The sequence below is a fragment of the Indicator indicator genome, chromosome 11 (genome assembly GCF_027791375.1).
Source record: "Indicator indicator isolate 239-I01 chromosome 11, UM_Iind_1.1, whole genome shotgun sequence".
Taxonomy (NCBI): Eukaryota; Metazoa; Chordata; class Aves; order Piciformes; family Indicatoridae; genus Indicator; species Indicator indicator.
The window spans coordinates 17,694,642-17,838,820 of record NC_072020.1 but is presented as its reverse complement, the minus strand read 5'-3'; the positions used below and the strand labels follow the sequence as shown (position 1 = coordinate 17,838,820).

The following is a 144,179-nucleotide window of genomic DNA, read 5'->3' as shown; positions in this document are numbered from 1 at the left end:
ACCTCCTTACCAATCCTGGATACAAAATAAAATATGATTTAATGTATTTATTTTATTGTGTTTAGTGCTTAAACTGGTTCCAGGCATACATAGAGCAGTTTGAGTCAAGCTTACTCCTGTCCAAATGCCAAGAACATGAGGAAAAAGAATGCTGCCCTTCATTCACATCCTACTTTCATAGACTCACAGAAACATTTTGGTTGGAAAAGACTAAGTTCATCAGGTCCAACCATTCTCTAACTCTACTAAGGCTGGGGTTAAACCATGTTCCTCAGCACCACAAAGAAACATTCAACTGTGGATGTCCTTGAGAACCTTTGCATAATACCAAGGAATAATTGCACTTAATAAATGAGGTAGGAGGGGAGGCCTAGCTCTCTTTAAAGGGTTTATTTTTGTTGTTGGGGCTTCTTTTATTTACCCAAGCAGGCTATGCTGAGGCATCAGGCTGTCTCTTGCAGACTGCATCTGATGTTATAGGCCTGGTGAATGATACCAACAAAACAAACATTAGATCACACAGAGGCTTGAACAGTTTGGTTGACAGAACAGCAGAAGAACAGCAGCCAAAAGACCTTCATTTAATCCCCAGTTAGGTCATTTGTTTTTTTTTTCTTACAAGAACATCATGATTAAAAAGGAGCCTCATCATTTGGTTATCATTATACAGTTCAGTCACTCATTTGAAGAAAGCCAAAAACCTGGGGTTGATGATTGCTAATAACAGAGCTAATCTCCCAAGATGCTGGCATGACAGGCAGTGTGCTTTTGACTTCAGCCAAAATTTTCTTCTGAGAGCTTGGTAGGAGCAATGCTCTGTGGCCATCTTGATTACAATCATAAAATCAGGTCACTTACATCTTTACCAAGCTCCTCTATGATTTCAAATTAGAGTGCGACGTCCCCTTCAAAGATGAAGTGGAAAATAATATACTGTGCTGGAAATCTCTACCCATGTACCCATTTAACAACCTAAACCAATGTTTTAACAATTGCTTTCACTCTCACAGAGTCACAGAATGGTAGGGGTTGGAAAGAACCTCTAGAGGTCATCAAGTCCAGCCCCCCTGCCAAAACAAGGATCACCTAGAGAAGACCACACAGGAACACATCTAGGTGTGTTTGGAATGTCTCCAAAGCTGGAGACCCCACTACCTCTCTGGACAGCCTGTTCCAGTGCTCTGTCACCCTTAAATTAAAGAAGTTCCTCCTCATGTTTAGATGGAGCTTCTGATGCTCAAGTTTGTGCCCATTATCCCTTGTCCTGTGACTGGGCACCACTGGACAAAGCCTTGTCCCATCCTGACACCCCCCTTTAAGTATTGATCAGCATTTATGAACTCCCCCCTCAGTCTGCTCTTCTCCAGGCTGAACAGCCCCATGTGTCTCAGTCTTTCCTTATGAGGAAAGAGAGATGTTCCAATCCCCTCAGCATCTTTGTAGCCATTTGCTGTACTCTCTCCAACAAGTCCTTGTCCTTCTTGAACACAGAGAGAGTCCTTCTTGGGCTCAGGGGTCTCTGTATTTGCTCATAAATAATTATCTCCATATTTAAACCTAGAGTTTGGAACATGGGTGCCTCTTACAGGCAATTTGCCACTAAGTTTACTTTAAGGTCCTCAAGCCTGACACCGCTCATGCTCCAGGTCACAATGCACAATGACATGGAGTTCTATAAAGATGCATCAATCAGACAGCTTTTGGAAATATGGGCTGATTTTCTGGGGATATAATAGTTAATTATTTTTTTATAAAGGTATCCTATTAGAGTGATCTTGGGGTGAATAGCCGGAAGCGCTTCTAAAGCTGAAATGCTGGAAAGTAAATCAAATAAACCAGGATATGTGTTAATTAACTTCCCATCCAGAAAGCTGGGAGAGTAACTGTGGAATTCAGGTGTTAGCTCTGCCTTACTGTAACCACACCACACATTGCATCAGCATTTCCAGATAAAATTTAGATGCCAAATTTTGAGACTCATGCAATTAGCTACTGCAGTCAAGGGAGAATTTCCAAGTACATTTTTAATCTTAAAAAAAAAATTAATTAATTTCCCTCATGTATTCCTAGTATCTTCTGTAGATCTCACCTCTGTTTGTAGGTTCTGTCTTCTTATTTCTTTTTATTTTATTTTTCACTCTTTTGCTTCTTACAGATGATTTTTTATTGTTTTCAGGCCCCCAGTTTATTACAAAATCAGGGTGGAGAGAGAAAGAGAAGGAGAAAGAGAAAAATATAAAGGAAGAAAAGGAAGAAAAGAAAGAAAAGAGCCAAACAGAAAAGTACTGTGGCATGCAATTGTTAAGGGAACTGATAATATAAGCCCCAGGTTTTCATCAATTTTATTTAATGAGTCAAATTAATCCCTTATCTGGTTCAATTGACAAGAGCTGGGAAACTCACAAAGGATTGAGTAACTATTGATTGCCACAAAATGGCCTTGCTAAAGTTCAACCTGGGCTGCATAGCCGGGAGGTCAAGGGAGGGGAGTCTGCCCCTCTGCTCCTCTCTGCTGAGACCCCACATGGAGTGTCCAGCTCTAGAGCCCCCCAACACAAAAAGGACATGGAACTGTTAGAGCAGAAGAGGCTACATACATGATTGGGGAGTTAGAGAAAGGCTGAGAGAATTGGGGTTGTTCAGCTTACAGAAGAGAAGGCTCTGGGAAGACCCTAGAACAACCTTCCAGGATTTGAAGGGGTTCTTCAGGAGAGCTGGAGAGGGAGTTTTGACAAAGGTATGGAGTGAGAGGATGAGGGATAATGGCTCCAAACTGGAAGAAACTGGATTGAGACATTAGGAAGCAATTCCTGCCCATGAGGGTTGTGAGGCACTGGAATAAGTTGCCCAGAGAATTTGTCAAAGCTCCAAGCCTGGTAACATTCAAAAGCAGGTTGGCTGATGCCTTGAGCAGGTTGGTCTAGTAAAAGCAGGGATGAAACTAGATGATCTTTAAGGTCCCTTCTCAAACCGTTCTATGATTCTAGCTGTGACTTCCACTCTGAAGAGCAAACAACATCAGCTAGACCTTCCACAAGGCCAGCTTGCTGAAGGCTGTCCATCCTGGCCTTGAACGTTTCCAGGGAGGGGGCATACACAACCTCCTTGGGCAACCTGTTCCAGTGTCTCCCACCTCTCTGTAAAGAATTTCTTCCTACCTTAATCTTAAAAGCTGGTGCGTTGTTATTACTCTATTAGTATGTATGCTAAAAAAATTACCTAAGGAGAAGTTTGGAACAAACTCCCCATCCTCCTCACAGTCTTATGGAAACTGCAGAGTGCAAGTAAACATCAGATCCCCTGGGAGGATTTTGGTACGTTATAAATCTGTAGATAAAACCAAGCTATGAGGTGTAATTTCCTTGGATTTCAAAGAGTTTTGATAAGAAATGAATAAGGAAGTTAAATAATCCTGGATCATCAGGCAAACAGCTTGTCTGGAGTCAAAATTTGTTAAACTATAAAATAGTAATATAAATAATATAAAAATATTTTAAAAATATAAATATATAAATAATATATATATTATATATATATAAATATATATAAATAATATTAAAAAGTAATAATGAAGAAGTGAATGATGAAAAATAATAATCATAGAATCATAGAATTGTTTGGGTTGGAAGGGACCTCCAGAGGGCATCCAGTCCAACCCCCCTGCAGTCAGCAGGGACATCCTCCACTACAGCAGCTTGCTCAGAGCCTTGGACAACCTGACTTTGAATATCTCCAGGGATGGGGCCTCAAATACCTCCCTGGGAAACCTGTTGCAGTGTTCCAGCACCCTCATGGTGCAGAACCTGTTCCTCACATCCAATCTAAATCTGCTTTGCTCTCATCTCGAACCATTGCCTCTCATCCTGTCCCTGCAGGCCTTTGCAAACAGTCCCTCTAGAGCCTTCTTGTAGCCCCCTTCAGGTACTGGCAAGCTGCTATTAGGTGTCCCTGGAGCCTTCTCCAGGCTGAACAACCCCAGCTAATAAGCTATGTCAGTTGCTGCCATGGACAGTGGTGTTACTTGATAGGCATAGAATTCATACCATGAGAGAGGAAATAAATTTCCATTTAGAAAATTTGTTAGATTCAAAGTTATGCACAAACTGAAGGAATGGAAGGTATAATTGGCTATTTTGAAAGCATCCTGGCTACTTTGAAAGCATCCTGGCTTTCAAAAGGGTTTGATAAGACTTGAAAAAGGAATAATCTTGATTTTCTGAGATTTTTTTCTTTCATTAGGACAAGATAAAAATGGATAGGCATCTGAAAATGATGGGAGGAGGAGGAGAGGGAGGAGGAGAAGAAGGAGAGGGTGAAGGAGGAGAGGGAGGAGAAAGAAGGAGAAGGAGAAAGGAGGAGAAGGAGGAGGGAGAAAGAAAGAGAAGAAGGAGGAGAAGGAGAAGGAGAAGGGGAAGGAGAAAGAAGGAGAAGAAGAAAGGAGAAGGAGGAGGGAGAAGGAAAGAGATGGAGGAGAAGGAGAAGGAGAAGGAGAAGGAGAAGGAGAAGGAGAAGGAGAAGGAGAAGGAGAAGGAGAAGGAGAAGGAGAAGGAGAAGGAGAAGGAGAAGGAGAAGGAGAAGGAGAAGGAGAAGGAGAAGGAGAAGGAGAAGGATCTGTTTATTATGGTCCCATCTTGAGTATCTGTTCTGGGTACTGACAGCAAGGCTAAGGGTTGGCCAAGTGCACATTCAGCATTAGCAGATCTCTGGGAACTCTGGTACAGAGCCAAAACCAAGCTGTGCCATCTGAAAGACAGGAAAAGTTGGGATTTTGACAGCTTTTACTTTGGCTAGTTGTAAATAGATCAACATAGTTCCCACAAAAAGCTTTTTTTTTTTTTTTTTTGGTCTCCAGTCCTGTATCGCTGCCAAATTTCAAAGCCAATTGGAAAACCATGGAGATATGGAAAATTTTCTAACAAAATTTGTGATATTTTAACAGGCCTGAAAGTACCCTAGGGATAAGGGGAGCTCACACTGCCTGTGTGTTGCAGTTCAACTGCTTGTAAAACTCCAACAGAGATCCTTAGACAGTAAAGTTCGATTTCCTTTCAATAGGTGGTGTATCCCTGTTGCAATCCAGGAGTAAACAACCTGTAATTCCAGCCCTGTTGTATGTTATGATAGACATATTCACGTATAGCTGTGATGTTCATGTGTAACTGGGCAGCAGTGGAAGATACAGGTTGAGGGGGGAGGTGAAAGGATAGATACTCAGACTCTTTAAATCTCAGGGATGAAAGTCCTATAAGTCAAGAACATTTTGCTTTCAGATAGTCACCAGCAAGTACATCAGGCAATGTTGGGGGAATTTGCAGTGAAAGGGATCCCTTTCAGTCTGTATTTCCTGGTTCTCTTTAAGGAGGGGTCCCCTCTTTTATTTTATTTGGAAATCAATGTCTTTTATAGAGGTCATTGTCCTCCCTTTTTACCCCCCTACTGAAAGGACAGGATAGGTTTCAGTTTCTCCCAGTGGGATCCCAGCAGCCTGGAAGCCAAGTGGTTGGGATATCTTTGTAACTGCTTGGCAATTCCAATCAGGACAGAAGTTCTCCATTGGGTTAGAAAGATGGATTCAATAACAATGGGGCCAAAACAGACCAACAAAGGTTGGTCTAATTAATCTCTCATGATAAGCTATTTATTGTGCCTTAATATGATAGAACCACGAATGAATCCTGGACCTGATGTCTGGCAGTTGGGCCTTGAAGGAATTCTGACCTGTTTTTCAGAGCTACCCACAACTCCTGCTGACTCCTGGAGGAGAAGTTGTCACAAAGCACTCCCCAAAGCCTGGCCAGTGATTAACTGTAAAATTTTCTATAGTATAGGAAGCTTTTTAAAATGTTTTCTGAGGCACTTTTCTTTTTTTAAAAACTCTATTGAGATTTACCAAATCAGGAAAGAGATTGGGAGGGAGTGGAAACCTGCAATCAAGAAAAAGCTTTTGGAGGACAAAACCTGCAATGAGAGAAGAGTTTTTTGGGGGCAAAACCTGCAATCTTGATTGTTTAGCTGCTGTTAAGTGGAAAAAGTGAACAGAAAACCAAAGTGATATATTGTTACTAAAGTCTCTACTTCTCTTTCTGTACATTCATCAAGTACTTTTATAGAGGGGGAGAAAAAAAAGTTCAAGCCACAAACCTTAATTTTTTCCTCAAGCAGTTGCCTGTTTTCTAGTTTTTATGGCCACAGGAAAAAAATACATTGACATGCCTTGACCCAAGTATGCTCCTGTGCCCTGCTGCAGCTCTGTGCCATTCCCTCATTGATATAATTAGGTTTTTAGTTGTGATTATCTTGAAAATATATTTGATGATTGATTGGATTTTATAAAGCATGGAAGCATATTTTTTTCTGAGCTCTAAGACCAGAGTTACACATTCTAGGCTTCAAAAGAGTTTGTTATGGTCTGCTGAAGCCACTGTGGAAAAGGTCATATGTGAGCTACAGAAGTATTTCAGTCCTAGTACAACTGTTCACGAATCATGGAGTCATGGAGTCGTTGAATCATAGAATGAACTGGGTTGGAAGGGACTTCTAGAGGTCATCTAGTCCAGCCCCTCTGCAGTAAACAGGGACATCCCCAACTAGAGCAGGAATCTAGATTGTTTACAGAGTCACAGAATCACAGATTGCATGGAGTTGGAAGGGACTCTCAAAGGTCATTTTGTCCAACCCCCTGCAGTCAGCAGGGACACCTCCAACTAGAGCAGGCTGCCCAGAGTCACATCAAGCCTGATCTTGAATGTCTCCAGGGATGGAACTTCAACTACACCTCTGGGCAGCCTGTTCCAGTATTTCACCACTCTCATTGTGCAGAACTTCCTTCTTAGGTCCAACCTAAACCTAACCTGCTTGAGTTTCAAACCATTGTCCCTCATCCTATCACTGCAGGCCCTTCCAAACAGTCCCTCCACAGCCTTCCTGTAGGTCCCCTTCAGATACTGAAATGCTGCTCTAAGGTCTCTCTGCAGCCTTCTCTTCCTGAGGTTGTACAATCCCAACTCTCTCAACCAGTCTCACGGGAGAGTTGCTCCATCCCTCTGATCATCTTGGTTTCTTGTTGACAGATGAGTCAGGGAAGCTGCAAAGGGATGGTGATTTATTCTTTTACTGGCTTCAATGCATTCCAGCTAAAACATTCACCATGTTTAACATACAACCTATTGGATATCTACTACAAACTTGGTACTTTCATGCTTTTGAAATTGCCTTTGCCACCAGACCTTGAAAATTCTGAACTTTCATTGGGCTACTGATTCCATTCATTCCTTGGGCAAGGATGGAGTTTCTCTCATTTCCTCAGTATTTCTTTATTTCTTTCGGCACTGAAGTCATCCCTCAGTTAGGAGAAATAAGTAAGATTCCAGGAGCGATGCGCATGTGAAAACTACTAGTCCAGAGCCAGAAGAGGGAGCCTAGAGAGCAAAACATTGTTATTGTTTGCTCACCACCAACTTCAAATCTGGGTTGGGTTTTTTCCTTGCCTTGGCTTGATTTCTTTAATAATTGTTCCATGAGAGATGTGCAAAGGGGCAGAGAAATGTGGATAATAATTGTCCTCCTCAAGTTTCACTTGTCCATCAAAGAGCAGAATGCATTGACCCTTGAGCACAGGTTTTGGAGAAGACACATAGATGCTGTAGTGCACAGCTCAACATATTGTGGATCTCAGCCACTCCACTCATCATGCTCCCACCTTCTTTTGATGTAGATGTTGGCAGAGAATAAAAAGCATCTTTACTCATAATCTTCAATATCCCTGGTCTCACTTCCAAACCCTTATTACAGCACAGCATTGTGGTTTTCGCTCCTTCATTATGCTTTTACTATTTTGGCCACTTAAAGAAACAGGGAAGGCTCCTACCTGGTGCCATGTTTTCTCAGCTGTCCCTGACCGGCTTCATCTGGGTCACAGGGTTCACTTTTGTAACAAGCATGGTCCTCCTGCAGTCTCCAACCACAGGGAGGAATTCCCTCTGGATTCCATCAGGGCCACACACAATGCCCTGAAGCTGCATTTGTGGCTCCAAAGCCACAGAATCAGTGTTATTTTGTGTGGTGGGAGCCAGTGTTCACTTCTCAAGGAACAAGTACCTTTAGACTGGATGTGAAGTGCAGTAAAATCACTTTTCCACATGTCTTGGGACCATTAGGTCATCAATATCAATCAAGTGTGAAAAAATAGAGGGAAAGAAGCAGTCAATGAAATCCAGCCTGAATCCTCAGTCTGCAGAAGTGAGTTGTACCTCTATAAATCCTGGCAGGAACCAAGAACAAAGTCTTCTTCTCATTCATTCCTTTTCATGAACAAATGCTACAAGTTGCATGGAGAGGTTGTAGAGTTTTGATCCAGATTGGGTGAGGCCTTGAGCAGCCATGTCTAGTTGAGAGGCACCTCTGCCCATGGCAGGGAGGTTGGAGTAGATGATCTCCAAGGTCCTTTCCAACCTAAGCCATTCTGTGATCTCTGGAGATATTCAGAAGCCATCTGGATGTAGTCTTGGGCAACTAACTGTAGGTGAGCCTGCTTGAGGAGGGCAGTTGTTAACAGATGACCTCCAAAAGTATCTTCAAACCTCAACCATTCTGTGATTCTGTGGCTATAATGAGAACCAACTGCAGTTGATAGACATCATTTGAATTTAATTGAAAGGGAAAGGTAATTATTGTTCTTCCTGACTCATGTTGACTTATGGGCTTTACTCTCTTGAAAAATATGTTCAGCCTTCTCTCACTTCTTGTTTAGTTTTAGCTTCTCTGCTTCTTAGTTTCCTTAGATATCATACCTCAATATGCCCCAAGAACCATTCTCTGATGGTATTTCTGACCCAACTGAAAATGTAAACATGTAGAAATCTCTTCTTTCTACCACATTTTGAGGGGATTTCTAGATCCAGTGTGGTTCCAACTTCAATGGTAAAGCAGATGCTCAAAGAAATTGACTTCATGATTAACACAAAAGTTTTGCGTTTCTTAAGCTGTGTGTTACTACAGTACCTTGGAATATCATCACATTTGGCAAGTTGTCTCCTCCCCAACCATTACCCTGTAACTTTCACTGCAAAAAAGCCTGGGGGTGGGGGGAGGGGAAGTGAAGTAATCACTTTCATTGAAGTCTGGTTTCTATACCACTGACAAAAGGTTGCTCAGGAGGTCATGGATGCTCCCTCCCTGGAGGTGTTCAAGGCCAGGTTGGATGAGGCCTTGAGTATCTGAGTCCAGCTGAGAGGTGTCCCTAACTATGGCAGAGAGGTTGGAACCAGATGATCTTTATGGTCCCTTACAACCTAAACCATTCTATGAAAGGCTTGAACTGTGGGACCCTGTTGTTTAAAGGCTCATCTGAGTTAGATAAAGCCTATCCCAAACAAAAACACCAACAAAAAAATCAAACCATGCTAAAATTACTTGACCCAGATTATTGTAATTCACTGTTTTATGGAAAAGGATATCAAGCAAAAGAGGTTCCCTTCTTATATTCAGTGGAGCCAACTTTCAAATTGTGCTAATCCCAACTCTTACGGCAGTCAGTGGATCTGTCTAAAACTCAGTCAGTACAGCTTTTTTGCCCTTAAAATGGAATCATGGAACTATGGAATGCTTTGGGTTGGAAGGAACCTTCAGGATCATTTGGCTCCAATCCCCTTGTCATAGCAGGGGCGTTGGAACTAGATGATCCTTGTGGTCCCTTCCAACCCTGACTGATTCTATGATTCTATGATTCTATGACACCTCCTACAGTGCTAGTAATTAGACTGAGATTACAAAATGAAAATGTTCTTCACCAGGCACTGGCAAAGTCTGCCCAGGGACGTGGTTGGAGTCACCATTCCTGTTTAAAAGACATTTGGATGAGGTGCTCAGGGACATGGTTCAACAGTTATGTACAGGGAGGTGTTAGGTTGTGGTTGGACTTGGTGATCTTAAGGCCTTTTCCAACCAGGCAATTCTATAATTCCATTCAGCTACCTTTTTTTGGCTTGCTTTGAGGCAAAGTTTTTTTTTCCTGTTTTCTAACATTAATCTCCCACCCCTGGATATAATGAACAAACTCAAACCGAACAGAGAGTCCTGGCATCCATTTCACAAGGTAGGTAGTGGAACTAGGAGCTGAAAGCCAGCCTTTGATAAGAAACAAACCATGCTGATTTAAAAGAATGTTTGATATAATAGTATATTTCCTGTCATTCATAATCCCTACTTCCTTCACTCTCAAGCATTCTTTTACTTTTTATAATTCTTATTCTCCCCACTGGTCTCCATGAAAGAAGATACCTTGTATCATTGTTTCTCTTTAATTAAAGTCAGAAGCAGCCCAGAATTTAGAGGTGTCTGAAGGGGAACAGAACTCCACAGAAGGCTTTGAGCACAGGATTCTAGGGGCTACTCTCAATAAACCTGATTTTAGGCACTTAAAATTCATTTATGATCATGCATAACAATCTGTTTGGGACAATGATAAGTCTCCTTCATTTTTTTTTGTCTTCAAAAACATCCAGTGGTTCAACTTACAATTAAAGCCCCTAAGCACAGTCTTTATTATTAATGTGGGGGCTGGACTAGATGTTCTCTAAACGTCCTTTCCAACCCCTAATATTCTGTGCTACTTCAGGTTTCAGGGGCTTAGGATTCCGCATTTAGGTGACCCTGCTTTTTCAGGAGGATTGGACTGGATGATCTCATGAAGTTTCTTCCAACTCTCACCATTCTATGATCCTGTGATTCTGTGATCCTGTGATCCTGTGATTCTATGATTCTGTGATTCTGTGATCTGGTCATAAGGTTCCAAAGCTGAACTGCTTAGGTTGGTTTCCTGTTTTGTAGTTTACCCACCCCCAAAAATGGATGAGTTGCTTTTCACCACTGCCCTCACCTCCAACTTGAAGGGCACAGAGTATTCATGGTGAAGCAGTTCCCTTAAGGAAAGGCATATTCACCTACACCAAAGATGGCATTTGTCTCGCCTACATTTGATGATCTAAGAGATAAGGGTTAAGTTTAGAAAGAGAGATGCTCACAGCATAGAATCAGAGTCACAGAATTATAGAATGATTTGGGTTGCAAGGGACCTGCAAGATCATCCAGTTTCACCCCCCTACCATGGGCAGGGACACCTTTCACTAGACCAGCTTGCTAAAGGCCTTGTCATCCTGGCCTTGAACACTTCAGGCTTGGAGCCTCCACAACTTCTCTGGGCAAGCTGTCCCAGTGCCTTATGGATTCAGCTGTCGCAGTGACAGCCTTTCACACATTGTGATTAAGGTCTCCACTGATACTGTTCCCAACTGGAAAATAGACAGTCAATTGCTCTGTTTCTATATTCCAAATAACTGGTGTGCATACACTGCAGGAATAGTTTTGAGGCTTCTTTTGCTCCCAAGTGAAATGCTGAATTCACAGCAACCTTGTTCATTTACTTTAAATTTTCGTTGTACAGACTCATTGTAACGGGCAGACTTAGCAATACCCCACATAAACCCCATCTTTTCAAGAATAACCTTTATTTTCTTTTCTGCTAAAGGACTGAACAATTAAATGCAAATCAGTTTCAAAATATCCAAAGCCCAGTGCATGGGAAGACAAAAAGACTTCACATCAGTAATTTTATTACTCTTTTTGTACCATTATGGGCATTCAGAATAAACACTTTGTAGTTTCATTTTAACTTTGTACCTTGGTTATTCCCCTTCAGCAAAAGGCAGTTGTGTGCTTGATCTGCTGTGTATGACAGTGACAGCTCATTTGCTGAGTCAAATTTCTTGTTGTGTAGCTGATAAGCAATAACCACAGCTACTGGTTTCATTCCTATAGGGTTTTTTTGTGTGCTGAATTGTTAAGAGTTGCTAGAACATTACTGGACAGTGAGGCTGCTGCAACGCTCTTACATTTCTCTCTATTTTATTTGTTCTTTTGGATGATGAGCACCAAAAATGCTGTTGATGGTTAATAAGTGAAATAAATCTGTAATCTTTACCCTCAGATATCTTTCTTTCTGTGCATGAATAAGCCCCCAACCCATTATGGAGATATAAATCATGACTTCGGAAGCAGAAGCCTAAAGTTTGACATCTAAATAATAGACTTGGGTTTAAAAATCTTTAGAGGCCTTGAAAGCCTCTGAGTTTCCAGCAGCTCCTCTGGAAGCTCATGCAAACTGCTGGATGGACTTTTGAAAACTAGGCATCCCATTTGTATGCTTTTTTCCCCCAAACCTTAAATAGTTTTGGTTTTGTTTTCATTTTTTAGAGGAGCTGTCACATCCTGTACAAAAAAAGCTGTCACTTTGGATGCATCCAGGTGTCTACAGATTTCCAGCTGTGCCTTCTGCCCTTGTTAAGGTTAGGTTTACTTCCGAAAAAAGAGAAACATTTTAAACATCAGAACCATGAGTGCAAAAAGCCCCAGTAATTACCTGTTGGTGCAATGCTAAAAGGTACTGAGCATCTTTTGGTGGTGCAAGAGCCTTGAACTTTCTTTGCCTTCAGGGAGTGGGAGTTCAAACCTTCCTTGCTCCCCTGAGTGTACTTTTGTGGCAGGCTGAACCCAAACTCTTCAAGAATAATTCCCTTTACTTGTATATGCCTTGTATGAAGTGAGAGTCTTTGACATGCACAAGTCCCCTTTCCCTTTCTCTCCATCACTCAGAAAGAGGCTTTACTTGTCATTCTGATCCTTAGGGATAATTTCTGGGGGGGGAAGAGAACACACTCATGTCCTGGGAAACATTTCTATGTGCTAGAGAAGTGTTAAATCAGCAGCAAGAGATCACTAAGGCCAGAAGAGAGAAGGACATTTGATTCCGTGGTTCTATGGTTCCTGGAAATACCTGTATGCCCAAACACAGAAACCTGAATTACTGAGTTCATAGGATCACAGAATCACAGGTTGCTAGGGGTTGGAAGGGACCTCTGGAGATCTTTGAGTCCAATCCTGTTGATAGATTCATAGAATGATTTGGGTTGAAAAGGACCTTCAAGATCATCCAGTTCCAACACCCCTCCCATGGGCAGGGCCACCTTCCACTAGACCAGCTTGTTCAAGGCCTTATCCAACCTGGCCTTGAACACCTGCAGTGAGGGAGAATCCATGACCTCCCTGGGCAATCTGTATTTCAGTTTAGGCCACAGCAGAGTGGGAATTTTGGGGCTTGTGACTGTAAATCTGGACATCCAAATGCCTGATGAGTTATATTGTGATGCTTTGGTCTTTCCTGGCATTGAGACATATATAAGAAGAAATTGTGATTCTGTGAAGCATTCAGGCACAGAGTTATCATGGAAAGGTTCACTTCTGAACTGTGCCAAAGGGTAGGTCTGGGTGATGTTTTCATTTGTGACATAGAAACAGATCAGGGAAGTTTAATCAGTGAAGCAGAGAGACTTGGATTTCAATGAGAGCCCATAACGGGCAGGCTGGATGAAGCAAGCTGTGCACACCTACCTCCTTGATTGCTTTCTTTTCCTCCTTTCTGGTTTCCTTTTTCCCTTAAGACTTGAAGAATGTGTGCAGTAAATTTAGTCATGGCAAAGCTTTCAGGAAATAAAAAGCAATGAAATAGCTGTGTTAGCTGAGTGGTAGGAATCTCAGAAGGACATCTGAGATGATCTGCAGTGAGGAACCCCAGTAACTTGATGGGTTCTGTCTCTATCCTAGTGGGAAAGGTGCCAAAGGTCCTGTCCAGCCCAGAAGTCTGAGTTGACTTTCTGTAGAGAGTGAGGCACAGAGAATGGGGAAAGGAGGAGGAAGAGGGAGTTGTCCACACCCTGGTCTTGCCCTGACATGGATTTCTGCAGCACTTCCAGGTCTCTCAGCTTAGGAGGAGCCCAAGCATTTGGTACTATTTTGTGCATAACTTTGTCTTTTATCTTCTATCAAACCTGATTTTAATATATTTACATGATCCCCAAATACACAATTACACAGCTTAACCCCCCCATGTAATCATTTTGTCTTTTAATGTCGTCTCTTTCCAGTCCCTGGTGAGACTTTGCCAGCGGTGTTAGATCTTGTTCAGAGGGAAATAGTTAAGCTGTGTGTGTACACGCATGTGTGCCTATGCACACCCACGCTTGAGAGGTGATGCAGGAGGAGATAAATGAGGATTTTATTTCACTGGCATAAACAATGCCAGTGCTTCCTTGTGTAGGACCCTCCACAGGAGTCAATGTTAGCTATGGCTGCACTGGTGCTCACACTGTTTCTTTGCTCAGCTTTATGCACAAATAGCAGAGGCAAGATCAGGAACTTGAACTTTGGGGATTAAATCCCTAGTTCTAAGCCTCAGACATTTTCCTTTGTCTTGAAGAAGTCATATTAAAGCAGGGAACTAATAGTACTGTGCTTAAACTCTTCTCCTAGCCAAACATTGTGCTGTCAAGGATAGCACTACAGAGATCTGTCTTCTGAACCATCCTCCACCCCTCCCCCCCCCCCCCTCCACCCTCTTTTTTTTTTTTTTTTTTTTTTTGCCCTTAATCAAAATTGACTGTTGCTCTTTTCTGGTACCTAAAATCCCATGTTTAGCTCCTCTGCTTGCTATAGAAATTAGAAATGCAACATCCTGGTATCAACATTGGCTTTTAATATCTACTGCACATTGCTTGCATCAAGCATGAAAAAAACAACACCCTGATTTCCTAAAGGGTCTTAAGGAGAGTAGGGAACTGCTTGATAGAGTCTGGTGCAGCGCCACAAAGATGCTGAAAGCAGTGGAACATCTCCCTGCTGAGGGCAGGCTGAGGGAGCTGAGGCTCTTTAGCTTGGAGCAAAGGAGCCTGCAGGGTGCCATCGTTCATGTTGATAAAGATGTGCAGGGCAGTGTCGGGAGGATGGAGCCAGGCTCTGCTCAGTGATCTCCAGTGATAGGACAAGAGGCAACGGGTGCAAGACAGACCAGAGGATATTCCACATGAACAGAAGGGAAAACTTTTTCACTGTGAGAGTGACAGAGCCCTGCAGCAGGCTGCCCAGAGAGGTTGTGGAGTCTCTTTTCTACAGACATTCAAAACCCACCTGGATGTGTTCCTGTGTGACCTGCCCTGTGTGACCCTGCTCTGGCAGAGAGGATTGGACTGGGTGATCCTTCAAGGTCCCTTCCAACCGCTACCATTCTGTGATTCTCTGATCTCTTGACAAAGACCAGACCGCACACTCAGAACTGACCATCCCATAACAGTGATCACAGAAGTATGGAATATTGGCAGGCATCCACCGTACATAATCTACTGCATAATTATATTTGATAGAAGCATTCTGGTATGCATGGATATGACCCAGCTCATGTATTTCTGAATCTGGAATGTTCCTAAAATGAGTTCATGCATGCTCCGTGTGAATTTCCCAAATCTCTTTTGTACTCCAGTGCTGCATTTACCAACCAGATTGCACTGCATCACAGCCTGGAGGGGATACATTATTCCTGGGGACAAGCAAAGACCTTTATGGAAGTTACACTGATTGTAATAGAGGCTGTGCCTGTACATCCATGTGCAGTGAGATTACTTTGTACTCTGCAGAGTACTGGCAGCAGTGCTTTCATCCTGAAGACACACCTGCCTTAGCAAAGGCTCATTGCCCTTTAAAACAGTAGACAACAACAGGACGTGGAACCTTTGGAACAGGTGGCTGTTCAGCCTGGAGAAGAGAAGACCTTATGGTGGTCTGCCAGTACATGAAGAGGGTTACAAGAAGGCTGGAGAAGTGATTTTTGAGAAAGGCTTGTAGTGTTAGGACAAGAGGCAATGGCTTTGAGCTGGAAGATGGAAGATTTAGACTGGAGATAGGAAGAAATTCTTGACAGTGAGGGTGGAGAGACACTGGAACAGGTTCCCCAGGGAGGTCATGGATGCCCCCTCCCTGGAGGTGTTCAGAGACAGGTTGGACAGGGCTTTGAGCAAGCTGATCTACAGGGGGTGTCCCTGCCCATGGCAGAATGGTTGGAAGTAGATGATCTCTAAGGTCCCTCCCAAGCCATTCTAGGATTCTATGATTTGAGAGCCACTGTCATCCGCATGATTTCAGCCTACATTGCATTTTTTGCCTGTTACGGAAACACTGAGCTCTGCACAAAGGTGCACTACAATAAAATCAAGAACAGTGACAATTAGGATTCAAGGGTTGAACAACATGACCTCTGAGGGTCCCTTCCAACCCAGTGTAATCTGTGAATCTGCATTTCCAATTCTATGTCATGGCTGTCATTAAAGACTTGTTTACCAGGAGCCATCAGTCCCTGCGCTGTGGCACTAGGGTAAGCCTCCATACCAGTTGAAAAGGCAACTATTCCTTCAACATGACATGGGTAGAACTTCAGAGAGATAAGAACACAATAGGCAGTTTTGCAGGTACTCTGATATAGATAATGTAGAAATAGATATCTTTACCTAATAACGGCTCTCATTTAAAGTCCATGGGTATTTTAGATGATGTGATAAATGGGTATATTCATAGAATCATAGAAGAGTTTGGGTTGGAAGGGACCTTAAAGATCATCTAGTTCCAACCCTCCTACCATGGGCAGGGACACCTCCTGCTAGAGCAGCTTGCTCAAGGCCCCAGCCAACCTGACAAAAACACTTGCAGGCTTGGAGCCTCACCACCCTCATGGGGATGAATTGCTTCCACAGGTCTCATCTCAATCCACCTTCTTCCAGTGTGAAGCCACTACCCCTTGTCCTGTCACTCCATGCCTTACTGACATCACTTGCCAAGACTCACAGCATTGTGTTTGTCACTTATGACAAGTTACACACAAATGCCATCACTGGATTCCAAATGCAGGTGAATTATACTGATTGGTATAATTTATTGCCACTTCTACTCTTAGGCTTTTACCTTCCTTCTTATCCCAGCTTGCTGGCCTGACATTGTGCCAGGGTAGGTTTAGGTTGGATACTAGGAAAAATTTCTTCTTATCCAAAATGTTATGCATTCTGTCAGGGCCGTAGCTGATACACTGCTACTGACTCTGTGCTCAGGAGCAGCAGAGAATCAGAAACTCATACAGCTAGAAGGGAGATTATCTCAGAATCATAGGATCATAGAACCATTAAGGTTGGAAAAGACCTCTAAGATCAAGTCCAGCCATCAACCCAACACTACCATGGTCATTAAAACATGTCCCAGAGTGCCATGTCCACACATTTCATGAATACCTCCAGGGATAGTGACTCCACCACCTCCCTGGGCAGCCTATTCCAATCTCTGACCACCTTTTTAGAAAAAAAAATTTTCTAATATCCTTCTAGTCCATCCCAGTTCTTTGGAGCAGGATTAGATCATTCCCAAAAGTCCGTTATCTGTAATGGATCACCTGACTCTGCTAGAATACTTGTACTTCACAACCTGCTTGTCTTTAGGAAGTGGTTTTTAATGTCTAACAAGAGATCTAGACTGTACATTCAGCCAATTGTTTCTTGATATGGATCAATGAACAGCACAGATCTGATAGGCCTGTCAGATAAATCAATCAATGATGTGGCATAAATCAATCAATGATGTGATGCAACCCTCAGTTATAAATAATAAAACCAGCTCCCTGTTGGAGATGCTGCACAGCAGCCACTCCTCAGCCCCTCCATCCCTTGACTGCTATCACAGAGTCACACAGAATCACAGAATCAACCAGGTTTGAAAGGACCTCAGAGGTCACTAAGTCCAACCTATCACCCAACATCACCTGACAACTAAACCATGGCTCCAAGTGCCACATCCAATCTTTTTTTGAACACCGCCAGGGATGGTGACTCCACCACCTCCCTGGGCAACCATTCCACTGGCCAATTACTCTTTCTGTGAAGAACTTTCTCTTCACCACAAGCCTAAACTTCCCCTGGTGCAGCTTCAGACTGTGTCCTCTTGTTCTGTTGCTGGTTGCCTGGGAGAAGAGACTGACCCCCATCTGTCTACAACCTCCTTTCAGGTAGTTATAGAGGGCAAGAAGGTCTCCTCTGAGCCTCCTCCAGGCTAAACAACCCCAGTGTCCTCAACCTCTCCCCATAGGGCTTGTGCTAGAGACCTCTCACCAGTCTCGTTGGCCTTTTCTGGACATGTTCAAGCAACTCAATGTCCTTCTTAAACTGAGGAGCCCAGAACTGGACACAATAGTCAAGGTGTGGTCTAACCAGTTCTGAGTACAGGGGAAGAATGACTTCCCTGCTCCTGCTGGCCACACTATTTCTGATACAGGACAGGATGCCATTGGCCTTCTTGGCTACCTGGGCACACCATGCTTCTCTGCAGCAGTTTCTTACCAGCTCTCAGCAGTCTCACACCAGTCATTTTTGTTTTCAGCAGGCAAATGTTGCATCATTTCAACTTAATATTCATTACATTTATTCTTACTGACACCAGACATCATATGTGGCGGGAATGTTGGAGTAGATGATCTCTAAGGTCCCTTCCAACCTAAGCCATTCTGTGACGCTATGATTCCATTTATGTTTGATTTCTTGCTATATGTTCACTAGATTACAGTGATAGAATACTTTGGGCAGGTTTCCACCTCGTGCACCAGCTTTTCTAGCACAAATGTTGCTGCATTTTTCATTAAGCTGGAGCAAATATGTAATTTCTCTCCAAAATGGGACTCTGGAGATGGCATGCTGGGGTTCTAGGTGAGCTGACAATTTCCAGATCAAATTTGCTTCATTCCCAAGAGCAGCACAAGAAAGGCTTGCTGGCCACCCACTGGATAAGTGCCATGTGGGATTTGGGATAAGGCAGGTTCTTTCTGCATGACAGAAGGAAAGCCACAACTGGAAGATGTTTGAGAAGTTGGTCCAGGCATTATCTCCATTTGAAGTCTGCTCCCTTTCTGTGAAACACCAAGAGAAGAAATAAATTATAAAATCTTGTGTTAGTCCCTGTTACCAACAGATAAAATTGTGTTTACTTGGGGCCAGATCAGCTGAGTAAAGTCCTGTTTCCTGTGGCCAACTTTCCTGATCACAGCTACGCTCTAAAAGTCAGCTTGTGAGTTATGTTTAAGTCCTGAAAGACACAAAAACTTCAGGATTATGGTGTACAAATCAAGTAGGGTTTTTTTGGAAGCTTCCACAGACAGCTCAAGATCTGTCTCTGCTTCTCTCCTACACTGAAGGGAAAACAGAGATGAAGAATGAGTGTTCACAAAAGGTGTGAACAAAAAAAACAGATGTGAAAAAAAAACCAATATGAAAAAAATCGCAGATACAGCCATGCACAGGCATAAATATCTGCTGAAGCAGATGAAAAAGCCACTCTAGTAAAAAGAGCAGAAGGGAATAGTGGAGAACCTCACCCATGCCAAATATTGCTATCAAGAAGCATAGAATCCAATGCCAGTGAGCAATGACTGCAGATTAGGGAAAGCACTTGGAAGAAAACAAAATACAGATCCCTTCTCTACTATGTCCCTCTGGCTATTGCCAGCTTCAGGGTGGCCGATATTCCTGCCCCCATGAACCCCACTCCAAAAAAGTCTTCATTGTGAGGCTAAGACAGAGACCCCTTGGCTCAGCACTCTGAGCTGAAAGGAATTGTGCCAGTAAGAGACCACAGATGGGAGATGGCACCAGCTCCTTGTGCTGCATGCTGTGGGGTCCCAGAATGATCTGGCAGTGCCCATATCAGCAGAGCTCACTGGCTTGCTTCCCCACTGTCACTCCTGTTAAGGATTTGGATTACCAAGAATATTCCACTGCCAATCCCATGGTGTAAAGTGTGCCACCAGGGCCCCAGCACCTTGGGCAATGTTTGCAGCATGCATGCCAAAGTTTGGCTGCCCTTGTGCTAGGTCACAGCATTGGGGCTTTATAAATCTCCATTTTCTTGCTCTGCTTATTCCCTGCTAATCTGTAGCATGATCTTCAGTAAATCTTTTCCCTTTCTCTGTCCTTCCCTCTCCCTGGCTGTGCCTGCAAGCACTTTGATGCAAAGACTGCTAGACTCCCCAAAATCAAGGTCCTGAAGAAAGCCAGTGAGGTTCACTGGCTCCTGCCTTAAGAGCTGAATAAGAAAATACAGCTGGTGGATCCACTCAGGTGTGTTCCTTCGAGTCTTCAGAGACTTTGTGCAAGCAGGCTTGCCTTAGTTGGAGGCATGGCACCTTTCTTGGCCACTCTGCCACTGGTCATTACTTAAAGCACTCACAAACATAGGGAAATATTTGTATGCGTAAAACGACTGAGCTGCCCTCAGGCTGCAAGTTCTTGGACTTTAGAAGAAATTGGAAATTAGAATAAATTTCTTGACTGCAAGGGTTTTCAAACCCTGGAACAGGCTCCCTGTGGAGGGAGTTGAATCCTCATCCCTGGAGATGTGTCAAAGAGGCAGAGACGTGGTGCTGAGAGACGTGGTGCTCTACCAGCATTGGTAGAGAATGGTTAGACTGAATGATCTTAAAGGTCTTTTACAACCCAAATGAGTCAATGCCAACACTATGTCCTGGTTCTTTGAAACAAGCCCCACAGCACCATTTATTACTGCAATAACAGAAAGATACAACTTGTAAAACATAAAATTACCTGCTAGAAACAAAAGCTGTGAAAAAAAAGAAACATAAACTAAACAAGATTCCAGTAATGGGCTTAGACACTTTAGCTGGTGCAAATTATGCAGTGGCTGCACACATTTTACATACACTGGGCAGTATTTTCTCTCACCTGAACTAGTTAAAACACGATGGGAATGTTAATGGATTATTTTCATGTCTCTGTAATTTAGATTAATTTTTTTTTTTTTTGGTGGTGGTGTTCAACTCTGGGAAGCTACATATGGAAAATATTTTACGGGAATGCTAATGAATTATTTTCCTGTCTCCGATATAGTTTTTTTCTTTTGGTGGTGTTCAACTCTGGAAAATATTTTAATATTAGAACTAGCTCTTAGTGTTTAGTATATCAGATCTCTTATTCTGCCTGATAAAAGAAGCTTTAAAATATTTAGCATGCATTTATAGTCCATAACAGAGATAATGACTGGTGAAAGTAATTCTATCCCAAGTTTCATTAAAAGAAGCTTGAAATATTGTAGTATATAGTTACAGCTCATTTTAAAAAATATTTACAGCTCATTTAAAAAATCCATTTGCAGCTCATTTTAAAAATACGTTTACAGCTCATTTTTACACACATCCAACACAGCTAATGAGAGGTGAAAATAATTCTTTCCCAAGTTCATACGAGACATGATACCTGAAAAGTGTTGTGAGAAATCATTTTTCTAGGCAGTGTAAATCCTAATTGTTTTGTTTCTAAATACTCTTTTGGCTTGCTAAAGGGAACTTTAAAAACCCCATCATTTATGCTACTGTTTTAAACCAAATTCTGCCTACAGCAGATTCTTCATATTGATACTGCCAATAGTGACTAATGTCTCTAGCTGGACTCATCAGTTCAGGTGTTTTCTTGAGGGTAAATGCCCAGAAAATTTGGTTAAAAATCATATGAACTGAGGTTGAAGATACAGGTTAATAAAAAAATCCCAATGTCCTAAGCAAAACAAAACCAGCAAACCCCCCCTAATCGAAGTAAAACATCCTCCAAAAGCTTTATGAAAATGTGTCCTTTGAAAACAAAAAAAAAAAGACAAACCCTACACTTTAGAATTAAGTGAGTTTAGAATTAGCAACAGATTTGATTAGAATTAATTTCATAATCACATTTAATAAGCTTCTTTAAAAAATTAGTTTCTCCAAAGAGCTGCACATTTCTACAAAGATGGTTTTGGTTCTGAAGGAAATAAAGGTTTATTAATTTCTGCTCAGGAAAACCTCTGTTGTTGATAAAAAATAAATGCCCTTATCAACTTATCAATTCTCAATCAGAAGTGTTATAAGCTTCCTTGAAAATAAAAGATTAAATATTTTAAAGGTTGTTAAGGAAAGAAAAGAAACAAACAACTTTATTTAAAGTGTATTTTGGGGTGAATTAGAGCTGTTCTAAAATGGGAATTATTTGAAATGCCTTCTTGACTTTGAGCTTGGAAACAAATTAATTGAGCTTAAGAAGAAATTAGGGCATTTTCTCTTTTCAAGGAATCCTGATAGTTCAGGTGAGTAATTTCAGCCTCCACAACAAATTCTTTGCCATATCCTCTGGTTTAGCTACTGTTTAGATTTAATCATGTTTGGAAATTCTTTCCTGAAATTAAAAGAAAAAAGAAAAAACAACCAAACCCCACAACACTTGTATATAAAGAAAATGGAGAAAATTAGTTTAGGTAATTTTAGGGGGTTGCATAGCTTCTTTGTACCATGGGGAACAAAGTACTTTGATCCCGCAGGTGTAGAAGAAGGAAAAAAAAAAACAAACTGAAAAAAAATAAACCTGAGGCTCATATAAAACCACATTAACTCAATGGCACGTTTATGTTTTAAATGCATTAGGTTTGACAACCTGAGCATGGCAGTCTCTGCTGAAAGGCAGACACAACACTTCTGCAGGACAGGACTGATGCAGGTACTGTGCTCAAAATGTTTAGAGAGCAAGGGATGAGAGGGTGAGGCTGTGTCATCTCTTCTGTCATTAGGAGAATGATAAATCAGCACATTTAGGGCATAGAGGTAAATGTCAGGGACTGCAGAAATCTCCCTTCCACTTTCATTGTGAACATGAAGCTCTACATTTAGTTGGCCAAAGGACCCAGTGCCACTCAGTCCCTGCTCAGCTAGCAGAGCCCGACTGGAGTTTAGCTCCAGAGATCTTCAGGGGGAGACAGCAACCAAGATTTCACTTCTCCTTCCCCAAATTGAAGCTGTCTGCATGTAAAGTGAAACAGCCAATGCCCCTGGCGCCTAAGCAGTGGGTTCTGTAGCAAGCTTCTTACAGCTGCCTAAAGATTAGGCAAAAAAGAGAAAGGAAAGAAAGAGAGAGAAAGAGAGGAAGGAGGGAGCGAGGGAGTGAGGGAGGGAGGGGAAGAAAGAAAGGTGAAAAACAAAGACAAAAGAGGAAGAGAGCAGGATATATTTAATAAACCCATCAATGTTACAAAGCAGAGAAGCAAAGGGAAGATAGAACTTTGTTACGTGATGTTTCACATCTAAAGAAAAATATTTCATCCTATGTGAATCTTTGGCCCTTTCACATCTAAAGGTTATGGGGTCTGCCATTTGTTGCAGCATGTTTTTCTGATCAGTCGTGGACTTTAGAAGTTGTGGAAGAATTTCTGTGATTTGAACTAAAATGGGCATAAATTAAGTTCATGCCAAGTATGCATGTTGTCCTTCAAACACTCACATGCCACTGGTCTTTCCTTGAAGGCATGAGTGGTACCAGCTTTCTCTTTTCGCCAGGGGAAATCAGAGGTCTCCCCTCTGCTCTCAGCCAGCTCACTCTAACCAGCCCCTCAGGTGCTGCTACTAAACCTCTCAGAAATAGGAAGGGCACACAAAATTGCTGAGGTCAGTGGTGAAGCAAGGAAAACCTCTTTAATTTAAGCTATAGGATTTCAGGTCTGCTGAGTAGCACTATGAATCCAGATAAATTCTATTAGATGATTACTTCTGCTATGAATTCTTTTTGTTTGCATTGTATTCTATCTTTTTTTATTTTTTAGTTATTCTAACTCAGTGTGTGATGCCAAGTCCTCAATATATACTTTATGAGTCATAAACCTACTTAGCTTTCCATTGTAAGAGGGAATCACAGAAACATAGAATAGTTTTGACTGGAAAAAAACCAGTAAGATCACTGAGTCCAACCATTCTCTAACTCTACCAAGGCTGGTGCTAAACCACATCCCTCAGCACCACATTTCTGCCTCTTGAAAACACCTCCAGGGATAGGAATTCAACCACCTCCCTGGGCAGCTTGTTCCAGGCTTTGAAAACCCTATCAAGCTGGGAATCTGGATCCACTCCCTCCCAGTTATACCACCTTAAGAGCTGTTTCTGGAGGTGGACCAAAGTCATCCTTGAGGTCCAGAAATGCATGTACTGAAGGGTCTTAGCTGGGAGGACTGGTAATTAGATACTCCAGGTGTGTTTTTCCCTGTGATGACAGAGTAGATCAGCATCTGTTTTGTAATTTTTTTTTTTCTGCCACGAGTTTCAATATTTGTAGGAATGGCTCTGTATAAAATGTTCCCCACAAGAGAAATTGTGGAGTCTCTTTCTCTGGGGACTTTCAAGACCTATCTGGATGCATTCCTGTGTAACCTGCCCTAGGTGATCCTGCTTTGACAGGGAGTTTGGACTCAATGATCTCTGGAGGTCCCTTCCAACCCCTACCATCCTGTGATTCTGTGATTCTGTGACAGTGTGCCCAGCTCTGCCACACACCCTGCCCTGTGCCTGTCCAGCCTGTCATGCCAGGCACCTTAGTGGGACAGTGGTGGTTGTGGTCTTCAGCAAGTATGATCTTTTGGAACCAAAACAATTCTATGATTTTACGGTTCTGTAGAAGTTCCCTGATGTTTCCTGAAAGGATTGATGGGCACTTCCTTCCTGCCAGAGCTCTGCACTCTCTGTAGATGGAAAGCTGCAAAAAAGCACTAAAGAATCCGTGGGTTTAGAGAGGAGGAAAAAAAAAAAAAAAAAAAAGGTTATTTCCCAGGAAGGACAAACCAACTAAATCCCCAAAGAGCTGTGTCCCAGCGCCCTCGGGAGCGAGTCCGGGCTTCTCAGTGCTGCCGCAGCCGGCGGTGTCCGCGTTTCTGCAGCACTGAGCGCAGCGGCGGCAGCGGCGGCGGGGCCGGGACTGGGGCCGGTCCCTACCGGGACCCTGCCCCCACCCCAATTTCAAACCCCTGGGGGGCGGCTTGTCCCTGACCCAGGCTTGGGCGCGGAGCTTGCGGAGACCTTTTGCGGTATGCGGCTGCCTTTGGCAGAGGCAGATGAAGGATTTCATTGAGTGTGAAGACAGAGAGCAGAGACAGAAAGCAGAAGGAGGCGGCTGCAGTCTTTGTAGTCGGGGAGGAATGCGGAAATGTTGAAGCACTATGTCAAACTTTTTTTGAAACGGGGTCAAGTCACATTCAGCCAGCGTGGGAAAGCAAGGGGGGGGGGGGGGGGAGAAAGAGAAAAAAAAAAAAACACACTAAACTTGAGGAGAGGGGAGGAAAAAAAAAAAAAAGAAGAAGAAGAAGAAGAAAAAGAAAAAAAGAGGGGAAAAAAAAAAGGCAGCAAGCTGCTGCTGCTCCCAGGCTGCAGAGAGGCCGCGGCAGGCAGCGGGGCAGCGGCAGCTCCCCGGGGAGAGGACGGGGAAGGGGGTGTGGGGGTCTCGCCGGCAGCGGTTTTTATTTCTCGCTTTCATTTTTTTTTTTTTCTCGGGAGGGAGGAGAAGAGCTCTAAGAAGAGTGAGAGCTGCTTTCCGAGCCAAGGTGCAGGCTGGAGGCGGCGGCAGCAGGAGGAGGAGGAGGAGGAGGAGGAGGAGGATGCGAGCCGAGGGCGGCCGAGCCGCGGAGCAGCAGCTACCTGTGTGGGCCGGGCTGGGACCTGCCGGGGACATCGCCATGTGAAGGGGCAGAGCCGGGCCGGTTTCTCCACCCCGCCTCGCTCCATGGGAGGTTTGTTTTAGGGAGGACTCACCCCTTCCCTTCCCCAACCCCCCCCACCCCACCCCCCAGCACCGCCGCGCATCCCGGGGCTGGGGATTACTCGGGGCTCGGTGGCGGCGGGGCCAACCTTGCGGCGCACCAGGTAAGCGGGACGTCCATGTGCTCCGCGCAGCCGGCCCGGCGGCGTGGCCGTGTGTGTGGCCGTGTCTGTCTACCCCTCCCCACCGCCACACATCACCCTGCTGGGGCTGTCCCCCGCCAGCTGCACCCCGGGACGCGTCCCTTCGGGGGGTAGCTCGCCCCTCGGTGCCGGGGTCGGCGTGGGGACAAACACCCTCCCCCCGCGCCGCCCCACACACACGGTGTGGGTGACCGTGGAGGGGCCGCGGAGGGGGGGGGAAGCTGCCGGCAGCGTCCTCTCCGCGTCCTGCCGAGCAGCCGAGCCAGGCGGGCGGACAGAGCCGGGGGGGAAGCGGGGTCCCCTCGCCGACGGCCCCCGCTGCGTGTGGGACACCCGCGGAGGGGAAGGTCGGTGCTATGAGGAGGAACCGGAGGTACCCCGCTGCCCCGCCGTGCTCGGTAATTCCGCGGCCGCGCAGAGGCAGGGCCGCGGCCTCAGCACTGCCCGCCGCCCGAGGGCGATCTCCGCAGCGCGGCGGTGCGGGAGCGGGGTGCGGCGTGAGTGACTCCGGCCGGGTGGCCCCGGGGCAGGTGTGTGGCCCCCAACCCCTCCCTTTGCCGGCGGAGCAAAGCGCGGTGGTCCGCGCCCGGTGCCGGGGTGATTGTGTAGGGGGCTCAGGGCTGTCCGCTGGACGCGGTGGCTCTGGTGGGGGTGGCAGCTCTGGTGGGGGTAGTCAGGCTGCGTGGTGCCTCTGGCCATCACATCCCATCACTGGGAAAAGTGATGAGCTGAGGGCACAGATTTCCTTCAGCTTGCTCCACTTTTCGTCCACAGATAAGGTGTAAGATCAGCGTAAAGGTGCAAAGTACCTCTCACTTTAAGCATGGACTGAAGTTAGGGGATCCCTGACTGAGTTTTCCAGGATTCTCTGTGCACAGCACAAATGCAGGGTAGGAGCAGGTCACAGCCTAGAGCTCACAATATCACCTTAAAAAGAGGCAGGGGCAAGGGAGAGGCTTTGCCCTGCCCACAGTCCTGCAGAGAGGATGAGGCTGGGTGCAGGAGAAGGCATTTGTGCTCCCCAGTCTCATGCACTATACAGCAGAGCATGCTCTTCCTGAAGGCTGTCTTCTGTCATGCTGCTCTGCAAGGAGCTGCCAGTCACACATCCATCATCAGCAGTAGCCTCAGACAAACCCCTTGCATGTCCATGAGTTTGCTGGAGCAGGCATTTCTGAATCTACCTCAGTGCACAATGCTTGTTAGCACAGTACAGAATTATAGAATGCATTGGGTTGGAGGGCACCCTCAAACGTCATCTTGTGCAACACCCCTGCAGTCAACAGGGTCATCTCCAACTAGATCAGGTTGCTCAGGGTCCCATCGAGTTTGACCTTGAATGTCTCCAGAGATGGAGCCTCCGTGACATCTCCAGGCAGCCTGTCCCACTATTTCACTACCCTCATTGTGAAGAACTTCATTCTAATGTCCAACGTAAATCTCCCCAGCTCCATTTTCAAACCATTGCCCAGAGACCTTTCTGAACAGTCCCTCCCCAGCCTTCCTGGAGGTCCCCCTCAGGTACTGAAGCACAGCTCTAAGGTCTCCCTGCAGCCTTCTCTTCTCCATGTGGAACAGCCCAAACTCTTTCAGCCTGAAATATACTCACTGAAATATATAGATATAGACAGAAGTCCCTCACAGGTGCTTTGGGACAGGAACTTGTCCCTTGTGATATGTTCATGCAGGGCTTAGAAGAGAGGAGGGCAGAGCAAGGCTGAACCCTACAGTTGTTGTTATTTACAGATAAGGAACAGTAACATAGCACAAGATACATTCCCAAGAATCCACTTGTGCACCGAAGAAACTTTTGAATCCTGCAATCCTGACATAAGCTCCTGGACATAACTTTCTTCCACATGTGCATGGTTAACTATGCAAACCCCATCATCCATGTCTCACAGGGTGGTTGTGCTTAGCCCATTCCTCAGAAGAGTCCTGCAGCATGGTTGCTCTGTGATGTAGCCTTCAGTGCAAACTGAAGGCTTCCTAATGTATTGGCCACTCGGGGATCCTGATACTCTGTCACCCTGGTGTTTCTCCTTTTGCTTTGCATGTAGGTATCCTCAGTATTAACTTAATTGTCTCAATTTTTTAACAACTCAAAGTAACAAATTCATTTTCTGGCTTGGTTTGTCCTCCAGATCTTATTTGCTTTACACAGACAATGCTCCTAAAGATTGTATGATAGTTCCTGGTGGCCAAAAGAGGAGGTACCTTGGGGTCTGCACAAAAGAGGAACAAGAAGAGGAGGGCAAGAGCTTTCCAGTGCCCCTTTGGCAGAAGGACCAAGCGTGTGGCCTATCTGCAGCGCCAGCAGAGTTCTAGTTTTGAGAAAACAAGAGAGGCTGGGAGCCACCCTAAGACACCTGGAGCACAGGAGGAAAAGAAGCAGTGTCAGCATGGATAAGGACAACATAAACCTGGCTGACCAGCAGTATGAATGTGTGGCTGAGATTGGGGAAGGAGCCTATGGGAAGGTGTTCAAGGCCCGAGACTTGAAGAACGGCGGCCGCTTCGTTGCGCTGAAGCGGGTACGGGTGCAGACCAGCGAGGAGGGGATGCCCCTGTCCACCATCAGAGAGGTGGCAGTCCTGAGGCACCTGGAAACGTTCGAACACCCCAATGTGGTCAGGTGAGGAAGTGGGGTAAGCATCCCTGTCAGCGGGGTCTGGGCTTTAGTACATGAATTGGGCAAGTTTGGGTACGTAAATGGGCTGGACACTAGTTTGGGTTTGTGGATGAAGCGAGCACTAAGCTGCATACATGAAGTGTGGTTTGAGGTTTCAGCAGGCTGTGGTGCTGCCTGCCAGACCTCACCTCATCCCTCTGCGTTGCCTCCCACACACACAAACACCCATCTCCAGAGGCATAGGTGTGTGACTTAAGTGTTTGAGTGGATGGGCAAGGAGCCACATATCCACTATTTCCTCAGGCATCAGAGAGACAGAGAGCAACCCAACCTCTCCCTGCTTTTGTCTCAAGTGTAAATTCTGCAGCTCTAGCTGATTTTTAGCAACTCTGTTCACTATTGAAATGGCAAAGGTTCTGAGAGCAACAGTGGAACACCTTAGGTGCTTTTGAGGACAGTTGTAGATGATCAAGTAAAAGAGAAGTAACAGTTTAAGACTTCAGGCTTTGCAGGTGACCTTGTAGTTGGGTACTGTTTGGCTGGTACTGATTTCACCTCGTACTGATGAGTGTGCTGCCAAGACAGACATTGGGCTGTGCTTTCAAAATGGCGACAATAGCCCCAGGACGTCCCTTCTGCCATTCCACTACAGGAAACTGAGGATAAATATCTGTTCTTCGATTGTCTCCATGGCAAGGATGGCCCTGCCATAACCCCTTACAGTTTTCCATAGCTGGAAGCCTCCAGCAGCCTGTGAGTGTCTTTTATCAGTATTATAGACTTTGAGAAGTAAGCCTCACTTTGCATACACCCAGGTGTGCAGTGACTAAGTAGAGCAGGTCCAGAGGAGGCCATGAAGATGGTCCGAGGGCTGGAGCAACCTCTGCTATGGAAACAGAGAATTGGGGTTCTTCAGCCTGGAGAAGAGAAAGCTCCATGGCGAGCATAGAGCTGCATTTTAGTATTTGAAGGGAACCTACAGGAAGGCAGGGGAGGGGCTGTTCAGAAGGGCCTGTGGTGATAGAACGAGGGGCAATGGTTTGAAAATGGAGCTGGGGAGATTTAGGTTGGACATTAGGATGGAGTTCTTCACAATGAGGGTAGTGAAATAGTGAAATAGCTGCCTGGAGGTGTGGTGGAGGCTCCATCTCTGGAGACATTCAACGTCAAACTTGATGGGACCTTGAGCAACCTGATCTAGTTGGAGATGACCCTGCTGACTGCAGGGGTGTTTGACAAGGTGACCTTCGGGGTGCCTTCCAACCACATGCATTCTGTGGTTCTATACCTGTTGCCATAGGCAGCAGTTCAGATGGAAGGGACAGGTCTGTGACATCTCAGGATGTTTGGGAACCTCCACTGGATGCCTTTTACCACAAACAGAAGAATATTAATAAGCAATTTCAAACATTATCTCTGCTAAAACATGAGGAGTGCCATATCAAAAGCCACCTCTGCTGTGCAGGAAGCTCACTGTGGAGTGACTGAAATTCTTTTTGTTACAATGAAAAGTGATTTGAAAATATTTCAGTGCCCCTATTCAGTTAAAAATGGGGTGGAAGGGTTTGTAATTGATTGACATTAAAGGTCTATTTTAGTATTATGTAAATATACTCAGAAAAAGGAAATCCTGCAAAAGAAGAGCTGCAGTTCTAAGCAGCTGACCTAGCTGCACTTAATTACTGAAGATACTATGCTCAAAAAATGTTCATTGTTTGGGGATGCATTGTGGAATCTGGCATCATGGCCAGGCTACTAAACAAAAATCATCTCAGATGTATTGTCTAGGTTCTAGATTGAAATGCACATCTTTAGAGCACTGCGGTTACAGTTACAGATATTTGCAACCAGTTCTTGTTTTTATTTTGAAGGAAGTGATTGTGCCCCTGTACTTGGCACTGGTGAGTCCTGGGTTCAGTTTTGGGTCTCTCACTACAAGAAGGACATTGAGATGCTGGAGCCGTTCCAGAGAAGGGTAACGAAGCTGGTGAAGGGTCTGGAGAACAGGGCTGGTGAGGAGCAGCTGAGGGAATAGGGGGTGTTTAATCTGGAGAAAAGGAGGCTGAGGGGAGGCCTTCTGGCTCTCTACAAGTCCCTGAAACGAGGTTGTAGTGAGGTGGGGTTTGGTCTCTTCTCCCCAGTATCAGGTGATAGAATGAGAGGAAATAGCCTGAAGTTGTGGCAGGGGAGGTTTAGGTTGGATATTAGGAAAAATTTCTTTGCTGCAAGAGTGGTCAGGCATTGGAACAATTCGCCCAGGGAGGTGGTGGAGTCACTGTCCTTGGGGGTGTTCAAGAAATGTGCGGACATGGCCCTTGGGGACATGGTATGATGTCCATGGTGGTGTTGGGTTGACTGTTGGACTCGATGATCTTAGAGGCCTTTTCCAACCCAAACAACTCCATGATTCTATGACATCTAGCTTTTTTCTGATTATTACAGGCAGCTAGGCTGAGAGTAATGAGTAAGAGCTGCAGATATAATGTTGAATCTGTTATCCCTGAGTATTTGTGGTCCCTGAGTGGCTCAGTGCAAAGCAGCAGTCACTGTGTGAGTCAGACTATAGAGAGCTTTCAAACAGACAAGCCACGTGTGCCCTCTGCTTGTCTAGGCTGCTCTGGAGCAGCTGATGCCATGGCAGAAATCAGAGGCCGTATCAGCTTCTGCTGTGTGTCATCCTCAACTTTAGTGGTAGGCTTGGGCATTTCCAGAGAGTGCAGCAAGGAATCATAGAATCAGTAGATGATTAGAAAAAATATTTAACATCACAGTCCACAGAATGGTAGAGGTTGGAAGGAACCCCTGGAAATCAGTTAGTCCAACCCCCCTGCCAGAGCAGGTTTTCCTAGAGCAGATTATATAAGACAGTGTCTGGGTGGGTTTTGAATGACTCCGGAGATGGAGACTCCACCAACTCTCTGGGCAGCCTACCCCAGTGCTCCAGGCATTCATAAATGAAATAAGTTCCTCCTTGTGTTTAGATGGAACTTCCAATGTTCTAGTTTGTGCCCATTACCCCTTGTCCTGTCACTGGATACCAATGAACAAAGCCTGGTGCCATCCTTCTGACACCCACCCTTTAAGTATTGATCAGCACTGATGAGATCTCTCCTCAGTCTTCCCTAAGATAAAAAGCCCTGAGTCCCTCAGATCATCCAGTCCATCCATTCTCTAACACTACCAAGTCTGATGCTAAACCATGGCACTCAGCACCACATTTCTGCCTCTTGGAAACACCTCCAGGGATGGAGATTCAGCCACCTCCCTGGGGAGCCTGTTTCAGGCTTTGAGAACCCTTCCAGTGAAGAAGTTTCTTTTCATATCCAACCTAAACCTTCCCTAGTGCAACTTGAGGCCATTTCCTCTCATCATGTCACTTTTTTCTTGGGAGAAGAAACCAATCCCCACCTGGCCTCAACCTCCTTTCAGGGAGTTGTAGAGAGACAGAAGGTCTCCCCTCAGTCTCTTTAATAATGCTTTAGTAATGTTTGACTAGAGCTTTACTATAGACAGTAACCGAATTTGGCATAAGTTGGTCCAGCACTTGTGTAGCTGAGTGCTGTTGTTTTGGGGAAAATGAACTCTCTGTAGACAAAGGGCAGCCTTTGCCAGGAACAAATGACAGCTTGGAGGCAGGAAATTCCTGTGTGTACTGCTGGGAGTATTTCCTGCTGCAGTGTATCTTTTAAAAATCTTCTTGTCATTGGAATGCCAAATTCACCAATATCTCCTGTTCGTTTTAGCTCTCTCCTCCTGGTAATCAAGTGAATAATTTCCCCCCTTGTTAATCACCCATCAGGCTGTGAATCTGCACACTGGGTTTCCACCTCAACATGAAGAGATGCTTCTTTACTGTGAGGGTGACAGAGCCCTGGAGCAGGCTGCCCAGAGAGGTTGTGGAGTCTCCTTCTCTGGGGACTTTCAAGACTCATCTGGTTGCATTCCTGTGTGGCCTGCCCTAGGTGATCCTGCTCTGGCAGGGGGGTTGGACTCAGCTGGACTCCAGAGGTCTCTTCCAATCCCTACTTTCTGTGATTCCATGGTTCTGTGACAGAATACTGTCATCCCTGCCCTGCTTCTTTTCTGTATGTAACAGGTATCTATATTTAGGTGTATCACAGAATGTAGGGGTTGGAAGGGACCTCCAGAGATCATCCAGTGCAACTCCTTTGCCAAAGCAGGATCATTGAAGGCAGGCCACACAGAAACGCTTCCAGGTGGGTTTTGGAAGTCTCCAGGGGAGGAGACTCTACAACCTCTTTGGGCAGTCTGTTCCAGAGCTCCAACACCCTTACAGTAAAGAAGGTCCCCAAGGCCAATTGTCAACCCAACACTACCGTGCCTACAAAACCATATCCAAAGTGCCATGTCCACATGTTTTTTGAACACCTCCATGGACAGTGACTCTACCACCTCCCTCAATGATTTTAGATGTCTCTTCCAACTGAAACAATTCTATGCTTGAAAGACTCTCCCTGGGCAGCCTGTTCCAGTGCCTGGCCACTCTTTCACTAAAGAAGTGTTTCCTAGTGTTCAATGTAAACCTTCCCTGGAACATGCAGAGATGGAGTGAAGCAGAAGAAACTCAACTTGACACTTGGCAAAGTTAAAGGGATTCATGTGGCAGATGAGTCTCAGCTGAAGGTGGATAGGAGCTGGATGAGTAATGGGAAGGAAAAACTGAATGAGCCTCGGAGTCTGTTTTAGCCTAACACAAACAGGATGGTCTTCAAGGCAGATGTGAAGACGGGAAGTGCCTTGGCGGGACAGAGGCATTTCCAGGATGGAGAGCAGTGGTGGTTGGAAGGAAAGGGAGATGGTCCCTGCACTGACTGGCCACAGCAAGGAGGGACACTGCAAAGGTCTTGAGGAGGGAGGGATGGACCTGGAAATATGGCTTCTCTGGTAGCCAGAATGTGAAAGGGAACAATATGATTGACACTGAAGAGCGTTTGGCAGTAGGTAGGATTTGGAGAAGCTCATTAAGTTGGCAGAGGACATTGTGGGGAGAAAGCTCATGAATGCTATCCTGTCATCATCTGCTTGTGACTCTACATACAGGGAAAATAAGTGATATTCTTCCTGCCCATAGGAATTGTTTGTTAGGAATGGATGTGATGATTTAGTTTGCCTACATGGTCTGCCAGAAGCAGGACAAGATAAGGGCCTGTCAGGAAGGAAGGGTTGTATATGGAGTATTCCTCTGAGCCTTAGGAAATTCAGTTTCTGGAGTGAGTACAAACTTTCTGCTAAAGGTATTTTATCTTAATCTCAATCTAAGAGTTTAACCCCCCGTGTTTCCAGTCTTTGTGTGAGTAAATGTTACTCATTTTAGATTATGGCTTCCTCCCTTCTCTAAATCTGGGGATGGTTCTGTCTGTGCTCTTCTTGCAGGGGTCTAGTCTTACTGGGTCCTGCCCAGAATGGAGAACCCACTCATGTCACCAAAACCATTGTTGGGGACAGCCTGTGAATGGCAAGCAAAGTGTCAGCTTCCCCTAAGTTAACAGTGGGTTCCACAATTCAGAATGACCCTTGACAAGGACACGAGGGTGGATGGCCCACCTTAGCAAAGAGTGGATAGAGTAGATCAGTTGGGACTTTCCAGTTAGCTTCATACTACCTTCCCCCAGCTGAGGCATGGCATGCGTTATTTGTAGGGAATTTGTCTATTAAAAGTTCCAATAAACCAAGCAGAACAAATACTGAAACTATCTTGATAGAGCAGTGATGTGACCTTGGCATCAGGAGTGGTTCTTTGCAGCAATCCTTCACTGACTGAGTGTAGTTCTGAAGTTTTAAAATGATTTTATGAAGTTTGATAACTCCAAATGAAATAGAAGCTGCTGTTCATTGCAGATCTTGGCAGCTGGGGTTTTACTGCTATGCAATGTAGTTGTTTCCTAGTTTTGCTGAACAAGTTCAGTCTTATTGATCTAAGAAATGATAAAAAGCTGGCTGTGCCGATGTGCACACAGAACTCAGCTGGGGTTTGGCTTTCAAAAGAGAGGAAATTTCTCCTCCTGTATCAGATCTTCATAGATTTCTCTTATGTTCTGAAAAGTACTTTCAGTTACCCAGGCATGACTACTTAGCCGCTCTACCTTTAAAGTATAATGTGGTTGTATTTAATATACAAACCCTCTCATAATTTTCATAGAATTGGTTTGAATGTAAAGACATCTAAGATCATCAAGTCCAACTGTCAAGCAAACAACATCATGGCCATTAAACCATGTCCCAAAGTACCATATCCATGTGTTTCTTGAACATCTCCAAGGATGGCGACTCTACCACCTTCCTGGGCAGCCTGTTCCAATGCCAAGGTGTGGTTGTTGTTTGTTTGTTTGTTTGTGTGTGGTTGTTTTGGTTTTTTTCCTCCATTGTGTACTTTGACATTTTCTACTTGGGAAGCCTCCATTTGGGAAGCTGTGGTCCAGAGAAGAGCAAGGGAGCTGGCAAAGGGTTTGAAGAACAGGGCTGCTGAGGAGCAGCTGAGGGAACTGGGCTTGTTTAGTCTGGAGGCTGAGGGGAGACCTCATTGCCCTATAGAACAGTCTGAAGCAAGGTTGGAGTAACGTTGGGGTCACTCTCTTCTCCCTGGTATGATAGAATGAGAGGAAATGGTCTGAAATTATTTGAGGGGAGGTTTAGATGAGCTATTAAGAAGAATTTCTTTGCTGCAAGAGTGGTCAGGCATTGGAACAGGCTGCCCAGGGAGGTGGGGGAGTTGCTGTTCTTGGAGATGTTCAAGAAATGTGTGGCCATGGCACTTGGGCACATAGTTTAATATCCATGGTGGTGTTGAATTGATGGTTGGACTCAATGACCTTAGAGGGCTTTTCCAACCCAAACAATTCTATGAAATAATTGACAAACTTAGCTGAAAGTTGCATACTGTTTTAAAAGCCTTCACTCTAACACTGAGTGGCCATCACTGGATTGTCATTACCAGGTTATTTATCTTTGCTTCCTAAAGGAAAAAAAAAAACAACAACTTGCATATGAATGAATTAATCATTGCAGGAATTTCCCATGTTGGATGACTGAAAACTAGTGCAGATGAATCAGAGAGAGTTTAAATGAAACCAACTGAGTTTGGACTTTTTCAGCATTAGTCAGTGCAGAAAGTTCCATATTTTGATAGAAACAGAGAAAAGAAGTGAGAAATGGAATGGAAAAGCCATGTGATTCTTTTTGTCTCTCTTTTCTCTGAAGTCTTTTTAATATCTATTTGAAGTGTGGTAGCTCTAACAAATAACTGAAGGTGTCTGTTGCTGTTTAACAGTGTCAGAGAATTCCTTTCTCCCTCAAATCAATTAATTATAAACTGGGAATTTCAGCACTTTGTTCACTCTTTCTGAAGTTAGCATTTTTCTAGGAGCTTTCTGTGAGGCTAATTCCTAGCTGCACTGCTGCTTTTGTTTTTCTACTGTAAGGACAGAATTCTATCACTTTTTTTTTTCCTTCCACTTTTGATGTGGTATTTTGCATACAGCTGCAGAGTAGACAGTTACCTTTGAAAAGAACATTTGGCTGGTTTAATTTGATTAGGGCAAACCACCTCAATCAGTTCTGAACTGAGACCGTTTTCATTTTCTCTTGGCAGTCAGAGTTGGGAATGTACTGACTGCTTAGATGTTTGGGGGAGGACACACAGCTACTGCCCAACTGAAACAACCTCACAGGACTTTGCCCACACTGCTCGTTCCCCATAAAAAGGGAGGGCTGGGAAGCCACTGAATTCAACTTTGACTGATTATGATTGAAGATGATTAGGGGACTGGAACATCTCTCCCTTATGAAGAAAGGCAGAGGGACTTGAGACATTTTACTCTGGAGAGGAAAAGACTGAGGGAGGATCTCATCAATGCTGATCAATATTTAAAGGGTGGGTGTCAGGAGGTTGGGACCAGGCTTCGTTCAGTGGTGCCCAGAGGCAGAACAAGGGGTAATGGGCACAAACCGGAACATCAGAAATTCCATCTAAAGATGAGGAGGAACTTCTTTAATTTAAGGGTGACGGAGCACTGGAGCATGCTGCCAAGAGAGATGGTGGAGTCTCTGTCTTTGGAGTCATCCAAAAACTGCCTGGGTGGCATCCTGTGCAACCTGCTCTGGGTGAACCTGCTATGGTTGGATGAGATGATCTCCAGAGGTCCCTTCCAACCCCCACCAGTCTGTGGCTCTGTGACAAAGAATTGGCCTCCTTGTGAATGTTCCTATAAAAAATTGGAAGCCTTCAATGCACAGAAATGCATAATCATACCTAAAAATATCGACCCCATGATATTAAATCAGATCTAGGATATTTTTTTTCCTTCAAATAGCTCTGGTTGTTCAAATCAGAAGTTCTTAAGATAAACAAAAATGCCTCAGAACAGGCAGACTGTGCAGAGGTGTCCCATCAAGCATGCACCCTTAAGACATTGCCCTTGAGGTTTTAGATGTTGCAGCTACTGAGTTCACCAGTGAGGTACCAAAATAGTTTTCATTGGGAGGTTTCAGTGATACAGACTCAGAGTTTCTGTTGACTCATTCCACTCCTCTTAATTGCATTCTGTTTTAGCACCACAAATAATTCCCCTCTACCTTAGTATGTACCCTCTGAAATAGTTGATATCTATCTCTGTGTTTTCACTTAAACAATTTGTGCAGCACTGTCCTTACCAGGCAGCAGACGTGGTCCTCTCAGTGCTATGTACATAGAATGGTTTTGCTTGGAAAAGAAGGTTAGGATCATCTAGTCCAACCATTCTAACTCTACCATGGCTGGGACTAAACCATGTCCCTTGGCACCACATCTCTGCCTCTTGGAAACACCTCCAAGAATGGGGATTCAGACACCTCCCTGATGAGCTTGCACCAGGCTTTGAGAACCCTTTCAGTCAAGAATTTTCTTCTAACTTCCAGCCTAAACCTCCCTTGGTACAACTTGAGGCCATTTCCTCTCCTTCTATCACTAGGTAGACCAACCCCCACCTGGCTCCAATCTCCTTTCAGGGAGTTGTAGAGAGCAATGAGGTCTCTCCTCTGTCTCTTTTTCCTCAGACTAAACAACCCCAGTTCCCTCAGCTGCTCCTCACCAGCTCTGTTCCCCAGACCCTTCACCAGCCCTTCTCTAGACCTGCTCCAGCACCTCAATTTCTTTCCTGTAGTGAGGGCCCCAAAACTGAACCCAGTACTCCAGGTGTGACCTTACATCTCCCTCTTCAAGAGAAAATGCTTCTATAGCTACCATCAGAGACTTCCTGATTGCTGTAGAGCATTGGAAGTTCATGTCTGGGGTCTGCCTTGTTATTCACTAGCACAACACTAGAACCTTTTTTACTGATTTCCAGGTTTCTTTGGGATGGTGAAAGCTAATGACCTGGATTATTTCTCTCCACTTAGAAGCAGGTTGAAAGGTGAATCTCATTGTCTAATGTTATCCAGCAGTGTATTTGTATGTACTTGTGATCTTTACTACAGAGGGGTGGAGCAGCATCTGCACTTTTAATTGTGTATCCTTAGATAACCTTCTAGATTGTTAGTGAAGATAGGCCTACCACTCACTGATCTTTGTGGTCTCCTTGTGGACATCTATAATCAATTTGTTGCCTTAATGTTCATCTCTGCTGCTTGGAAAATGCTGAGCAGCAAGTTTTGATCAAAGCAATAATGCTGCTATCCAAAGAGGCTGGAATCAGTTACTACGGTCTGGAAATCAGAATTAAGTGTTGACTTCTGTGATATTTAATTTTCATAGTGTCTATCTTCTTCAGAAATCAAGATGGCTTTATACTGTTTGATTTTATTTGGTCAGATGAACACCAAATCTCTTGGAGTTGTCAGCTGTTTCAAAAGCAAATCTTTATGCAGCAAGGAAAAAATACAGCCAGAAATGAGACTGGCAATAAAGACCGTGGAGACTCTGGAATGGGTTGCCCAGGGAGATTGTGGATGCCTCCTTCCCTGGGGATGTTCAAGGCCAGGATGGATGAGTCCTAGAGGAGCTGAATCTAGCAGAAAGGTATGCCTGTCCATGGCAGGAAGGTTGGAGCAGATGATCTCTAAGGTCCCTTCTAACCCAAGCCATTGTATGATTGCATGAGTTGCACAGAAGAGTCAGGTAGCCCATCTGATTAAAAATGAAAAGTATCTGTGGCTGCAGATCAAACCCAGATAGCTGGATTTGATCACTGATGAGAGAGTCATTTTAGAAGACATTTTAAGTCTGTTGGAATGCCCCAAATCAGTGGCATATTGTGATATATGTCAAAGACTGCTCGGTTTCCCGTGACCCAAAGTTGAGAGTGGACAAGATCACTCTGCAGAAATGAAGTTTAAGTCATCAAAAGCAAATTAAAATCTTCTGCCATCCTCTAGATCAGTGAAAGGACTTACCCTGTAACTCTGGAAAAAGCTGGAAAGTCACAGAGTTATGGAATCACAGAATGGTTTGGGTTACCAGCGACCTTGAAGATCATCTAGTTCCAACTCCCCCACCATAGGCAGTGACACCTCCCACCAGCCCAGCTTGCTCAAGGCCTCATCCAGCCTGGTTTTGAACATCTCCATGGAGGGGGCATCCACAACCTCCCTGGGCAGCCTGTTCTATTGTTTCCCCATCTGCACTGTAAAGAATTTCCTCCTCATCTCCAGTCTCAATGTATGATTTGTAGCAGCACATTTTGTCACATGGGTCACACCTTTCCCTGGTGTGATGCCCTGTCTGCTCACTGGAAATTCTGACTGCTGCTTTGGATAGATCCAAAGTGGATGTATGGGTGGAATACCCTCCTCCCGGGTGCTAGATAGAGCAGGACAGCTTTTTTATTATGGAGATGCTAAGACTATGATTTTAGTAAAGCAAATAAGCTGCTCTATTAAGTTGGATATTCATATAACATTTGTATGTTTATATGGAAAAGGAAATCCATGAAAATGTCAAGTTTTGACTGCATTTATCTCAGGAAGTTCAAAATTATTATTTTGTAACATGGGTTAGGATTGTTGGATGTGTAGGACTGCAATTAGTTTAAAGTCTGTGCCTTAAAAATGTCTGAATAGTTTTTTTCTTTTTGCAAGTTAAAAGAAAAAAAAACTGAAAAGGAATAAATTTAAGCCAGGAAAAAACCAAAAACAAAACCCCAAACCAACCATCCTAAAAGCTAATTGTTTTGAAAAAGTTACTTGACATTGAAAATGGGGACTTGGAACTGAAACACCATCTCACTCCTAAGTGTAATAAAATAGTAGATTTTATTAAATGCATTCTGGAAAGAGTAAATGAAAATTATGAAGCCTGATGTGGGTGGCAAAAAGCCCAGGCAATATCCAGGAGAGTAAACATCTAATGGCTCAGTCCTCTGCAGCAGGCAGCTGAGCAGAGAATGGCAATATTTAAAAGCTGCAGAACCGAGTTTTGAAGCAGTCTTTTTTCCTCCTCTATGCAGTACAAATATATTTTTTTAAAGCTTTAGAGAAGATTCAGATGAAAGGATTATCAGACTCCTGTGAATATTGCCCCTTTTCTACATTTTCAAGTTTTGTACAATTTAAGGTGACTTTGATCATTCTTCTTTCAAGCCTGAAATGGCTATCTCTAAATTGAAATATTTACTCAGTCCCAGAACTCTGCCATCCCAGAGAACCTCCTTTAAGTTGCATTATTCACTCAGTCCCAGAACTCATCCCAGGGAAACTCCTTTCAATTGCATTGTTCATTCAGTTCCAGAACTCATCCCAGAGAACTTCCTTTAAGATGCATTATTCACTCAGTTCCAGAACTCACTCATCCCAGAGCACATCCTTTATACAAAAATATTGCAATATCATCTTGTCAGCTTTTAAATTGATACTCTTCTTCAAGGGTCTCTTGAGTTCTTGAAATAATCAAACTACAATTGTCTAATTTTTTTTCCATGTAAAATCATCATTTTTGGCATAGAATCATGGAGTAGCTTAGGTTGGAAGGGACCTTCAAGGTCATCTAGTAACCCCCTGCCATGGGCAGGGACACCTTTCACTAGCCCAGCTTGTTCAAGGCCTCCTCCAGCCTAGCCTTGAACACTTCTAGGAGGGGAAAACACCTCCAAGGAGGGGGCATGACATTATCGTGACACTGTGGTATACACAAGCCTGAAAAAATATTGTTGTGCCTTGGAAAATGTCAATTTATGTAACTTCTCTGCTTGCTGGAGTGCAGTCACCCAGGCTGTTCTGCACTTAGACCAACAGTCATCAAATGAAAATTACGTTGTCTCCCCAGATTTAGCAAAGTAGAAATGCTCTGCTGTTGTGTGTGTGTTCTCCAAATGGATCTGAGGCAGTTATTTCTCAATTAAACCTCTCAGGACATACAAGATGTCAGTTGTGATGTTTGAAACCCAAGACATTCCTCCATGAAAAGTTTGGCTTTTTCCTCCCTAAGTTCTGTGATAACTCAGAAAGTGGATGAATGGACCTTCAGAAAGCATACAAACTAAGTTACTTCTAAGTGGAGACAGCTGGAGGCTACTTAATATCCTGTGTGAAATGGTAGAGGTCAGCTTCCTGGAATAACTCAGGAGTTTTATTTCATGAATATCCTACTGCTGACGGTGAGGCTCTCACAGGAAAATGTGCTGTGAGAAGCTCCAGGGCTGGAGCTCTGCATTTAGAGGGCTGGAGCACCTCTGCTACGGGGACAGGCTGAGAGAGAGGGAGAGGAGAAGGCTGAGGGAAGACCTTAGAACAGACTTGCAGGGTTTGAAGGGGGCCTTCAGAAGAGCTGAAGAGGGACTTTTAAAAAGGCATGGAGTGACAGGATGAACGGTTGTGGTTTCAAACTGGAAGAATCTCAATGGAGATATGAGAGAGAAATTCTTGTCCATGAGAGTGGTGAGGCACTGGAACAGGTTGCCCAGAGAATCTGTGGATGCTCCAAGCCTGAAAGTGTTGAAGGGCAGGTTGGATGGGGACTTGAACAAGCTGATCTAGTGGAAGGTGTCTCTGCCCGTGGCAGGGGGGTGGAACTAGATGATCTTGAAGCTCCTTTCCAACCCAAACCATTCCATGATTCTATAATTTGGTGTGGTATGGTAGGAAGCATCTTGCAGCTTGTGGTATCTGTGCATCCTCGTAAATGTTTGTGGGTGCTTGACTAATGTAGACAATGAATCTAATTTATTTCTTCCAGTTTTGTATTCCTGTAATTTAAGCATTGGAATACAAATTGAAAGTCACTGAGAAGTGACATTTGAGACAACCTGATTATCAAAAGTACTGTCAACCATAAATACCTGAATTAAAAGCCTGTGGTGCAGTAAGCATAACAATTCCTTTGAAATTTGTGTGTAAATAATGATGACATCAATTTCAGTGTGAAAATTTGGCTTCTCCTTCACTGTATATTTAACTAGAAGATAAATGGAAGCTCTAAGGACCTAAGAAGGGTAATTGTCTCTTTTAGGTGGAAAAGGAGATGGAAATTGAATAAAAGCAATAATGTGTGACTGGAACAGGCAAGCTGAGCACAGCCAGAAGAGGATTTTGGAGGCTGTGCTGGTTCAGTGGGCCCTGTGTAGTGTGTAGTGTTGCCTCTTTAGTCATCTGGACCAAGGCTCAAGCCCATCAGCTATGGTGTAAGTTTTTGTGCTGTTTCTCTGAGCAGAGGTAAATAGGATGATGTAGGGTTTGGGGAGGAATTAGAGAAAACAAGGAGCAACTCCTTTAGTCCTTGATGTCTGTTGACCTATTCTCAAAATGAAAACAATTAATAACACAATTCATCTATGGCTCAGAGTTAGAACAATTTCTATCACCCCCAATACCGTTCTGAAGTGAGAGCAGATAGCTTAGGGCATGGTGGGAGAGCAGGACAGAGCTGATGTGGTAATTTCTGGCAAAGTGAGGCACTAGAGTTTTGACACCATCTTGCTCTACGGCCTTAAGTAATCTGTGTCCATTGCATTGGAAGCCCATGCACCCTTTGAGGGTGGCTGAGCACTGGAACAGGCTGCCCTGAGAGGCTGTGGAGTCTCCATCTCTGGAGACTTTCAAAACACACTTGTGTGTGTCGCTATGCAACCTGCTGTAGGTGAACATGCTCTACCAGGGAGGCTGGACTAGATGATCTCCAGAACTCATCAGCTCAGTCTGAGCTGCCACTGGCTGCCTTGAGGACACAGAGGACACTCTGCTCTGCTTGCAGAGCTTGGGTAAACGTACTTTGTCGTTTGCCTAGACATGAGAGAAGAAACTGTTTCAGCTCTCCAGGAAGCAGCCCTTGTTTCCCAAGTTCGATTATAGTCTGCTCTCTTCTTTCCCAAATGTGAATGGTTAGTATTGCAAAGCAACCCAAACACAATTTTGTCATGGTTTTATTTACGTCTGCCATAGCCCATCATTGACAAACTCCTGAATTTATTTCATGTATCTAAGTGCAACCTCTCATCTCCTGCTTCTAAAAAACACCCCAAAAGAAATAGTTGCTTTTGCCCTGAAGCAATAAAACTGTTGAATAAAATTTATTGCCAGCTCAAAATGCTCCTAACACCTCATTTTGATTGCCAGGCTCTGCAAATAATTTTTAATTTGTTTTTCTTTGACATATGTGTGCAAGAGCTTAAAGGAAATACTTAAAAAAGCTCTACAGCCTGTAGAATATTTGACTCCCTGGGCATTAAGCTTTAAAGGGCTGGCTCCCAGAGCTGTGGAAAAGGAGTGGAAAAGAAGTGGAAAAGGAGGAAAAGTGTACTTAGATGTCTACCTGAAGAACTGGAGGATGAAAGCACCTGAGAAGCTTACAGAAATAGGCAGATTTTGCATGTGCAAAGAAATGACACAGCAGGCAAGAAGCTTGCATGGCCACCTGTGAATGACTGAGAGGGAAAAGAGCAGCCATGAAATCCATACATTTAAAAACTAAGATGTAATAATAACTGCTTGTTGGAACTAGATGATCTTCAAGGTCACTTCCAACAAAAGCTTGGAATCAAGTTGGCATTGGAGTTATTTGTAGTTTGCAAAATGCTGAATGAAACACTTTGGGAACATCTGTGGTACTGCAAGGATTAAAAAAAAGCTCTCTGAGATGATACAGAGGATCAAACAGCATATTTGACTTTTTGCTGTGCATGCTTTTCACATGAGGATGACGGAGCACTGGAACAGGCTGCCTAGAGACGTGATAGAGTTTCCATCTCTGGAGACATTCGAAACCCACCTGGATGTGTTCCTCTGTGATTTTCTTTAGGTGATACTACTCTGGCAGGAGGGTGGGACTGGATGTTTTTCAGAGGACCCTTCCAACCCCTACTATTCTGTAGTTGTGTGAGGTGTATGGTTCTTACTTCCTTTGTTATTTTTGCTATGTTGGCATCACCACCAGTCTCAAGTGTAGATAGATTTGATTATTGAGACCAAATGATAATTTAGACTGCTGTAAAATTCTGAAGATGAGTTGCTGGTTTGATTTAAATCTAGGAAAGAGATGATCAGCTTTGATTTAGATCCTGGTTTGGCGCAAGCATGGACTCCAAGTGTAAACTGAAATGTGCGGCTTGTAATGATCAGTTTGTGAGCTACAGGTGAGTAAAGCCTGGATTTTGTTTTATCCCATCTTGCACCAGGTACAGCTGGGAGTCCAGAATAACCTCTATGCGCCTTTCCTGTGAATTAACAAAGTAAAAAAAACCAATATTCAGGCCTAAGTTTTACGTACATAATGGGAACGAAGAAAGGAGTGCAACTTTCCCTAAGGAAGGTGTTCTACACAAAGTCTAAACCACTTTGCCCTGAGAATGGATTGGAGCATCTTTAATTTGTCCTCTGAACTGGAGGCTTACTGGAAGCTCCCAGTACTTTATGACAGCAGTGTACATGACTCTGGAAGGCAGGGTACATTTGCTTACTGAAAGATCACATGAGAGCACTATGAATAGGTCAGATAGCTATTGCTGATCCTAAACAATCTGTCAGCAACTGGCTTCACAACAGGCCACATTAGTTTTCTGATTTGGGGGACACTTGGCCAGTCCCTGCCAGAGAGAATCTGACTGTGTTTGGTATGGCAGCGCATGGGAGCGAGCACCAGCAGGCTGCTCGTTAACCTTACTAATGGCAATCTTCAGTGTGTGACCAGTCTGGATTTAAATTCAACTGCAAGGACGTGAAGCTGTTAATGGACTGGTGAGGGGTTAAGTATTTAAAAAGTCTGAGGAGCTTGTGGTCTGGGTCCTGAAAGTGAAGCCTCACCAGATCCATTTCTGATCCTTGCCTATTAAAAATAATCTCCCTTTGCAAAGAAGGTGAGCAAGAAATGGCAGCATGAGTGCTACAAAAGCCAGCAGGCTGCTAGAAAGAAACACAGAGAGGTGCAGGGAACATCCTGTCAGGCTCTTCGACCGTATGTTAGTGACTTGGGTGGCACTGTGAGTAAATGTACTTGGCCTCTTCATCCTTTGGGCACAAACCTTGGCTTCTGTTGCAAAATGAAAAGAAGTTTTTCAGTGGTTTCATCCAAGCAGACATGTGTCTGCATCACAGAACCGTGGAGTCTGGCACCAGGGCTGGTTGCTGCTTGAGTGGGGCCCGGCACAGGAGAGCTGGGTGCTGCAGGTCAGGGCTGCAGTCAGGACAGAGCGTTGAAAGCTTGCCCAGTCAGCCCACACTATCGGACTTTAGCCAGTGCTATTTACTTCCCTTTCAAGAGCATCTATTTCTCTGTCACTTTCTCTGTCTCTCTTCCTCACACACACTTAAAGAACAAAAACCCTATTTATACAGCTCAGCATTTTGAATAATTTTTCCAAGTCAGAAAGGGAGAGGGACTGGAAAAAATTACAGCACCAAGCTCAGCTTGCAGATGAAGGATTGCCTTGTCATCCTAATACTCCCCTTCCTGCCCCAAAACCTCACTGCTGAGTGGGCTATGAGCAAGGATGTTGGCTGGGCTCTGCTGGAGTAGGTCTCCAGGATAGGGCTTTCTGCTGCCTTGCTCTCCTCATGCAATTGCTTCTTCATGGTAGCTCTTTCTGCTCTGTGCACAGCAGATAGTGAATGAGTGACTGCAGAGCTACAAACATCTATCTGCACAACATCTGCCTGGCCTAGATAAATTCATTTATTTTATCTGGTGTAATGTGCTGCCCTTTTCTGCTATCTGCCTGAATGAGGTTTCTTCTGAAGACAAGCAGAGATCCTGCTACTCTTTTCTAGAAGGTTAGTGAAGCAAGACAAATATTCACAAACTCCAAGAACCCAGCAGAAGGATAGAGAACAAGGATTTGAGATGTAAAGTTGCCATGGGCAGTGTAGATATACCCAAGCTTATTTTAATTAATCCATCTGACCACTACTGGATGAAGCTCGTGGTGGGCTAGTTTGCCATACTGTGCTGCCCCACTCAACATTTTCAGTACCAAGGTAGGTCAGTTGAGTGTGTTCTAAGTGTCTCTGCATTATGTTGCAATCAGGAGGAACACCCTAAGTATTGATGCACACTGTTGCAGCTGCCGCTGGTGTGCCAAGCACATTGGGAAGCTCCTGAAGACCCCATATGCTTTTGAAAATGGAACTTAGCTCTTGCATCACCGTGTAGTTTGACAGATGTCATCCCAGACAAAATGCACTTAAAAGATGAGGTGTTTTTCATTTAGTGGCCTGTCCATCTGCATGTGCTCTCTTCCCATCTAAAAGTGCTTCGCTAAATCTCTGAGTAAGCAAAATCTGTGTCTGAAACACCAGCTTTCAAAGGCATGGAGGAGTAGGTGATTACTGACTAAGATGAGCCGAAGCAGCATATTCTGAACAAAGGGAAAGATCTCTCTGGCAGGTCTCAGAGTGTGAAGCTCTATTTCCTGTTTTGCTACATGGGACATGGGTCTCCTAACATACGTTCCACACCACTTGCCCAGATATTGTCTTCTTCATCTGAAATACAACCCTTTTGTTGCAGTACATGTGGTATATGTCATTCCAAGTGGAGACTGGTTTCTGTTAGCAGTCTTTTTCCTCTTCAAAAGCAAGAAAGGAGAAGGTAGTTAATATTAGAAATGTGGGGGAACTTTTTCTTCCAGGAGTAAGTAGTTGAAGAAGTTGGGATGAGTGAAGGGCTTGCTGCTGAGTGGGTTCCAGAGAACAGAAGACTTTAAGGCTGCTGCTAAAATATGGACTCAAAGGATGCTTGACTGTCATTATTCAATGCTTTTAAGTATGAGAGGCTGAAATTCTTTGTGCCCTTGAAAATGATGGACTCAAAGTTAAGCTGGGCAAGAAGCAGTGAAAGCAGAAGCTATTGAGGATCCTCCCCACATATTTGTCAGGCATGAGCTGTGATAGTCGTGGTATCCCAGTCTTGTGATGTTTGCATAAACACTGCCCATCATACCTAGATTGTGTGTGTCATGGGGATAAATAACTTACAGAGTTAGGCTGATCCGCCAAACTCTTTACATCTGAATCTTTGTCCAGTCTTAGGAAACCGTAAAACTTGCCATACCACAGTCTACTTAAACATTCCTCCTACTCATAAATCAGTGGCTCCAGTGCTCTTTCTCTGTCATACATAATCTAGGCAGTAACTCCTTCTAGGAAAGGACCTTCAAGATCATCTAGTTGCAACCCTCTTGCCATGGGCAGGGATACTTCCTGCCAGACCACCTTATTCAAGGCCCAATCCAACTTGCCTTTGAACATTTCCAGGCTTGGGGCCTCCACAACTTCTCTGAGCAACCTGTTCCTGTGCCTCACCACCCTCATGGGCAAGAATTGCTTCCTAATGGCTAATCTCAGTCAAGCTTCTTCCAGTTTTAAGCTCTTACCCCTTGCCCTGTCACTCCATGCCTTTGTCAGAAGTCCATCATCAGCTCTTCTGGAGGGCCCTTCAAATCCTGTAAGGCTGCTTTAAGGTGTTCCTGGAGCCTTCTTTTCTCCAGGCTGAACAATTCCTTGAAAGAAGACCTGCATTCAAACACAGGTACTTTGTAAGTGCCTGCTCAACACCGTCCGTTTCAGATGGACACCTCAGGAGGTGTAGGAGTCCCAGCCAAACATCTTGTGAAGTGCTTACAGGATTTCCCAGAACGGATCTTGCTTTAATCAAATCATTCCAACGCTGCTTTTGTAAGCACAATAGAAGGGCAGGGCTTGTGTTTACAGACTATTCCCTATGGAAATCCTGTATTAATTGAGATACATTTATTTCACTTAGGACAATGTCCACATAATAACACTTTAAATAAAAGGAATTTTGCTGTTGCCTGTTCCAGAGAGGCAACCACATCCAAAACCAGCCTGTCACGTACAGAAAACCATGAGGAAATGGCTTGAGAGCTGTGCACTGCAGAGAGCAGAGATGTTCCTGGCTAAAGAGCACAGCTCCAGGGGTCATTTTCTCACAGTGGATGTAAAAGAATAGAATCTGTACACAGTAATTTTATCCCTAGGGAAACTACTAAATAAAGAGGCTGTGTTTTAGGGTGGTGGAACACTGGAGCAGGTTGCCCAGGGAGGTGGGGGAGACTCCATCCCTGGAGGCATTCAAGGTCAGGCTTGATGGAGCACGGAGCAAGCTGATCTAGTTGGGGATGTCCCTGCTGACTGCAGGGAGTGTGGACTAGAAGGATAGAATCATAGAATTGTTTTGGTTGGAAAAGACCTCTAAAATCATCAAGTCCTTTAAAGCTTTTTTCCAACCCAATGCACTCTATGGTGCTTAGTCTGCTTTCAGAACAATTAGCATGGGCAGTGCCAGACATTTTTCTTTAATATCAGAGATTCCTATAAGCTGTGCTTATAAATGATTATCTCTTGATGGCAGCAGCTGTATTTTCTGTGAGTAAACACCACGTGCTTCCACTCAGCCCAGAGTTTTGATTATTAATAGTAAAGCATTTTGAGTTTCACATGAGGCTAATATGTTACTCAGTGATACTGTTGTTTAATAATAGGTGGCTAGATTTGTGCTCCTCTGAATCATAGAAGTGATACAATTGTTTGGATTGGAAAAGCCCTCTAAGATCATCGAGTCCAACAGTCAACCCAACACCACCATAGCCACTAAACTATGTCCCCAGGTGCCATAGCCACACATTTCTTGAACTTCCAGGGATGGGGACTCCACCGCCTCCCTGGGCAGCCTGTTCCAATCCCTGACCACTCTTGCAACAAAGAATTTTTTCCTGATCTCCAACCAAAATCTCCCCTGACACAATTTCAGGCCATTTCCTCTCATCACCTGATACTAGGGAGAAGTAACCAGCCCCCACATCACAAATTCCTTTCAGGGAATTGTGGAGAGCAATGAGGTCGCTCCTCAGCCTCCTTTTCTCCAGACTAAACACCCCCAGTTCCCTCAGCTGCTCCTCACCAGCCCTGTTCTCCAGACCGTTAACCAGCTTTGTTGCCCTTCTTTGGACTTGCTCCAGTCCCTCAATGTCTTTCCTGGAGTGAAGGCCCCAAAACTGAATCCAATATTCAAGGTGTGGCCTGGCCAGTGCTGAGTACAGGGGCACCCTGACTTCCCTGGTCCTGCTGGCCACAAGAGATCCTTGTTTTACTGTGGCAGAAAATCTCAGAATCAAAATTAGCCACACAGAGAAGAATTAAACATAGACGTTCCATGTTGCTTCTGTATTCTGTACAGTCAAATATTTTTTTTTTATATTTACTTGAATTATAATTCTGCTCTAGACAAAAAGATAATTTTACCAGTATATTAAATACCTGGCAAAAAAAAGGTGGTTTAGAACATTTTTAGGTGAATGTAGGTCAACAGCAAGGAATCATAGAGTTGGAAATATTTTCCAGTGTTTATGTTCAGATGTTCAGACCTGTCTGGCTCCTCTTTATTTGCATGTGTTGGGGTTATAGGCAGCCCGGCTGCATTCCACATTGATTTATATAAATACATTGCAGATTAGGAACCTCCAGCCAAATACCAGCAAATTGCACTTTTCAGGAAGGTTTGTGTCTGTTCACAAAGCTGATTTACAGCCTACAGGACATATGTCTTTCATGCACAGGACCTCTGTCTTCTGTGTACACCTCACCAAGGGAATCACACAGTGAACGGTGTGTGTGTTTCTATGAGAAATGTGCAAAGGCCTTTGCTGTTACAGTCACTGTGTTACCGTCATGATTTAATTAGTATTTAGTCATATGGTGATTACACATTAAGTACAGATTAGTCTGCTCATAGAGGTAGGGTGGCATAGAACCATAGAGCTGTGAGCTTGGAAGAGACCTTTGAGATCATCACATCCAACCGCTCACCTAGAGCTCACAATCCCACCACCACCACTAACCCACATCCCTCAGCACCACATCCCCATGTCATTTAAACACCTCTAGGGATGGTGACTCCACCACCTCCCTGGGCAGCCTGTTCCAGTGCCTGATAACCCTTTCTGTGAAGAAATTCTTCCTAATATCCGACCTGAACCTCCCATGCCACAACTTGAGGCCTTTTCCTCTTGTCCTGTCACTGGTTGCTTGTGAGAAGAGATTGACCCCACCTTGCTCCAACATCCTTTGAGGTAGTTGTAGAGGGTGTTGGGGTCTACCCTCAGCCTCTTCCCCAGACTAAACAACCCCAGCTCCCTCAGCTGTTCCTTTTAAGACTTGTGTTCAAGACCTTTTGCCAGCTTTGTTGCTATTCTTTGGACTTCCTCCAGCACCTAAATGTCCTTCATGTAGTGAGGGACAGTCTCTGCATATTCTGTAACTCCGACTCCCAGATTATCACTCACTGAAAAGCTTCTTTAGGCTAGAAGGAATGTACACATATCCATCTTCAAAATATGGGGGCTAATTAATAGCTTGGAAGTGTCAGATCAAAGATTACTTGGGAAATGCTGGCAAAGAGAGACCATGACTTTAACATGTGAGATACATCTGAAGTGAAATATCCTGCTTTCTTAGACCTGAATTACAGGCTTCACAAACAGTTGTGCTAGCTCTTATCTTCCCCTCATCTTGTGAAATATTTTGAGATTTAAGGTAAGAAGTAGCACCAGCAGGACCAGGGAACTGATTGTTTCCCCCAGCCTAAGCACTGCTGAGTCCATACCTTGAGAAGTGGGGTAAGTTTCAGGGTCTTCACTCCAAGAAAGACATTGAGGGTGCTGGAGTGGGTCCAGAGAAGGGAAATGAAGCTGCTGAAGGGTCTGGAGAACAGGGCTGATGAGGAGCAGCTGAGGGAACTGGGGTTTCGTCTGGAGAAGGGAGGCCTCATTGCTCTCTGTAACTCCCTGAAAGGAGGTGGGAGCCAGGTGGGTGTTGGTCTCTTCTCCCAAGTTAACAGTTGATAGGAGAGAGGAAATGGCCTGAAGTTGCAACCAGGGGAGGTTTAGGTTGGATATGAAAAGAAACTTCTTCACTGGAAGGGTTCTCAAACCCTGGAACAGGCTCCCCAGGGAGGTGGTGAATCTCCATCCCTAGAGGTGTTTGAAAGAGGCAGAGTTGCAGTGCTGAGGGCCCCATGGTTTAGCCTCAGTCTTGGCAGAGTTACATGATGCTGAGTCTTGATGATCTCCAAGGTCTTTTCCAACCCAAAGAATTCTGTGATTCTGTGATTGCATGATTCTATGATTTCTCAGTAATTATCTGATGAAGCAAGACCACAAAGGTTGCTCTACCTTTGGAAAGCTCCTTTTTCCATTCTGTATGTGATAAGAACTTGAATTAGGCATGTGTGAGCTACAAGGTATGTCTGTCTGTACTGGTTCCTGAGTACTAAATCCTCTTTTCTTTTCCTCTCACAGATTGTTTGATGTGTGCACTGTGTCACGAACAGACAGAGAGACCAAGTTAACATTAGTGTTTGAACACGTGGATCAAGATTTGACTACTTACTTGGATAAAGTTCCAGAGCCTGGAGTGCCTACTGAAACTATAAAGGTATTTAAGAAGAAGGATTTTGGTTGTTATTTCCAAAAAGAGATAAATCACAAAGAAAACTGCATTTCAATCCACCAGACTTGGCAGAGTTGGAGACTGGTTGGACTTGATGAGCTTAAAGGTCTTTTCCAACCTCAAACTGCTGGAGCAGGTCCAGAGGAGGCCACAAAGATGATTGGAGGGCTGGAGAACCTCCCGTATGGGGACAGGCTGAGAGAGCTGGGTCTGGAGAAGAGAAGGCTCTGGGGAGACCTTAGAGCAGCCTTCCAGTACCTGAAGTGGCCTACAAGAAAGCTGGGGAGGGACTTTTTACAAGGGGTTGTAGTGATAGAATGAGAGGCAATGGCTTTGAGCTGGAAGAGGGGAAAATTATTAGACCAGAGATTAAGAAGAAATTCTTTACACTGAAGGTTGAGAGACACTGGAACAGGTTGCTCAGGGAGGTTGTGTATGTCCCCTCCTTGGAAGTTCTCAAGGCCAGGTTGGATGAGGCTTGGAGCAAGCTGGGCAGGTGGGAGGGTCCCTGCCAATGGTAGGGGATTGGAACTAGATGATCTTTAAGGTCACTTCCAGCTTAAGCCATTCTGTGAATCTATGAACCAAAATTATTGTATGATTTTATAACAATAAAAGAGTAAAGTTTATCCAAGCATGAAAAAGAAGGAAGAGCCTTCTAGGTTCCACTGCAGTTAGTGAAATCAGTGAATGTAAAGCTCAGCTTGTGGGATGTACAGCTCTTGCTAAATGGATGAGAGAGCATGTAGACTTGCTGTTTGCTTGGCCATCCTTGTTGATGTCAACATTTGCACAGGAGCTGATGTGTTGTTTCTTGAGTTCTGTTTGGCAAGGGATAAAAAGAGTGATTTGGGAAACTGAAGTCGCACCCTGTGGTTCACTGTGTGAAAACACCCAGCTTCTGGAGGTGTTCTCGCTGATAGTCAGGACTGATCACGAGGCAGGGTCTCAAAGTTTGTTCCTAATGTACTTTGATGCCTTTCTAATTATGTGGTCTTCATGGATACCCCTGATAGAACTGAAGCAAAGCCTGGCTCTCCTGGCTGCAGGGAAATATTGCCTTCCTGCAGCAGCTGAGCATTTCACTCAGAGCACATACATCGTTAAAGGACCAGCCTGACTTGGTATAGTTTGGCTTTTGAGATTAACATGGATTTGGACTTCATTTCTTTTCCAGAATTACAGACCATTTGTGTAGAGTATTTCCCTTCACCAGCAGCACAGTACAAAACAACTGCCAGCATTGTAGGACCATCTGTTGAGGTTCTGCATGTGTCAGCAACACAGAGGTGCCAAATGAGCTGAGTAAGCTCTGGATAGCTTGAAGCTGAAGGATCTCATACACCTCTTTGGCACCATGGTGTAAACTCAGCAGTCATTAGTGGAACTTGAGTGACATAAAATGATTATGAGAGAAGCATCAGCCCCAAAAGATCTCTTCAGTGTGAAGTACCTACCATCATTATGTACTATTGGTTAAAGGGAGACTCAGCTTTTGCTGGTTTGGGGCATGTTGGGGTTTTTAGCTCCCAGCTGTGGAGGAATATAAGTGACACTGGTACCATTTGAAGTGTCCTTAAATGTTTAGTAGATAGTAGCCAGATGTAGCGTTTCACAGGAACTAACCTTATCAATCATTGAAGCTTTTCACTTCATGCTCCTCAGCAGTGCCTTTCTAATGTCTAAAGCCCTGCAGCATGAGTCACCCCAGAGATGTGCCCAAGTGCCCATAAAATGGCAGAAGAGAGGCAGTTTCCCTTGGAGGCTGGTAGTGGGAGTATTGGCCAGGATGTAGATCTGACAGATTCATATATTCATGGAATGGTTTAGGTTGGAAGGGACCTTAAAGATCATCTAGTTCCAGCCCCACTGCCATGGGACACCTTCCACTAGACCACGTTGTTCTAGGCCTTGTCCATTGTGGCCTTGAACATCTCCAGCAAGAGGGCATTCATGACCTCCCTGGGCAACCTGTTCCAGTGTCTCCCCACCCTCACTCTCAAGAATTTCTTGCTAATCTCCAGTCTAAATCTCCCCTCTTCCAGCTCAAAGCCATTGCCCCTTGTCTTGTCATTAGAAGCCCTTGTAAAAAGTCCCTCCCCAGCTTTCTTGTAGGCCTTTCAGGTACTGGAAGGCTGCTCTAAGGTCTCCCCATAGTCTTCTCTGGGCTGAACAGTCACAACTCTCTCAACCTGTCCCCGCAGGGGAGGTTCTCCAGTCCTCTGATCACTGTTGTGGCCCTCCTCTGGCCCTGCTCCAACAGTTCCATGTCCCTTTTATGCTGAGTTCAGGAGAACTGGACACAGTGCTCCAGGTAGGGTCTCACGAGAGCAGAGCAGAGCAGAGAGAGAGAATCACCTCCCTCATCTTGCTGGTCACTTCTTTTGATGCAGCCCAGGATACAGTTTCCTTCTGGGCTGCAGTTGCAGTCCTGTGGCTCTAGCAGTGACTGCTGAGTTCTAGCTTATTTTGCACAAAGACACATGAATTTTTTTCTTCTGGAGCACTTTCATTGTTTTTTAATTGGGTGTACTTTGGGCTAGAGGGATGGAGAACATAATTCTAAATACTCATGGACATGGCACTCACCTTTGAAAGAGAAATGTGTTCAAGCCCTTAATCTACTTAATAGATCTTTATGAACACTGCGTTATTGTCCTGCTCACCCTGGCTTCCTCTGTCAGACCTGGTTAATACATTTTCCATAAAGGGTGAATCAGAATCAGCAATGACAGCATCTTCCTTCTTTCCTCTCTACCCATCATGTCCTCCCTTCTTTCCTTCCTGGAATACTCTTTAACTTGAGGGCAGTTGATGTGGAAATGGAAGGTATGAGTTCAGTTTCCTTAGGACACAGCTGTTAGTCACACACAGCTCTTCAGTACTGTTAACGGTGCTAGCAGTTGAGCCTCTGAGAGACTTGGCTCTTTAGGAACTTGTTAGTTGACAGAGTGGTGGTAGAAACGGGAATGATACATCTACCACAGAAAGGTTTTAAAAGAAAAAAGTAGTTAACAGCCCACTGAGGCATTTTGAGGTGTTAGTCTTTTAGACTTTGGTGTTGGAGTGTGTCCAGAGAAGGGCAATGAAGCTGGTGAAGGGTCTGGAGAACAGGGCTGGTGAGGAGCAGCTGAGGAACCTGGGGGTGTTCAGTCTGGGGAAGATGAGACTGAGGGAAGGCTTTCTGGCTCTCTACAAGTCACTGAAAGGAGGCTGCATTGAGGTGAGCGTTGCTGTTTTCTCCCTAGTATCAGGTGATAGAACAAGAGGAAATGGCTTCAAATTGTGCCAGGAGAGATTTAGGTTGGAGATCAAGAAAAAATTCTTTGCTGCAAGAGTGGTCAGGGATTGGAACAGGCTGCCCAGGGAGGTAGTGGAGTCACCATCCCTGGAGGCATTGAAGAAACATATGGCCATGGCACTTCACACAGAATCACAGAATCACAGAATGTTAGGGGCTGGAAGGGACCTTGAAAGGTCATCCAGTCCAACCCCCCTGCCAGAGCAGGATCACCTATACCAGGTCATACAGGAACACATCCAGGCAGGTTTTGAGTATCTCCAGAGAGGGAGACTCCACAATCCCACTGGGCAGCCTGTTCCAGTGTTCTGTCACCCTCACAGTGAAAAAATCTTTTCCTCATGTTTCCATGGAACGTCCTGTGCCTCGACTTGTCCTGTCATCACTGAGCAGAGCTTGGCTTCATCCTCTCGGCACTTGGCGACATGGTTTTAATGACCTCGGTGGTGTTGGGTTGACCATTGTACTTGATGATCTTAGAGGTCTTTTCCCATCCAAACAATTAATGATTCTATTTTACTATTCAGATGTCTGAATTATAGCAAATAGAGCAGTGAACCTGATTTCCATTTACAGATTTATCTGATAAGAGCCCATAAACTGAATTCTGAAACCTTACCCCCAGTGCTAGAAGAAATGCTGCTGCATCCCTGTGCGCTCTCTGCAGCTTACAGAACGTGCTACCAAACCAGGCAGACTGGTCATACCTTTGCAGGACTCTTAGAAAATTAATAGGAAGATGTTGCTCCTGAGAAACCAAACCAGTGTTCAGAGCTGTGAGGTGAGTCATCAGCCATCTGCCACGCTTGTACCTACACACTGGATCACGCATGAGGTGTGGAGCAGATGTCACACAATGATGCAGATCTGGAAACAGCACAAGGTATTCCAGGAAAACAGATCTGCCAGCACGGAGAGTCTTCAGAGTGTGGCCACATTAACGTCAAAGTGAAAAGTCACTGAAAAAAGGAGCCTACTCAAAGCAAAGAAAGCTGCTAAGAGAAGACCTGTTACTTAAATTGTTCTGTCAGAACTCCTGTGGTAAAGATACAAACAAAATTTAGTGAGTTGGAAGGCACCTTGAAGATACCTAGTTCCAACCCCCCTGCAATAGACAGAGACATCTCCTACTAGACCAGCTTGCTCAGAGTCTCATCCAGCCTGGTCTTAAACACTTCCAGGGATGAAGTGTCCACAGTAATGAATCAGATCCCCAGCTGAGGTGTCACTGCATCAGTGCAATGATGCTTGTTTACAGCTGCTAAGGATCTCAGGCTTTGTGGAGGATTTTCCAGTAAATTTTGTTCTGAATCATGGAATCTCAGCATGGTGGGGATCAGAGTGAACCTCTGGAGATCATCCAGTCCATCTTTGCTGCTAGAGCACATTCACCTAGAGCAGGTTGCACAGGAACACATCAAGGAGGGTTTTGAATGTTCCAGAGAAGGAGTCTCCACAACCTCTCTGGGCAGCCTGTTCCAGTGCTCCATCATCCTCACAGCAAAGAAATTTTTCCTTAAGTGAATCCTCTTGTGCTCCACTTTGTGCCCATCGCCCCTTGTCCTATCACTGGGCATCACAGAGAAGAGCCCAGCCCCATCCTCTCGACCTCCACCAGCTCTTGATCAGCATTGATCAGATCTCCTCTCAGGCTGCTCTTTTCCAGGCTGAACAGCCCCAGGGCTCTCAGCCTGTCCTTTTAAGAGTCTGTTATGAATTACAGAAGAGTTGGCACTATAAATAAATGGAAAACTAAAGGACTGACCTGATGGGATTTATTGTTGGGGGATAAGTCTTTTTTCCTCTGTTACCCTACTGTCAGGGGTTGGACTCCTGCTTGGAAGGATAACAAGAGATAGAGCAGCTGCCTTAAAGGAGATGAATTTTCCAAAGAGGATGTTCTGCAAAGGGTGGTGGTTCTCTCTGTTTCAGGTGTTGTCATTTCTTTCTTACCCTATGCTGCGTGTAGGCCGACAGCCACATCTCCTTTGGTGCAGAAGTGCAGGTGGCAATTTGTGGTCTGCCCAAGGGGCTAGGAGGTGTCATGATTCCAACAAAGGATCTGCTGAAGAGAGGCTGAAGGGAGGAGGGGGCAGCCTCTTCTCCTTGGTGTCAAGTGACAGGACTGGAAGAAACGGTTTCAGGCTGCACCAGGGGAGGTTTAGGCTGGATATTACAAAATACTTGCTCACTGAAAAGATTCTCAAACATTAGAATGGTCTGCCCAGGGCAGTGGTGGAGTCACCATCCCTGGAGGTGTTTAAGCAGCGTGTGGATCTGGTGTTTAGGGACATGGTTTAGTGTTGACCTTTCAGTGCTGGGTTGAGAGTTGGACTGGATGATCTTGGCGGTCTCTTCCAACTGGATGCTTTCTGTGATCCTGTGATTCTGTGAGGTGTTCAAGAAAGTTGTGGACATGGTTTAATGGCCATGGTAGCCTGAGTTTGATGGCTGGACTTCATGATCTTAGAGGTCTTTTCCAACTGAAACAATTCTGATTCCATGATTTATGAGCACAGGATGCTGCAAAACCCAGTGTTGTAGCTGGACAGTTACTTCTTTGGTTTGGACCATTGTGCAGTCAGCATAGTGATTTTAGTTATGGTGGCATTAAAAATCTTCCAATCCCTACCACTTCCAAATTCAGACATTTTCAAACTGCTGATAACTGATTTTCAAACTGATGTTTTTTTTTTTTTTTAGTGCTGTATCCAGGACTGCCTAAACCTCCATTGCTTGCAAACTGAGAGCTGATAAAAATGTGAGGCACTCCAATAATTTTAACTCACTCTGTCCTGTCCTGAGTGATGTAAAATCATTGGACCACTTCATAATTTTTCAGTTGTTCCAGTTTGGAAAGCAGTCAAGCAACACTGTAGCATCGTGCATGGAAGCAACCTGCCTGAAATAATCATTTGAGTCTTTCAAAACAATAACACTGAATTGGAAATGTCACTGTGGAAAAACGTCTACCAAGAACTCTCTAGACATCTCAACCTACTTCTCTTTTATGGCCCCATTCTGGAGGCAGCAGTGCAGTCCAGTTGGGCCCTAAGGGACACATCCTTTTTGAAGTCAGAAGGAAGCTATTGTTTTCAGGAGATGGAGGGCCAGAAATCATCTTTATTCAGAAAGTCAGAGGGAATTAAGAAACTGAAGAGGTTCTGAATTGTGGGCATGGATAGAGATGGAGCATTTGGTAGAAGAGAATTTATGATCAAGTCTGCAAAACTGCAGGATGACAAACACTGGAATTGAAATGTTGCTATCAGCTCATTTTATCTTGTTAGTTCTGAAGAGCTGGATGTTGATGTGATGCAAAATTCCACTTAGGCATCATCCTGCTGCTCTGGATTCCCTTCAGCCACTCCAGGATAATTCATGACACTGAGTTTTTGCTACTGGGATATGTGAAATGCTTTGGTGACACTGGAATTCTAAGTATTAATTATCAAGCAGCATATTATTTACTGCCATCAGCACACATATTTACTAAATGAATTCTCCACCAGTATCAAGTATAAATTGTTGATTAACATCTGGCAACTAGAGGAACACAGAGCCAGGTTCTCCTATGCAGGGTTTACCATGTAAGTTGAACCAGCTGTGACATTTAAAGCAAATGTCTCATTATCTCTTAACTGGTTTGAACTCTATGGACAAAAGCAAAAGCTGAATATCCTACAAAATTCATATCAATTGACTGTTGGCCAGAGAAGTTGTGGAGGCTCCAAGCCTGGCCAGTGTTCAAAAACAGGTTGGATGGGGCCTTGAGAAAGCTGGTCTAGTAGGTGTGTCTGCCCATGGCAGGGCTTTGGAACTAGGTATTTTTAAGGTCCTTTCCAACCCAAACCAGGCTGTGATTCTATGAAGAAGGAAAGGGAGCAGGTGGTAGGATTAACACTCAAGCAGGTGTAAAAGTGGGGCTAGACTGGCAGCAGCACATCAGAGCAGTATTGTTCCATGGCAAGCCAGGGGCACTTCCTCAGGATGCTTTCCTTTGTCTGATGTCTGAGGAGCAGCTGAGGGAACTGGGGATGTTCAGCCTGGAGAAAAGGAGGCTGGCTCTCTACAAGTCCCTGAAAGGAGGTTGGAGGTAGGTGGGAGTTGATCTCTTCTCCCTTGTAACAAAGTGATAGGATAAGAGGAGGTGGCCTCAGGTTGCACTGGGGGAGGTCTAGGTTGGTTATTAGGAACAATTTCTTGACTGCAAGAGTGGTCAGGCATAGGAACAGGCTGCCCAGGGAGGAGGTGGAGTCACCATCCCTGGAGGTGTTCAAGAAATGTGTAGACATGGCACTTTGGGACATGGTGGTGTTGGGTCGATGTTTGGACTCAATGATCTTAGACACCTTCTCCAGCTGAAACAATTGTACAATTCTGTTCTAGGATTCTAATTTTTCCAGCCCTTTCTTCCTTCCATCCTTCCCTTCCACCTTTGTCTTTCCTCCTCACCTGCACTCTGTGTTTACTCCATATGGTGCTCTTCATTCTCTCCCTAGGACTTTTCTCCCCATCGCTTTTCTTTCTATTTTCCTTACCCCCTCCTAACTGACTCTAACCCCATAAAAAGGAATCTCATGGAACTGTCACTGTTTCTCCATCTGGCCATTTTATTGGTGAGCATTTAATGGAAGATGTTGTGTGGAAACCCTTGACTATATAGTGCCCACCAAAATAAGTCTTCGGTTTTGGCTGGCCTTTACTCAATACCTTGTTAAACATAAGTCATGATAATCAGCTCCTACAACAAGATTAATTGACTGAAGTGGTTCTTCTCCTCAGCTCTGCTGTTCCCCCACCACAGGCACTTCATGCATTGATACAACTGCTTCCTTCACACAGCAGCTCTGTGATCAGTGTGCGGTTCATGTTACAGGTTCCTCAGGTTTCAAAGGGAGATCAGATGAGCTTGCTCCCATTTGGAGACCATCCTTCTTTTTAAGAAGTCCAAACAAAGACACACATTATTAGCGAGTCCACAAGCAGCTTCCAGAAGACAGAAAATTTAGAATGGACGCATGAGTGGAGTAATAGCAATGCTGTTTGTTGTTTGCTCTTGGTGAGGCAGCAAGGGAAAATGTTTAGAAATTAAAATGATTAATTTTTTTGTTTTAATAAAGCAGACTTGGTTTTGTGCTGTTTGCCAACGTTGGTACTCCAGAGCACAGCTATGGGTCAAATCCTTCTGTGGTGTAACTCTTGGGTTCTTGGGGTTCCTCCAGGGGTGAGTGTGGTGTCATGCTCTTAGCGTCAGTTAGCAGCAGCCCTTCATCTCCTCATGCAAAGCCTGAACAGTTTGGAATGAAGAAAGAGCAAAGTACAAACTCCTAGATAAAAATTGTCTTAATTTTGGGGTTGAAGGCCCTCATCCAAAGACTCATAACCATCAGTATTTTAGGTTCTTCTTGCTTCTCTTACTGCAGCTCTATGGTGTGAGCACCTATGTCAAAGTACATAAAACATTTAAAATCATGCTGGAATATTTATTACCTGAGCCTTCAGGGGCAACTTCAGACCTTAAAGAAGAAACCCCAAAAGGAGCACAGGCTCCAGCAAAGCACTTAATCTTGTGCTTAATTTCATGTAAACAGATTGCTCCAGCTTTAGAAGGAATGGGATTGAAAGACTGCAAAGCAGAGGAGCTAACAGAGGAGAATCAGTTGTTGTCCTGTAGCACTGACCTGATAAATTCTAAGGTTAGAGCAAAGAAGAATTGAAACCATTGTGGCTGTAGTCTCAGATTAGTCACAAACGTTGCTTTTGCTGGTGTTTGAATGCTTTGTCTGAGCAAGGAAGTAGTCTTCCCTCAAAACTTCTATGTCGGCAATGACTGTGCATTTGCAGTCAGACTCCTGACTGTGTTGGTCATCGTGGTAAACTGACTCGCGCGAAAGAGGGCTCTGGAGGATCACAGGTTTGATGGACTGGCTTGTTTCTTTCTTTTGTTATTAATATCATAACTCTTCTGGCCATGAAATTTCATAACATCATAGAATGGTTTGGGTTGAAAGGGACCTTCAAGATCATCAAGTTCCAACCCCTCTGCCATCAGTGGGGACACCTCCCACTAGATCAGGTTGATCAAAGCCTTATCCAGCGAGGTCTTAAACACTTCTTCTGTTTTATTTGAAAATGGAAGATCTAAGGACCTAAGAAGGGTAATTGTCTCTTTTAGATGGAAAAGGAGATGGAAATTGAATAAAAGCAGTAATGTGTGACTGGAACAGGCAAGCTGAGCACAGCCAGAAGAGGATTTTGGAGGCTGTGCTGGTTCAGTGGGCCCTGTGTAGTGTGTAGTGTTGCCTCTTTAGTCATCTGGACCAAGGCTCAAGCCCATCAGCTATGGTGTAAGTTTTTGTGCTGTTTCTCTGAGCAGAGGTAAATAGGGTTTGGGGAGGAATTAGAGAAAACAAGGAGCAACTCCTTTAGTCCTTGATGTCTGTTGACCTATTCTCAAAATGAAAACAATTAATAACACAATTCATCTATGGCTCAGAGTTTGAACAATTTCTATCACCCCCAATACCGTTCTGAAGTGAGAGCAGATAGCTTAGGGCATGGTGGGAGAGCAGGACAGAGCTGATGTGGTAATTTCTGGCAAAGTGAGGCACTAGAGTTTTGACACCAACTTGCTCTGTGACCCTTGAGAACAGTGGTTTAAAAGAAGAAGCTGCTTTTGACCATCATGGCCAACTTGTTAGAAGCCAGCACATTCTTATGAGGAGAGGCTGAGGCAGCTGGGATTATTTAGCCTGAAGAAGGGGAGGCTGAGAGGAGACCTCAGGCTCTCTACAGCTGGCTGAAATGAGGTCATAGTGAGGCCACTGTTGTCCTCTTCTCCCAAGTAACTAGTGTCAGGAAATGGCCTCAACCTGTGTCAGGGGAAGTTTAGTTTGGATGCTAGGAAGAATTTCTTTCCTGGAAGAGTCATCAGGCATTGGAACAGAAGGTACTGGAGTCACCATCCCTGCAGGTGTTCAAAAAATGAGTAGATGTAGTGGTTTGGGACATGGTCTAGTAATCATGGAGGCATTGGGTAGAAGGTAGGACTTGATGATGGTAGATGTCTTTTCCAACATTAACAATTCTATGTTTTTGTGATCCTACAGGAAGGCCGGAGAGAGATTTCTCGTAAGGGTGTCTATCAATAGGACAAGTGGGAATGGTTTGAAGCTGAGGCAGAGCAGGGTTAGATTGGATCTGAGGAAGAAGTTCTTCAGTACAAGGGTGCTGAGACTCTGGAATAGGCTGCCCAGGGAGGCTGTGGATGCCTCCTCCCTGGGGGTGTTCAAGACCAGGTTGGATGAGGCCTTGAGCAGCCAAGTCTAGTTGAGAGGTGTCGTTGCCCTTGATGGGGAGGTAGGAGCAGATGATCTCTAAGATCCCTCCCACCCTAAGCCATTCTACAATCTTTATTAATGTTCATCAGTCTCTTATACCAGCAAGGGCCCTGTGAAATTGGTGGTTTAACTGCAAAGCAGGTTACTGCTCAACAGCTTCACTGTTGCTAAACTAGTGACTTTATAAAGAACACCATAGCAATTCCAAGTGTTTCCAGAATGCCCTACTTCTTTGATCCGTGCAATCTGCTCCCTAACTTTAAAAGGCCCCAAAATTGTCAAGAAGACATCTTAGCCATCTCTAAAGAGCATTTCATTTCCAAACCAATGAATTGAGTTGCTGAATTTTTGTTTATTTTGGGATGTGACAGTTGTGTTGCATAACTGGAATTCAGGAATCTCCAGGGCTCCTGAGAAGATTCTGAGGATGATATCTTTTAGTTTTGCAGCAGGGAAGGGGTACTGGAATGGCAGCAAGTTGCCTGTTTTTTGCCATCTAGTTTATGATTCATTCTAACAATCTTCTTTCATTTGGAATTAACTTCAGATATTCCTGTTCTGACAAGCAGAGTAAATATTTTAGCAAGGACTTCTTCAAGAGAAATTCTGACAGTAACGTACCCCTCCCTTATCCTTACAAAAGAAGCTCTTGCTATCCAAACCCAGGGTCAGCACTTTCACGGAACTGGTTCCAAAAGGAACACGTAGGATGTTACAAATGTGAAATGCATTTAATGAAAGAGTCTACAAATGTCTTTCATGTATTTGAAATAAAAAAAAAATGTCTAATTTGAGACTAGAGAAAGGCAGCAGCCATCCCTGAGCCATATGCTTGTTATTACAGTGGTGTGTTGTGTAGAGCTGTCCTTCAGTGAAAAACAGCACAGACCAGAAAGGGAAAGACCTCTAAAAACATGAAGTTAAAGGAGGAGAGACCATCTTACAGAACAGATTTTGTTAGGGTTTTGCCTTGATTAGAATGTATCCCTCTTTTGCGTTTTATTTCCTCACGTAACTCCCACTGATGTCTAGCGGGCTTATTGAAGACGTAGGAAAAGGAGAGCAGAGGCCAAGCTTCATGGGCTCTAGTGAACCAAAACTGCAAAGAGAGGCAGACTTGACAGGGAGTTGAAATAAAAACAAACCACACTTTCTTTGCTTGGTTTCTGGAGCAGAAAGTCGCAAAACAAGCAGAAAACCTTTGGTTCTTGATGAAATGGTTTGGTTAGCTTCCTTGCATCAGCTGCTCTCAGTGTTTCAGCTTTAACCTTCTTTTCCATGAAAACAATGTAGACCTAATTTCACTTATGTCTGTGAAACTGGGGCCTTCAAAAACATTTCAGAACTAGCTTTAGTCTTAGGTTTGCATTTTGTGCTCTTTCAAATGTGGTGGAGGTAACCTTGATTTGCTAGTTAGTGGAGTCATGCTTTATTGTGACAGCAAACTAAGAACAGTCCTCTAGTGAAAATAACAAAGACCTACCCCATGGTGATTGATGAGAACGTTGTACAAGTGAAATGAGCTGGAAAGTCATCATCTTGTCTTTTCCTTTGCCACAGGAAAAGCATAACAGGGAGATTTCTTTTCTTCTGGTGCTGATAAGGAATCTAACGAAGCAGAAGGAGAGGTTACACAGCATGGAAATGTGTCACACCCAGCTGCTCACTGGCTTGCAAAGCTGCAGTAAATAACACAGTTGCTATTTAATAAACAAAAGAAAACAGAAATCCTTTGATAGTGATCCCCAGCATCTTTCATTTGTCCTGATGAGGACAGAGTTTGTTTCTACTTAATTGACTGTCGTTTTGGAATCACATCAAGTTTGATATGGCATTGTATGATTTGTCATGTTGGTTTTACTAATAGGGAAAACAAAAGGCTTGTCTTTCTAAAGCCTGATTCAGCACAGTGTAGGATGTGCTCCAGGTTGTTTGGATCCTAGCTGCTTTTATTCCCATAGGTTTTAGATGAATAGTTACAACATGATGGACAAGAAGTAGTTTGCTTCTCCAAATCAGCTTGCAATAATTAATAGCATACTCTTGTGTTTGTTCTTCATAGAATTGTAGAATTGTTTCAGATGGAAGAGATCTCTAAAATCATCCAGTCTAACCTTCAATCCAACACCACCAAGACCATTAAACAGTGGCCCAAAGTGCCATGTCCACATGTTTCTTGAACACCTACAGGGATTGAGTCTAAACCTTTTCTCCAGCCTAACCCTCCCCTGGCACAATTTCAGTCTGTTTCCCCTCCTTCTGTCTCCTGATACTAGGGGGAAGAGACCAACCACAACCTCACTACAACCTCCTTTTGTACAGCTGCAGACAGCAATGAGGTCTCCCCTCTGCCTCCTTTTCTCCAGACTAGATGACTCCAGTTTCCTCAGCCACTTCTCACCAGACCTGTTCTCCAGATCCTTCACCCCTTCACAAGTTACCCCTTTGAGAAGCAATGATGCATTTTTCACAAGCTACATTTGTCACATGCATCATTTGTGACACTTTCACAGAGATGCTTCTTCTTGGAAGCAGTTCGTTCCATCCATTGATTGGCTTTACAAGTTAACTTCTAACATACCTGTGGCTTTTTATTAAAAATCTCTTAAAGTATTCTGGAGAACATTCTGGAGAAAAGGTGGCTGAGAGGAGATCTCTCTCTCTGCAACTGCCTGAAAGGAAGCTGGAGCCAGGTTGAAATTGGTCTGTTCTCCCTAGTAAGAAGTAACAGGATGAGAGGAAACAACCTCAGTTTGCACCAGGGGGCATTTAGGCTGGATCTGAGGAAGAATTTCTTCAGAAAGGGGATTATCAGGCATTGGAACAGGCTGCCCAGGGAGGTGGTGGAGTCACTATCCCTGGAGGCAGTTAAAAGTCACATAGATGTAGTGCTTAAGGGTATGGTTTAGCCAAGGACTTGTCAATGTTAGGCAAATGACTGGACTTGAGGATCCTAAAGGTTTTTTCCAACCTAGGTCATTGTGTGATTTGGGGAGGTTGTGGAAGGGATAGAATCTCATGCCTGTGAAACACCGAAGGCAACCTTCTGCCCTCTCAAGATGACTCCTTACTCTCTTTCCCCCCATCCCCAAGCCTCAGCCTCACCCCCAAAGCAGAGCTGATTCTTCCTTGTTGTGCTAATGTGAAGAAATAAGTGGGCTCATCAGTCCATATGTCAGGATGAGAGGAAGGTGCCTCCTTTTTTGAAGGACCAGTCAAGTGTTCACAGAAAACAAGGGGAGGTTTACACTAATTTACACTGATGTAAATCAGTGTCATGTTGCTCAGAACAGAGAGGGCTGTGGCCCATGGCACTTCAGAGAGACCAGGCAGATGTCTGGGACCACACAGCCACAGCAAACATCTCAAGGCAAAACACTCCCTGTTACAGTCTGTTGGGTCTGTGAGGCATGCTAATAGCTGACACCTTTGGTTGATCTATCTTGCTTGCTAATCACCTGGCCTCTGAGAAGCAGCAATCCAAAGAGGAGGAGGATGACTACAGGGCCTGAGGGTGAGTGTGATAGGAGAGAAAATGGCTGAGCGGGATGGGGTGTAATGGAGGTGTGAAAGAAAGGTCAGAACTGGTGACAGGGCATAAAGGGAGAAAAGAAAGAAGTAAAGGAAAAGGCAGGAAATCAGAAAAGAAAGGAGAAAGTAAGGGTGATGGAGCACTGGAACAGGCTGCCCAGTGAGGCTTTGGAGTGAGACTTCCAAAGCCAACCTTGGTGTGTTCCTCTGTGGCCTGCTCTAGGTGATGCTGCTTTGGCAGGTGGGTTGGACCCAATGATCTCTAGAGGTCCCTTCCAAAATCCTCTGGTTCTGTGAATTCTTGGATTGGTGCTCCTGGCCAAGTTGGTTCCAGTCAGTCACTGTCGCCTCTTGGCTCTCCCTTGAAGCCCTTTTCTATCCATAAGTTACATCCAAGAAACCTTTCCCCCTGTGTATATCCTTGGTTCTTTTGAACATTATTATACCTTTATAACTGAGAGCAAACTCTAGCTCTTTGGAATACTTAACATACATTAACCAGTTATGTTTGGAAGACTCATGAAATAGTTAACCATTATCCTGGAATTTCTAATATGGGGCAAGGGAGGCAGCAAAGTTAAATGACCTCCTGTGAGGAGAGCTCAGGTAGTAGCTGACCTCGTTCTGTAGCCATTGTACAGCACTGATCAGCATCGTTTCTGCCCTGCAAGTACACTTACAAGCAAAAAAAAAAAAAAAATTGAAAAGTTGCTTTTTTTGCTTAATTTGTTACATGTTCCCTGGAGAGGTTAGGCAGGAATCATCTTATTTTCATCTGTGTTCACCTCTTTAATAAAAACTGTTAGCTCTTTATTGAGAGTGTCTAACTCTAGAGAATGTCTGCATTTCCATGTCTGCTATCATGCTGACACTTGTCTCAGAGGAGGTTGGCTTCGAGGAGGCCTTTTAGCAGCCTTCCAGTACCTGAATGGGGCTTATGAGAAAGCTGGGAAGGGACTTTTCACAAGGGCTTGTAGTGATAGGATGAGAGGCAATGGCTTTGAGCTGCAAAAAGGCAGGTTTAGACTGGAGATTAGGAAGAAATTCTTGACAGTGAGGGTGGTGAGACACTGGAACAGGATGCCCAGGGAGGTTGTGGTTCCCTCCTCCCTGGAGGTGCTCAAGGCCAGGCTAGATAAGGCCTTGAACAATTTGGTCTAGTTGAAAGCTGTCCCTGCCCATGGCAGGGGGATTGGAACCAGATGATCACTAAGGCCTCTTCCAACCCAAACCATTCTATGAATTTGTGAATCTCTCTGAAGGTCCTGCAGGTTCCAATGAATGTGGGAGGAAGATGGAAATACTAAAAAACCCTGAGACCAGCTCAGGTATTTGAAAATTGATGGATGGAGTTCCAGTGACTTCACTGGGCGTTGGCTTTGCCTGATATTAGGCCATCTTCCTCAGCATGCAAGTGCTGTTCATGACTATGTTGAAGTTTCAGGTGGTTTTGTAGAATCATAGAACAGAATCATAGCGTTGTTTTGGTTGGAAATGACCTCTAAGATCATCAACTCCAACCATCAACCTAACCCCACCATGCCCATTAAACTATGTCCCCAAATGCCATGGCCACACATTTCTTGAACACCTCCAGGGATGGTGACTTCACCACCTCCCTTTATGATGGAAGCAAAGACAATTATTTGGGCCCAAAGTTCAAACTCTACAGTAACCCAGATTTCTAATTCCCAAATGTGACTCTGCTGTCCTGCCTGCTTCTTTTCAGTGCCTTCTGTATATGTCACAAAATAAAATTCCTTATATATCAGGAAATGGAGCAGGCCTGGGTTATGGGTTTAAACAAGTGTTCCATTAAAGAAAAAAATGCTGGACTGAATTCATAACTTTGAAGGAGCCACAGGAATTATGTGCCCAAGTCCTAGTGATTTTACAGCATGTTTGGGTTTCTGATCTGTAGGATTCTATTGACTGCTTTTGTCTCTGTTTTGAAAAAGCATAACTTATTTTCTTGTTGCCATGCAGGTGTTTCATAAAGAACCCATGAGGTTTTAGTGGACACTAAAATACATCTGAGAGAGAAATAAAAGGAACAGTCTTCTGGAGCCTTTTGTGTCTAGCCAAGGATTGGAGTTTTCAGAAAAGTCTTGTCTGAAATGTTCAAAGGTGTCTTGGGTATAGGAGATCTGGGCTTCCAGATCCCCCTAAGTCTCATCCTTTGTTGTTATGTATCAGCATATAAACCAATATAAACCAATCTCAGGCTCCTTGATGCAGGCAAATGCAAGGAGAATTTCTGCAAAAATATCAGTAGTGTTGCCAAGGTGTTGATGGACCTTTAGGAGGAGTAGCCTGGCATAAATCTCTTTGTATTTACATAATTTGAATGCTCCTCTGGACCAGAATCCATGTGGTCTAAGCTGTTTGCACATGATTTTGAGCATACTAAGAAGTGAGTCTTTGTGCTATGGTTAGCCCTTCATGTGCTCAGGTGACAATGTAAGGCAGCCATCTTCTCAGCTCTTCCACATTATCGCTAATGGTAGCTTAAGTTAGCAGGCCCCAGAAGATAAATTTACAGATTTACTCTTGTAGGAAGCTTTCTCTCCTAAGCTGTTTGTAAAGCGTTTTCCTTGATGTATGTGCAGAGCATTGTTTCAGCTTTCTAATCACTGACCAGCTGGCTTGTTAGTGAATAGAGCTGTGGGCCCCTTGCCACGTTTCATGTGAGGTCTTGGCTGGGTCCAAGCAGGCAGCCTGCAGCCAGTGTCAAGGCAATTCAAGAGGTATTGGCACAGCAGTGTCCCCATTAATTTCTGCTTGTCACATGCTGTCATGCAAGTTACACCAGAGAGGAAATGACCGTTAGAGAGGAAAAAAAAAATAGTAGGCTTGTGGCACTTGGTCCCCTCCAGACGTTATCCCTGAGGTTAAACAAGTGGATACAATTAGCTGCTCTCCACAGACAGCTGCAGGCAAGGAGAAGCTGAGATCTGGGCCCCACAGCAACGTGTCTTTCCTGTTAGCAAGGAGCCTCGGCTGTCAACATATGTTGTATTTTTAACTCTTGATGGAGTCTGAGGAAATCCAAAAGGGCTGTTGTGACCAGCAGTGTCATGAAGGTGCTGATAGGTAGCTGTAGGGCTGAGTGATCAGTGTTGTCCTCTAGGGAAGCTGTTTGGTTTGTTGGTACCATCCCTCATAAAGAGCAGTGCGATGGGTGCTGGACAATCAGCTTGTCAGTGGTTGATAATTTACTGTAGTTTGTAGATTCTGGCAGGAAGTGAAACAGTGATTTCTGTGAACTCCTCTCAGCAGCATGCTGAAGTAGTTAAAGGGAGTAATAGCCAGCCTGGTGCGTTTTCTGGGTGGGCTCATTTCAGTAGTTACATCAGGAGAGCTTCCACAAGGATTGCAACAAGTGATAGTATGCTCAGGACATCCCAAAATACAGCTGGAAAATGAAGAAGCAGAGTCTGTGAGGAGAAAATGGCAGTGATGTCCCATGATGAGAGAAGGAAATACATGCTATTTTAGAAGCATCCAAGAATCCTTTTAAATCCTGAAATCACTGAGCTGTACTGAGAGGTGATAGAGATAGGGGAGTATACAAAGTGCTCCAGAACAGATGGACTTAGTCAAAGGCAAGTCTGGGTCACAGCATCAGTTGAGGGAAAGAGGACTTGCCTTGTTGTGAAACAGGATAATTAGAGAAGCTGGAACTCTATGAAAAGTGTACTCCAGAATTCATCAGCTTGACCTGATGTGATGCTCAGATGCCAAATTCTGACTGCTGTCAGTCCCCAGGCGTGTGCCAGAAGGGGCTTCAGAGCCAATGCATACAAGCCACAGATGCTATTTTGAGTCATTTGAGGGGGCTTACCAACAGGGTGAGCCAGAAAAAAAAGAGTTTGGGGGATTTCTCATTTAATTTCAGTCCGCATGTCTTTTTCAGATGGTATGAGGAATGAAAGGAGAGAGTGGGTAACAGCTGTCAAACCAGGATGCACTGGGAGACACTATTGTCTCCAACAGTGTGTTATGAATAAAATAAAAGAAAGGAAGTTTCCCAAAAAGTATTTGGGGATATACAAAACTGGGATGATATCATCCAGAGATGCAGGGGGAAAAAAACATTTGTTTCCTTATCTAGGCTCAGATCGATAAACTCTGTTAAGAGTTGTGCCTTCTGCTGGTTTTTCTACTGGGCATAAAGAGTGGAAGTTTAAGCAGTGCAAAAGATTGTTAATCACAAAGTTAAATTTATGTGCTGTAAAAATTTCCCAGCCAGGACAGGTCTCGGTAACAGTCCCACCTTTGCCAGTTTCTGTCAATTTGTTGAAATAGAATTCCCCTCTATTTTCATTTAATGTGTGTGTATTTTCTCTTAAAAATACCAGTAGCCAGATAGAAAATGTTTTGTGTTTCATTTGCATGCCCAGCAGGTCCACTTTGACAGGAATTTTTGGTACAGTGAATCACAGAATCACAGAATGACAGGGATTGGAAGGGACCTCTGGAGACTGTCGAGTCAAGCACTCTGCCAAAGCAGATTCACTTAGAAAAGGTCACACAGGAACACACCCAGGTGGGTTTTGAATGACTTCAGAGATGGAGACTCCACCATGCCTCTGCACAGCCTGTTCCAGTGCTCTGCCACCCTCAAATTAAAGAAATCCCTTCTCATGTTTAGATGGAACTTCCTATGTTCACGTTTGTGCCTGTAACCTCTTGTTCTGTCACTGGGCACCACTGAACAAAGCCTGGTCCCACCGTTTAAGTATTGATCATCACTGATGAGATCCTCCCTCAGTCTTCTCCAAGCTAAAAAAGCCCCAAGTCCCTCACCCTTTCCTCCTAACACAGATGTTCCAGTTCCCTCAGCATGTCTGTAGCCCTTTGCTGTACTCTCTCCTGCAAGTCTTTGTCCTTCTTGATGTGGGGAGCCCAGATCTGGACCAAATACTCCAGAGTCCTCACCAGGGCAGAGTAGAGGGGGAGGAAAATCTCCCTTGACCTGAAAATAAGTAGGACAATAATTAAACAGGTTTCCTTTTAATTGTTTCCAATATGACAAATAGCAGCTGATAAAGTAAAACTGGAAAGATCAATATTGCAAAGTGACTTGACAGGTGTTGAGCTATAAAATGAGAAACTGATGTGGAAACATTTATGGACACATAAAAGAATAGTGATCTGCCCCAAATGAAATGCATCCCCATGTGTGTGCAGGTATCCCACACATGTTAAGCACATATTTCATATGCTGAATATGGTCCTTTGGTCACTCAGATCAGTTTGGAAAGCTGACAGTGTTAAGAAGCTGATAAAGAAGACACTGAAACTTTTAAAGACCTCAAAAGTATTATCCAGGTCTCTGTTTTAAGAGGGGCAGAGGGAAGGGTGCTCAGAACAGTTCCTTGAACACCATTGGGTGCATCTGTTTGTCTTAATCTAGTCTTAATGATGTCTCCTTTACTGCTGTTGAGCACTGGTGTTTGGAGCAGTTCAAAATATGCTTGGGCAGGATCTCCTGCAATAGTACAACTTCAGAGGTTCCCCTCCAGCTCAGAAGGGACAGGTGGTGAGTTGAAGCAAAAGGACTATAAGATGTTAAACCTGCATGGTGGCTGTGAACTGAATTCAATCTGCAAACAGGGGTGTAACAAGAAAAGCCTCAGTATGTTGAATAAGTTACTTAGGACTTCCCCGTGATGTGATGAGGCACTGGAACAGGTTTCCAGAGGAGTTGTGGAGGCTTCAAGCCTGGCAGTGTTCAAAGGCAGGTTGGCTGGGGTCTTGAGTAAGCTGGGCTAGGAGGAAGTGTCCCCGCCCATGGCAGGGGAGTTGGAATTGGATGGTCTTTAAGGTTCCTCACAAATCAAGCCACTCTATGATTCTGTTTCTGTGACTTCTAATCTTGGTTACTTCACTACTTGTTGGAGGTGTCCCTGCTGACTGCAGGGTAATTGGACAAGATGACCTTTGAGCGTCCCTTCCAACCCAGTGCAATCTCTCAGTGTGATCTGTGAAAGTTTTCTCCTGAGAGAAGAAATATGGTGCAAGGGCAGGGATCTGTGTCTTTTACTGCGTCCCAACCACTTCACCCAACCAACGGCATGGAGAAGAGCATCCTGCAGCTCCACAGGTTGTGGCAAATTGCTTTTTTAGCACCACCATCACAGTCATGGCATTCTAGATAGACTGGTGAGATGAGCTGCCAGCCCAGTGTGAGGACAAGGTTTGAACAGGATTTAGGAGGGATGCCTCTGGGATTCAGTGTAACAACGTGAATCATGTCTTCTGCTATTCATGTATCTGCACTGTGTAATTCCTCAGGAATGCCATTGTCTTTTTGGCATTAATGAATGTTGACTGTTTGTTACAAAGTATCACCAGAGAAGGGCTGTAATTATTCTGCTGCAAAAAATAGGCCCCAGAGCATGTGAAAATTCTTTTAACTTTCATTTCAGAATGTTTTAAAATTGCCCTTTAAAATAAAAGCAATTGGATGATTGGGGGGTTCTTTTTTTTTCTTTTGTAGGACATGAAGGGAGCCTCATCCTCCTCTTGTGCTCAGGGAAGGTCCTGCTGTTTCATCAAACTAGCTTGACTGAGGGTGTTGAGACACTGGAATGGGTTGCCCATGGAAGCTGTGGATGCTTCATCCCCTGAAGCATTTAAGTCCAGGCTGGATGGGGCCTTGGGCAAGCTGGTGTGGTAGGAGGTGTCCCTGTCCATATCAGGGGGGTTGGAACTGGATTATCTTGAAGGTCCCTCTGAACACAAACCATTCTATGATTCTATGTTCTTGAAGGTCCCTTCCAACTCAAGCCATTCTATGATGATTCATTCACACCCATTGCTGTTTACACTCGTGGTTGTCTCTTACACAAATACTCCTACAGGAAATGTTCAGGATGAGTATCCCAGCACCTGTCATCCAAAAGCAAAAAGACAAAATGGAGTTACAAAAGAAAGTCTGGGTGAAGGATGTAGGTTGTGCTGGTGTCTGAGATTCTCCATAGAGGAGCAGGAGAAACATTAGGAGATTCTAAAGGACTATTGTGTTCTACCAGATGTTAGCACAGAAAATGAGCTATGCCTCCTGTCTGGGATTAGGCAGGTAGAGTTCTGCAGAGGATCTGTCTGGTCTTAACCAAGTTATTGCAGGCAAGTGACAGGTATTTTAGCTGGATGTCAAGATAGTGAGTGACTCTTCAAGGAGTCACCTGGAGTGTTGTGTCCAGTTCTGGGCTTCTCAGTTCAAGAGAAACAGGAAACTACTGGAAAGAGTCCAACTGAGGGACATGAGGATGCTGAGTGTCCTGGAGCATCTTCCTGAAGAGGAAAGGCTGAGAGACCTGGGTTTGTTTAGCCTGGAGAAGAGCAGCCTAAGAAGGGATCTTCTCAATGCTGATCAATAGCTAAAGGGTGGGGGGCAAGAGGATGGGCCTGGGCTCTTTTCAGTGGTGCCCAGCAACAGGAAAAGGAGTGATGGGCACAAACTGGAACACAGGAGGTTCCACTTAATGAATTATCTTGATTTGGCTCATGGATGTTTACAACCTCTATCCGACTGGCTAGCCAAAGGCTATCCAGACTGGTTTGCCAAAAGGCTATCCAGACTGGCTCTGGTGTTCCTTGCAAGGGGTTGACCAAGAGTATGAAGTCATTTTCCAAATGTGAAGCCTAGTGGCTTTTGACTATGTATAGCACAAAATTAATCATTCATTCTTCCTCAGCTTGTCCTGTCTCTAGACACCCTGATGAAAAGTCCCTCTGCAGCCTTCCCATAGGATCCCTTCAGGTATTGGAAGGAAGCTCTAAGGTCCCTCTGGAGTCTTCTCTGCAGGCTATACAACCCCAGCTCCCTCAGCCTGTCCTCACAGCAGAGGTGCTCCAGCCCTTGGATCATTGTGGCCATCCTCTGGACTCTCTCCAACAGCTCTGTGTCCTTCTTATGATGCTTTCCTTCTTATTTCTAATACCTTTAACATTTATGCTTTTCTCATACACTTTTCAGCAGCACATCTCAGTTGTGTGTGTGAAGAGAACTTCAGTAACTTATATTCATCTTTTTAATCCTGTGGGGGAAGGGGAAGATACACCAATTCTCATTTTTTTTACCTGTGTCTGGAACAAGACTCTGAATTGAAGACAGTGCTTGCAACTTGCAGCTAGCATAGCAGAATTGCATTTGCTGTGCTTGAGGCAGAAAGTCAAAACAAAACCAGCATCAGTTGTAGGCAAAAAATATCCCTGGTTTATTTGGTGACTGCAGGAATGAGTTTACATATTTGACAAATGAGTAGGATGCAGAAACATCACCAAAAAGGGACTTGCCAGGTCTAATGACTAATCCTTACATTCTTTCATCTATTTTCTTCTTTTATCTGATATTATTTCTACCTAGAATACAAAAATTAGATCCAAATTCAGTGAAACCATTAACTTTATGCTTAAAATAATGACAACCATTGTGTTCCTGATGTGTTGTGTCAAGACTGATCCAAAGGCTGTTGGGATTTGATTTAAGTTGTAGTAGCTCAGAGTGAGCAGGTATGAGATGTTTTAATTCTGCTGCTGACTGAAGCTGTAGTCCTGGCAATTATATCAACACAAGATGTTTTGGTTTTAGAGGTGCAGTCCCTGTTGTATTGGTTAACAAAATGATCAGATCTCAGATTTCCTGGGGGAAGCAAAGAGAATAAAAGGCATCAGCTAACAGAGAATGGGTTTCTCAGTTTACCCCCCTCCTCCAGACATGACCATGATGAAATGCTGTCACAGCATCTATACTCCCATAGTAATACCTCCATCAGCAGGGTCTTCCAGTGAAAGCTGATTGCTTTTTGAACAGCCCACTCTTAATACTGTTGGGCAGACAGAGTTATAAGCTATATCTAGAAGTGGCCATGTTTTATCAGAGGTCAGATTAGAGCTTCCAGCCTTCAGATCTACACATGAGAGTGTTTTCTTAGATGTGATCGAGGAATGTCACATGAAAGTAATACTTTTGTGGTTAGAATTATTAAGGTTAGAATCATTAAGGTTGGAACAGTCCTTTAAGATCATGAAGTCTAACTGTGTTTGTACAGAAGAGGGTTACAAAGATGCTGAGAGGGCTGGAACATCTCCCTTATGAGGAAAGACTGAGAGAGTTGGGTGGTTTTAGTCTGAAAAAGAGAAGACTGATGGAGGATCTTATCAATGCTGATAAATACTTAAAGGGTAGATGTCAGGAGGATGGGACCAGGCTTTGTTCACTGTGCCCAGTGACAGGACAAGAGGTACTGGGCACAAACTTGAACATAGTAAGTTCCATCTAAACATGAGGAGGAACTTCTTTCATTTGGGGGTCATGGAGCACTGGAACAGGCTGCCCAAAGAGGTGGTGGAGTCTCCATCTCTGGAAGCTTTCAAAACCCACCTGGACATGTTCCTGTGTGACCTTTTCTAAGTGGACCTGCTTTGGCAGGGGAGTTGTACTTGATGATCTCCCAAGGTCCCTTCCAATCCTTCCCATTCTGTAATTCTGTGATTTTAGAATACTTTCTTAGAGCAGATCAGAGAACATTACATGAAAGTAGTAAGTTTGTATTAAATTACATAGCACTACCTCTAAAGTGTATTGTAAAATTGCATCCAGCTAAGGCAATATTATCAAGTTGAATGTTTTGAGCAGTTTTTAAAACACGTTTTCAGATGTCCCCTTTTCTATAGTGTGTCTTGAATATGTACTTGAAACTTGCCCATGTTCATAGAGAAGAAGAAAAGCAGCCAATTTCCATCTATCCTCCACCCCTTTTCTCCTATTTCATGCCATCCATCTCTCCAAGATCATTTTGGCTGCTAGTAAGCTGAGTGGCAGCCAGCCTGGTGCAAGGCTTCTGCAAAGGGCATCTGGTAACAGCAGACCTGGAGTTCCCTGAACTCAAGTCAGGTGCATACAGTAAATAAACCTTTTTTTCTCCCTTTTGCTTCTCACTTGTTGGAGCATCTTGCTATAACTGCCTGGTTTGCAAACAGAACTTTCAATCTGACAATATCCCTCTGATATGGAATTTAGGGGATTTCTAGTATTTAGTTTTGACTCTGTTGGTTCATTCCTTTCACGTTACTAAGATGAATGTGAAAACACGAGTAGAGATGAAATAGTTTCTTCAGCTGTGGAAATGTCATAGAATATTACATCACTAGAACAAAACAGAAAGCAAAATGAGAACTGTTACTTACAATTATTACACTAATTTAAGTGATGAACTTGGAACTCAAGGTGGTTTCTGTCCCTTTCAGTAAATTCTATGCAATAGATTTTACCAAATAAACTTTCTCCTTCTAAAACATGAAAACCTGGTGAATTTGTCATTTAAACAGCTTTTCTGACTGAAACAGATCCTTGCCTGTTGAAGTCAATAATAAAATTTCACTTCACTGAGGCAGGGTGAAGCAAAGTGGTGTGTTGCTTAAAGTTAAGAGCAAAAAGCTGCAGTGCTTGGACAGGATAATTTGAAGTTGTCTTGGGATTTACAGACATGCTTTTGCTATTGCACAGAATCATAGAATTGTTTTGCTTGGAAAAGACCTTTAAGAGTCATAGATTCATAGAATGGTTTGGACTGCAAGGGACCTTAAAGATCATCTAGTTCCACCCCCCTCTCCCTGCCACGGACAGGGACACGTTCCACTAGCCCAGCTTCACCAAGGCCTCATCTAAACTGGCCTTGAACACCTCCAGGGAGGGGGCATCCACAAGCTTTCTGGGCAACCTGTTCCAGTGTCTCCCCACCCTCACTAGAAAGAATTTCTCCCTAATCTCCAATCTGAAGATCATCCAGTCTAAAGATCCACTCTGAGATCATTGAGTCCCACCATTCTTCAAGTCAGCAAGTCTGGTGCTAAACCATGTCCCTCAGAACAACATCTATGTGACTTTTGAATACCTTCAGGGATGATGATTCAATATGTTGACCAGTCTTTATATTTCTATCACCAACCTCAAATAATCCAACTAGAACCAATATATCTTGATAAGGACACCTACTCAAGTCATCTGATTCTAGCAGCATCCTGCTGACTTTCTATTAATAGTTGGTTTATCTCCTGTGCACATATTTCAGTCAATATATATCAAATTAGCTTTGCAGATTATGACGAGGAGTTTACTTGTTGCCACTTTGCCTTGATAATTGCCATATTGATTTCTTCTTTCTGTTCAGGACATGATGGTTCAGCTGTTTCGGGGCCTGGATTTTCTGCATTCACATCGTGTGGTGCATCGGGACCTGAAACCCCAGAACATCCTTGTCACCAGCAGCGGGCAGATAAAGTTGGCTGACTTTGGCCTTGCACGAATCTACAGTTTCCAGATGGCTCTTACCTCGGTGGTAAGTTTCTGGAGGCTATTTTTTTTCCTTTCTTAATTCAGCAGTGTGCTTTATTTTGTGTGGGGCTGGGGTTCTGTCCTGTATTATAACACTGCTTCTAGAACCGTCTCTGCACTGAGATTACTTGTGTCTTCAAAAACAACTACTGCACAGCTAGGACTGAAGTTCCTGGGTTATACCAGTAATCGATTACTGACTACTAGTGTTAAATTGCATCATGACTGATTACTGAATCACAGAATCCCACAATGTTAGGATCATCCAGTCCAGTCTCCCTGCCAAAGAAGGATTCTGTAGGGCATGTCATACAGGAACGCATCCAGGTGGATTTTGAATGTGTCCAATCAAGGAGACTCCACAACCCCCCTGGGCAGCCTGCTCCGGGGCTCAGGCACCCTCACAGGAAAAAAGTTTTCCCTTCTGTTCCCGTGGCACCACCTCTGCTCCAGATTGCATCCACTGCCCCTTGTCCTATCACTGGACATCCCTGGCTCCATCCTCCCAACACTGCCCTGCACATCTTTATCAACATGAATGAGAGCACCCCTCAGGCTCCTCTGCTCCAGGCTGAAGAGTCCCAGCTCCCTCAGCCTGTCCTCACAGGGAGATGTTCCATTGCCTTCAGCATTTGTGGCTCTGTGCTGGGCCCTCTCAAGCAGTTCCCTGAGGTCTTTCTTGAACTGAGGGGCCCAGAACTACACGTAATATTCCAGATGTGGCCTCATCAGGGCAGAGTAGAGGGGCAGGAGAACCTCTCTGACCTACTTACCACATCCCTTCTAATACAACCCAGGATGCCCTTGGCCTTCTTGGCCACAAGAGCACATTGTTGGCTCGTAGTCATCCTACTGTCCACCCGGATCCCCAGGTCCCTTTCCTTACCGCTGGTCTCTGAAGGACAGGTAAATACTAGCATTCTGTCAGATGGGTGAAACTACCTATTTTAAGATAAAGTTCTGGCTGATCCCCAGGTATCTTGCCTAAACACAGTTCCCTCAGGTTCTCCTCACCAGATCTGTTCTGCAGAATATTCACCAGCTTTGTTGCCCTTCTCTGGACTCACTCCAGCACCTCAATGTCTTTGTTATAGTAAGAAGACAGGCTCCAGCAGCCAGAGTGATGGTTAGAAACTTTCACTGAATATGTAGTAGGTGACAGAGGCCATCAGCTTGCCTTTTTTGAATGTAACTTTTACCTTTGGCTAGCTGCTTGGTGTGCAAATTCTTCTCCTTTTTCCCCCCACTAAAACTCAGTACAGGAACAAAACTAAAAAAAAAAAAAAACCAAAAAAAAAAAACCATGCCACACAAGATATAGCAGTGACCTTGGTCTGCATCCCAACCTTTGGTGCCATCTCCAAACATCAGCACTCTCACTGCCAGAAGAAGCCACTGGCTGTCAAACCTGCCCTGAGCTGCAGAAAGTGCCTCAGAGAGCAGATACTGAACTGGGAGGTCACTGCATTGAACAGAATTCGTCCTGGTCTAACCCAAACCAGGCTACCAAAATTGTCTGAATTGCATTTCTTCACCACTTTCATTGAATTCAGCTTTTTTTTTGAAGTATTTGCAAGAAGAAAACATTGAATTGTAGAAGACAGTGTGTAGATCCATTAATGAAAGTCCCAGCTTGCACAGATTTGCTTTGGAGTTATATTGAACAGTGCTAGGGCAGGCAGCCTGCTGATAAAAGGCATGTTGCATGCTCTATCATCCTGATCAATACAAGGGCTCTGCAGCATTTCCTTCAGAAGAGAAGCTTGGTGCAAGATAAACTACAAGAATCATCTTTTGAAGTATCAGATCATTCCCAAGATGCCTCCTCATTCATTGCTCACAAAGAAACTCTTCAAGATGGGACAAAAAAGAGCCTGTCAGGAAAGTGATCCAGTAAAAACTGATCCAACCCAAATGCTGCAATGGTGACTTCAAAGCAGACTCTCTCTTAGAGCTGGGTATTTCCACAGAATCCTTCTGTCAGATCAGTTGTCCAGGCATGCTGCTGTCATTTAAAGGAACCTCTTGATACTTCTGTCAGTCAATGAATAAAAGAATCCAAGTCATGTTATACAGGCTGGGAAGTGGGGGGGCAGAGTGGAGATCCCAGTTGTGGTCAGAGTGGAACTGAGACAGGTCTGAAATAAGAGCAGAGAGAAGGAGGTTGGGCAGGGGTGTCTCAGCTGGTGAGCAGCAGGGCAAGCTTTTAAGTTTCCTACAAAGTCAGGCTCTTTTTCCACTGCTGGTCTTGGCCCTTTGGGAGATTTTGAATAGTCTTTGTGATAATAGAGAAGCTCCCCAGAATGGAAGAGGTGGATTGATGTGACTCTGTACATCCTGATAGCAAAACCTAATGAACTGTGACTTTTTTTTTTAACCTGGTGTAGAAAAATGGGCTCTCAGCTCTACGTTTCCCTGAGCAAAGGAGCTGGCTGGCTGGCAAATCTGAAGTTATATTATGACAAAGAAATAAGCCATTTATCTATTTTTGCTGCCTTCTAACTGCTTTAAAGGGAGGAAATGAAGTTGAATTGTGGCACATGAGAACGCTCAGTGAGATAAGTGCACGTAGTTGTGATTGGGGTGGAAATGAGGCTGTTCAAACCTAACCTGCATTAGGAGCTAGGTGTCACTAGCAAAATGTTAGTGTTTGGAGCACACCCTTAATACTTGCTTTGAAAATCCATGTGCTTTACCTTAGAAGGCAGCGTCACTGATGTTTTTTTTTTCTCCCACGAAAGGCAAATTATACTGTTTTATGCCTTCCTTTTTACAAACCTCCACTTGGTTTTTGGATTTGCTGAACATTAGAAGGGAAAACACATCACTTCCTCTGCTGATGCTCAGCTAACCTGACACCACCACAAATCCTACAGTTACAGTCAGTGAATCATTTCACATGACACCAGCATTTTATTGGAGTGTATCTTCAGGATGAAAACTTTCCACCCATTCCTGGCAATCCCTTCAGCACAAATGGTTTAAATGTCACATCATGCAGGAACTTGGATTTCATTTTGTTATATAGTAGCAAGAGAGCATAAAATTGTCACTAACTGGGATTACTTTAGAAGAACTAACATATAAATGAGTTACAACAAAAACAAAAAGAGAGCAAAGCCTTCTTCCAAAGAGGAAGGAGAGATTCTCTGCTTTCTGCCCACTGCTGCTCTGTGATTTTCTAACAAATGCCGCCTATTAGTAAATGATGTGCATGGCAACTCTCCTCTCTCTCCTCTGTGCATGTTAACTCCCATCTGAGAGCCTATCTGAGCCCTTTTCACAAGGGCTCACAGTGATAGAATGAGAGGGAATGGAGTCAAGCTTGAGGAGGGGACATCTAGACTGGAGATTAGGAAGAATTTCTTTCCAGTGAGGGTGGGCAGAGAACAGGTTGCCCAGGGAGGTTGTGGATGCCCCTTCCCTGGAGGTGTTCAAGGCCAGGCTGGATGAGGCCTTGAGCAAGCTGGGCTGGTGGGAGGTGTCCCTGCCCAGGACACGGGGTTGGGAGGTCCCTTCCAACCCAACCCATTCTGTGAATCTATGATTCTAACATGAGAGTTGAGAGCACAGTCAAAGCTTTAACTTCCTTTTGGTTTGCCTTGTTCTTTTGGGTTTGGGCTTTTTCCTTTTTTTGTTTTTTTTTTACTGCCATTTATTCCTGATGCTGTGCTTCCCCAACTCCACACATTTATGTGTGTGTACTCATAGAATCACAGGCTGGTTTGGGTTGGAAGGGACCTCTAGAGGTCATCTAGTCCAACCCCCCTGCAGAAATCAGGGGCATCCCCAGATAGAATAAGTTGATTAGAACCCCATCCAGCCTGACCTTGAGTATCTCCAGGGATGGGGCCTCCACCACCTCTCTGGGCAACCTATTCCAGTTTTCCACCACCATCATAGTAAAGAACTTCTCCCAAATGTCCAACCTAAATCTCCCCTGCTCTAGTTTCTAACCATTGCCCCTTGTCCTAATGCTACATGGCCTTTAGAAAAGTCCCTCCCCAGTTTTCTTTTATGCCCCTTCAGGTACTACAAAGCAGCTATAAATCTCTCTGGAGCCTTCTCTTCTCCAACTCTCTGAGCCTGTCTTCATAGGTGCTCCAGCCTTCTGATCATTTTTTTTGTGGCCTGCTCTGGACCTCCTTCATCAGGCCCATATCCTTCTTGTGCTGAGGGCCGCTGAGCTGGATACAGTACTCCAGATGAGGTCTCACCAGAGACTTCATTCCTGTGTTAGGTGTGTGGTCCAGCAGACCTGGAGTCTGCTGCAGTTCAGCTTTAACCTGAGATACATTCATTGGGTAGCCTTAAATGGACCTGATTCAGCAGTGGATTTAGAGCTCACAGTTAACATCAAACTTAGGAGTAGACTTGTGGAAATGAAACAAGCAGCTGCCTCTGGTGCCTCAATGTCAAAGTCTGGGTTGTGTTAAGGAGTGCTCTACTGGAACCAGTACAGTGACACTAGGTTTTATCTCACCCATCATTTGATTCAAGCGTAAATCTTTCTCCCTCTGCCAAGTGGAAGTGCTGTTGTGGTATGCACTGAGCCTTCACTGTTGTGAGGAACCACGTCGCCTTCAATCTGAGCCCTGGTATCTCCACTTTCTTCATGATGCTTTCCTCCAGTCCACCCAAATGTCCCTGGAATGGAAAATGAGTCACAGACAGACATCCAGGGGATCCAAATATGTGCTGCCGAGCTTGTTAGTGCTGCTGCTGAAAGGTTGTGGCTATTTAGGAATGCAGGGTGATGAAACTGGTTGGGTTATTTAAGGAAAAGCTGTCTTCCCTCTAACAGAGAGTCCTGCCTTGAGCAGGAACAAGGGAATTCCTCTGATACTTTAACATCTGGATGGCTGAAGGAATCTTTATTGCATCCTTCCAAACATCCTATAGGAAAGTCATTTCCTTCACATAAAATGAGTCATTTATCTCCAGAGCCATCTTAAGAGAAAAAATCCTTGTGGACACATTGACAATAAAGTCTGCAGCTTGCTAGAAACATCACAGGAGATATCTACCTTGACTTCCCTCAGGTGTTCACCAAGAGGACTCAGATTTAGAGGGAAATAACAACAAAAAACACCAAAATGCCCAGTGTCACAGTATGACCAAAGGGCAGGACAAAGGAGACCAGAGAACCCTAAAATGATTTGGGTTGGAAAGGGCCTTCAAGATCATCTAGTTCCAAGCTCCCTGCCATGGGCAGGAACACCTCCTACTATCCCAGCTTCCTCAAGGCCCCAGCCAGCCTGCCTCTAAACACATTCAGGGCTGAAGGCTCCCTAACTTCTCTGGGCAACCTGTTCCAGTGCCTCACTACTCTCATGGAGAAGAATTTCTTCCTGCCCAGAGAAGCTGTGGAGACTCTTAAGGTTGCCAGCATTCAAAGGCAGGATGGTTGGGGCCTTGAGCATGGTGGGCTAGTAGGAGGTGTCCTTGCCTATGGCGGGGGAGTAGGAAGTGTATGCTCTCTAAGGTCTCTTCCAACCCAAACCATTCTATGATTCTGTGATTTTCGTGTAGATTAGCAAATTCAGATCATTGCCTGACCACACAAGTGAGAGCACATGGGGGAGGATGAGAAGAAAGATGGGGTCGCTCACTCCATGGACATCACAGTCCTAGATTTGTTGGAATCAGTTATGAAACCTCTTCTGAAGTCTTCAGCCAAGGATTCAAATAACTAAACTATCTCAAAGGCAGAAATGTTTTCTCAAAGCTTCCCAACCCCTGCTGACTTTCACTGTTTTGTAGATGAGAGATGAACCAGTGACTGGTTCATTTAAGGCTCTTCCTTCATCCAACTTCAACAAGCCTTCTAAGGCTGTCCATGTCAATGTTCAAAGTGATTTTTACCCTCATGATGCCGAGGCCTGAGTTCAGGGCTCTGCGCTGTTCCTCCACAGCTGATGCCACAACTCACCCTGGAGACCTCTCAGGAATGCAGGGAATGAAGCCCTCTGCTCTGATCCAGAACTATATCATGAACCATAAAACTCCTATCTTTTAATCTTCCAGAGAAAGTCAATGATTTCACAGTAAACAAGCACATTGGCTCCACAGGAGAACATTTTCTGTGCTGGAAAACTCCTTTTCAGAGCTGCAGCCGTCAGAATATTCATCAGGTGATGACAGAGTTAGTCCACACTGAGCTGAGCAGGTTTTGCAGCCCCAGTGCAACTTTGCAGAATAAATTTACCTTGGGCTGGGGGAAAAAGTGGAAAAAGATCTGACTATAAGGACAGTTCATAGCAGTAAAAAAAGGATGTTTCTGGTGGGCTGGACCAGAGGCTGGCTGTGTACACTATCAAAGGGTAATAGATACTTAGGAAGAAGAGTAAAAATCAGCTTTCAGCAGCCAGAAATGTAGCAGTTTCCAGTGCTGGAGACTGTGTGGATCACTGAATCACAATCATTATGGTTGGAAAAGACCTTTAAGATCACAGAGTCCAACCATAACCCAACTACCATGACCACTGAACTATATCCTGAAGCACCACGTCTACAGCTTTTTGAACACCTCCAGGGATGGTGACTCCACCACCTCCCTGGGCAGCCTGTTCCAATGCTTCACTACTCTCTCGGTAAAGAAGAGTGGTGAACCTAAACCTCCCTGGCACAACTCAAACCCATTTCCTCTCATCCTATCCCTAGTTACTTGGGAGAAGAGACTCCAAGCTCACTCCAACCTCCTTTCAGGCAGTTGTTAATTACTGAAGTACCCACTCTCCATAAATTACTTCTTTTTGAGCCATTTATATTTTGGGCTGCAGTTAACTTCTGCACTGTATAAAAAGCTCTTTATTTTGTTCTGAATTTGACCCTTCATCATTTTACTTAGGCTCCTCTTAATTCTGCTTTTGTGAGGCATTCCCTTTTCTTCTCTGGGGAAATACTGAGTTATTATCTTGCAGCAGTACAATTCCACTGGTGCAAGAAAAATGTACCCAGTTCAAGTAGACCTTCACATGCTGATGTAAAGATAAACTTGAATGCTCTCTTCTCTTCTCTTCTCTTCTCTTCTCTTCTCTTCTCTTCTCTTCTCTTCTCTTCTCTTCTCTTCTCTTCTCTTCTCTTCTCTTCTCTTCTCTTCTCTTCTCTTCTCTCTTTTCTTCTCTCCTCTTTTCTTCTCTCCTCTTCTCTTCTCTTCTCTTCTCTTCTCTTCTCTTCTCTTCTCTTCTCTTCTCTTCTCTTCTCTTCTCTTCTCTTCTCTTCTCTTCTCTTCTCTTCTCTTCTCTTCTCTTCTCTTCTCTTCTCTTCTCTTCTCTTCTCTTCTCTTCTCTTCTCTTCTCTTCTCTCTTCCCTTCCCTTCTCATTTTCATAGAATAATAGAAAGCACTGGGTTGGAAGGGACCTCTAAAGGAAATCAAGTCCAACCCCACTTCAGTAAGCAGGGACATCCCCAACTAGATCAAGCTGCTCAGAGCCCCATCCTTTTCCTTCACTGAAGAGATACTGAAGATACTGTTAGTAATGATAGAGATATTGCAGATACTGTTAGTAATGGTACAGATATTGGAGATACTGTTAGTAATGATAGAGATACTGGAGATACTGTTGGTAATGGTACAGATATTGGAGATACTGTTAGTAATAGCACAAATACAGTAGATACTGTTGGTAATGGTACAGATATTGGAGATACCGTTAGTAATGGACTCACAGTTTTCATACTAATATCTGGCCAATAGAATTGAGGATGTAGAAGAACAGAGAAGAAGAACAGGCTGCACTTAATCTGCTAAAGAAGAGGGGGAGGAGGTTACAAAAGGGAGAAAGGCAGAAAATTTCTGCTGTATATTTTCTCTGTAATATAAAAGAGCATCCTGCTATTATGTGACTGTTCTTCTATCTTCTGCTTTCAGATATCAAACTATGTGTGCATTTCCCCCACCCAGTGCTTTGCATCTTCTTTGTACTGGTTTTCTGTTGATTTAAGCAGGTCTGTTTTTACATCACCTCCCAGAGATAATTGAGTTGGGGTGGATTGTAAAAACAGTTGGATTGTTTGACAAGGTCTCTCTCCCTGTGTATTTACAAAACTGTTCCCAGATCATTTCAAACCATCCTGAAAGGCTGACGTACAGCCTCAGGATATGCTGTTATCAGAGCACACAGCGTGGGCAGGCATGGGCCTGTTGTTTGGTGCTTGGATGTGAGACAGGCAAAGGAAAAGGAGCAGAGAAAACGGCATGCTCTCCTGGGAGCTCCTGCTGCTCCAGGAGGAAGGCAAGTGTCCAGTGTTCCACCATCCTCATAGTGAAGTACTTCTTCCTAATGTCCAATCTAAATCCACCCTGCTCTAGTTTCAAACCATTGTCCCTCGCCCCATTCTACATCCCTTTGGAAACAATTCTTCCCCAGCTTTCCTGTTGCTGCCTTTCAGGTACTGGAAGGCTACTCTAAAGCCACTTTAAGGTACTTGCCTGGTGTTGCTGGTGTAGAATTGTAGAGCTTAAAAGCAGAAGAGATGTGAAACCATCCAGTCCTGTTGTGAATCAGGCAGAATTGTTCTCTGTTATGTAATTTCTAATGTTTTGCCTATGCTAACTTAAAATGTGCCAAGAAATAGGGATTCCATCACTTCCCATGGGAGCCTGTTCCAAAACCTCTGTAATAATCACTCTCAGAAAGTTCCCTTGATGTCCAGCCTTCAATTTCCCATTCTTAATTTAACTCCATTCTAGTCTTTGTTATTCTGTGCTGAGTGTTAGCAGATGGCCAAGGCCTTGTAGTTGGCTTCCTGTGCTAGAGACAGCAGTTAGGTATTGCTGTGGACAGTGATCCCTTCAAAATGGGGAAAGACAAGTCATTTGATAAACAGTGGGAGTATGATTGTCCTAGGTTGTCCAGATTTCCGTCAGTTTGAACTAGACTGAGCTGGATTCTCTAGGTTTCCTACCATCTAGAACTAGCTGGATAAACACAGAGGGAATTATGTTATAAAAGAATTAGTGAGCTACAAGGTGAATTCCTCAGCTTGGGGGATTTTGCTTGGTGATGAGCTGCAGAAATCACAGGCAGGCTGTGAGTCGCTCTCTAGATGCAGGAGGAGAGCACATGGAAATTTGGTTGTTACATGGAGGATATTTTATTGGAAATAAGAAAATATTGATGCCACAGGACAAATTAATTGATCAGACCTTATCTAGAATGCTCTGAGCTCTTCAGTTTCTCTGTGGTTGAGAGATTATTTTGGACAGGAACAGGCATGGGAAAGGGCAGATTTCTGTCAGGGAACAAGATAGGGGAGATGAAGTTTTTTTCTGCAAGTCAAGAAGAACCTAACTTAAATCAACAAAATGAATCATGAGAGTAGATACAATTTAAATCTGAAATCATCAGGAAGGAGACAGAGAGGGAGAACATGAGTTGAAACAATGAGAAGTAGTTTAAACGGGGCTTAAATAACTTTAGGCAGGAAGGTAGCAAACAAGCAGTGAAATTCTGAAGCAGCTGACAGTGGGATCAGTGCAGGCAAGAAATAAACTGATGTTGAGAGAGAACTTGCTAAATGTGATGCAGTTGGAAGATCTTGATGACTGAGGCAGTCCATGCCAGTTCCATATCTCTGTATTTGCCTCCTTAAGATTTCAGGTGCAGTGTAAAGGATTCAGCTGATGATTTTTAGCACTGCTTTATCTGGATGTTGATTTTTTCACATGATTCTTACATGCTGTGCTTCATATTGCATTGGCAAGGAAATAACTAATCAAGCCATTCTTTAAATGACTGGAAAATTGGAAGCTCCTGGTGTGCAGCTTTGTCTGCTGGGGCTATCTGGGTGCTGCGTTACATTAAGAAGAAACATCTCTCAAAACATGCTCACCACAAGATATAAACAGAGAGGATCAGAGGTAGATGTGTATCTTCTTAATGCAATGACATTGTCTTTTCTTTCGTTTCCATATTGATATCCTGGCTCTATAGAATAAAAACCACCTTGGAAACCCAGCTTGAAAACTGGAAGTGCTTTACTGGTTTGCATTTTCATATGACGGTTGCGGTAGGTCATAACAGCTACATACTTCAGCTGGTGTAAATCAGCATGGCTTCATCCAACCAAGCAAATTTACAAGCCAAGTAAGAGGGTCTGTCTTGAAATCAACAGTGAATATTTTGTATTTGGTTTCTTCTTATTTTATATTTAAATTTTGCCCTTAATTGTCTTTTTTGTTTTCTCTTCCGCTGTCTGGTGCTGCTCAGACACTATTGCTTGGAAATGAATGGGGCTGTTGAAGTTCATAAAGACACAGCTGGCACAGTGTAGATTCAGTGCTCCTAAGCTAGGGATAGATTTAAGTAATTTGTGACACTAAAGCCACCCTGCACCTTATGTCATTTAAACAGCAGAGGAATTAAATAAGGAGGGGCCCGTGCCACGGTATCAGTTCTTGTGGGAAAATATGCTTCAGTGACTTACTGGCACTGGGCTTGGAATGTGGCATTTAAAAGTACCTTTTTACAGTGGGAAAGAATTTGGTCAAGAATAAACAGTCTGACCTTGTTAAATGGACCAAAGGCCATGCATAACCTAGTTCCAGAAAACTGGAGTTTAGCTGCCTGTGAAAATAAAAATAAAAATCAGTTTATGAAAAGTGCAACTGGATTTTCTAGGGAAAAAAATCATGTGGGTGGAACAGAGTGAAAAAAACATGGGATTAGCTGTGGACTTCCCTGGATTTTGGGAATTTGGCTGAGAGCTTTAAACGTGGTTTGAACTGTAATTTCAGAGGATGCTAAAATCAGAGTGTCAGACACTGTAGCCAGATGAATTCGAGTCATATATGGGATAAGTGAATAATTTTCAAGGCTGTTTGTATTGCCATTAGTATCTGGAAGTTTGTAGTAAATCTGAATTTGAGCTAAGGTTTACAGCTTGGTATCTCCAGATACAGTCACTTGGCTAGCAAGGATATTGTGATACCAGTGAGGAAGGAAAAATGTGGAGGATGAAAATTGCTTCGTTTTGGTTCAAGTCCACTGATGGCAAACTTGGTTCAAATTAACTTATTCCAATTTTGGTGCGAATTAACTGATGGCAAACTTGGTTCAAATTAACTGATGGCAAATTGGCACACTGTCATTGAAACTCCATGGTGGGAAATCCTAGCTGGAATGTAGTCACTGGAAAACGTCCATGGATATTTTCATTTCATTGTGGCCAGGATTTCATACCAGGTTTTTCAGATTTTATTTGAAAAATCCAGACACTTTCTCTGAACAAATGTTCAAGCTGCTTTGGAGGAGTGGAGTGTTCAGAGAAGAGCAATAGCCTTTGGAAATGGTCTTAATGTAAGTGCCTATCCATTTCACAGGCATTTGCCACACAATTCTCACAGATACTTCATAGAATCATCAAATCATTTTGATTGAAAAACATTGCTAGCATCATTCAGTCCAACCATTCTCTAACTCTACCAAGGCTGGGGCTAAACCATGTCCCTCAGCACCACATCTCTCCCTCTTAGAAACACCTCCAGGGATGGGGATTCAACCACCTCCCTAGGTGGTTAAAAGCCTGTTCTGGCCTTTGAGAACCCTTTCATTCGAGAAGTTTCTTCTCATATCCAACCTAAACCTCCCCTGGTGCAACTTGAGGCCAATTCCTCTTGTCTTATCATTTGTAATTAGAGGGAGCAATGAGAACTTCTCTCAGCCTCCTTTTCTCCAGACTAAACAACCCATGTTCCTCAGTCACTCCTCACAAGATCTGTTCTCCAGACCCTAAAGAAATATTCTCCATGCCCTTTGTAGAATACAACCTCTTTTCTTCTCCTAGTATTAACAGAACAGTGTCCAAACAGCATATTAAAATTATCAAGGCCTTGCAGGTAATCCATTTTTTAATGCAAGAGTGAATGAAACATCTTACAACAGTTCAAGAATGAAGATTGAAGGACATTGTTGAATAAGATTTTGGGTGTAGCATTTAACAACTAGCCAACTGAGTTCCACTGAATCAGCAGTCACAGAATCACAGAATTGTTAGGGGTTGGAAGGGACCTCGAAAGATCAAGTTCAATCCCTCTGCCAGCCTAGAGCAGGTTACACAGGAACACATCCAGGTGGGTTTTGAATATCTACAGAGAAGGAGACTCCACAAACTCTCTGGGCTGCCTGCTCCAGGGCTCTGGCACCCTCAGAGTGAAAAGGTTTCTCCTTCTGTTCCCACGGCACCTCCTCTGCTCCAGCTTGCACCCATTGCTCCTTATCCTATCATTGGACATCCCTAAGCAGAGCCTGGCTTCGTCCTCCTGACACTGCCCTGCACATTTTTATCAATATGAATGAGTGCACCCCTCAGGCTCCTCTGCTCCAAGCTAAAGAGCCTCAGCTCCTTCAGCCTGCCCTCAGCAGGGAGATGTTCCACTCCCTTATGCAGCAATGATTGCTGCAAATAAAAATGTCTCCCTAGCTGCAGTTATCAGCAAAACTACTGAAATAGAAACATTTCCATGCTGGAAAATTAAACTCAAGGTAGGCAGTAATAAATGGAACTGTTTGAAAAACAGTGTGAGATAAAACAAGTGAAGAAAAAAAAGGTGTTTAGATCAGGTAAACTCAAATTAAAAATTATAAAGTGAGTACATTAGGTTGTGAGCAGTTTGAGTAAAGAATCTGTATCAAGCCAGAGAAGAGGGAAGCCTCTCTCAATGTAAACATTGTTTTCAGGTTTTTACAGTCAGTGTAAACACCTCCTGAACTTCGCCTGAGTTTCCTGACTTCTGCCTCGCTCCACTTCATGTTTACAACACCAGCTATATATTTACCCTGCCCAGATTTCTGGAGGCCCGTGCTGGGGTGGAGCTCCCACCCTGCTGTGAGAAGGCTGTGTGCAGTTTCTATGTATAGTCACATCTGATGGATGGACTGTCACACTGCTCCAGATTCAAACCAGCAGGGGCTGCAGATGGGAGTCGTGTGCTGCTGGCTCTGGTTGTGTGCAGGGATCGATCCCCTCCTGCAGCCTTGGACACCCCCATCAATTCAGAGAAAAGCGAGAACAGCTCTTCTTAGAATTTACATTGATGCTGCTCTTCTGCCCAAACTTTGATTAGCTTTTTTTTTCTTTTTCTTTTTTTTTTATGTGTGCACATTCTCATTTCCCTGCTATTCTGAGTGATGTTTGTCATCCAGATCTGCCTGATAGCTTTGGCCCTCACCTTTTTAAAGGTATTTTATCATCAAGAATGGGCTGCCCAGGAAAAGATTTGAGCTATCATTTGCCCTTCTTTACATCATCATTGTGCAGGATAGTGTGCAAATAGCAGGTCCTCTGAGAGGGGAGCTGCTGTGCTTCACAGAATCACAGAATTCCAAGTTGGAAGGGACCCCGAGGCTCATCTGCTCCAACCTTTCTAGGTGATACTGTAGTTGAAATGCACTGGCCCAGCACCCCGTAAAGCTGAGTCTGAAAACTGCCTGATTGCTTCCTTTGGGAGATGATTTGAGTATCCAACTGTTCTCGTGGGGAAACATTATCTTCTGGAATCCAGTGGCAACCTCCCCAGAAGAAATTTGTCCCTGTCACCCCTTGTCTTTTCCATGGGACTCCTAAAAAGGGAGTCTCTGTCTTCTTGGTAGCCACCCTTTATGTCCAGGTCCATGGCAATAAGGTCTCCCCTAAGCCTTCTCTTCTCAAGGCTGAACAAACCCAGTTCTCTCAGCCTTTCCTCATATGGCCAGGCCTCCATACTTTTGTAGAACTGAAATGTGGAACTACACCATTAGTAACACCTCAAGCAGTGGTAGTAAGCTAGAGAGCACAGATAAGTGGTATTGCAGAATGGCAGGTGGTTTGTAACAGCTGGAGGTGAGGGAAACTCCGTATTTTGAATTTCACGTGTTGTGAAATAGTCTTTCTGTGAACTCAAAGGGAGTTAAGATTTCAATGCAGTTGAGACACTGACCTTAATTTTCAGTGTTGCTAGTCAAAATCCTCATGGCAGGGCAGCTTTCACCTTGTACCTTGAGAAGATGGAGTGACAGAATGAGGGGTGATGGCTTCAAACTGGCTGAAACTAGATTGAGATGAGACATTAGGAAGCAATTCCTGGCCATGAGGGTGATGAGGCACTGAACAGGTTGCCCAGAGAAGCTGTGGAGGCTCTAGGCCTGGCAGTGCTCAAAGGCAGGTTGGCTGGGGCCTTGAGCGAGCTGGGCTGGTAGGAGGTACCCCTGCCTATGGCAGGGTGGTTAGAACTAGATGAGCTTTCACATCCCTTCCAACTTAAACCATTCTATGTTTCTATGCTCAGATTGGATTAATAACATGAATAACTCAATAGATAGTGGCTGTAATTAAGCCCAGAAGTCTGAAAAGACAGCAGGAGTATAGAACAGACAATAATATCTGTGGGAGCTAACATTTTCTTCAGAGGATTCCCCATATGTTCTTTATGCTCTGGAACCCATTCAGAAGTGTGAGCACACATCTCTTAAGTAATTCCTGGTGAGACACATGCTAAAATGCAGAAGAGAAACCATTTAATCCTGATTGAACATTCATTTCAGGACTAAAACAATGCTCTGAACACTGCTTTGGGTGTTTCCAAGAATTAATGTGTCTGTGTAAGCACCTTGTCCCAGTGAGAAGCTCAGCAGAACTCTTCCTGCATGCTTCCACATGCCACTATATGGCATGTATATGTATACATTGACTCATAGAATGGTTTGGGTTGGAAAGGACCTTAAAGATAATCTAGTTCCAAACCCCTGCCATGGGTAGGGATACCTCCTACTAGACCAGCTTGCTCAAGACCCCATCTAACCTGGCTTTGAAGTGGCAGAGAGACAGCATTTGCACATGGCCTAGACACAGGATTTACACTGCAAGAGGTTTCAGAGTTGATCAGTGTAGCTGAGGATACTGGGCTGTAAAATGAGGGAGGTTAGGCTAAGCCCGTCAGGCTAAGCTCATTCAGGGGAACTACAGATTTATGTTGTAGGATCAGGAAAGAACTTTTCTACAGTTAAGCCTTTGCTGTCATAATTCCCTCAAAAGAAACAATTCCTTTTGACACTCCCTCTTTGTGGAACACAGCATCATTGTGTGAAGAGCTGTACAAGTATGAATCAAAATCTAATTTCCTTTCGTAGCCACCTTTGAAGACATTTTATCTTATTATATATTTATGGCCAAGCATTCAAATTTTCAACAATGATAAATTCCTTGTTAATATATTAAATTTTCCTATTAATCAGCATAATTATTTTAATCAAAGCATTGAACAATATCTTCTTCAGAGGAAAGATTTCTTTACAGCATCATAGCTTTGTTTTGATTGAAAAAGGCCCTTTATGATCATCCAGTCTAACCATTCTTTAACTCTGCCAAGGCTGATGCTAAACCATGGCCCTCAGCACCACATCTCTGCCTCTCTGAAACACTTCCAGGGATGGGGATTCAGCCACCTCCCTGAGCAGCCTGTGCCAGGCTTTGAGAACCCTTTCAGTCAAGAAGTTTCTTCTCATATCCAGCCTAAACCTCCCCTGGTGCAACCAGAAGCCATTTCCTCTCCTCCTATCACTAGGCAGAAGAAACCGGCTCCCATGATAGTGAGTGTTATGTGTTTGTCCTACTCTCCTTTGATATTTGTAAGCAGTCACATTGCTCTTCAGCCTCAGGGGTTTCTTTCTCTCAGGAATATAATTTAATGTACATTGTCTAATGTCTAAGCCTGCTCTCCCTCAACTTAAAATAATGGGGAATGGTTTGAAGCTGAGGCAGAGCAGGGTTAGACTGGATCATAGGAAGAATTTTTTCAGTAGGAGGGTGGTGAGAGTCTGGAATAGGCTGCCCAGAGAGGTTGTGGCTGCCTCTTCTCTGGGAGTGTTCAACGCCAGGTTGGACAAGGCCTTGAGCAGCTGAGTCTAGTTGAGAGGTGTCCCTGCCCATGGCAGGAAGGTTGGAGGAGACCATCTCTGAGGTCCCTTCCAACCTGAGCCATTCTAGGATTCTGTGATTAAATTACTGATGTTGGACTTTGTTTGCTTTGTTTTGTTTGGTTTTGTTTTTAAAATTATTATTAATTATTAATTTTGTTGTTATTACTATTACTATTTATTTATTAAATTACTGTGTGTTTACATTAGTATTCGAGGTCAGGAAGTGAAAATGAGGAAGAAGTTTGGAATTGTAGGAGCAGCTTGGCCTCTGTTAAATCTCTTATGTTTTGCCATTAGTATACTGTAATATTAGTTAAAGTTGAAGTGTTCTGGCTAGAACCCAGCCCATTTGACCTCCTCCTTTGAATCCTGCTTAGCACAGTTCCTAAAATCTTCTTTTCCCTTAGATATTGTATCTTTGATGGCACAATTCATGTAGACTATATGGAGGGAGCTAGGAGAAAAGAGAGCAAACAGAAAGTGAGGAGGCATGAAAAGGCAGGGAGAGACATTGCACTGACAGGGACAATGAGGTCATGTGAAGTACAGTGACAAGGGGATTTTTTTTGTTGGGTTTTGTTTGGATTTTTTTAATTTCTTGTTGCTTTAGGCCAGGGAGTGTTTGAATTCACTTTGAATTCACTATTATTTGCAGTTGCTGTTTTGCCTTCTGGACAGAAGATACTACTTTCTTAAGTTTTAAGCAGTTTAATTTGCCACATAGCTCCAATTCTTTCCTAGTGAATATTTGAAATATTATATCCTGAATTTGCAATGAATATGAGTTTTGTTCTGTTCCCTGCTAAAGGTGTTCACAGGCAGAATCATTCAAACTCGATTAAATGCTATTTTAAAAGGAAATAAAAGACATTCCAGAAACTTTGGAGGTCGTGCCCTCATCTACAACATTGTGACTTGTTACACCGTCTTTGTGGCCACAGCAGAAAATCGTATGGCGTGTTGGTGCATAGACTAATCAAAAACACTAACATCTCCCTTGATCACTTGCAGACAAAACATGGCAATGCACCTATTTAATAAGGGAAAAAGGAGTGAAGCTCACTAACATTTCCTCAGTTGCCATGGAAACCATTGCATCTTAGAACAGGATACTTGACCCCCATCCTTTGATATGCCAAGTGGCTTTCTGTCAGTCTTCAGTGCCCTGTTGTCTGGGGAAAGTGCAAAATCAGGCAACAAGAACTTGAAGGCTGCAACTTGAAGATAGGTCATTTCTATCTTGGCTTCATCTGCTTGAATTACAACCTACTGTGGTTGAATTTCTTTGAATGGAAGAGGAACCCACATGGAAGTCAAGGTCCCAGTTCAGTGTGCTGAAATTATAGAAGCATCAAATTGCTTTGGCTGGAAAAGACCTTTAAGATCATTGACCCCCACCATTCTCTAACTCTGACAAGGCTGGGGCTAAACTGTGTCCCTCAGCAGCACATCTCTGGCTGTTTGAAACACCTCAAGAGATGGGAATTCAACCACCTCCCTGGGCAGCCTTTCCCATGTTTCAGAACCCTTTCAGTCAAGAATTTTCTTCTAATATCCAACCTAAAGCTCCCCTGGTGGGACTTTACAGGATCATACGCTTTCCCTGGCAATCAAAGGCACTTTCTGAGTTTGTGGTGAGCAAGCTTTGCATCACATTAACCATCTGAGCTTTGGTCTAACCTCAGCAGCAGAAAATGGCACTGTTTTCCAGGAAAACAGAACTGACAATGTGCTGCCTGTGCACCTCAGCCTGCACAGCCAGAATCCCAGCTGACAGTGTTTTGAGTTATCCACTGACCTGTGTGCAGGAGAACTTCCATTAGGTGCCTGCTGAGGTGGCAAATCTAGAGTTGGGATTACCCCCTGATTAAGACAAGGAAGCAGATGCTACAAGAGCATATGGAAGGAAACCTGAAAAGAGGTTGTAAAGAGGTGGGACTTGGTCTCTTCTTCCTAGTATCAGGTGATAGGACAAGAGGAAATGGCCTGAAATTGTGCCAGGGGCGGTTTAAATTGGAGATTAGGAAAAATTTCTTTCCTGCAAGGGTGGTCAGGGATTGGAACAGGCTGCACAGGGAGGTGGTGGAGTCACCATCCCTGGAAGTGTTCAAGAAACGTGTGGACGTGGCACTTGGGGACACGGTTTAATGAGCATGGTGGTGTTGGGTTGCTGGTTGAACTCAATGAATTTAAAGGGCTTTTCCAAGCAAAACAAATGTATGATTCCATGATTGAATTTAATTTCTCCCATTTTGTTGTAATTCAGAATCCATTCCATATAGCAGAGCAATTAATATAGAAAGTTAAAGCCCACAAACTTATCAGGACCATGAGAGCTCCCCAGTGGACAGAGGTGCTGATACCTATAGAATGAAGCCTCCCAGCACCTTCCCTGTCTCCCCAAAAGAAGCAAATAGAAAGAATGGGGGAGGGAGGAGAATCATGAAGGGAAGTCCTTTTCATTTTCTTCCTTTTTACATGTAGGTTTATAATTAAAGGGGAAAGTAAATTAATTACATGAATATTAAAAGGTTACTCTTCTATTCCAACATTTGGTCACAAGTTGTCTAATGAAAAGGAATGCAGGCTGGAGGGCTGCCATGCCTTTGCTTCTTTCTGCAGAGGGCCACAGGCTGAAGCAGTGATTGTGCGTGACAGCTTCTGGGAACAATGAGCCTGCGCACAGATCATCCAGATGGAGCATGCTCTGCTAAATTACACCAACAACAGGGTGGCCCACAGGCAAACAAAATAGTTAAACAATACATAATAAAGTTTTTATTTGGTATTTCCTGTGAGCCTCTGCCAGTTGCCAGGGAGTGTACTGTATTTTTCTTTTTGCTGTATTAATTGTTGACCACAACTGGCAATGGCCCAAACTAGCAGGGACAGATAAGGGGGGGTGGGAGGGGGTGGTTGTGGAGGGGTGGAAATGGCATCTGGACACTAAAGCCTCAAGTGTACTGGGAAAAAAAAAAGGCACAAAAAATTACAGCATATATCTGGAATTTTCCAACTAACGATGTGCGGATGTGGTAGCGCTAGGGAAAAAGAGCCAAACTGAGCCTGCTTTGTTCACTAAGAGAGGCCCCCCTGTAACATTCCTTTTAGCTGTGCATATTTTGGCTTCACTTGTGCAGTTTTAACTATATACTGTGTATGGAGCAGCTCAGTTGTTGCTGCATGAATCTAAAGAGTTTGTTACAAGAAATAAAGCCGTGCAGTTTTTTGTTGTTGTTGTTGTAGGGAGATGTTTAAACGGCGGCTGTGTTTTAAAGGTTAAATTATAGGTGGTGCATTTTCAGAAGGAAAAGGGAGAAAATTTCATTGGGGGCAACCCATCACAGCAACAGCTGCAAAGAGGAGACCCTCAGCAGCACTGAATACTGCCTTTTTTAACTCATCAATGAAATCAGTCCTTACAGTTATCTGCTTTAGGGAATAGCTCACAAATACAGCATCAGGACTTGGAGAACGCAGGAGGCTGCAGGAGCATGCTAGTTGGTTACTGCTTTCCTAATTCCTTTGTCTTTACAAACGGTTAAGTTATTGGCATCCTTTGAAGAAAGGTTTATAGTCCTGATGTACTACACAAAATGCAGTGAGTGATTTTGCTACTACTAGTACACAGCAGAGAAGAGAAGAAACAAGAGCAGTTTACTCTTGCTTTGACCTACAGGTAAAACAGCCTTGCAGGTCATAGGGTCATAGAATCATGGTATCATGGAATCATAGAGTCATAGAATTGCAGAATCACAGAAACATAAAATCTCAAAATCCAGAAGTGCAATTATTATGCATCAGTGTAAATCCCTACTGAGCATGTGTTAGGTTTCAGATTTATGACTTGGCCAAATTTGGAGCCAAGTTTTACAAGGACAGCAAAAATCACCTCCTTGACATAGAGGCCAAATTCCACAGCTCTTGTTCCAAAACATGAGGGCACCAGAGCTTCTCAAAGAGGTGGTCACCAGTATTTAAGATGGACAAACCATGTATTTTTCCCTAGTCTCACTCATGGGAATGGCTTCAGCTGAAATTTTCCACTAAAGCTGAGTAGGTTCCAAAGAGATTCAGCATGGAAAATGTTCCTGTAGTCAGTGAAATATTGGGGAAGTTAAAAATTGCTGAGAATAGGGTCTTGTGCAGATAAGTTCAGTCAGAGACTGTTCTAGAAGCTTGATGCGTTAAGCTTGAGTGTGTTGTATACCTGTTGCTTCTGATGATTGTCCCCAACCAAAAGGAATCTGCAGAGTTCTGAGTCTCAGAGGACTCTTTCCTGCTTCACTCAGTAAAAGGCAAGGTGTGAAGTCAATCAGTTTTCACTACTACATGTGCTCTTTCCGATGCATGGATCCCTTCCTCATATTCTTGTAACCACCTATTGTGTATCCCACCATGCGTGGAAACTGAATCTTACTCGCTTTAAAGACTCTCTAAATGCTTCAGTCCCTAAGGGCATTTATAAATGTAGTCTAGTCCTAGTTAGGGATGTCAGATGGGACCAAGCATGAAAACAGTAGATGAAGAAAAGGGTCTATAGCAGACATGAGCACGACAACCTTCTGGTCACTGATGGGCAGGAAACTCCTCCTTGAGGGTGCTGGAACACTGAAACAGGTTGCTCAGGGAGGCAGTTGAGGCCCCATCACTGGAGGTATTCAAGGTCAGGCTGGACAAGGCTCTGAGCAGCCTGATCTAGTGGAGGATGTCCCTGCTGACTTACCTTCAAAGGTCCCTTCCAACCAAAACCATTCTATGATTTCTTAGGTTCCATTGAAGGCAGCAAAGTTCAAAAGCATGTCTGTGCTTATCAAAATAAACATGCTGACACCATCACCCCTTTCCAAATTACAGCTTGTTCTTTTTCTCTTATTAAAATGAAAAATCCTGTATTTACAACCTAGTGAACTGCTACCATTCATCATAAAATATGTAAAAATTCCCTGGAGGAATAGGTTTCATTTTCCAAAAGCAGACTGGACAAGGACATGGCAAGGCTTTTAAGCTCTGGAAAAGAAGCTGATTTATAGATCACTTATTACAGGAGCAGTAAGTCATTTACTTTGTGCTTGCCTGAGATGTGATTGATGTGAGCTACAACGCTTGGCATTCTTGTCCACAGCATTTCCAGGTCCACTGCCATTCATCCCAGGAGGGACAGGGTTGTTGAGGGACATCATCTGTAACACTTTACTTTTCAGCCTGAAGATGACACCCTGGAATTGGTTTAGGAAATACTGTGAGTTTCCACATAATTGATTTCAAGGCATGTTGCCAGACTGACACCTCAGTTCCTTAGAGGCCTCTTTTATTATTGCTGATAACACCTTTACTGCAACTGAAATGATCTCTCTACAACTCCCTGAAAGGAGGCTGTGAGGTGGGGGTTGGGCTCTTCTCCCTAGTATCAGGTGATAGAAGGAGAGGAAATTGCCTGAAATTGTGCCAGTGGAGGTTTAGATTGGAGATTAGGAAAAATTTCCTTCCTATAAGGGTGGTCAGGGATTGGAACAGGCTGCCCAGGGAAGTGGTGGAATCATTATCCCTGGAGGTATTCCAGAAACATGTGGCCATGGCACTTTGGGACATGGTTTAATGAGCATGGTGCTGTTGGGTTGATGGTTGGACTCAATGATCTTGAAGGTCTTTTTCAACCCAAACAATTCCATGACTCTATGAAAACCTGTTCTCTTTTATTCATTGTGCTGTTGACTTCTGTTTCCCTTTTGCTGAATTATGCTGATGGGGTTATTTTGGTCTTGTTCCTACTTCACTTCAAACAAGTTTCATTTTCAGATTTTCTTGCAGTAGCCTAAAACAAAACAAAGTTTATCTGGTGTTTAAAGATGGTTTGTAAATAAAATAAAATAAAATAAATAATAACAATAAATTTAAAAAAAAGCTTAAGAAGGAGCCATGTAGACCCATGTTTTATAAAAGTTTCAGGATACAAAAAACAGCTTGGATTAAATTCTGCCTGAGAGAATCCTTCTAAAAACAACCACACTGTTAGCTCTTTAAACACTTTGTTTCTGAGCCCACAATCATTAATGATTTTAAACAGCACTTTAAAAGTTTCATGATTTGAACAGAAAAGAATATTATAACCTAAAGACATTCTTTGTTTGCTATAATCAATAATTCCTTTTCCTTGCAGACTGCCTCTTTCCTAGAAAATAGTGTTGATTAGATGGAATTGCCTATGAAACACAGATCACTACTTCTTTTTTTTTTTTATTTCTGAAACTACCTTTTCAAACACTACCATTTAAAACCAAGTATCAATTAAAATAGAAATTATTCCACTCTCTGAATCTGTCTTCCTCCCACCACCCAGAGCTTCCACTGAAAGCAGCAAGAATTTCATACCTCTTTGGAGTTAGGATGGAGCTTTTTGTAAGCTGTGCAGCTGGCTTTTTAAACACAGCCTAATAACATCAGCATGACTTTTTTTTTACTTCAGAAGAACAGATGAGGTCCTATCAGCTTGTTCTGTACCTTCTCTAAACCTCAGAAGAGCAGATCATAGAATCCTAGAATGGCTCAGGTTGGAAGGGACCTCAGAGATCATCTGCTCCAACCTCCCTGCCATGGAAAGAGATGCCTCTCAACTAGGCTTGGCTGCTCAAGGCCTCATGCAACCTGGCCCTTCAACACCCCCCAGGAGGAGGTGCTCCCTAGTCAGCCTATTCCAGAGTCTCATCACCCTTGTACTGAAAAACTTCTTCCTCAGATCAAGTCTAACTCTACTCTCCCTCAGCTTCAAACCTTGTCCTATTGCTAGACACCCTTATGAAAAGTCCCTCTCCAGCCTTCCTGTAGCATCCCTTCAGGTATTGCAAGGCAGGTCCTGTCAGCTTATTCTGTACCTTCTCTACCTTTATGTTTAGACTCTTAGACCAGACAGCAACTTTAGCTGTTGATCTGTGTCACTCCCAGAGCTGATGGCACTCAGGCTTTATTTCTCTGAAGCAGCACGGCTTCTCCCTTCTCTCCTCCTCAGGATCCATGGAACCATGTGTTGAAGGATTTCCCGACTCCATGAGGATGTTATTTACAGTGCTTCCTCTGAAGGGTCATCAAAGGGAGCTGTGTATCGCTATCCCTCTGTGGCTGTTAATGCTGTGAAAGTTTGCTGACTGTGACAGTGGCAGCACTGTCATTCACTTGCAGGAAATAGGTAGGGAGGTTTTGCATGGAATTATTGCTTCTGAGAACAGATCTGTGCTGGTTTGTGAGAAAAAGTAGTTGAGAGGCATCTTGATGGTGATGATGGGGAAACATCTGTGAACCTGCTTATTCCAAGGTCAACTGGTAGTAATTTTGACGTTCTCCCTATCTGACACCATTAGAACATTTACACTAGTTCTTAAAGATAAATTCCCATTTGATTCATTCTCCCTTACCAAGGATGCATTGCATATGGTGATGAACAGTTTAGAAGGCCTTTTATGCACATCAATTTTTATCATCCTGAACAGTTAGGAGCCATGAGTGATTTGTGGAGTAGACAAAGGGATGTGACACAGGAAGAGACCTCCTCAATATTGGATTTTTCATTCTCAGGCAGGAGAGGGGCAAAATTTAAGAAGGATATTGAGATATTGAAGGTGTCCAGAGAAGGGCAATGAGGCTGGTGAGAGGCCTTGAGCACAAGCCCTATGAGGAGAGGCTGAAGGAGCTGGGGTTGTTTAGCCTGGAGAAGAGGAGGCTCAGGGGTGACTTCATTGCTGTCTACAACTACCTGAAGGGAGGCTGTAGCCAGGAGGGGGTTGGTCTCTTCTCCCAGGCAATCAGCACCAGAACAAGAGGACACAGTCTCAAACTGCACCAGGGGAAGTTTAGGCTGGAGGTGAGGAGAAAGTTCTTCACAGAGAGAGTTGTTAGACGTTGGAATGTGCTGCCCAGGGAGGTGGTGGAGTCACCATCCCTGGAGGTGTTCAAGAGGGGATTGGACATGGCACTTGGTGACATGGTTTAGTAGTCATGAGTTCTTGGGTGACAGGTTGGACTTCAGTTGTAAGCATCATTCCCTTCCTGAGGAGATCTCAGAAGGTAGTGCCACTACCAGGAAACAGCATTGCTACTGATTGGCCAGGGACAACTAAAGCAGATGTTTCCTTCTGTCCTGGAGAGTCCGTATCATCAGTGCTTCACAATCCCTGTGCTTGTGAACTGATGTCCATTGCCTGAAGCTGAGAACATTCACTTTGCACCATGCAGAACACAGCTAAACCCAGTTCTGGACTGGGTTATTGCAGTTAATTGCAGCTCAGTGCCACAGTTTCACCAGCAGATGCAGAGTCCACACTCCCTGAACCACTGCTGCAACCAGATGCCTTGAGGTAGATTTGGACTCTTAGGGAAAGCGTTTTCTCCCTGAGGCCTCTGTGCACACAGTGTCCAAGGGGTTAACCAGGAGCTGCTTAGAAAACACAGCCAGAAGGTCACTGGCGGCAACAGCAAAGACTCCTCCAGCCTGCTATGGAGAGTCTTTCCCTTGGCATTTCCCACCCAGGGCATTGTAAACATTGGCTGCAAGCCATGGAGTCCTACAGAACTTCTCTTCACTTTCAGCATACACATTTACACATCTTAATGGAAAGTGAAGCACGGGGAGCTATTCCTGCCTGGCCAGGAGGAGAGAGGCAGCTTCTGTTCACGTTGAAGGGCTGAGGGCAAGGGCATTTACTCACCCTGGAATTCGAAAACATAGAGATATGCTTGTTCAGTACTGCTTCACATGTAACATAGCTGCTGTTCTCAGGCAAACTTTCTCAACTGGCAGGAATGTGTAGAATGCTGTCACTTAATCAGAATCCAGAAGAGCTTCTTTTATCTGCCATTTGTTAGGAACTAGCAATATCTCCTTATCTGCTTGTCCTTTAGCCTGATGCAGTGCCCTCAGACATGAGAACTTGTAACATGAAAGCAGCCATTACCTTGAACATTCCTGTTTGTGTTGGCTTCAGCTGTTATCTCTTTAGCTTAAATAAGATGCTTTGTATCAGTTCTGAGAGAGAAGAGTCCCCTGTTCTGCAGTATCGTTGTCACAAATAGAACACTGGATAGCTTTTACAGTCTGAAAGCCCTTTGGAGTAGTCTTCAGTGATATGAACTAATTCAGGTCTTTTTCATCCAACTTATCCAATATGTTATCTGTAATTAATTTCCCTTGGAATCTGGCTTCTTGAAAAGATCATAAATTAATCACACAAGCTTTAAAACCAGGAAATAAAGCCTAGCAAGGGCTAGTACTGGACCAGCTGTAACTTTTCCCCCTCCCTGGAGGTGCTGCCCCATCCCTGGAGGTGTTGAAGGCCAGGTTGGATGAGGCCAGGTTGGATGAGGCCTTGTGCAAGCTGTGCTAGTGGGAGGTGTCCCTGCCTGTGTCAGGGAGTTGGAAGTAAATGGTGTTTAAAGTCCCTTCCAACCCAAACCATTCTAGGATTCTGGGTTTCTACTAAATCTTAAGATACTTAATAACCCTTTGGAAAATGCTGCAGTGTTTACAAGTGAAGGAAATGTTCTTTTGGGTACTTTAAATATTTTGGGTTTTGCTTTGTATTGTGAATCCTGAGTTTTGGCAAGTGAGTAGTGTATCGAGTAGCAGTGGAGGAGATGTTGCTTCTTTGTCCATAGAATAAAAGAAGAGTGCCATCTTCTAGGGTTTTTAGAGACAGAGAGATGGAACACAAGCTGCCTAGATCTAAAGTTGAATCTGGCCTGGTCAATGTAATTAATGCCTGCTTTTATTTTTATCCAGTGATGGTCTAATGTAAAATGCATACACATTCCAGAGAGCAGGATCCAGGAACTCGCCCCTTCCAGCTGATTGTTCTTAAGCATTAAGCTACTTTCAGACACAGTCTTGCCCCATGACTCACATACTCCTGGCAGAATAGGGACTTGGCTTCAGTAAAGGCAAGGAAAGAGCTGTCACCCAAAAAACCCCTAGCCTAGTGGTCAAAGTATTTGCTTGGATGGAGGAGGCGTCAGTGAATCCCCCTTCAGGCTGAGTTTCCACTTTGAGGTTAACAACATAACATCTGTACAAGATGTTAATGTGGATGCAAAGACACACTGCTTCCACCACCACTTAGTTACAGGCTTCACCAGGTGGGACTCCATGTGGGCTTCTGTTAAGAACATCCATGTGTCTCAAGTATCTGCCTAAACATGCTTTACACACAGCTAAGCTTCAGCTGAGATGCAGCTGCTTGTTTCTCCAGCAAAGGCCTTTCTAATGCATGTGACTAGACACTTCCTCCTGACACTGCCCTTCACATCTTTATAAACATGAATGAAGTCACCCCTCAGGATCCCCTTCTCCAAGCTGCAGAGAAGCTGTATTGTTTGCAGCCCTGGGTTCCTTTCAGGTTTTGCTGTGACACAGGAGGTTAAACTGCAAACTCTTGCTTCCCATGAGCATCACTGATAGATGTTGCTCCACCAGCCCTTTGATTTACTATACCAGGACATCAATGAAATTAGTACTTTGCCTCCAGACCCCTACTCAATCCTTGGGTGGAGTCTGTTTCACTAGGAGCACACATGTCCACTTCCACCAGGGGCATCACAGTCCCAGTCTGCTTTGAGGAAGGAGAGCTGTGAGGCTGTGGCATACCTTAAGCCAGGTTGGATGGAGCCTGGAGCAAGCTGGGTGGGTGTCCCTGCCCATGGCAAGGGGATTTGAACTAGATGACCTTTAAGCTCCCTTCCAGCCCAAATCATTCTATGACTCCATGATTCTATGATTCTGTCAGGTGCTGTGAGAGCTTCCACCATCCCATGCCGTGCTGCTAGGGAAAAAGGTTACAGCTCATAGTGCTGCTTTTCCTAGGAGTTGCTGGGACATAAAAATGAGGAGGGCCCAAACCTACAAGTATTTTAACAACTGTAGCTAAAACAGAGTAGAGAGGAGAAATTTCTCCTAAGTATTAGCTTTATAACTTGTCCACACAAGTTATCTTAAGTTTAGATGTGCCAGATCCACCTCAGACTTTCAGCATGAAATACACATGAAAAAATATTTTCAGATTAATTGAGTTTATTTTCCCTTCATTGCACATACTGTGTAAGGATCAGGCATGCTCCTACCCAGCAGGTAGCCTGCTCATGCACACATGTCCTCTGCTGTAGCCATCAAGGCACCACCTCTCTTACATGCCCTGTATTCTTCCTATCCAGCTCTGGCCATTAACTCAAAGCCCAGCATGAGTTCTTAAGTTTCATTCTTAACTGAATGAAAACAGCATCCTGGAGAAGTTGTTTGCACCAAGTTTCCCCTTTTTAGAGTCCCAAGCTGAAAAGCTTTGTTTTATTCATAGCAGTCTGTACCAAGTCAGGATCCCAATAGAATTCTGTGTTCAACTCCCACCCAGTGGTTACACCTCCCTCAAAGAGGTACAGATGATTTCTTTTTGAGGGCAACTCATTTGGTCAGGTCACTTTTGGTGGCTGTTTTCATTAAAGGCTTCTTTCTCATCGAGAAGCAGCTATAGACTCCACAGGACAGCCTCTCCTCTGGAGGACTGGCAGGATTTAATCCTTTCTCTGAGGCACTATTTGCTTTGTGCATCATCCCCTTTTGCTAAAGATGGTTTGAAACAGAAGTGGGCCCAAGTTCCATGGGAGAGAGGCCTGTGGTGGCCTTCATGGTTTTGCTTTATTTAGGTTTCTTCTGTTCAGAGCTGAAGTCTAGCACAGCACCCCAGGAAGTGGGGAGACTTTTTTCTTTTAACCAGACTCTGGTTAGCAATGGAACCAGTTCTTTTAACCAGACTCTGGTAGCAATGGAAACCTGCTCTTGATTAGAAAGCCAAGGCCTAAGCAGTAAGGCTCAGATTCTCTAGTCTGATGAATTTAGGAAGAGACCAGGACATCTCAGCTTAGAGCCAACTGTGGCTTGGTCCCTGGGACAAGTTGGAGATACATATTTAAGTTGCATCAGGAGAGGTTTAGACTGGCTATTAGAAGAAACTTCTTCACTGTGAAAGGGTTCTAAAACATGGGAACAGGCTGCCCAGGGAGGTGGTTGAATCCCTATCCCTGGAGGTGTTTCAAAGAGACAGAGATGTGATGCTGAAGGACATGGTTTAGTACCAACCTTGGCAGAGTTAGAGAATGGTTGGACTCGATGAGCTTAAAGGGCTTTTCCAAGCAAAATGATTCTGTGATTCCATATTCTCCTTCTCCCAGGGATTGTCCATAAGTGGTGTGAGATCAGAAGAGCTGGATGCCACCCAGTGGGAATGTGCAGGGTGCTAGATGTGCTGGGTTTGTGGCTACTTGGAAGATATGGAGTAGATCAAAGCAACTGGAGCAAGGCCCAAAATCTGATGCTAGAAATGGTAACTCTTCCCTCAGCTAGCCAGTGCCAGCAGGTGACTGAGTAAATGGAAAGGTGCCGAGTTTCAGAACAAGACCTGCATTCCAAGGCAGTGCCACAGGCTGCCACCTTTTAATGCTGTGTTGGTTTTGGTCCTGTAGAAAGGATTCTCTTTGTTCTTACAGTAGATGTTTGACTTGATCAGCATAAGAAGCCAGTGGTGTTTATTTTTTAACGCCTCTCTGGGTTTTTCAGCCCTGAGAGAGATCATTAGCATTTGCTGTTTCAGTCTATAAACATTGGTTATTGAGTGTGGAGCAGGCTGCAGAATGACTGTCTTCTGTTAAAAGCTGTCAATTTCAGGTGCTGTTGTCCAGTATCTCCATAGGTAAACACACCTCAATATCAGCAGAAGCCTCCTGACCACTTCTATAAAAAACTGACTTGTCCCACAGTCCATAAAAAATTCTGTTCCATGCAGCTTAGGATATCATGGTTTTGAAAAAGCAGGTCTAGAGAGGTTCTCTTCCCCCTCTACTCTGCCCTGCTGAGACCACACCTGAAATAGTGTGTCCAGTTTTGGGCTCTCCAATTCATGAGAGACAGGGATCTGCTGGAGAGAGTCCAATGGAGAGCTACAAGGATGATGAAGAGACTTGAACATCTCTGCTATGAAGAGAGACTGAGAGCCCTGGGGCTGTTTAGTCTGGACAGGAGAAGGCTGAGAGAGGAGACCTGATCAATGCCTGTAAATATCTGAGGGGTGGGTGTCAAGATGATGGTGCCAGGCTCTTTTCAGTGGTGCCCACTGATAAGGAACAACAGGTACAAGCTAGAACACAGGAGGTTCCACCTCAACATGAGAAGACATTCCTTTATGGTGAGGGTGATGAAGCACTGGAGCAGGCTGCCCAGAGAGGTTGTGGAGTCTCCTTCTCTGGAGAATTTCAAAACCCACCTGAATGCCTTCCTGTGTGACCTGCCCTATGTGATCCTGCTCTGGCAGGGGAGTTGGACTCAATGATCTCTGGAGGTCCCTTCCAACCCCTACTATTCTGTGATTCTATGATTCTTTGACTTTCATGGGCCCTGGAGCCGGTACAAAAATGTTGCTGATACTGTTTTTGCTCCTTTCTTTTGGTAGAAAGATAAACCACTTTTCCAGTGAAGTTTCAGGTAGTCTCTCAGAAGTGTGCTCTGTGTGGTATCAGGAGAGTATTCTATGAAATCAGCTGCTTGAATACATTTCCTTGTATTAGTTTTGAGATAAGTTCTGAATTATCAGTAATGGTTACAAATATTACCTCATCTGAAGAGCCAGTTTCCCTCTCTAGGAGCTGTTGCATGCAGTGGCTTAGTGCACAGAGACTTTTGAGGTAAAAACCACCGAATGCAGGTAAAATATGTTCATGCATGCACCTGATGTAGAGACACACACACAGAGATGCATTCCTGCTAACAACGGATGTACCTAGAAATATTCTTCAGTAGCACCATCAGGCTGGCTTCTGTGGTTCTTCCTAGAAATCAAAAAGGCAAAATTCTGATGAGTTTTGTGTGCATGAAAGCAATTAATAGCTTCTTTCTTTGTCAGGTTGTCTACCAAGCAAGCTAAACCTTTCTTTCTTCAAAGTCCAAATGTTTCAGCATCAATAAGAGAAGATCTCAGTTGAAAATAACAAGTTGCTAGTGGGTGGTGCATGTGATCAGGATTTGTGCCTTCTATAAATAGAACATTTTTTTTGCTTGATGATTTAACTAATGAATTAAAAGCATCAATCCTTCCACTTTTCACAAGACAGCTAGTCAAGCTCTTGCCTAAAAGGGAAACAAATGGGAATAAAAAGATAAAATTGCTGTCCCAGCACTTCAAAGGGTGGCATTTTTATATATATGTTAAAGGTTTTGTCAAGAAACACAGTGCTCTCTAAAAGCCACCAGGGGTAGTTTGGGACATTTTTACTTTAAAAGGGAAACTATGTTCATGTTTCTATAAACAGACAAAATATCATCCTCTGTAAGAAAGAAACTCTCTCCAACCATATCTATCTCTGCAATGAAAACAGATGGTGATGAAGAGCCACCAGTCATGTAGATGTGGTGCTAGGAGATATGGCTTAGTGGTGGGCTTGATAGAGTAGGGTTAACAGTTGGACTTGATGATCTTGAAGGGCTTTTCCAACCTAAATGACTCTGTGATTCAGAAAAGAGGTTAAGCAAATGCAATTATTCAGGCTGATCTTATCCCTGGAAAGCAAAGCACTTCGTACAATGTAGTGATCGTTACCTTCTCCATCAGTTAGGAATGAGAATAGATCCTCAGAGACAGATTAGAGAGGCTCCTTGGCTTGGTTTATACATGCAGAATGCTCAGCAAATGGTTTGAGGACAGTGGTGGGGAAAAACAGTAAAGCAGTGCCCAGCAAGCAAAGCAGACGCACTCTTCTTCCAAACCAGGGATCAGACATCTGCTGAAGTCACTGTACAGAGGCTAAAGAGCCCACACTGCCATCACCTCTATTGACCTTGTGACACTTCTTGGACAGGTGGGATTTAGAAGGGCTGTCTGCCCATGCTGGAGGTTACTGTGCAAGGTGCTGCAGGGTACAATGAGACACTATCCTTCTCTCCCTTCCTCATCAGCAGCAGCATGGACAGTAGGAGTGAGGCACCCTCAGCAAGTCTGCTGATGACACCAAGCTGTGTGGTGCAGCTGGCACACAGGAGGGAAGGGATGGCATCCAGAGGGACCTGGGCAGGCTGGAGAGGTGGGCTAGGGCCAACCTGATGAAGTTCAGCAAAGCCATGTGCAAGGTCCTGCACCTGGCTTGGGGCAATCCCAAGCACAAATCCAGGCTGGACAAAGAACGGATAGAGAACAGTGCTGAGGAGAAGGGCTTGGGGGTGTTGGGTGAAGAAAAGCTCAACAAGAGCTGGCAGCAGGTACTAGCAGCCCAGAAACCAACCCTGTGCTGGGCTGCATCCCAGCAGCATGGGCAGCAAGGGCAGTGAGGGGATTCTGCCCCTCTGCTCTGCTGAGACCCCACCTGGACTCCTGTGTCCAGATCTGGAGCCCCCAAAAAAAGAAGGACATGAAACTGTTAGAGCAGGTCCAGAGGAGGCCACCAAGATGATTGGAGTTTGAAGTACCTCTTCTATGGAGACAGATTGTTCAGCCTGGAGAAGAGAAGGCTCCAGGGAGACCTTGGAGTAGCCTTCTAGGATTTCAAGGGGGCTTCCAGGAGAGCTGGAGAGAGACTTGTGACAAACGCATGGAGTGACAGGATGAGGGGTTATGATAAAGTTCTGTCCTCTCCAACCAGTCTGGTGAATGTATCAGGCTTGATCATAGGGCTGAGAAGAAACTTTCTATGATGCTTGCAAATTCTGCAGGTCATTTTAGAGTCCCCTGAAGAAGCAGCAATTCGGTAGCAGCTCCATGGAGGATGGAAGATGGAAATTTTGAATCCTCCTGAAGAGTATGAAGCAATCAATATTTTGGTGAAGTTGGGAGACCACCAAGCAAGACTAAAAGCTGTTTTCTACAAACTGCACCAGAGATTCTGTAGCTACAGTCCCTCATTTTTGCTAAAAAATAAATAAGACTCAAAAAGATGCCCCAAAGACAATGTGAAAGCCTTGTTAGTGAGGACTGAAGTTTATAAATGAATTTAAGAACTGTTAGGGAACTTTAAAAAAATTACTTTACAGATAATCTTTTATGATGTTGAAATGTTTTAAGCAATGAAATGAGGCAGTGTCTGATGGCAAACAGAATTAACAAGATCAGCACACAAAAGACTGCTGTAGAAACCATAATGCCAAAAGTAAAAGATTTGGAAGCAGAATTTTATTTGCAGTTAAGGATACTTGGTATGAATTTAAGGACCCTGCTAATTGCTTTTGTGGAATGACTTCTATGAAAGCAAATGCTTTAGAAGGTTTTATAGGCTTCTTCACCAGCCCTGGAGGTGTTTCCAAGGGGCAGAGATGCAGTGCTGAGGGCCGTGGTTTAGCTCCAGCCTTGGTAGAGTTAGAGAATGGTTGGACTGGATGATCTTAAAAGGCTTTTCCAACCAAAACAATTCAATGATTCTGTGATTCTAATTAGAGTAGAATTAATCTCATTCAGCTTTAGATGTGTAAATGGAAGGTGTCTACACATGGGCCAGTCACAGAATCATGGAATGGAATGGAATGGAATGGAATGGAATGGAATGGAATGGAATGGAATGGAATGGAATGGAATGGACCTCCAGATAGCATTGAGTCCAACCCCTGTGCAAAGCAGGGCCACATGGGCAAGTCGATTCTTCTCATAGACAGTCAGCAGTTGCAGCATGTGTTTACCTGACTTGTACAATGCACTTAGCATAAAATCAGATCAGTTGGAGGATGAGATGAGGAGTGGGCCATTCCTCCTCCACCCCATCACCCTCTGTAGTCCCCTCTGATGCAGCAGAGATGAGGGCAGCATAGCAAACCACCTTCTCTTGGGAGTGAAAGGAAGACCTGGGGCCACAGCATGACTCACTGGGGAGTGGATTAAAGAGCGCCAGGAAACATCCATGGGTACTGGAGCTTAATTGTCTATACTGTTAAATTATTAGAGGAGTTCCTGGCATGGCTTTGAGTTATGCCAACCAGCTTCCCCCAGACAGCTCCTAGGCACAGCGAAGCATGGCCCAAAGACTGTTCCCAGTAAGCAGCCTGCATCCAATCACCTTTTCTGGGAGGCTGAGAATTTAATAATATGGACATAAGGCACTCTGTGCCTGTTGGTCTCGGTGCCAAAGGAGCATTTCCTGTCCCATTTAATTTCCCAGCACAGACATAGCTGCTGTGTTCCAGTCTGATCCCTGCTTTGTTCCTGTAGCTGTGCGACTGGGCACTGGTCTGTACTTAGTCTGCGGCAGACCAAAATGTAGCCTTTTGTGTCTGTGTTACTCAACCCCATCCCTAAACCTCTGTTTGGCTTTGTCCTTTTTGAACTGTTCTGCTGTTCAGGCAGCAACTATATTTGGAAAGGGCTGTGTATGGTGCATTTAAATTCAGCAGTTATCCAGAAGTGAAAATCTGCTCTGTGAAGTAAATGGAAATTAAATGAGACTGACACAAGCCCTGAGTCTTGTGCTGGCATTGCTGGTCAGCAGATTCTTACTGCCAGTTTTGATTTTTCCTCAGAGACGAGGTACCATGGAGTGCAGGATTAGAACTCCTGGGGCCAGATGATCCCATATAGCAACATCTATCAGGTATAATAAGGCAGAAAGCTCAGTTTCAGAATGAAGCTGCCTTTCTTTTACTGACTAAATGCAGCTCTCCCCTGGCTTCTCACTGAGCACATTTCCTTCTGTAGGGGCTCAGGCACAGCCTTGGTAGACTTTTGCAGATGTTCTTTTCCTTTCTAATGCCTCCCAGATCCACCTTTCATTTCTTTTCATCCTGAACTAATGCCAGGATCAATTTACATTTAAATTGTTAGAAGCAGCAATCTGCAGCTACTGATAACATCCTTATCTGCTATCATCCCATCTAATCTGGGTAATGGAAACCTAAGATGTGCACTGGAGAAGGAGTGGAGCTGCTCCTGTAGGTACAGGCTCCTTCCAGTGTTTTAATTATTCTCAATCTTTTCATATGTGGCTTAATCCATAAAATTCAAATGGCACAGGATATCCTCAGGACAAGGCAAAGGGGGCTGAGAAGCTAAAGGGGGAAAAGGAGCTAATCTGGCCCAGGAGCATTTGGAGGCAGTTGGAGGGACAGGATGTGAATTTTGGGTCAGTTTGGTGGTGCAAAGAAGCAGGCAGGGAACACGAGGGCAGGCAGAGCACAGGGAACATGACTGGGCAGCAGGCTGTGTCCATCTGGGTGTTTGCACAGGAGAGGCAGGAGTCAGGCATGTTCAGTGACACTGGCATGTGGCAGAAAGGCAGAAGCAGGGAAGAGGAGCTAGGAGGTCAGGGGACAGGTGGAAGGAACCTGGCTGGTGTAAGAGGGGGGCTAAAGAGACCAGGCAAAGAGAGGAGAATCAAGGAAGAAGCCCAGGAGGGACATTTATTAGATGAGAGGACTAAAATGCAACACAATTACTAAAGCCTACAGCCTCCAAAAGTGTTTAGGAGTATTGTGCAGAATTTAGGATGTCTACCGGCATGTGAGCACAGAACCCATTACCTACAGAGCAAAGCAGGAGCCTGTCTCCCTACTGGTGTGGCTTATCTAAACAAAGGTCTTTTTCACTCTTAAGTCAGAAGCCTGCTGAAGAGGAAGTGATGAGCTAGTTGTTGAGCCTCACCATATCCTGTGTTCAGAAGCATTTTCATTTCTAGTTATCTGCAAATGTTAATGGAATGTCCACAAATATTTTCTTGGTTTCTATGGTAAGAGAAAAGAGAGTGTGAAGCCTTGTGTAAAAACCGCTGCCTTGTCTGCATCATCCTGTGCTTTTCAGGAGAAGACCTGCATCACCAGAGGAGTCATCTGTGGCATTGCTTGTGGGCACACTAGCATTTAGCATGCTTTGATCCCTTTCAGGTTGACATTTTGTAACACAGACTTGCCCATTCCAAACCAGAATGGTTCTCTTGATCATTTTCTAATTACAGGGTAATAACAGAGCATACCAAAGCAGCTCAGCATGGGTTCCTCCCCCTCTGACTAGAAAGCAATCAGGCATTTGCTGGAATTGAGCTGTAGGACTTGGGAAATGGCTCTTTTTCAAGGTCTAACTTTCCAAATGTCTCAGCAGTGAAATCTCCCAGTGCCTTGTGCATGAATTAATGGAGTGTGGCAGAGTGCAAGAGCTTGGGGTGCTGTGCCAGTGAGGGGTCACATGGCAGCAGGAGACAAAGTCCTGCATACTTCCACAGCCTCCTGAACACAGCACTGTGTCCCTCAGCCAGTACCTGGGCACTGCCTATCAACTGTGCACCTCAACCAGCACTTGGGCACTGCCCACCAGCTGCCATGCTCCAGTCAGGAAGGGATCAACTCTCCTGTGCCTCCTTTCCCTGGAAAAGGGGCTTTGGTTTAGGGCACACATTGTCAGAAGTGTTCACAGAATTACAGACTATTTTGGGTTGGAAGGGACTTCTAAAGGTCATCTAGTCCCTCTGCAGTAAGCAGGGACATCCCCAACTAGATCAGGTTGCTCAGAGACCCATCAAGCCTGATCTTGAATGTCTTCAGGGATGACCTCCCTGGGCAACCTGTTGCAGTTCTCACCACCCTCACTGTGATGAACTTCTTCCTAATGTCCAACCTAAATCTACACTGGTCCGGTTTAAAACCATCGCCCCTTGTCCTAGTGCTACAAGCCCTTGCAAGCCATCTCTCCAGCTTTCTTGTAGCCCCCTTCAGGTGCTGGAAGGCAATGAGGGTAGTGAAATATTGGAACAGGTTGCTCAGAGATGTGGTGGGGTCCCCATCCCTGGAGATATTCAAGATCAGACTTGATGGAGCGCTGAGCAACCTGATCTGTGTTAGAGGTGTCCCTGTTGACTGCAGGGGAATTGGACAAGGTGACCTTTGGGGGTCCCTTTCAATCCCATGCATTCTGTGATCTGTGTGAAAGCATCACTGGTATGCTACCAAACTAAAATAAATGGAGTTAAATAGTGCCCAGCTTCCATGCAGGAGTGTTTCTGTGCGCAGCTATCTGGGAGTTGAGCCTGCCAGAACAGCACTTTGAGCTGTTTCAAAGACAGATTTTATGAACAGAGATCAAAGTGCTGAAGAGGACTATTAGCAAATATGACCACTTGTGCAAATATCCCTGAGCCTCCCTTCAACAGCCATTCAGGAGTTCCAAAGGCTGTCAGGGCATGTAATGATTTCAATCAATGTTGTGTTTGCTTTTTTTTCAGCTGCCTTTGACCAGCAAATTCGGCTGATTGCTTCCATTGTTATTTTTTGCTTAGAAGACAATTACATCGTTAGCACTTAAAAAAAAAAAAAAAAAAAAAAACCACTCTTCTTGCACCTTTCTTTGTGCTGGTTTTGAGCTTCACAACTTGCTACCCTCCTTAACATAACTTTACAAGTTATTCTCATTCTTGTCTTTGTCTTTTATGAGAGTGGCAGACCCTGGAACAGGTTGCCCAGAGAAATTGTGGACACCTTGTGGATTCATAGAATCGTTTGGGTTGGATTGGACCTTGAAGATCATCTAGTTCCAAACCCCCTGCCATGGGCAGGGACACCTTCCACTAGCCCAGGTTGCTCAAGGCCTCATCCAGCCTAGTCTTGAACACCCCCTGGGAGGGGTAATCCACAACCTCCCTGGGCAGCCTGTTTCAGTGTCTCACCACCCTCACTGTAAAAAATTCTTCCTAATATCCAGTCTAAATCTAATGTAAATTGGCCCTGGAAGTGTTCAACACCAGGCTGGATGAGGCTTTGAGCAACCTGGTTTAGTAGGAAGAGTCCCGGACTGTGGCACAGGAGTTGGAACTAGATTATCTTTAAGATCCCTACCAACCAAAACCATTCTATGGTTTTGTGATTCCATGAGTCTCCTTAGTGTCAGCATCTTTGTGGCCTCCATTGGACTCTCTCCCATAGTTCCCTGTCCCTCTGGGATTGGGGAGCCCAGAATTACACACAATAGTCCAGGTGTGGCTTCACCAGGGCAGAGCAGAGGGGAAAGAGAACCTCCCTTGACCTGCTGGCCACACTCTTCTTCATGCACCCCAGAATACTGTTGACCTTGGCCACGAGGTCTCCTTGCTGATGAATTTGAAACAGGCCTGACATGTTAGGCCAGGCTGGCCCACAGGCTTGACCTAACCCCATTTCTTCTACAGAAAACATCACACACTATGAAAGGGCTCAGGACAAGACACAGGCTACAGGTTCTGGCTTGTCCTAGGAGTACACTCACAGTATCTTCTAGCTTACTTGGTTCCACTTTGTCTCTGGTGACTACATCTAAGGGGTCCAAAAATGTTGTTTAATGAAAATGTAATGAAAAAATAGACTGAGATTTGCTCCACGAAGAATCCAGACCTCTACTGGAAGGCTCTGTAAACTGCACAAGCTTCCCAGAGTTGTCCTCAGAGTGTGCTGTGATATTGTGATACCACACCAACCACATTCTCTGATGCTCTGTCTTGGTGTACCCTGAGCTGCACTGTTCCTGGCAAGAACTGGTCTCACTCCCTGACTCTTCATCACTGTAGCCATCCATACTCATGTTTTCCACAGAGGACCCTTTCCTGGTAAAAGCAATTTGGCTTAATCTGTGAGATCTGAACAAAGCACAGCATTTAGGAGCAATTGGAGCACAGCTGCAATTCTGTGGCTAAGCCTGCTCTCTCTTACTATTCCTTTTTCTTTTTGCAGGTTGTTACTTTGTGGTATAGAGCTCCTGAAGTTCTGCTCCAGTCCAGTTATGCAACACCAGTTGATCTTTGGAGTGTTGGCTGCATCTTTGCAGAGATGTTCCGTCGAAAGTAAGAAACGGTTTTATTGCTTCTGTCTTTTCAACTTGAATCTTGAACAGGTGGGCAGTGATGTCTGATTTCATGCACTGGGTCATGGTTATGCTGGAAAGGACGTTTTATAAGAGTGTGGCCACCAGGTTAAGGGAGGTTCTCCTCCCTCTCTATTCTGCCCTGGTGAGGCCACAACTGGAGCATTGTGTCCAATTCTGGCCTGCCCAGTTCAAGAGAGACAGGGAACTACTGGAGAGAGTCCAATAGAGAGCCACAGATGATGGGGAAACTGAAGAGTCTCCCTGAGGAGGAAAGGCTGAGAGACTGGGGCTGTTTATCCTGGAGAAGAGCAGCCTGAGAAGAGATCTTCTCAATGCTGATCAATAGCTAAAATATGGAGGTCATGAGAGTGGGGCTGGGCTCTTTTCAGTGGTGCCCGGTGATAGACAAGGAGCAGCAGGCACAAACTAGAACACAGGAGGTTTCACTTGAACTTAAGGAGAAACTTCTTTCCTGTGAGGGTGCCAGGGCCCTGGAGCAGGCTGTCCAGAGAGGTTGTGGAGTTTCCTTCTCTGGAGGCTTTCAAAACCCACCCGGACACATTCCTGTGCAACCTGCTCCATGTGACCCTGCTTTAGCAGGGGTTTGACTCACTGATTTCTGAAGATTCCTTTCAACTCTACCACTCTCTGATTCTCTGATTCTGTACTTGCAGCAAAAAAATATAAACACCCATTGAGAATCTATCACTGTTGCCACCTTGGACTCTCTCTTTTTTAATGGAGGCCTGTCTCAGCTCCTGGTAAAGCCCCTGTGAATGTTGTGGTATTCCTGTTACACCTGAGTCCAAAGGCAGATGGCAGTGAGCTACAGAGGCTGTTGATCAGTTTGAGTAAAGATGGATTCAGGATAGGATTCACCCTGAGAAAGGCAAGGCATGGTGGGCAGCAGAGTGTTATTTCTCTGGAGTTCATGCACTGGAGCATCAAGTGTTGTTCACAGTCCCCCCCCAAGGCATATTTGAGATCTCAACAGTCACTGTAAAGTTGATTTCTAGAATTGGGAAAGAGAAGTAGGATTTTTTTAAAGAATAAGGTCTTTAGCCTGGGTATTGAGCAATTGTTGCTCAAAAGAAACAGATAAATGCCTCCTTTTTTGGCTAATTCCATTGAATTGGCCGTAAGAACTACCTTGCTACGCAATAGCTGGATGCAGACGAGTTGTGAGGGCAAGAGGAGCACTTGTCTACTGGTCTTTCCCCAAGGAAGAACAGTGGTATGGAGGTTGTACCATACAGGAGAGGAACAACCCTCCAGGAGCCTTAGCAAGGTAAATCTGTCTCCATATTAACCCAATGACACACATTTTGGTTGAGCTTACTGCAAGAAGTGCACGTTGGCATCACCTGGGAGCTCTCCATCTAGAAACTCTGTGACATTTTGTAACACCCAGTGTGAAGTCAAAGAATGTCCATAAAGAAAATGTGGGGGGGAAAAAAAAAGATGAACTGGTTGGCCTAAACCCCAAAATTGTTTCGATATGCAAGGATTAGCCATACTGTAGGGGGCTTGAGAAACAACTATTTATATAGCATGAAGTTCAAAATACTAATTGAATTCTTGCAAAATAACTTTGGAATTCTACTACTTATTAATGTTAGGATATGGAAAAATCATTTTTCTTGGGCTTCTTGCCTGGTCAAATGGCCTGGGTAGAATTATTATCCTCCACCCTCTCTGTCTCTGACTCAGAAATGAGATCAGAAAATGAGAGGGAAAAAAAGAGAATGTGGATTTTAGGAGTATTGATTAAACCCTGCAAACTTCTAAAGATTTCCTCTTGTCCCAAGTACTGCCAGTAGCAAAGTCAACAACTTCGTTTCAGCATCTGCAGCAAGAGGGACACAGAAAAAAACAACTGAACACAGAACTTTATACCATGCTCAAACTTCTATTTCCCCCCCTCATTTAGTTTGCAGGTTTAATTCTGACAGATAAGAAATATTACCACGTAGCAACACCACCAATTTAATTTTCTTTGTCCTTTTATGATGTGTGAGCCTCATTGACTCTTCAAATCCAACATGGTCAGCTAAATTAGGGAGAGTTGTAGTTCTATTTTCTACTTATTTGCAAATGCAGATAGTGCATTGTTATATACTCATAGAATGGTTTGGGTTGGTTTGGAAGGGACCTCCTGAGATCATCTAGTCCAACTTCCCTGCAGTCAGCATGGACATCCTCCACTAGAGCATCTTGCTCAGAGCCTTGGACAGCCTCACCTTGAATTATCTCCAGGGATGAGGCCTCAACTACCTCCCTGGGCAACCTGTCCCAGTGTTGCAGTACCCTCATGGTGCAGAACTTGTTCCTCACATCCAATCTAAATCTGCCCTGCTCTCATTTCAAACCATTCCCCTCGTCCTGTCCCTGCAGGCCTTTGCAAACAGTCCCTCTGCAGCCTTCTTGTAGCCACCTTCAGGCACTGGCAGGCTGCTGTTAGGTCTGCCTGGAGCTTTCTCTTCTCCAAGCTGAACAACCCCAGCTCCCTCAGCCTGTCCTCCTACCAGAGGTTCTCCAGCCCCCTGATCATTTTTGTGGACCTCCTTTGGACCCAATCCATCAGGTCCATCAGGTCCATGTCCTTCCTGTGTTGAGGGCTCCAGAGCTGGATGCAGATTTTTTTTTTTAATGGAAATTAGATCTGACTTGAAGCAGAGTTTGATAAAACCAGGACTTCTCTTATACTTGCCAAATGCAGGGTCAGTCTGACATTCTCAGTCCTAAATTTGGGAGCTTGTCAAAAGCTGCAGAAGTCAGGAATCTGCCAAGTCTGTATGTCCTATGTTGCCTCACTGGAAACAAACCACGTGCCTTCCACGTACTCCGCTTTACAGGCATGGTTTGGAAGCCTGATCTCAAGGCTCATTGCCACAAGGCTACAATGAACAGCGCTGAACTCTGTCTCCACAGACTGTTGTGTGCGTTAATGTTGCAATTCTCTCTCTGTGATATATAGATGGTGTCTTTCTGATTCTCCTGATGCATTGCAAAAGAAAACCCATCTTACTGTGACCTTAATAGCAATCAACTGTCAAATTTTGCAAACTCTGTGGAGGCTTTCCAAAAAAATTGAACATTGAACAGCTGTTTCTGCTGGAAAATGGTAGTGCCTTTAGGCAATCACCAGTCTGCGTTTCTGCTGGAGTTGATAGAGTAAGGGTATGAGAATGCAGCTAAAGATTAGAAGTAGATGGAGGTTTGATATGGAGGCAACCTTTTCTTTTTACTGTCTTGCTGGGAACTTGTTGCCTTCTTTCCCTACCACCCATGCAATGCTCCAGGCTTGGGGCAGAGAACAGGTCTGGTGAGGAGCAGCTGAGGATACTGTGGTTGTTTAGCCTGGAGAAAAGGAGGCTGAGGGGAGACTGCATTGCTCTCTACAACTCCCTGAGAGGAGGTTGGAGCCAGGTGGGGGCTGGTCTGTTCTTCCTAGTATCAGGTGATTGAACAAGAGGAAACGGCCTCAAGGTGCACCAGGGAAGGTTTGGGTTGGATATGAAAAGAAACTTCTTGGCTGAAAGGGATCTCAAAGCCTGGCCCAGGTTGCCCAGGGAGGTGGTTGAATCCCCACCCCTGGAGGTGTTTCAGAGAGGCAGAGAAGTGGTGCTGAGTGCCACGGTTTAGCCCCAGCCTTGACTGAGTTAGACAATGGTTGGAGTCAATGACCTTTAAAAGAGTTTTTCCAACCTAAACAATTCCACGAGTCTCTGATTCTGCACCTCAGTTTGTTCCAGAAGGATGTACAACTGGGTACTGGGAGGGAAGGAAGAATAAAACCAAGACAGCAGCAGAGACATCTAGGCAAGAGGCAGCTGAGCAAATACTGGCATGAGCACTGCTTATAATTTGGGTTTTCCATCTAAGCTGGCAAACATCTTAAATGCTGTTTAAGAGCAAACTGTTCCCTTTATCACGTAGCAATTTTGAGCACAGGCTTTGCAATCATATTATCTGCTGTTTTTCAGTGAACCTTAAACCAACATATCTAGTGGACCAAGAGCTCCAAAGTGTAATCATTCACTCGTCTGCTTGCTTGCCGTTAGATTTTGTTAGCAGGAAATTTAACACAACAGTTTGGGGTTTTTTTTCCCTCTCCTTTTTCTGTTTTGTCTTTATTTTAACAAGCAAAGGTTGCAGCTTAGAACTGTAAAAGCTACACAGCTTGATTTGCAACCTTTGAACCCAGGTACTGTACAGTCTGGCTGGAGTTTGGTTTTACCATTTTTGGGAATTAGCTTGTTTTGTTACGAGAATGATTTAAGTTGCAAGTGCCATAAAAGTTCACCACAGTCCAGGCCCAACTGTACTGGGAGAAGGCTCCTTCCTTGGAAAGATCTTGTCAGCATTCAAACTTCTCTGCACTTTTCCTCCTTTATTCTTCTGCCATACATGTGCATATGGGTGTGTGGGAGGCTGATGGGTTTTCCATACCAGCCCTAATAAAATGGGATTTTTTTCTTCCTCCCCAGATAAGTGGCCAGCCTATTACAAAGATTTTTGTCTAGCCTTTTTAAAGTTGAATGGACCCAAGCCACAATTTAGCTTAATGACTTCAGTAATCTGATGGAACAGCAGTGACATTTTGCTTCCAACATAACAAAGGAAGGTAGAAGGCTGCACTTGTTCATGTTATTCCTGGGTTTGGATAAGCAGGAATTGTTTTCTGTTTAATATGACCTCTCAGGCAGAACTCCCATTGGCTTTGGGCAGAGGACAAATGCACATTAATGGAAAGAAGGGCAAGCAGTCAGAATAATACTACTAATTCTCAAGCACAAAATAGATGTGAGTTTCCAAGACCCTATTAAGAGTGCCATACCTTGTTGGGTTTTAGCTCACATTTTCCCTCAAGCCTTTTCTAGCTGGTATCTCTTAAAGTGTCTACAGTTGGGCTGATTGATAGCCGTTAGATCCACTAACTGTATGGGTCTGTGGTTGGAGATGAGTGGTGAGTGAGTGCCAGGCCATTCATTTGTGGTTTTCCTTCTAGTTTCCAGCTGTGCCAGGCTTTCAGTCAGAGGAATAGATCTGTTGGTAAGGAAAACGGTTGATAAACCATAGAAACCAAAAACTGTCACTACCCATGACACAAAAACCAGAAGGGAACCTTGAGGCAGGGCTAAGAAGACCAGCAGAAATGGTGTTAGCTGACCAAGTTTAAGCTGTTAAGTTCAGGTGTGGGGTCAAACAAGGCAGTGGCCAAGACATTGGGACTGGGTGGCTCTGAGCTGACAGCTGGCAGCCATACAGAGCTGAAGTCCAGAGGGAGAGCTCCCCTCCTGAAAAGCTGTGCAGCTTCTTTATGTGCAGGTGGCTCAGCACTAGTCTGAAATCACAGACTTACAGAATGGTGAGGGATGGGAGAAGGAGACTCGACAACCTCTCTGGGCAGCCTGCTCCAGTACTCCAAGTGAAGAAGCTTTTCATTCTTTTTAAGTGAAAGAACACTTTAGCTTTAAAAAATTCTACATTCCTTTGAGTGGTGATACTCCACTCTATGACAATCTGGATTTGCCTGGCTTGAGGTCAGAGTAAAAGGCCTTGTGGTAAGGAGAAGGACCACAACGTGTCAGTCTTGGTGTAGATATTTACTTAAATATTCTCCATATTCATAGCTTCTCTCCTAACATATCCAGGTTTGTTAGCAATAAGTGCTCTTGGAACATAGACATTTGTCAAATAAGAATTTCATCCAAGGGATCACTTCGTCTTCACTCATTCATTCTGCTGAGATGAAGTAAATTGGCATGAAGATTCAGTTACTATTGATTTTGACTGGGTTGGAATCTGTTACCAGAAGCAACTGACTCCATCAGCTACATCATCCAGAATTTGACCTCTAGTGAATTATTAGATCATTTGTTATTAGATTATATTCATGAAACAGGTTTTATTCCTATGTCAGCACAGCACAGACACTGTTCTGTACAAGAGAATAATCTTCCAAGTACTCTTTATGTCCAAATAATTAGAGTGTGAGCTTTCATCACTTAAAGAACTACACACAGCAAGGGATTTTTTCTATTTGTAGCTGTTATATTAAAGCCTTTTTAAACTCTGCTGCTGTAAGAATGAAGATGCCCGGTTAGGACCAGATCTCATCAGCCATTAACAATGGAGGAGTATATGAAATCAGAACTGTATGTTAGCTAGATAGTGTCCTACGCAGTGAGACACAGAAGCAGGCATGCTTGCATCTCTCCTGCTTTGGAATCAGTTTTCCTTTTCCGGAAAGTAATTGCAAAAGGAGAAGTAGGTGTTGCTCATCAACTAGATCTTTGCAGAGTCTGATGGTGAGGGCACTTAGCCAGAAAGTGAGAGCAGAGTTTGAAAAGAGGGCCCAGACTTTTTGGGAAACTCCATTTTTGGCAAAGACTCCGGCCACAACTGTATGAAAAGCAGGGCGGAAAAGGGCTTACCAGGGAAGGAAGCTTTTACTCAGTTATTCACTTACTCCAGAAGAGGATTTGGGGGGTTTAATTCTGAGCAGAGCAGATTTTCTTCCAGAAACGACAGCCAGCTTCATATGGATCTTGCAGAACTCCTTGTAGTGTCATGAAGGTGGTGAACAACCTGGTAACATAGGACTAAGACGTTCAAGATATGGGGTAGCTCAGGGAGCTACAGCTGCTCAGTACTTTCAAGACAGAGGAAATATTAATTCCGTGAAGACAGAATTGTATGCTCTGCCCATTAAAATAATGTCAAAAGCCAACACGTCCAGGCAGGTTTTGCATGACTCCAGAGAGAGACTCTACCACCTCTCTAGGCAGCCTGTTCCAGTGCTCTGTCACCCTCAAAGTAAAGAAATTCCTCTTCATCTTTAGATGGAACTTCTTATGTTCAAGTTTGTGCCCATTAACCCTTGTCTTGTCACTGGGCACCACTGAAAAGAGCCTGGTCCCATCCTCCTGACACGCACCCTTTAAGTATGGCTCAGCATTGATGAGATCCCCCCTCAGTCTTCTCTTCTGCAGGCTAAAAAGCCCCAAATCCCTCAGCCTTTCTTCATAAGAGAGATGTTCCAGTCCCCTCAGCATCTTTATAGAGTTGTGCCACAGACAACACAGGAGCAGGGCTATGGCTCAGTAATGGCAAGGAAGAAATAACAGCATAAAAGTTGTCACAAAATTTATTTGGGAAGCTTTGAACACACAAATCTACAACATTCAGTGTTAATACTGCAGCTGCATGGAAGAGGTGGCATCTGAGCAGTGGCATCACCTGGAAGTTCTGCTTTGTTTTGTCTCTTTAATAGAAGAAGTTCACTTACTCCTTCTTTTGGTCAGGAATCAAATAAAAGATTTCCTGGGAAATCACTAATAGCTGAACAAGATAAGAAACCAGAGAGCTCTCAATAGATGAACTAAGGTTACTGTGCACTGTCCTGGGCCAGTGAAGGGAAATCTTGCAGCTTCTCCAGCCTGAGTACCAGAGAGAATTGGACGGGACAAACCATTGCTGAGGGAAAAGCTGCAGTAACTGGCCTTTGAAAATTGTATCACTTTTCCTTGCATGCTTGCTAGACATACTTGTGACCTTCAGTGCTTATCTCAAGTTCTTCTGCAGGTGTTTATTAATTCACTGTAAGCCAGCGCAGCTGCTACAAATTAAAGTATTTTCTTCACACCATCCTTCTAATCCTCTTTCATGTCTTTTGACACCCAGACTCAGCAGCTGGTGCACAAGGTTGAAGCTGAAATTTCACTGCTGCTCACGTAACAGTTTTCTGGTTAGTACTGAGATGGTTTCCCTGCCTTTCTTGTCTGGAGGGTTGTAATCCCCTTGCAGAGATCTTTTTTCTGACGCAAGAGTGTTTTCTTACAGCTGAAGGTGATGAGACATTTTAGTTATGGGTGGAAGGTGGCAGTTCTTCTGATGTTTCAAGGTTATCTGAAAATTAGAGAGGCTTAATGCAACAGGTGCCACTAACACCTAATATGGGGCAGCAGAAGTGAGCAGAGATCAAAACATCTGCTCAGTACCACACAGGAGCAGCTCAAGCCCAGTTGGGGAGGAAACTTGAGGATTCCCTCTCTTAGCTTGTAATGTCTTACCCGCTGTTCCTTGTCATATCAGTGGGCACCATTGCAAAGAGCCTGGCACCATCATCTTGACACCCACTCCTCAGATATTTATAGATGGTGATAAGATGTTGATAAATCCTGAGAAGTGCCAGTGTTAGACATGATGCTTACCCTTAAACTGAACAAGAGCAAAGAAGCATGGAAGGTTTAAGAGTGCATATTCAGTTTATGGTTGGAATTGTTGAATCGCAGAATGGTTTGGGTTGGAAGGGACCTCCACAGGTCACCTAGTCCAACTCCTCTGCAGTAAGCAGGGACATCCCCAACTAGATCAGGCTGCTCAGAGCCACATCCAGCCTGACTTTGAATATCTCTGAGGATGGGGCTTCCACCACCTCCCTGGGCAACCTGTTGCAGTGGTCCACCACCCTCATAGTAAAGAACTTATTCCTAATGTCCAATAACTCGATCTTAAAGGCCTTTTCCAGCTAAAGCAATTCTGTGATTCTGGGAAAAGGGATATGAAATGGAGTCATGAGAGGAAGAGAATACAGAGAACTGTGCCACCACATTGGATTTGTCACACCAGGAGCTGTAAAAATGCAGTTCCATCATTAAACTTCAACCATCTGGCTGAGAAGACAGATATCATTTAACCCTGTGCAGTGGTGGGGAGGGGTGTTTGACAGCTCACATTGCTGATAGAACTGTCAGTCCAAACAAGAGCAATGCTCCTTCTTCCACTCTGAGCAGAGATACACATTTTTTTTCCTTCCCCTTTCTCCAAGGTCAGTTGTGTGGACATTTCCAGAACTTGCTTCAAATGTTGGGACAGTTTTCAAAATACCACTTTTATGTCCTGCTCCATGAGCTGAGACAATCACTCTTAAAGCTCTGGTGAAACAAACTTACAAATCTTCTGGAGAAGCAAATGTCCACAGATAAGAGGACTGTGACATGCATGCTGAGGCAGTAAATGAAGGACATTCAACATATGAAGGCTCTTCCACTTCAAAAAGTAGTGTTGAATGATGAATGCTGAAGCAGGAATAGATGAGATCTGCCCATGTTAGAGCAGATTCTGGTCAAAGGTGACATCTGAACTTACCTTACTCTCAGGAGTTTATATATATTTCTTTCCTTCAGGTGAAGCACCTTTCTTTCTCTTATAAGAGGTCATGAAACCAGATCTCACATGGCTTGATCCTGGGGTCACCGATGTCTGTGAAAAAGCTCCCTTTTATGTCAGTGGTGGTGGACAAGGCCCCTCATTCTGCTCCAAGGCCACCTGGGACCTTGAAACACAAAGCTGACATAAAAGCTGTCAAGCAAATGTTAACCATCCAGAAAAAAAAATTCTTCCCTTGCGCAGTTGCTAGGGAAGCCTTGCAGATGTTCGTATTTTCTCTCATGCTCTTTCTCTTACCTTTTTTTGCTGTAATTTTAATCAACAACTCAATCTACACAGTGCTGAGCCTGCTCTGGTTGCAAAGCTGTACACAGTGCCTCTGGTTTCCCTTCTAGTCACATTTCCCTTTCACCTCTGCATGCAAAGGGATCATAGAATCAGGTAACTGTTTTGGTTAGAAAAGACCTCTAAGATCATCGAGTTCAACCTTCAACCATGTCCCAGAGTGCCATGTCCACATGTTTCCTGTACACCTCCTATGATGCTGACTCCACCACCTCCCTGGGCAGCCTGTTCCAATGCTGACCATTCTTGCAGGAAAGAAAGTCCAACCATTCTCTAACTCTGCTAATTCTGGGACTAAACCATGTCTCTCAGCACCACATCTCTGCCTCTTTGAAACACCTCCAGGGATGGGGATTCAGCCACCTCTCTGGACAGCCTATTTCAGGCTTTGAGAACCCTTTCAGTCAAGAAGTTTCTTCCCATATCCAATCTAAACCTTGTTGACTTGTATCTACAAGGAGGTCAGAAAGCACCTTACTTTCTCATTTCAGGCAGCAATTCCATATGTTTCTTAGGAAACAGCATTGGGGAGGGGTGGGAGGGAGATGTCAGGATATACTTCTGAATTTTAGAGTTTGTTTGCTTCATTTTAGATAGCAATGGGGAGCAAATTCAACACACTCCAGGACTGCAAGATTGCAATAGTTTTTCAGAAGCTGCCTGTTTTCCTTTATCTGCTTCTGTTGACCCAGGGACATGAAAAATCCAGATATAAATAATATAAATAAATATTCCAGATATAAATAATATAAATAAATATACATATATAAATAATAATTCTTGCAGTTCTTTTGATGCATTCAATCTGATTCACTGAATGGTAGGGGTTGGAAAAGGACCACCAGAGGTCATCGAGTTGATTCTAATAATAGTTTACTGCTGGCATGGCCCAAATGATCTTACAAGGTTATTGATGACTGTGGTGCCGCTCTGCTTGAGGATTGAAAGATTTGGAGTCCACAAGTTGGACTGTTAAAGACTAAAAAGGAGAAACTCAAGATGGCTGCTCTGCTTTTTGTCAGCATTTCTTCACCCATATAATGTTTATCTGTGTCAGGGCTTTTTTTCCTCTATGTAGGAGAAGTTTCTTACAAGTTTTGAGCCAGTTGTGATCAAGCTCTACATGAAGTAACTTCTTCCTATGCTGTGTCTGGCAGCCACCCACACAAAGATATTATTAAAGTGAAAAGAGAGGGAGAAGTACAAAAACTGTTAGGTTTCAAATGAGAACTTGGAATTGCACAACAGCTGAGGCAAGTCCCTTGTGACTGGAAGTGGGTAACTGTCCAGAGCCTGCAATGTTGAATTTGTGGCCTGTTTTCAGGATAAAGTGTTCTTACTGCACCATATTGATTTTACCCATCAGAAGGGCAAATGATCTCCATCCCTAAACAGTGATAAGTATTTTTTTTCCTTTTATCATGCCTTAGTTTCTCTTTTCATGCTTGTAGGACATACTTGTCTAGAAGATCCATCAAAAAAGAAACTGATGAGAACAAGAGTGAGGAGTGAGCTCAGAAATAATCCCTCTGAATCAAGGTTTCCATAGGACAGTCCAGCTCATGCTATTTCTAAGTCACCTTGTAATGCTGGTGTAAGGTCTTGTTTGGTTTTTATTCTAAAGATGAAAATATTTTCTTCCTAACAAAGAATCTGACAAAATTGTTTGCCAGCTCTTCACATTTTGTAAGATAAACCAAAAGAAGCCAACCCCATCATTTAAATATATCTCTGAGTCACAGACTATGGAGCTTGGCAGTTTTCCACTGGCATGAGGCAGGATTCCTTGGCTAATGTTGCTTGGCTTTTTTAGTTCCTTCACAGACACCTTGTTGCTCTTATACACAGTGACATACAAACTCCTACACTTAACTACTACAACTTTACCACCTTCTAAAATTCCTTTTATGACTGATGTGTTTTTTTCACAGTTACAGAATGGTGGGGGGTTGTAAAGGATCTCTGGAGATCATTCAGTCCAACCCCCCTACCAAGGCAAGGTCACCTAGAGAAGGCCATACAGGAACATGTCTAGGTGGCTTTTGAATGACTCCAGAGATGGAGACTCCACCACCTCTCTGGGCAGCCTGTTACAGTGCTCTGTCCCTCCCAGATGTCCTTGGCCTTCTTGGCCATGAGGGCACATTGCTGGCTCATGGTCATCCTGTTGTCCACCAGGAATCCCAGGTCCTTCTCACCAAAACTGCTCTCCAACAGATCAGCCTCCAACCTCTACTGATCCATGGGGTTGTTCTTCCCCAGACGCAGGACTTCACATTTTTGTCTCTGCTATGTCAAATTGCCATGGACTTTCAACACCTTCCCTGTCTTGTCTGATGCCTTCAAAGCAGCAGCTGCTATTTCTGATTCACTGCTCTTCTTCCCAGCAGTCCTCTTTGCCATCTCTTCAACCAGACTGAGGCCAGAAAGCAAGCTGTACCTTTTCCACCCATGCTGCTCTTTTCACTTTAGGGAGTTCCTGTATGACTTCCCTACCTATGTGTGGACTTTTCACTGAGGATATTGTATATATTGAAGTCTTAGAATCATAGAACGGTCTGGGTTAGAAGGGACCTCCAAAGGTCATCTAGTCCAACCCCCAAATTCCTGGTTATTGAATCAGATTATTGTTTTTCTGTGATAACAAGGAAGAAGATGGGATTCCCAACTGCTTTTGTCACTACACTGAGCAAATGGTCTAGCAGAAAGAAGCCATATGGATATTCTGGAAGTTCTTTCTTACGTATCTGGGAAGATAGAAGTATTTACTAGCCTTGGAGACACTTGCTTTGTCAGCTCTAGAACTGTCACCATAGCTTTGTAATAGAATTTGTCTGGATAGATAATTTTTAGACCTTTTTTATCTCTTCAATACTGTTTTTCTTCACCTGATCTTCATTCCATGTATCCATTTTACTCATAGTTTAATAACTCAATATTAAAAAATGAAAGTTTCCAGTCAGAATGTCAACAGTTGGTTCAAAATGTCAGCCACTACCAAGGAACCTGCAGAAATCTTTTCCTGCACTTCAGTGCATGTGTTCACTGCAGGATAGACTACAGCAATATCAGACTCATGAAATGGCTCAGGTTGGAAGGGACCTCAGAGCTCATCTACTCCAACCTCCCAGCCATGGGGAGAGACACCTCTCAACTAGACTCAGCTGCTCAAGGCCTCATCCAGCCTGGCCTTGAACACCCCCAGGGAGGACGCAGCCACAGCCTCCCTGGGCAGCCTGTTCCAGAGTCTCACCACACTCCTACTGAAGAACTTCTTCCTCACATCCAGTCTAACCCTGCTCTGCCTCAGCACCAAACCTTTCTCCTTTGTCCTGTCTCTAGACACCCTCAGGAAAAGTCCCTCTGCAGCCTTCTTGTGGGATCCCTTCAGGTACTGGAAGGCAGCTCTAAGGTCCCCTGGAGTCTTCTCTTCTGCAGGTTGAACAACCCCAGCTCCCTCAGCCTGTCCTCATGGCAGTGGTGTTACAGCCCTTGGTTCATCTTTGTGGCCTCCTCTGGACTCACTCCAACAGCTCTATTTCCTTCTTCTGCTGGAGACACCAGGACTGGAGGCAGGATTGGAGGTGGGGTCTCAGCAGATCAGAGGAAAGGGGCAGAATCCACTTTCTTGCCCTGCTGGCCACCCTCCTCTGGATGCAGCCCAGGCCAGCACACAGCTGCCTTCTGGGCTGCATGAGGGCACTGCTGGCTGGGGGATCTTCTCATCAATCAACACCCCCAAGTCTCTTTCTTCAGAGATGCTCTCAACCCAACTCTGCACCCAGCTTGGATTTGTGCCTGAAATTGGCTCAACCCAGATGCAGGACCTTGCACTTTGACTTGTTAAGCCTCATGCAGCTGTCACTGACCCATTTCTCAAGCCTGTCTAGAACCTTCTGTTTGCCATCCCTGCCCTCAAGTGAGTCCAGCACACCACACAGCAAATTTGCTGAGGGTGCACTTGATGGCACTGTCCACATCACTGACAAATTCCAAACTTGATGACAATTCTAACTTTTGTAATGAAAATTTACAGAGCCTCTTTGCTGTGGAGACCAAAGGCTGCAAGTAAAGCCTAGAAGTAGTGTGGGTAGTTTCCAGTTGAAGCTCATTTATCTCTTGGCTGTCATTGTATACAATGCTTTTAGAATTGCTCTGGCATGTTGGTGGAGTTGCAGCACAGGAATTTTCTTTCATGGGGACTTGCTTAGGAAATGTTTTTTTTACTCAGTTTTTACTGAGTAGTACAGACATGACACACAGTGGCTATAAAATAAAGAAGGCAGCCTCTCAGACACCAATATCCAGCTCAGACAGAGTATTCAGTGAAGGTGAAATTCATTGTGAAACAACAATATGAGCTGGGGATGCACCCTGGGACAAGAGAAAAGAGCCTGAAGTTGTTGAATGGTGAAACTGGATTTGTTCAGCTGCATGTAAGCATGAGAGCCTTTCCCCAGAAGACTGGGGGTGCAAGTTCTTCTAAACTCCAAGTAGATGGTAACTGTTTCAGGATTTGTGGTGTTTTGCATTGCAGCCTCACGTTGTGATCTGTGGGTTTATTTCTGTGTTATCACAGAATCACAGAAGGGTTGAGGTTGGAAGGCACCTCTGGAGATCATCCAGTCCAACCTCTCTCCTCAGTCAGGGCCACCTAGAATTGATTGCCTTGGACTGCGTCCAGATGGCTTTTGAATATCTCCAAGGTGGGAGATGCCACAACCTCTTTGGGGAACCTGTGCTGGTGCTGAGTCACCCTCACAGTAAAATAGTGTTTCCTTACGTTCAGAGGGAATCTTCTCTTGGCGTCCACTGCCTCCTGTCCTGTCACTGGGCCTGGAGCCTGGCTCCATCCGCTTTGTGCCCTTCCTTCAGGTATTTCTATATATTAATAACATCCCTCCTAAGTGTTCTCCAGGCTAAACAATCCCAGGTTAAACAGTCCCAGATTCCTCAGCCTTTCCTCACGTCTCAGGTGCTCCAGTCCCTTAATCATGGGGGAACAGCAGTCAAACAAGATGCACATCTGCAGACTCCCTGTAACTTTTCCCTCCTCCCCTCTCCCTAAAAAAAAATCGATGAAGCAACAACCATCTGAAATAGGAAATCATAGGGATTCAACAACATCTGGGACTTCTTCAGTAAATAAATAGGGAAATTAAATGTCTTAGGTGCACAGTAAGTCTTTCCATCCCATCTTCTACCCTGCTCAAGTGGATGTTTTGTAACAGGAATGGTGTTGAAGCCCTCAAAACATGGATTTTGTAGCAAGCAAAGACAGGGAGAACTGAGAGGATCAAGGAAGCACTCAAAAGGCAACTGTGTTCCCATGGGTAGCCTTTTCCTCCACTGTAATATGCCTCCTTCCTGAGATAAAGCTATACAAGACTTTAGGAGTTCTTTGAAGTCAGAGGACAGACTCATCTATTCTGCCACAGGAGAGAAACCTAGCTCCAGGCCTCTCCTGAGAGAAAAAGGAGGAATTCTCAGAAATCAGACATTCACTCAGTCTCACACAGATTAGCATCACAGAGAGGAGAAAGTATACCCAAGTTAACATCTCTGGATTTGGCTTGCATAAATAAACCTCAGGGGGTGAGGGCATGAGTCAGTCAAGTAAAAGGTACCAAGAACAAAGGTGAACAACTCCATGAATGCTCCAGGCTTGGGGCAGAGTGCCTGGAAACTGCCCAACAAAGAAAGGCCTGGGGGTGCTGGGTGACAGCAGCTGGAGATGAGCCAGGGTGTGGCCAGATGGCCAAGAAAGCCACCAGCATCCTGGTCTGGATCAGCAATAGTGTGGCTAGCAGGAGCAGGGCAGGGATTGTGCTGTGGTGTGTCCCTGGAATCTGCACTGAGGAGGCCACACCTTGAGTCCTGGGTTCAGTTTCAGGACATTCACTACAAGAAAGACACTGAGTTGCTGAGGCAGGTCCAGAAAAGTACAACAAAGCTGTTGAAGGCTCTGGAGAACAGGGCTGGTGAGGAGCAGCTGAGGGAAATGGGGTTGTTTAGTCTGGAGAAGAGGAGGATCAGGAGAGACCACCTGGCTTTCTACAACTTCCTGAAACAAGATTGGAGCCAGGTGGGTTTTGGTCTTTTCTCCCTAGTAACAAGTGATAGGAGAAGAGGAAAAGGCCTCAAGTTACACCAGGCTTGGTTTAGGTTGGACATGAGAAGAAACTTCTTGACTGAAAGGATTCTCAAAGCCTGGAACAGGCTCCTCAGGAAGGTGGTAGAGTCCCCATATGTGTTAAAAATGTGCAGACATGGCACTTCAGGACATACTTTAGTGGGCGTGGTTGTGTTGGGTTGATGATTGGACTTGATGATCTTAGACATCATTTCCAGCCTTAATGTTTCTATGAAATTTTACATCTCTGTTGCTGCTGGGTATGCTCCCAGTTCAGTGGTGCTGGGAGAGCTGGTGTCCACCGTTAAGAATAGAACTGAAAAACCAATCAGCTGGAGGTGAAAGGTTTTAATGTGTACTGGACTTGCAGTGCTGGGCAGTGGTTCCTGAAGAGCAGCCAGTGCCAAGAGGTGAGATGTGCTCTTCATGTGGCTGCTGGTTGAGTAGATCTACTTCCCTAGTCATCCGTCCAACATTCCAATTGAACCTCTAGCCAAAATTCATCAGGCAGATCTCATTCCATTAGAGGTGCCTGAGCTGGAGTTGGCTTCCTGTTGTAGTCGGGATGGTGGGATGGATTGAAGGCTGAGAGGTGAATTAATAACACTTCATTACGGTGAAACACCAAAGTCCCCTGGAAGGTCACTTTGTGGTGGGTAATTTCAGATTCAGAAGAATTTAAATTCTTGCTTCAGCCCTTAGTAGATTTGAAAAAGCAGAAAGGATGGGAAAAACCTGCCTTAAAAATCCCAAGAATTAGACTTGTTTTGGCATGACACTGCCTAAGGTGATGTGAGAGCAGGGCTGGCTGTGCCAAGCCTTCACCAGAACACGAGGCTCAGCAGACGTTTTGAAACGTTAGATCAACTTCTCATTTGCATGGAGAGGGTTCCTGGATTGTGGGGATTTTTGTCCTGGTGTTCCAGTGCTGGAGCCACAAGGAAACATTCAAGAAACTGTCTGTTAGTAATTCTAAGCAGTCAGTCAAGAAAATGTCTAAGGTTGACATATTGCCTGATTTTGGAGGATCTTCTGTTGTGTAGCCAGCAGATCAAGGGAGGTTCTTCTCTTCCTCTACTCTGCCCCGGTGAGGTCACACCTGGAATATTGTGTCCAGTTCTGGGCTCCCCAGTTCAAGAGACAGGGAACTACTGGAGAGAGTCCAACAGAGCTCAGAAAGATGCAGAGGAGACTGGAACACCTCTGACAAGGAGAGGCTGGGAGCCCTGGGGCTGTTTAGCCTGGAGAAGAGCAGTCCGAGAAGGATCTGATCAATGCTTAGCAAGAGCTAAAGGGTGGGAGGAAAGAGAATGGGACTGAGCTCTTCTCAGTGGTGTCCAGTTACAGGACAGGAGGCAACATGCATGAACTAGAACCAGGAGGTTTCACTTAAATGTAAGGAAAAACTTCTTTACTTTGAGACCGCTGGGCCCTGGCCCAGGCTGCCCAGAGAGATTGTGGTGTCTTCTTCTTTGGAGAGATTCCAAACCTGCCTGGACATGTTCTTGTGTAACCTGATCTAGGGAAACCTGCTCTCCCAGGGAAGTTGGACTAGATGATTCCCAAGGTTCCCTTTCAATCCCCATCATTTCTGATTCTCTGCCATGGAGTATCCGCTGCCACGAACAATCCTGGGATTGTAGCTACTGACCATTTGGAAAATCAGGCTCAAAGCTTGCAGCAGAAGCAGAGGCTCCCATCTCAGTGAAGCTAAGCTTTGGGTTGTTTTGTAGAAGACAATATTGCTGGATACCTTAAAGCTTAACCTCTAAGTATGAGTTGAAGTGGTCTCATCAAAGAGGCTGCAGTTAGTAAATAACATGTACATGGGAGGCAGCACATGTTACTATTTATGATTTATTTGAAATTAAAATAAGTGAAGCTCTTTATGGATGACAGGTAACAGGGTTTCAGTCTGATGTTGTATGGTTTCCCGTTGGGCTTGAGGAAATTGTTCTCTTAATGTTCCTGCACAAAGCAGCTAGCACTGTAAGTTGATAGAAGATGACCTGAGTGGCAGCAAGCACAAAGGAGCCAAAATGCATGTTTACTTCATCAATAATGGTCAGCATGTCCTCCAGTCATTGCTCTGCTCTTTGTAGTGGCACAGAGTTGTGCAGAGGTGAGTATGTCTGACTGAGATGTCACGGTGCTCTGGGGCTGCTTGCTGTGTTGGGTGTGAACTCAAGATAGGCAGTGACACGGATCTCTATTGGCTGAGTGTCAAGGTGTAAAGTGCTGGTTTTCAGGATGAACTCATGGTTAGTAAAAGGAGATCCAGATCCTGAATATGGGCAATGAGAGGGGAAGGACTACAGCTGAGTATAACAGCATCCAGAGGTCTCTGGAGATCATCTAGTCCAACCCCCTCTGCTAGAGCAGGATCACCCAGAGCAAACCAAACATCACCATGTCCAGGTGGGTTTGAACACCTCCCAGAAAGGCTTCCACAACCACTCTGGGCAGCCTGCTCCACTGCTCTGCCACTCTCAAAGGGAAGAATTTTTTCCTTGTGTTTACATGGAACCTCTTGTGTTCCAGCTTGTATCTATTGCTCATTTTCCTGTCACTGGACACAACTGATAAGAGTCTGGCTCCATCCTCCTGACACCCACCCCTTAGCTGTTGATCAGTACTGAGAAGATCCCCCCTCAGGCTGCTTTTCTCCAGGCTAAACAGCCCCAGCTCTCAGCCTTTCCTCATGCTCCAGGCCCCTCAGCATCTTGGTGGCTCCACAAAAGGTGTGCACCACTCTCTCACAGTATTTTTAATAACTGTTTTCTCTGAAAGCCTTTGGACATTCAGCCTATTAATTTGTTTCTTCCCTGAACATATTTTTATGCAGCAGAAGTAATCCTCTCCTTGAAGGTAAATTCTGTACCATTTCACACCCCATTCCTTACAGACCTTCATAAATCCATTGTCAACTCCTTCAACCTAGGAGCACATTTCCAATATACAACATACAAGAAATTTCATTTTGATTTTTTTTTAATCCATAATAATTCATCTGTAATTTTATTATGTTGTAATGAATTGCATGACAACCACTTTGGTTTTGTCTGGATGAAAAAAGTGTTGAGGTATGATGTTGAGGTATAGTGAAAACTGATTTGTTAATGATATTTTGATGGTTTAATGGCCATGGTGGAATCACAGAATCACAGAATGTTAGGGATTGAATGGGCCTCCAGAGATCATTGAGTCCAACCCCCCTGCCAGAGCAGGATCACCTAGGGCAGGTCACACAGGACCTTCATGTTGAAGGCCACAATTACATTTTCAAAAATAGCATATTCAAAAGACATCTCATCTATCCATCTTTTTATCACTTTTGGTAGAAATTTGAGAGGTGCACTCCCAGACTGGATAAAATCTGGAGGCAGAAGAAGAAGTGAAGTCTCCAAAAAACCCAACCATAACACCTTTTCACTCTCTGTTGGCAGCTGTCAATGACAAATGTAAACTCACAGTAATGAAAGCATGTTGTATCCTAACAACCTTCCCTTCTTCTTTCAGACCACTCTTCCGTGGAAATTCAGATGTTGATCAGCTAGGAAAAATCTTTGAGTAAGTACCAACTTGTTGCATGCTGTCACTATCTGTTCAACACTGAGACACTGAGGTTTCTTTGCCACGTTTTTGTGCAATAGGGTGACTAGAACAAAGTACTCCTTGAACACATTTCCTATTGCTGCCCTGTGCAACGTGATATTTCTGTATATTCCTTGTCAGAGTGGGAGGAGGAAACAGCATGGAACAGAGCTCTGCAGAACTAACAGCCATCAGCAGAAAGTGAGGAGAGACTTCTGCTTTGGGCTTTTGAAATCTCTTAAGCGTATTGTGCAGGTACCATTCGTGCTGTTCCTAAAGAGACAAACACAGAGGGTTTATTTTTCAGTGATTTCCTTGTGAATTTCAGGAAACATGACCAGAATACTTTAAAATCTTTATTAAACTGAGCTCTCTAAGACGATTACCAACAGCTTCCCTGCACAAAAGATTGCTGCATGTAAGAAAATGCTTTACCTTTGAAAGCATTCTGTGTAGCCTGTTAAAATTATTATAGTCCATACTTTGGTCAGAATGTGAGAGCAGAAGAAGTATCAGCATGAGCTGTATCAGAGATCACAGGATCACAGAATGGTGAGGTTGGAAAGGACCTCTGGAGATCATTCAGTCCAACCCCCCTGCCAGACCAGGTTCACCTAGAGCTGGTTGCACAGGAGGGCATCCAGTTGGGTTTTGAAAGCCTCCAGAGATGGAGACTCCACCACCTCTCTGGACAGCCTGTTCCAGTGTTCTGCCACCCTCAGAGTAAAGAAGGTCCTCCTCATGTTCAGATGGAACTTCTTATGTTCAAGTTTGTGCCCATTACCTCTTGTCCTGTCACCGAGTGCCACGGAGGATGACCGACTAATTGGCTTTATTTTAAAACCTTTTTACAGTTCTAGGAGTTTGTGGTTTTCTTCTTCAGATACATCAGAGTTGGGGAAGTTCTAAACTCTATGAAGCATAATAATTCTCTTTCAAAATATGGTCTTAGTTAAAACCCAAAAAAATAATTATTGATATTACCCATATGATAATTAAGTGGAATTATGTCATGTTTTCTTGTGAAAGCTTTTCAGAGTAAGCAATGTTTCTGTATTTAAAGGACCATGTAAATTTAATGTCTGGTGTAGATGTCATAGTTAGGAAATCAAAACCTCACAGGGCTGGTCTCCACCCCAGAGAATAAACACCTATTTCCTCTGCACCTTTGTCTGCCCTTTTGACATGGAGGGGCTGCAGGTATCCAGATGAAATAAGAAATAGAATCATTTAGGAAATAGATAGGGAAAGAGGGAAAAGAGAGAGAGAAATATTATTCTCTTCAAGATACTCCAAAAAGGAGATAGTAACATTTCTAAGGAGAAGAGCTTAAACAGAACAGATAATCAATTTTTCTGTTTGACCAATTTCCCAGTTCTCAAATCATAACAGATCTGTTTCTAAGCATTTGCATTATTGAATAGAAGGTTCCTAAATTGCAGGTCTTGATTTCACACAGTTGACTTCCCCTTCCTGCATAGCATAGCAGCCTGGGTGACTCACTTGCGTGGTTAATCTGTCATGCGCTGCAGAGCTCTTCCTGCCCAAGCAAAAAAAAAAAAAAATTGGTCCTGAAAGTTTACTTTGTCTTCTACCAAAGCTACTCCTTCAGTCCTACAATATTCTGCTTTATTAAATGAGGACTGTTTTGATACATAGAATCTTAGAATCATAGAATGGTTTGGGTTGGAAGGAGCCTCCAAAGGCCAGCTAGTCCAACCCTCTCTGCAGTCAGCAGGGACATCCTCCAGTAGAGCAGGTTGCCCAGAGTCTTGTCAAGTCTCACCTTGAATATCTCCAGGGATGGGGCCACAGCTACCTCCCTGGGCAACCTGTTCCAGTGTTCAGTACCCTCATGGTGCAGAACTTGTTCCTAATATCCAGTCTAAATCTGCTCTTCTCTAATTTGAAGCCATTGCCCCTAAAAGGTCTGTACTCATCCAGGATGCAGCATACTTTGTAATTAAAAAATATGTTCTGCTTTATTAAGGCCTCCAGTGTGTGAAGGGGCATACAGGAAATCCAGAAAGAGACTTTTTACAAGGGCTTGCAGTGATGGGATGAGGGGGAATGGATTGAAGCTGAAGAGGGCAGATTTAGACTGGAGATTAGGAAGAAATACTTTACAGTCAGGGTGGTGAGACACTGGAACAGGTTGCCCAGGGAGGTCATGGATGCCCCTCCCTGGAGGTGTTTAAGGCCAGATTGGATGAGGCTTTGACCAACTTGGTCTAGTGGGAGGTGTTCCTGCCCATGGCAGGGGGGTTGGAACTGGATGATCTTCAAGATCCCTTCCAACCCACACCACTCTATGAATCTATGAAAATGAAGATAGTTTTGATACATGCAGTATATTTTATAATTAAAAAAATATACACTGCCATTATTTTTTTAAGGATTTTGATTCATTTATGCCATTTAAGAGGAAAAATCAAAATAAACTGTGCTAAGATTAATTGCATAACTGCTGGCAGCAGCCTCCAATGGGGATCTTTCCACCCCTAGGGGCTGAGATTACCTTTGTAGAAAAGAATTCATCAAGTGGGGAAAATGCCATGCTAATGTTAAAAGAAATTCCTTATTACACATCTGCTTATAGAGAATGTTTGGGTTTACTTCTTTTCTGCAGTTCTTAAGTAGATCACAGATTTCTTTCTTGGGTTGTGGGGGGTAGATTTTAGGCTAAATGGTGTTTGTTTTGTGTTTTCACAGCTGGAGAACCCCCTACAGTTAGGCAGAGCTCTTCTTGTAGGAGGATTGTTTCCTTCTACAGTAGTGACTCATTCTGCAGGCTGATTTGGCCAGAAAGTAGTTTGGGGATTTTGGTGCACTCTGGATTGATGTGTTCATTCAGATAACAGGGCTGGGTTCTGCCTTGGCTTTACATGGGCATTCTGATTTGCATCAGGTAAAATCCCACCACGTTTGAGGGTAAATCCCCCAGAGGTGGCCTGAAGCAGTTTCCTGCTTTCCCAGGACACCATCAGCATGTGGAATATCCTCACAGATTCCAGGCTAAACACTGCAATCATTGAGCAGACTTGTCTCCCACTGTGATCAATGGGAGTGGGAAGTTCTCAGTGTTTCTCAAGATCAGGCCTGAACCTTTGGCAGGAGGTGAAACTCACCCAAGATCCTCCCAAACTTAGTCACTGGAATGGTGGTGCTACCAGACCAGAGTGAGGGCACCTACTCAGACATCTACTGTTGAGAGTTTTGAGTGCTACCTGAGTGTGTAACTGAAAAGGTCTCTCCATTCCACTCTTGTTCTTGTTCACTCTACCTGTCTGACATGCTGGCTCCTTGCTTTGCCTGTGCTTATTCTGCCCTGCTCAGGCTCTCTCAGGCAAACATTAAAGAAACTGAGACTAACCATACCCATTTGAATGGCAGATTAAAATTCATGATTATTTAAAACACTTAACTCTCCCGTATTCCTGTGGTGTTATTTGCATTAAATTTAATATGGGTCCAGATTCTCCCAACAGCTAATTTCATGGCTTTAACCACCGTGGCCAAGGGAGCTGCCCCATGCCCCCAGGGTACTTCTGGTGATAAAAAGTCAGATTCCATTTTTCATATCAATTTAACTGTTTTCCAATGGCTGTGATATCGTAGAATAGTATCATAGAATGGTTTGGGTTGGAAGAGGTCCAAAGGTCATCTAGTCCAACCCCACTGCAGTCATCAGGGACATCCTCCACTACAGCAGCTTGCTCAGAGTCTTGGACAGCCTCACCTTGAATATCTCCAGGGATGGTGCCTCAACCAGCTCCCTGGGCAACCTGTCCCAGTGTTGCAGTACCCTTGTGGTGCAGAACTTGTTCCTCACATCCAATCTAAATCTGCCCTGCTCTCATTTCAAACCATTGCCCCTCATCCTGTCCCTGCAGGCCTTTGCAAACAGTCCCTCTGCAGCCTTCTTGTAGCCCCCTTCAGGCACTGGCAGGCTGCTGTTAGGTCTGCCTGGAGCCTTCTCTTCAGATGTAGCAAAATTAAATTGTTCTGAGATTTTAATTGCTTTGCCCCTCTACCCACGCTGTTGTTTTGAGCATATATTAATTTTCCAAGGTATTATAGGTGAGCCAAAATCCAGTATAAAATCCATGTAGGTAAATGTGGAGTAATTCCACTAAATTCACTGAGGTATGGTGGGGTTTATTTACATCCAAGTGCATCATCAAATCTTCCCACCACACTCAGTGAAAAGAAAGGTCAATGCTGCTCCCTAGTGGCCTTGCCTCAGTGCAGATCTGACATTGAGCGACTTTTTTCTCACAATCCTTCTTACCCTGTCAGCATTTCTTTTAAATCTCGACTTTGCATGCTGTAAAACTGGATTTTCTCTGAAACCTGACAAGTAACATATGGGCTTTTCCAGCTTTTCCATCAGAAACCCCACAAATACCAGCATCAGTCCAAAGCACAAAATGCATGAGACATGATCCATCATTTATTTGGGGTTTAAACCTTAGCATGATGGTTTAATAAGTATAAATATCTTCTAGAATTTAAAGAATGAAGAAATAAGTTATGAAAAGAAATTAAGACATTCTTTTAAATGGTAAAAAGAAAAACTAAAATACAAGTGAAAGTTAAAACATCCAGATATTCAACTCCTATGCCCCTTCTGAACTGAGACTTTAAAACCTGCTTTCTGAAGCAAATAAATTGTTTAAATTTGGGCAACAATTCCTGCCCATAGCTTTGAAGCATTATGAAACATCTCTTTTATTGCCTTACCCTTCTCTTGACCCACACTATTCTCTCAGTCCCCATTCTTGTGACTAAAGCTTCTTGCATCAATTCCCCTTTGAAACTCACTGCTTTTAATCATCCTGCAGTGACATATGTTGCACCATCCAGTCAAGGGCTCAGCAACTTTCTTGCAAAGCACTCAGCCCTTTGTCAACAACAACAACCACCAAAATGAAAAATAAAAGGCTCAGAACATTGAGACCTAGGTCAAAAAATTGCCTTGGCCACAAAGTGATTTCTACCAAGCACACTGAGGACCAACACTCACCAGCCTCTCTGTTCACAGAGATCACTGCACTGCTGTAGAATTCATCTCATTTAAACAAAAAGATTTCTAATGTGCCACACAATGTGATCAGTATGAAGGGGATACTGCATAAAAGTCCAGACCTAACATCATGGGGTTTGCCTTTTGCAGTGTAATTGGACTCCCAGAGGAAGAGGACTGGCCTAATGATGTTGCCCTTCCAAGAAATGCTTTTGCTTCCAGACCTGCACAACCTATCGAAAAATTTATACCAGATATTGATGAACTGGGCAAAGACCTGCTTCTTGTGAGTTCCTTTTTGTTCTTCTCCCAGTGGCATGACTGATAGTTCCCACTGTGCATGCAACATGCCAAGAAACATTTATGGTTCCATTTCATGGAGTTACTAAAGAAAAGCTCCAAAGTAGGTAGGTAAATGCAAGTAAATGTGTGAAAAGTCATCACAAAGACATCACCTTTGGCTCAAGAGGTGTCAGAGCTGAGAACAGTTAGAGAGTAGGAAGCAGTGTGAGGGAAGTGCTTGGCTGACCTGTCTTTAGACTTTGTGCTTAGATCCTCATTACTGACCACTGCTGTGCCACTGATTCAGCCATCCTTACAGTATAAGCCTGAGGTGAGCTCAAAAACCAGTCTAGTATTTCCTGTGGTATAGTGGAACAATACAAAGCATAACAAGGGCTGCAGAGGCAGGTTACATCTGCAGGCCTTCTGCTGAATGCAGAAAACTTGAGATTTGGACTTCACCAGTTGTCCCTTACAAATGGCAGGCCTGAACAGAAGCAGACAAATTGTTCTGGTACAACTGGAAACACTGAACTCAGTAAGTGCTTTTCATCATTTTTGTACATGTGCTATAAACCCCAGCCCTGAGGTTCAGTCTTGGAATGTAATATAGGGAATGGCTTTGTCTCAGGTTGTCTTTTGCTTTGCTGCTTGTAATCTAGCTAATTTTTTTAGCTGGAAGCCTTGAAAACTTCTTGGCTCACATGGGCTTGGTAGAGTAGGCTCAGAGCAACTCCTGATAAACTTGCTGCATCCCTTCAAGAACTGCTGTATCTGGCCATCCTTATCTCTACAGAACAGCACATCATCTCCCGCTGCCCTTGTGCCAGCTGGGCTACATCTGGACACTTGCAATGACAGGGGAGCAACACATCTGTTGTGCTTGCAGGCAGCCTGGAAGTCGAAGCTACACAGGGGACAACAATTAGATTCTGTGAACAACAAGGAATTCAATCCAAGAGAGAGCTCAGTGAGTGTGAGAGAGAAAGAAGACAAATATCTATGCCCAGAAGGTGAGGCAGGAAGTTAAGCTGTTCCTGTTGGGCAAAGAGATAAGAACTTGAGAGCCATAGATGAAAAGGGAGAAGGGGGTGGAAGTCACTGAATTAAATTTCAGAAGTTAAATGACAGAAATTCTGATACAAGAAAGGAAAGCAGGAGTAGGAAGCATTTAAACAAGGACAGAAAGAAGCAGTTAAACAAGGACAGTAGGAAGAATAATGTTAGGAGGTGAATCGAGGAAAAGAGAACAAGGTATGAAACACGAGCTACGGAGACATTTTAGTGCTGGCTGGTGAGAGGCTGGGATAAGGATCTTGAGAGAAGAAAAAGAAAGGACAGCTAGGAAGAGGAATAAACTGAAGACAGATCAGTAGCATGCGAAGGCTAGAAAGTCACCTATAGAAATGGTGAACCCAGGAGTGAACATTTACCTTATGATGCTATCCATGTTGGTACAACCACAACCACAAGAGACCAGTGCATAGAACACTGAAGGGATTCAAAAGTTGGTCACTGATAGTTGGTCTCTGCTATCTTTGAGACACACATCCTGTGCATGTGAATTCAAGAAAACCTGAATTCTGAGATTTCCTGAACTGTGAATATTTGAATTTTCTAACTTGCTATTTTCTAATAGCTTTGGGGATGCCTTGTTCACCTACTGTGCCCCCACTGCTTGTTTTAATATGGATGTTCTTATTGTGGGGCTGTGACTCATGCTGATGCTAAAGTGAAAGAGGTATGCATTGATGTATCTATGCAATGTTAGCACTGGTAACTGTGCATTTTGAGTTAAAAACACCTTCTTTTCATACTTACAGAAATGCTTAGTGTTTAATCCAGCCAAGAGAATATCTGCCTATGTTGCCCTCTCTCACCCCTATTTCCACGACCTGGAGAAATGCAAGGAGAATCTGGACTCTCACATGTCATCCAGCCAAAACTCCAGTGGGGTGAACGCATCCTAATGCTGACTGAAGATGAGGCATGCATGAACAAGACGTGTAGCTGACAAGGCCACTGCCCCGTACGAACCACATCGCTCTTCTAGCGAAGACCGTTATTTGGAGGTTTTATGCACTTAGCTTTTCTTTTGGGATTGTGATGTGCTTATCCAAGGAAATCAGTCTAGTTTACTTTCATCGGAGCAACACAAGGGCCAGGGCTTTGACCTACTCCCATTGCAGCTTCATGTTGGGTTTGTTTTGTTTATTTACCTGGGAATGCTCCAGAAGAAGAGAAGCTGCTGTCTGGGTTTTTTTGCTGCCATTTTATCCTTCTCATATTGAACGCTGCCTGTGTGGAGTAGGATGAGCAAGTCCCTGCCAAAACGTGATGCAATCTCTTTCTCTCTCTCTAGCTGCTGAAGCATGATTTGGTACTTTTTAAATTATTATGATGTGATCTCTTACAGTGATATTTAAACAATGGCATTGAAACTCAGCTCTCTGCAACCTGCAGCTGACTGATGCACACATTAATGCATCCAGCTACTGTTCACTCGTAGCCTATAGGCAGCTGCTTCCCCACTTGAAAACTTGGATGGATTCTTTTATCATTTCATTGCTCTATAAAAATAACAGTGATGATGGTGGTCATAATAAATGTCTCAACTTTTTGGTTGTTGCAGGCACAAACGTGTTATGACCTAGCTACGTTTGTGTGCATGTTGCAAAAAAAGTCCCCAAAAAACAAAACCAAAATGTTCTAAAAAGCTTCTGGAGTCCTGTTCTAAAACTCCTTGGGTTTCCAAATGGTGACTGTACTGAAATCCAGGCACATTCTAGCCCATCATCTAACCCATTATTCCCCCCCTGGAAACAGCTGTAAGCACATTTTTCCTTCTCTCATTCCAAATTTTCTGATCTGCAGCAGAGCCAATGAAAATCAACACTGATTTTTTTTTTTTTGCCTTCAACCTGTTCTGATAAAATAGAGACTAAAAAGCAGAAATTCCCCTTCAGAAGGAGGGAACCCTGTACCTGCCATGAGCACAGCTGTGTGTCTGTGCTGCACTGGGTGCTGTATGCTCTGCCTTACCTGCAACACCCTCCATCACAAGTGGATGGGCATTGCTGTCTCAAAGTCCCTCAGATGTCACTGTTGAAGCAGATTTGTTTTCCGTGCAGAAATGCTTGAGCTCCTCTCCTAAACCACCGTGTGGGTCTGCTGGCACCTGCTTCTTCCCTAGGATTACTGTGCCATCACTGAATGTCAAAATAACTAAGCAATTCACATGCCTTTCTAGCACAGTTATATTTTAAATATTAGCTTAAATTTTTATATTTAGTATTTTTTAGATATTTTCCGTATTTTGGGGGGAAAAAAAGAAAGAAAAAAGAAAATAATAAAGAAAGAAAAAGCTTTTATTTTTTTAATGCTGTACTGGAAGAAAAAAAGAAAAAAACCTTTTAATCTTTTAAATCCATAAAGGCTGTTCCCTGACATTTACATGGATAGGACTTTGGGGGAAATATTGATCCAATGAGTTAGCCCTTACCATAAACAAATAAATAGAGGCTATTGCATGTAAGGCAGCTAGCTCTGCTTACAGCTGATAGTCAGGCTTCTCTCTTCCTCATCTCCATTTCATCTTGCCTAGCCAGTGTGCCAGCATCATTAGAGAATCATAGAATGAACTGGTTGGAAGGAACCTTTAAAGATCATGTAGTCCAACTTCCCCTGCACTATGCAGGACGTCCCAACTAGATCAGGTTGCTCAGAGCCCCATCAAGCCAAACTTTGAATGGTGGATGGTGCCTCCACCACCTTCCTGGGCAACCTGTTGCAGTGTTCTACCACCCTTCATTCACAGCATTCTTGGCAGAAGTGGGTCTGGTGTGGCTTTCCAGCTGCTGTCAGGGAACATGCCCAGAGCTCCCCAACAACTAACATAGGGGGCAAACGTAGGAGGAGAGAGGGCATTTTCAAATCATGCTCAAAACTTTCAGAGGTGTGCAGCTGTGCTGCTAAGAGAGTTTGTTCTATTAAGCTTAGCAAAGCTAAGGCTAGAAGAGATCTGATTGCTGAATGTAGAAACATTCTTACAGTAAAACAAAAAGGAGAGAAGAGAACAGTTTAAGACAAAGGTTAGTGTTGGCCCCAAAACTAAAGAGAATATGAAAATCACAAGGAAGTTACCTACTGGAGCAGCATTTCCCAACCAGTAGTATCGGAAGAGCTCGGAAAGCAGCAGAGAAAAGCAAGGGCTGGCTTATGGGATCAGAAGCAAGATGATGCTTGCTGTATGTTGTCTGCTGTAGGATCAGGTGATCAATGAGGGTATGCAAGAGAACAGCTTGAGAAGGGCTGCATTAGTGGCCACATTCTGGAACAGCCTTCCAGTGGGAATGGCAGGAACAAAATAAGAAATCTAAGTTCTGTCTTGGCAGGGTGGTAGCAGGGGCTTAGATGCAAAGGACCAGTGACTTCTCAGATGACCTCCTTTGCAAAATCTCTTCAGGCAGGAATTCCATTTGACACACCATAGGATTACTCCTATTCCAGTCTTCCCTGCCAAACTGGGGCTTCACTTATAAACTGAGAAGGCCTGTTTGCTGGCTGGGCAAAATGCTGGCACTGGCTAAAGTCATGCCAGCAATCATCATGCTCATAATTAGGGCAGACAACTGAGGGACTGTGCTGGAGCCCGTGCCCCTGCTCTTTTTATTTGCTTGGTGTAGCTCTGGTATTTGAGTACCTTTACTCATTACTGCCATATGTGCATGTAGGATGTAGGAATTGTTTATGTGAAAGTGCTCCTGGACACAGACTGATGAAAACTCTTTGTAATAGGAGTTCAGAGTGCAGTTCTTCTTAGCCATAGCTAGGCCTGTGTGTGTTCTACAGGAGCAGTTCAGCAGCACCTAAAACACCACTGAATAAAGTAAGTACATCTGGTTAACTCCTAGAGTACTCACAACCAGGCACTGTGCTCCTCTCAGCAGAGAACAGGGTGTTCTCATTGATGGAAGGAGCAATTTTTGTCTCCCACTAACCTTTTTTTTATCACTACTATAGAATTCTGCAGGAAAAACAGACCCAACAGGCAAAGAAAAAAATTACTCGAGCCATCCAGTGAGGCTAAACCATAGCAATACATCTGGAGCAGAACCTTTTTGCTCCTCACTCTCAGCTCTCCATTTCTTCTCCTTCAGCAACCTTCTGGAAACTGGTCTTAGTGACACTCACAGGTGCTATTTCCAATAAG

The 144,179-nt window shown here is 44.1% G+C and overlaps 1 protein-coding gene across 1 annotated transcript; it reads left to right on the top strand.

The window, feature by feature from the left end:
- Positions 1–28,062: 28,062 nt before the first annotated feature.
- CDK6 (cyclin dependent kinase 6) lies at positions 28,063–140,937 on the top strand. Its single transcript, XM_054384958.1, has 7 exons — positions 28,063–28,295; positions 51,023–51,158; positions 76,532–76,699; positions 114,278–114,387; positions 133,585–133,635; positions 138,836–138,971; positions 140,791–140,937. Exons 1-7 carry the CDS (start codon positions 28,063–28,065, stop codon positions 140,935–140,937), a joined length of 981 nt encoding a protein of 326 aa, XP_054240933.1.
- Positions 140,938–144,179: the final 3,242 nt, after the last annotated feature.

Bases quoted from the DNA above. Each gene is read 5' to 3' on its own strand.
- CDK6 (XM_054384958.1), top strand. From the start codon at position 28,063: ATGGATAAGGACAACATAAACCTGGCTGACCAGCAGTATGAATGTGTG. The intron at 133,636-138,835 runs GTAAGTACCAAC...TGCCTTTTGCAG, and splicing joins CAGCTAGGAAAAATCTTTGA to TGTAATTGGACTCCCAGAGG. The intron at 138,972-140,790 runs GTGAGTTCCTTT...TCATACTTACAG, and splicing joins TGGGCAAAGACCTGCTTCTT to AAATGCTTAGTGTTTAATCC.